This window comes from Stegostoma tigrinum, chromosome 2, assembly GCF_030684315.1.
Source record: "Stegostoma tigrinum isolate sSteTig4 chromosome 2, sSteTig4.hap1, whole genome shotgun sequence".
NCBI classification, from domain to species: Eukaryota; Metazoa; Chordata; class Chondrichthyes; order Orectolobiformes; family Stegostomatidae; genus Stegostoma; species Stegostoma tigrinum.
In genome coordinates this window covers 88,173,993-88,318,171 of record NC_081355.1, presented here as the reverse complement: position 1 = coordinate 88,318,171, position 144,179 = coordinate 88,173,993, and the positions used below count along the sequence as shown (strand labels likewise).

Sequence of the window (144,179 nt, the reverse complement as noted above, 5' to 3'; positions counted from 1 at the left end):
GGAGTTTTTTTTTCAAGGGTAACTGCCCTAATGTTGGCGACAGGGATAGTTTAATCTGTTCTCTCTCCTCACTCCCCTGGGTCATATTTGAATCAGCGCAGCGAATGAATGTCAGTGGAAGTTGCGAGCTGTTTCCTGCTCTCAGAATTCATCTCATACACCCCCACAGTCCGTTCCGGGTTCATCCCAGGGTGATGATCCTGAGGGAACAGCGGATTCTTCAAACTGCCCCTTCCTTCCTGAACTGGAGCACCACTGTGTCTGAGCACAATCAGTCAGAGCTGTGCACTGAGCGATCGTTTCTTCCGAGAGCTACCTTTGAGAGAGGAGTTGTTCAGGTCAGTGCTGCTTCAGGATTCTATGTTTGCTCCTTGACATTCCTGAAATAAAATGCATTGGCACACGACACGGACAAAACGAATTACTTTTGATGTAGCCACGTTCTACACACTTGTACCCACCCGGTCGTTATTGAAATTGTTTTTCTTCACCAGAAATGTTCTTTAATCCGGCCGTCCTGGTGCTGCTGCTGGTCATTTGCTGTGCTTCCTCGCTGGGACCGAACTGTGCTTTCTACCTGAAGAGTAAGTAGTTTGACCTCACGTCCGCAGTTTTCTGGATAAGCGAGATTTTCTCAGATGGAAATGACTTCTTTTGCAAGCTACATTTCCCCTCCAGCGTGCATGAGAGCATTGTTACCAAAAATGGCAAATCACAAACGTTAATTAATTTAAATTAGAAAGACTGCAATTCCGAAAATTAAGACTAAAAGTTCTTAATTTATAAATAGATCTTAAACGACATCATAAAATCTGACATTTGTTCTAGAAATTCCTTTGATTTATGGATAATAAGTGAGGGATCGTGTTTTTAATGACAAAATAAGCTGCTGTGAAACGGAAAAGAATTATAGCCTGTGATATTCAGGGTCATTTCGGCCTAGCTCTTCGTAAAAGTACAATACATAAATACGTCAAATAAAAAAAATACCTGCAATGATACTTTTTTAGAAAAAACCTGAGATTTCTGAGTGCCATTACTTTCTGACTGAATTCTAGATTCTAAGTACTGTAGCTCCAACTGTTTACCGCTAACACCACAATCACAGCCTAGAATTGAGACAACCTTTAATCATTATCAATAGCTTGCGTTTTCTTATTCCTTTAATGTAGAAAGAATAGTCAAGTCGCAAGCTAGTTCACAGAAACATAAGACATTGCTGGAAAAGAGCTAAGATTTACAATGTCTTTTCAAAACAGAAACTGTGTTTTCACAATGCTGTAATTCTGTCCAGGGGTTCAGTCATTTTGAGTAGTGAACTGCTGTTGGAACAGGTGACATCACCTGAATACCTCTAAAGGATTCCTACTTTGTATTTAACTGACAGCCATCCAAGGAGACAGGTATATTGCTGTGTTTGCCTTGTTGTATAGTACTTTCTGTTTTTCTGTGACAGTAAGTTGCAACAAAATACTGAAGAGACCCTGACATGCAGGAGACCAAGTTACATGACATTTATCTTCACTGTAGTAGTGTACAGAAAATCTGAAACCAAACTGAGAATGTTGGAGGAACTCAACCCGTCTGGCAGCTTCTGTGGGGAGAGAAAGGTATACTGTCTCCACAGATGCTGTCAGACCTGACCTGCTAAATTTTACAGCATTCTCTGTGTTAACTTCAGTGTACTGCCAGGTTCATTCCTTAAGTTGAGTCTGGCTGCATGATTAATATAAAACTGTGGATGCTGGAGATCTGAACCAAAAACAGAAATTGCTGGTGAAATTCAGCACATCTGGCAGCATCTGCGGGAAGAAACAGAGTTAATGTTTTGAGTCCGGTGACTCTTCATCAGAATAGTTCTAACTTGGACTGGACTCAAAATGTTAAACCTATACACTCTAGCTTTGGATTCTCTTAGCCTGGGGAAAAGACCTTGGTTATTCACTTTATCTATGCCTCTCATGATTTCATAAACGTCCGTAAGGTCACCCCTCAGCCACCTATAGTCCGGGCAAAAATGTCCCAGCCTATCCAGCCTTTCCTAATAACTTAAGCCCTCCAGGCTTTGTAACATTTCTGTAAATCTTTTTTGCACCCTTTTCAGTTAAATAGCATCTTTTCTATAGTGAGGTGACCAGAATTGTACGCAGTTTTCTAAATGTGGCTTTACCAATGTCTTGTACAGCCATAACATGATATCCCAACTCCTGTAGGCCTGTATAAAAGGCCTCTTTAACCTGTCTGTCTCCTCTCCACCTATCTTCTCCTCTATCCATCTTCTGCCCACCTCCCCCTCTCTCCCTATTTGTTTCAGAACCTCCCCCATTTCTGAAGAAGAGTCTAGGCCCGAAATATCAGCCTTCCTGCTCCTCTGATGCTGCTTGGCCTGCTGTGTTCATCCAGCTTCACACCTTGTCATCCTGTACACAATGCTCTGACCAATGACAGCAAGTATTCCAAATGCCTTCTTCACCATCCTTTCTACCAGTGATTTCACTTTTGAGGAACTATGTACTTGCACTCCTAGGTCTGCTTGTCCAACAGTATTTCCCGTATACCAGTAACTGTGTCAGTCCTGCCCTGCTCAGAAACAAAGTTGCTGGCAAAACACAGCAAGTCTGGCAGCACCTGTGAAGAAAAAATCAGAGTTAACGTTTCAGGTCCAGTGACCCTTCCTCAGAACTTAAGTCCTGCCCTGGTTTGTCACAGGCCTCTAGCCTGAACAATAACCCCCTTCCACCACCCTTCGCCTCTGACAGTCATGCCAATTTTATATTCAATTGGCTAGCTCTCCCTGGGTTACATGTGAATGAACCTTACGTATCAGCCTACCATGCAGAACCTTTTCGGAGGCCTTGCTAAAGTCCACGTAGACAAAGTCTATCGCTCTGCCTTCATTTATCTTCTTGGTCACCTCTTCTGTAACTCAATCAACATTGTGAGACATGATTTTCCATTCACAAAGATCCTGTCTGTCAGAATCCCCTTCAACAGCTTATCCACTACTGACGTCAGAAATTCAGGGAGCTAGGATGGAAGCTGAGAGCTAGGACGAACAGAGTTGTTGTCTCTGGTTTGTTGCCTGTGCCACGTGCTAGAGAGGCAAGGAATAGGGAGAGAGAGGAGTTGAACACGTGGCTACAGGGATGGTGCAGGAGGGTTGGTTTTGGATTCTTGGATAATTGGGGCTCTTTCTGGGGTAGGTGGGACTTCTACAAGCAAGATGGTCTTCACCTGAACCAGAGGGGTACCGATATCCTGGGGGGGAAATTTGCTAAGGCTATTCGGGTGGGTTTAAACTAATTCAGCAGGGGGATGGGAACCAAAATTGTAGTTTGAGTATAGAAAAGGTTGAGAGTAGGGCGGTCCGAAATAAAGTTTCAGGGACGCAAGATGGCACCGGCAAGCAAGAAGTTGGTTTGAAGTGTGTCTACTTCAATGCCAGGAGCATCCGGAATAAGGTGGGTGAACTTGCAGCATGGGTTAGTACCTGGGACTTCGATGTTGTGGCCATTTCGGAGACATGGATAGAGCAGGGACAGGAATGGTTGTTGCAGGTTCCGGGATTTAGATGTTTCAGTAAGAACAGAGAAGATGGTAAAAGGGGGGGACGTGTGGCATTGTTGGTCAAGGACAGTGTTACAGTTGCAGAAAGGATGTTTGAGGACTCGTCAACTGAGGTAGTATGGGCTGAGGTTAGAAACAGGAAAGGAGAGGTCACCCTGTTGGGAGTTTTCTACAGGCCTCTGAATAGTTCCAGAGATTTAGAGGAAAGGATAGCAAAGATGATTCTTGATAGGAGTGAGAGAGACAGGGTAGTTGTCTTGGGGGACTTCAACTTTCCAAATATTGACTGGGAACACTATAGTTCAAGTACTATAGATGGGTCAGTTTTTGTCCAGTGTGTGCAGGAGGGCTTCCTGACACAGTATGTAGATAGGCCAACAAGGGGCGAAGCCACATTAGATTTGGTACTGGGTAATGAGCCCGGCCAGGTGTTAGATTTGGAAATAGGTGAGCACTTTGGTGATAGTGATCATAATTCTGTTATGTTTATTTTAGTGATGGAAAGGGATAGGTGTATATCACTGGGCAAGAGTTATAGCTGGGGGAAAGGCAATTACGATGAGATTAGGCAAGATTTAGGGAGCATAGGATGGGGAAGGAAACTGCAGGGGATGGGCACATTAGAAATGTGGAGCTTATTCAAGGAAAAGCTCCTGTGTGTCCTAGATAAGTATGCACCTATCAGGCAGGGAGGAAGCTGTAGAGTGCGGAAGCCGTGGTTTACGAAGGAGGTAGAATCTCTGGTCAAGAGCAAAAAGAAGGCTGATGTTCGGATGAGATGTGAAGGCTCAGTTAGGGCGCTTGAGGGCTACGAGGTAGCCAGGAAAGACCTAAAGAGAGAGCTCAGAAGAGCCAGGAGGAGACATGAGAAGTTGTTGGTGGATAGGATCAGGATAAACACTAAGGCTTTCTATAGGTATTTAAGGAATAAAAGAATGACAAGAGTAAGATTAGGGCCAATCAAGGATAGTAGTGGTAAGTTGTGTGTGGAGTCAGAGGAGATAGGGGAAGCACTAAATGTATATTTTTCAACAGTATTCACTCTAGAAAACGACAATGTTGTTGAGGAGAATACTGAGATACAGGCCACTAGACTAGGTGGGATTGAGGTTCACAAGGAAGAGGTATTAGAAATCCTACAGAGGGTGAAGATAGATAAGTCCCCTGGGCCGGTTGGGATTTATCCTTGGATCCTCTGGGAAGCCAGGGAGGAGATTGCCGAGCCTTTGGCATTGATCTTTAACTCGTCATTGTCTACAGGACGACTGGAGGATAGCAAATGTGGTTCCCCTGTTCAAGAAGGGGAGTAGAGACAACCCTGGTAATTATAGACCAGTGAGCCTTACCTCAGTTGTTAGTAAAGTGTTGGAAAAGTTTATAAGGGATAGGATTTATAATAATCTAGAAAAGAATAAATTGATTAGGGATAGTCAGCACAGTTTTGTGAAGGGAAAATCGTGCCTCACAAACCTTATTGAGTTCTTTGAGAAGGTGACCAAACAGGTAGATGAGAGTAAACCGGTTGATGTGGTGTATATGGATTTCATCAAGGCGTTCGATAAGTTTCTCCACAGTAGGCTATTGTACAAAATGCGGAGGAATGAAATTGTGGGAGATCTAGCAGTTTGGATCGGAAGTTGGCTTGCTGAAAGAAGACAGAGGGTCGTAGTTCATGGGAAATGTTCATCCTGGAGAGCAGTTACTAGTGGTGTACCGCAAGGGTCGGTGTTGGGTCCACTGCTGTTTGTCATTTTTATAAATGACCTGGATGAGGGCGTGGAAGGAGGGTTAGTAAATTTGCAGACGACACTAAGGTTGGTAGAGTTGTGGATAGTGACGAAGGATGCTGTAGGTTGCAGAGAGGCATAGATAAGCTGCAGAGCTGGGCTGAGAGGTGGCAAATGGAGTTTAATGCAGACAAGTGTGAGGTGATGCACTTTGGCAGGAGTAATCGGAAGGCAAAGTACTGGGCTAATGGTAAGATTCTTGGCAGTGTAGATGAGCAGAGAGATCTCGGTGTCCATGTACACAGATCCTTGAAACTGCCACCCAGGTTGACAGGGCTGTTAAGAAGGCATACAGTGTTTTAGCTTTCATTAATAGAGGGATCGAGTTCCGGAACCAAGAGGTTACACTGCAGCTGTACAAAACTCTGGTGCGGCCGCACTTGGAGTATTGCGTACAGTTCTGGTCACCGCATTATAAGAAGGATGTGGAAGCTTTGGAAAGGGTGCAGAGGAGATTTACTAGGATGTGGCCTGGTATGGAGGGAAGGTCTTACGAGGAAAGGCTGAGGGACTTGAGGCTGTTTTCATTAGAGAGAAGAAGGTTGAGAGGTGACTTAATTGAAACATATAAAATAATCAGAGGGTTAGATAGCGTGGATAGGGAGAGCCTTTTTCCTAGGATGGTGACGGCGAGCACGAGGGGGCATAGCTTTAAATTGAGGGGTGAAAGATATAGGACAGATGTCAGAGGTGGTTTCTTTACTCAGAGAGTAGTAAGGGAATGGAACGCTTTGCCTGCAACGGTAGTAGATTCGCCAACTTTAGGTACATTTAAGTTGTCATTGGATAAGCATATGGACGTACATGGACTGGTGTACGTTAGTTGGGCTTGAGATCAGTATGACAGGTCGGCACAACATGGAGGGCCGAAGGGCCTGTACTGTGCTGTAATGTTCTATGTTCTATGTTTACCGGTCTGTAGTTCCTTGGCATTTCTTTGCCGCCTCTCTTAAATAATGGCACAACACTAGCCACTCTCCACTCTTCCAGCACCTCACCCATGGCTGTCTAAAATAGTTCTGCCAGGGGCCCCACAATTTCTTCCCTGGCTTCCCACAAAGTCCTGTGATACACTTGATCAGATCCTGTGGATTTATCTGCTTTTTTCTGTTTTAAAACCTCTAGCAGCTCCTCTTCTTTAATGTGGACGCTTTTCAAGGCTTCACTATTTATTTCCTCATGTTCCCTAGCTTCCAAGTCTTTCTCCATGGTGAATACTGATGCAAAAATATTTGTTTAGGATCTTACCCATCTCCTGTGCCCTGACTTCATCTACCTTACCCATCAGGCCTCTTGCATCCTGTGGCTCCACACATAGATGGCCTGATTGATCATTAAGGTGCCTTATTCTCTCCCTAGTTACTCTTTTTCACTTAATATACTTGTAGAATATTCTTTGGATTCTCCTTAACCTTATCTGCCAAAGATAACTCTTGTCTCCTTTTTGCCCTCCTGATTTCCCTTTTAAGTGTACTTCTACATCCCTTATATTCCTCAATGGATTCACTTGATCCCAGTTGTTTCTACCAGCCATTTGCCTCCTTTTTCTTGACCACAGCCTCAAAATCTCTAGTCATTGAGCATTCCCTACTCCTGCCACCTTGCCCCTCACACGAACAGGAACATGCTGTCCCTGAACTCTCATTATCTCACTTTTGGTAGCCTCCAACTTGCCAGCCACTCCTTTACCTGCAAACAGCCTCCCCAGTCAACTTTTGAAAGTTCCTGTTTACTAGCTTCAAAACTGACCTTGCCCCAGTTTAGATCTTTAACTTGTGGACCAGGCCTATCCTTTTCCATAACTATTTTTAAATTAATAGAATTATGGTCACTGGTCCTAAAGTGCTCCCCCACTATCACCTAAGTTACTTGCCCCCTGCCTTAGTTCCCAAATGGAGGTCAAACTTTGCCCCTTTCCTAGTAGGGCCATCCACATATTGACCAAGAAAGTTTTCTCGAACACGCTGAACAAATTCGTCCCACTCCAAGCCTTGAACACTACGGCACTTGCAGTCAATGTTTGGAAACTTAAAATCCCCTTCTATTACAACCCTATTATTCATACATCTATCTGCAATCTCACAGCATATTGCTTGTCAGTTTCCAGCGGACTGCTGGGGGCTGTGCGTGTGTGGTTGGGGTGGGCTATATTACTGTCCCATCAAAGTGATCACCCTTTTCTTATTGCTTAGTTCCATCCATTTAGCCTCACTGGATGATCCCCTAGGAATATCCCCTCTAAGTAGTGCCATGATGTTTTCCCTAATCAAAGACACCACTCATCCTCCTGTCTTGCCTTCCCTTCTATCTTTCCGATAACATCTATACCCTGCAACATTGAGCTGCCAGTCCTTTCCCTTCTTAAGCCATATTTCTGTAATAGCTATGATACCCCAATCCCATGTTCCCATCCCTGCCCTGAGTTCATTTGCCTTACCTATCAGACCACTTGCATTGAAATGGATGCAGTTTAATTTAATCAGTCTTCCTTCATTGTCTGTCTATTTAACTTGCTGTCTTTAACTTCTGTACCAACCTCAACCTTCTCTCTTTTCTTCCTGCTGCTTAGAGTCTCAACCCCGTGCCAGAACAGTTTAACAATCCCAAATGGCCTAAGCAAACCTCCCCACCAGGATATAGGACCCCCTCCAATTCAGGTGTAATCCTGTCACTCTTGGTCTGGTAACTTCTGTCCCAGAATTGATGCCAGCAATCTGAATCCCTGTCCCCTGCACCAACTCCTCAGCCACGCATTCATCTGCCCTATCTTCCTAGTCCTACTCTCATCTGCAAGTGAGCGTAGGAATAGGAGTTTAGGGCATGTAATCCGGAGTTTCCTACCCTTGAGGTCCTGCTTTTTAACCTCCTGCCTAACACCCTATTTTCACTATGCAGGACCTCATCCCTTTTTCTACCCATGTCATTGGTACCAACGTGTACAATGACCTCCAGCTGCTCATGCCCCCACTTTGAGAATTTACTGCAACCACTCCGAGACATCCGTGAGCCTGGCAACAATTCTATTTTCGAAAAGCAAAGGAATCCATAGGGAAATAAATGCTAAAAAATGTCACCATTGCCTGATATAAATTGAACATTCTATGATTAATGCTGCCATCTCACACTGCATCAAAAACATTCTAACTGCAACTCGTGACTTTTTACTCTGTGGTTTACTCGTGGAACAAAACCATTAACATGTCTTTTATATCAGTACAGCTGCTTAAAACAGGCAGGAATGAAGGGCTCTTGTGGCACAGTGGTGGTGTCCTTGCTTCTAGGCTGTGGAGACCTGTGTTCAAGTCCTACCTACTCTACAGGTGTGCAATAACATCTCTGAATAGGCTGACTGTAAACAAAAAAAGAAGCAGGAATCTTGATTTGTAAATGTGTGCCCACTCTTCAAACAATGTCTATTTAGTACACATCTTTTTAATTTTCTCTTGGTTCCTCCACAGCTAGCATTAAAAATCAGGAACATATGTTACAAGACAGCCAGGACTTTGACAAGAATTAACTGTATTACAGAGTCATGAGAAACTGGTGACAGTAAATACCTCCAGAGATGTGGCAAAGTAGAACATTTTTCTCAGCTCTAGCACTTGTAAAACTGTATATTTTCTTTTCTCTAGGGAGTCTAAGTGGTGTTTTTCATTATGATCAGAGGATTCGATATTCACTTACTTTCACTGCTGCTAAACTCGCTTGTGAGCAGCACTTTGGTGCTGTGATGGCAACAAGGGAGCAGCTTTACGCTGCCTACCTTGCTGGACTAGAAGAATGCAGAGCGGGTTGGATTTTGTCAGGAGAAGTTGTATATCCAAGGATACACAGAAACTGGAATTGTGGCCAAAATAGAGTCGGTATTATTTCATACGGAGTTAGGAAGAACCTTTCGGAAAAATGGGATGTGTATTGCTATAAACCTGGTGATGACTGTTCTGCTTATAATAAGTCACTGCATTCGGAAGATGATACTTCTGACAACAAATCAGTGGATCTGTTATTGGGATCAATAATGCCTTCTTCTTGGAATAATGTTTCCAAGAAACAAGAAATTGCTAAAGCAGAGCTGACCCAGATTCAAAATAAAACAAATCATTTCCCAAATGTGGTAATACCAAGCTCTTATAACAAACAGACTAAAGACCTACATGACTCAGAAACGTTACCATCAGCTAATGTCACTTTAGAGGAAACCTCAACAGCTTCATCAATCAATGGTTCAGAAAAGAACAACTTTAAGGAATTGATGAAACCCTTTTTAACTGAGAGCTTTATTAGAAGTTCAGACAGTAAATATTTGCCACAAGTGGAACAAAGAGATAAAATTATTTCAGCTTCTCAATTATGTGCAAATTGGTCAAAGTTTGAAGTAATGAACAACTCGACAAATGAGACCGAATACTATTCAGAAATGACAAACAGTTCAATCGGTACTTCCTCTAAAATAAACGTAGTGAGATTGCAACTTCAGAAGGTAACTGTCGATAAACCCAAAAACTCGAAAAGAGATGACGATTTGGGATATAACAACTTTAAAACCCCTCAAGTTTCACTTAGGCGTAAAAGTAGCCCTGATAGAAGAGGCGTTCTGTCCATGAATACATCCTATCAACATGAAATCACAACTATCAGGCACCAACCTCTTAAACAAACTCTCTTTAATAAAGTTACTGTGACAGAAACAGATCAAGAAAGTCTTGATATTTCAAATGAATTTCAAAACAATACTCAATCAGAATTAACAAATTTGTTGTTACTCACACATTATAACAAATCCTTATTTGAAGGTGAACAAGGTGGCTTGAGTGAACTGACATCCACAGAATTTTCTCAACAAGCATTAAAACATACTTCTTCAGTTTATGAAGATCAGCAAGAGTCTATGGAGATTAATAGGTCCACAGTGACTCCTGAATCTGCTAAATATGTGATTACAAGTGAAGCTCTGCAGCCAAACAATCATTTGGTGACAGAAAGGCAAAAGTTTTCATCTCAAGAATTACCAGTAACAACAGTCTCAGTAGAAGCTAATGACAAGTTAAGAAGGCCAGTGACAAATACATTTAATACTGAGACATTTCCACTTGTCACAAGTACTATAGCACCAGGACTACCCTTGGAAGAGGCTATTATTGACACAAATGATTCACATCGTCAATCCATCTCAACACACAATGGAAACTCATTGAATATATTAGGAGAGTCCTTTTCAGCATATTTGGAAGAGAAAAATGAACATATTGATGCAATTAACAGTACACATTCATTGGTGAATGTGAAGAAGGTTGTTATGAAAATGGGGAAGAATGATAAATCAAATTTACCCTTTCAATTTCAGGGAAATTTTAAAGAAGGGGAAGTAGATCTACTAGACACAGTTAATACAAAAGGGAAAAAAGTTTTGGAAAATGTTGTTAGGGGTAGTTCAGTCCACCAGCTGGCACCCACTATGCATCCGTCAGCTTCACAAAATATTGTGCCAAAATTGGACAGTACTGCATTGTCAGGGGTGAGCACTAATGATGATAATTTTCATCCTATCACACTTAAAGTAGAAGGCATTTCATATCCTACAGAAAAGACACAGAACCATCAAATTGACTTAACTGGAGATGAAACGACCTTTTCAAGAACAAAAAGTACTTATGAGACGATGATGAAACATCTGCAGATATATGGCATAGCTCTTCCACAAAATGTGGACAAAAAAATGCAGCTGGTTACATCTAGTCAGGACGTAACAGATTTTCCAGGGGCATCCAGTACAAGCACACATGTAGAGCCTATTACATTCAAAACACAAGACTTTTCACAAGCAGCAGTGTCCAGCATAGACCCACCAGAAAATGTCAATGTAAAATCAAACCTGTTTGTAAATAATGATAAAGAATCATTTAGATCCAGAGTGAATGATGGGATTAAGCTACGTACACCAGTTACACACAATTCAGGATCACGAGCAATAGTGAATGCAGAAAGAAATGTACATATAGATGAAACCAGCGAAATAAATATGTTCCAACCAACTGCTTACAGTACAGATCACACATCTGAACCGTTACTAACTGTAGATAGTTCGCTCCTGTTCAGAGTAAGTACATCCTTAGATCAACTTCAGCATTCCACAGACAGTGAAAGGATGGAATTCACCACATCCATTGGAGAAAGAACACTTCAACCAACCACATCCAGTGGAAATGCAAGAATAAGTCAGAAGAATCTGGCCTATGAGAAAGAAAGCCGAAACAAAGGTAGTCTTCTTCAGACAGTCATTCGCTCCCCAGGTGATGTACCACAATCCATCACTTCTAATGCAAAAGATAAAACTCCTGTAAGTGTAACAAACACCAAGCATTATTTACACATGACCAGAAAAGATGGCAAAGTTCACTCTGCCATTGACAAAGATACAAGTACGCTCCAAGTAGCTACAACTATCACTGATATCTTTGAGCCATCGCTTGGTCTTAGCGAAGAGAGTGTAGTGCAGAAAAATGCCTCTGAAAATGTTCAAGAAGCCATTGCACACACACTTACTGGAGTGTATGGAGATCAGGTTGTCAAAGGCACAGAAGGGGCACCATTACCAAAAGAAGAAACTGGTCGATACTATGCATCACATTTAACTGATGGAGAGACCCTTCCCTCATTCCGTAGAAAAAGTGTTGCCAGTATCACAGACATTGCCACTGATGTTTTGTCCTCAGCTACTTCATCTATAAGTCCTGTTACTATGCAAATGCCTACAGTGCATTCACCATTAAATCTTGAAGACTTGTCCATGTCAGCTTTTCCTGTCATTACCACAGAAATACCACCAAGGGGAGATAATGTACGTTCATCTACTTCTTCATTTTTAAATCCAGGTAAATGAAATTTTATTTCAAACTAAATAAATGTGCTGTATTATTATTTTTAATTGTAAAGCATCGATTTACAGTTAAATCAATCAGATTTCACAGCTATATAAATATTTATGATCTACAGCCCTTTCTGAAAGGTTACAAATTATTCAATGAATATGGGATTCTAATAAGCATCCCTATTCACTCTAAACTGCTGTCAGATATATTGTTTATTCCTCATGATCTTTTACATAGAATTGTTTTTATGAATATTATCAACATTATTGGATTCAATCATACATAAATATTATGCTGCCCTGGTAAAATACGTCATTTTTAAATGGCAAAATTTCAAAAAGAAAGTTTGGACAAACCTCAGCTCCTGTTATTTGACACGATATAAAAGCTGTCATTGTTAAATGATAACAAAGTGTGGAGCTGGATGAACACAGCAGGCCAAGCAGCATCTCAGGAGCACAAAAGCTGACGTTTCGGGCCTAGACCCTTCATCAGAGAGGAGGATGGGGAGAGGGAACTGGAATAAATAGGGAGAGAGGGGGAGGTGGACTGAAGATGGAGAGAAAAGAAGATAGGTGGAGAGGAGAGTATAGGTGAGGAGGTAGGGAGGGGATAGGTCAGTCCAGGGAAGATGGACAGGTCAAGGAGGCGGGATGAGGTGGTAGGTAGGAAATGGAGGTGCGGCTTCAGATGGAAGGAAGGGATGGGTGAGAGGAAGAACAGGTTAGGGAAGCAGAGACAGGCTGGGCTGGTTTTGGGATGCAATAGGGGGAGGGGATGAGCTGGGCTGGTTTTGTGATGCAGTGGGGGGAGGGGAAGAACTGGGCTGGTTTTGGGATGCAGTTGGGGAAGGGGAGATTTTGAAGCTTGTGAAGTCCACATTGATACCATATGGCTGCAGGGTTCCCAGGCGGAATATGAGTTGCTGTTCCTGCAACCTTCGGGTGGCATCATTGTGGCACTGCAGGAGGCCCATGATGGACATGTCGTCTGAGGAATGGGAGGGGGAGTTGAAATGGTTCGCGACTGGGAGGTGCAGTTATTTGTTGCGAACTGGGCAGAGGTGTTCTGCAAAGCGGTCCCCAAGCCTCCGCTTGGTTTCCCCAATGTCGAGGAAGCCACACCGGGTGCAATGGATACAATATACCACATTGGCAAATGTGCAGGTGAACATCTGCTTGATATGGAAGGTCATCTTGGGGCCTGGGCTAGGGGTGAGGGAGGAGGTGTGGGGGCAAGTGTAGCACTTCCTGCGGTTGCAGGGGAAGGTGCCGGGTGTGGTGGGGTTGGAGCGGAGTGTGGAGCGGACAAGGGAGTCACGGAGAGAGTGGGCTCTCCGGAAAGCAGACAAGGGTGGGGATGGAAAAATAGCTTGGGTGGTGGGGTCAGATTGCAGATGGCGGAAGTGCCGGAGGATGATATGTTGTATCCGGAGGTTGGTAGGGTGGTATGTGAGTACGAGGGGGATCCTCTGGGGGCGGTTGTGGCAGGGGCGGGGTGTGAGGGATGTGTTGTGGGAAATGCGGGAGACGCGGTCAAGGGCATTCTCGACCACTGTGGGGGGTAAGTTGCGGTCCTTGAAGAACGTGGACATCTGGGATGTGCAGGAGTGGAATGCCTCATCCTGGGAGCAGATGCGGCTGAGGCGGAGGAATAGGGGATGGAATTTTTGCAGGAGGGTGGGTGGGAGGAGGTGTATTCTAGGTAGCTGTGGGAGTCAGTGGGGTTGAAATGGACATCAGTTTCTAGCTGGTTACCTGAGATGGAGACTGAGAGGTCCACGAAGGTGAGGGATGTGTTGGAGATGGCCCAGGTAAACTTGAGGTTGAGTTCCATTATCTCAGGCCAAGAGATGCTGCTTGGCCTGCTGTGTTCATCCAGCTTCACACTTTGTTATCTTGGATTCTCCAGCATTTGCAGTTCCCATTATCTTTGATCACATTGTTAAATGATAATTAGTTTGGGGTGTCAATGGCCTAGTAGTATTATTTACTAGATGATCAATCCAAAAACTCAGCTTATGTTCTGGGGGCCTGGGTTTAAATCCTGCTATGGCAGAAAGTGAAATTTAAATTCATTGAAGAATCTGAATTTCAGGGTCTAAAGATGACTATGAATCCATTGCTGATTGTTGGGAGAAACCCGTCTGGTTCACTAATGTCCTTTAGGGGAGGAAATGTGTCAGCCTTACCTGGTCTGGCCTACATGTGACTCCAGACTCACAAGAATGTGGTTGATTCTTAGCTGCCCCCTGGACACTTAGAGATAGACAATAAATGCTGGCCTAACCAGAGATGCTGATATGTCATGAGTGAATAAAACAAACTTCTGGTGTGTCATTTGGAATGTTTTGGACTAATGTTAAATAGTTCATAATGTAAAGTATGATTGAATTCACCCTGTCAGCAAGCCTCAAATCTCCTGGCGCATATGCGTCATGTGGTGGTGTGATGAGACAGACTGAAGGAAGATTTCAGACACCACACTATCCACAATCCTACCCAAGTGACATGGACTGCACCTGGGAGATCGAAGCTCCTCTTGGATATCTCATCCGTTTGGATTTCACTTCTTTATTCATCGAAGAACACAGAACGTGCAAATATGATTATGTGGTTGTTTACGATGGCAAAGGACCCAACAAAGTGGAAATGGGCAGGTAAGAACTGAAAATTTTGAATGCTGAACTAAGAGAACTGTAAGGCAGACCAGGACTGTTCTTTAAAAAAGTCAAGTAGGAAGATAAATAATGTCCGTAAAATGGAACACTGATTTTTGGAGTCACGTGTTGCATAATTGCAATATGTGCCAGGATTAACGGTTATTCAAATCTGTGCCACAATTACCTCTCATGCTGCAGCCCAATGGTTTTGTTGTTTCTTCGGCATTTCAAAGGCTGCGAACTTTAAATGACCACATGCCACAAGATATGAAATTAAATATAATAATCCAGAAATTTATGGACTGGCACTAGAAAATGATCACAATAAGGCTGCAAGTTGGAGGAATCAAAGATTAGAAAAATAAAAATAAAGTTCTTGGTAGTGCACAAGGATATATACTTCAGTACAAGGAAAATAGAAAATAAAACAGACAAGCTCAAGGGTCAGATAGAAACATGGCAGTATGATATCATAGCTATTACAGATGAAAGACAAGATTAAAAAGGGACAACAAATGGCTGCCTGGTTACAGAGTTTTCACATTAGTTCGTGAAGGGTGAAAGAAAGGAGAGGGTAGCAATTTTGTTTGAAGAAATAATTACAGCTGTGAGGTGGGATGATATGTTAGGAGGATCGTCACATGAGGCTGTATGAATTGAGCTAAGGAACAAAAGGGCTGTTTGGTGTGTAGTGTAGACTCCACACAGTCAGAATGATAGAAGAACAAATAAATAAGCAAATCTGTGAAAATGCCAAAACTCGAAGGCAGTAATAGGGAACTATAATTGTGCAATATTAACCGGGGTAGTTTTAGTATCAACTGAATGGAGAAACAGAATTCTTGAAGTGAGTTCAGGAGAACATTTTTGGCTGGTATGTAGTAAGTCCAATAAGTGGGAGACATTTTTTTTTCAGAAATGAAGCTGGTGAAGCAGTTGCAGTGCTGGTGATGTGGTCTATATGGATCTTAGCAAAGAAATGATGGGTAGAATGGCCTCTTTCTCTGCTGTAATTGTTTTACACTTCTAAAAATCTGAGAGGGAGCTATGTGTAAGGATTTGGGGAAGGGTGGGGAATGCCATTTGTTAAAAGCTCCTTACAAGAGCCAGCATGAATAAAGTGGGTTGAATGGCCTTGTTCTATGCAGTGACAATTCTCTGATTCTATAAAAGATGCTCAATTGCTGTAAGAACACAACTGACTCACTAATATCTTTCAAGGAGTCATCTGCTGGTTTGATCTACATACAACTCTAATCCTGTGTTACGTGCTTGTTACTCAGGGGCTTCAGGGCAATTAAGGATGGGTAATAAATATTATATCATCAGTGATTTTCACCTCACCAGAACTGTTTTTTTTTAAAACAACACAAGGTTGCCACCAGTAATTTTGACATTGGAGGATGAATATTAAAATTTGAAGTTTACAATATGTGACATAACTTCTTTTAAGTACTGTTGTTTAATTATGAGAAAAGTATTAGCTGCTAAAGTTCTGCTTTTCTTGTTCAAACTAATTGAATCAGGTTCTGTGGATCTGAATTGCCACCACAGCTCCAGGGCTCTTCCAACATAATGAGCATCACAATGAGATCTGACTCATCGATGGAACTAGAGGGATTTTCAGCCCAGTTTAGCACTTTTCAAGTTCCAGAAGGTAGTTGGCATTTTAGTGGACTTTTTTGTTTGTTGGTTTCTCAAAGTACAGATGATATAATTTTGAATCCATTTTGTTTTTTGAAGAGTTAGGAGCTGCCAACTAACTCAGCTGGGCCTGAAGCCACTGACATGCTCATTTCTTTCTCTCTGTCTCTCATACCCCTAGGTTACATCCATCTGGATGGAAGAAACAATAAATATGATGGAATAATAAAAATTATGTCAAATGGGCACTGGGGAGGAATATGTGCCAAACACTGGACCAATAAAGATGCCATGGTGGTGTGCCGTCAGCTAGGCTTCAGTGGACCAGCTTTAGCAACAAGGTCAATAAGAAGCTGAGCGTCAAGTGATGTGCATTATCAATCTGTTTGTTGTTTGCATTTACAGGAATAATACTTCCGACCAGGTAGTTGATTTTTTGTGAAGTACTAGCTCATAGTTAGTTACTTTACACACAGATGTTTGCCTCCAACACAAAAGAGCCGACACAGCCCATTTCTCCCACTCTCAGAGCTCTTATCTCAGAAATATGCGTCTAACATTGGATATATTCAATTCTAATTCAAAATTGACTGGAATCTAAATTCACCATCATTGTGCCTGCTTTCCAGATATGAAAGTTACACTAATATAGCCTAACTAGAAGCATAGAAACTGGATGCAGGAGTAGGCCATTAGGCCGTTGAGTCAGCTCTGTCATTCAATATGATCATGGGTGATTATCCAACACAGTACCTTGCTCCTGACTTTCCTCATACTCTTTGATCCCTTTAGCCCTGAGAACTAGATCTAACTCATTTTTCAAAACATTCAATGTTTTGCCCTCACCCACTTTCTGTGGCACAGAATACCACAGACTCACCACTCTCTGGGTAAAGAAATTTCTCCTGGTCTCAGTTCTAAATGGAATTCTCTGTATCCTCGTATTGTGACCCCTGATTCTGGATTCCCTACTGTTTGGGAGCATGATTCCTGCATTTACATTTCTGCAGCAGCCCGTACCTAATCTGAGCAGGTGGACAGGCCAATGCATCTTTTAAGTAGACTTGTCAGCTGCCTAAGTAAACACAAACTAGAAATGTTTAAGTGAGGCTCCTGCCTCCATTTGGTCCGAAATCAGTATTTTTGTAAATCATTTTGCCTCCTTGCTTCTGATTCACATTTATCAATGGTTTTAGATGCTGGCTAAAATTTGGCCCCGAAGTGAGCTGCCTATCCATCTTGCCTGAATTATGATGATAAAACTGAGGAGGAATTTATGGTGTGACCTGTTTGCCCTGCCTTCCCCATTAGAGTGAATATACATTGAGTGTAATTAAACATCTCATCTTTGAAGATAGCCTATTGCTTAGTTCAATGTTTCACGTCACTTTTCATTCTAGTTTATTCTGCTCAGTTCTGTTCTTGCCCCATTGAAATAAACACTCTGCCAAGTGATTTTTCTTTTTCTTGGTTGACTAATGTCATTCTCTACCATCATCCTGAACCTTGTAATACAATAAAAACCAGTTTCTCAATACTTCCCCACTGATAATTGATCTCCTCGGTCTTCCTCATTTGCAAAGGACCAGGCTCAATAGTGCAACATTTCTTATTGGACTGGGCACATACTGCTTTAGGAAATTTTCTCAAACATAATTCAGGAACACTTGCCTCTCACTACCCCTCACACCACCAACATCCGAGACGTCTTGCATAATTAAAGGCTCCATTAGAGCTACACTTCAAAGTTGGTATCTCTCTGTAATTTCCCTGCTGACTTGTTCATCAAATCCTCTCCATTCATTGGTGTTCATAGATTACACTAAGGAAGATAATGCATTTTTATATGTTCCATAGCTCTAGCTAAATTGATTCTGTCCTAGACTGTGACATTCTCTTTCTCCAGCATTGTAATGCTCTCCTTAAGTAACTTATATTAATTTATATTATTTTATTACACTTCGTCTGACTTTCCCATATATCTGGTGTGTTTCAGGTAAATCCTAGTGTAGCTACTTGTTTAAGAATAAAAGTCAGAAATGTAGCAGCAGTGCAGTGACCAGATGTAATAGCAGTGCAATGATTTGTTGGATTCATCAGCTATTTAGCAAAGGTCTTGTTCAAATTGTTATTAGATAAAGCAGCCCACTTGATTGGCACCACATCCACCAACATCCACTGACTCCAACACCAGCAGCATCAACGTGTACTATCTGCAAGATGCATTACAGAACTTTACCAAAGATTCTTATTTAGTACCTACCAAACCCACAATTATTTCTATAGAGAAGGACAAGGGCACCAGATACATGGGAACGCCACCACCGGCAAGTTTCCCTCCATGCCACGCACTATCCTGACTTGGAAATAGGTCTCCTTTCCTTCACTGTCACTTCACAGGTGCCAGATCAAAATCCTGGAATTCCCTCTCTAACTGCATTGTGGGTCTACATGGCATGCAGTGATCCAAGAAGGCAGCTCATCACCACCTTCTCAAGGGCAACCAGGGATAGGAAATAAATACTGGCCAGTCAGCATCACCCATGTCCCACAAGTGAATAAAAAGGTACCTGTAACCTGTGTGTTAAATGCTTGTGGTTTGCATATAAGGGTGCCCAAATTCCTCTCTATATCATGTTGCTTTAAGAAGTATTTTATTTTCATATTTTTCTTGTATGATATATATCATATTCTATTATATAGCCAATATTCAAGTTATTACATATTTATATACTCATTTAATTTTTCTAGCTACTTTTGCAGACCCTTTGCATCTTCCTTTTACAAACCTATCTTTGTATTATCAGCAAACACGGATATATTACCCCCATCTCTGAAATTGAAATGGGCCTGACTTCTCATGTGATTCTATAAGTCATCTCGCCACGCCCCATTTCACTCAGACGCCCAAAAAATTCCACCCATAAATGCATTTGTGAATAACTGAGGCCCAGACACTGATGCTTACTCTACTTGACTAGTCTCTGCCTGAGGACTTGAAAACGATACATTTATTCTACTCCTTGTTTTCTGTCTGTAATCTAATCCTCCGATCCATACCGACTTATTACCTATCATTACATGAGCTTTATTTGTGATGGACAGTTTATGGTACTGAAAATTAATAGTGCCATCTCCCTTTCTCAGGGTTGATGAGAGTCGGCAAAATACTTCACAAACCGTTCCTTATATTAATTGCAAAGGAGATGAAATGGAACTGCAGGACTGTAACATCAAAAGGATTGGTAAATGTACGAGCAATGAAGTTGCGGCAGTCACCTGCCAGGGTGAGTCATTCTGTCCAGTTGCCATATCACGCTGCCAACTTCTGAGATTTGATACTCACATTTTACTATTGTGCTAGAAGATGGGCTTTTATAAAAACAGGGTTAAAAAAAACATAAAGATGGTGTGTGTTGTTCCTCGATATAAAAATAGAATGTGCAAATATGTTTAGATTAATCATTCAGGGCAGTCAGTTTAGTTCCATTGGCTGAATAGCTGGTTTACACCACGGAGTGATACCAACGGTGTGGATTCAATTCCTGCACTGGCTGAGGTTATCATGAAGGGTTCTCCTTCTCAAACTCTCCCTCACCTGAGGCGTGGTGATCCTCAGGTTAAGCCACTACCAGTTCTCTCTCTCTCTGTCTCTCTGTCGCTCTCTCTAACGAGAGAGTAGCCCTACAGTCTGGTAAGATTGTGATAACTTGACTGCATGGCACAGACATTGAATTTTTAAAAGTGAAATGGACACGCATTTTCCATGCTGTGGTCTTATTCAATGAGTACATCAGTACACAAATGTATACTGCCTTTATTAGGCTTCCTCCCAGTAGTCTGTCCCTGTTTAACATAAAAATGAAAGTCAGTCGGGAAGATTGAACTTGCCGTGAGCTAAGATTTACGCAGGATGAACAAGCTAGGCTTATGGTGCTGGTTCTGCAACAAATAAAAAAGCTTAAACAAATGCAGAACACTGAAGAAACTCAGCAGGACTGGCAGCATCTGTGGAAAGAGAAACAGTGCTGACCTGAGATATACTTCTTTCCTTGGTAACAAGGTGTAGAGCTGGATGAACTCAGCAGGCCAAACAGCATCTTAGGAACAGGAAAACTGATGTTTTGGGTCTGGAAGAGTCTAGGCCCGAAATGTCAGCTTTCCTGGTCCTAAGAGGCTGCTTGGCCTGCTGTATTTATCCAGCTCTACACCTTGTTATCTTGGACTCTCCAGCATCTGCAGTTCCCATTATCTCTGATACTTCTTTCTTTGCTGCCGAATTTCTTGTGGTACATGTTAGTAACAACATTTAGGGGCTGTGCACTTAATATCTCGCAAAGAATTTCTCATTAGAAAAAGATGGTGTGTGTGTTAAAGGGAACTTAAGGTTGAGTTGCGAGATTGATAAGGGATATTGAACTTGAGAAACTACTTAATGTAGAAATTTCAAACCATGAGAATGAGTAACTGAGAATGATTACTAAATGAGAATGTTAGATTATGTTTTTAGAAAAAAAAGCAGTCAATATATTCCTCACATTTTACTTTGAATTTGCCTCAGTAATGGAATCCTGTGCAGCCTTAAAAAATGCAGGCATTCTGAAGTCTGGGGTCTTCACCATAGATCCCGATGGTGTGGATGGTGGAGTAGATCCTTTTCCAGTTGAATGTGACATGGCCTCTGACCCAGCAACAGGTTAGTGATCCCAGTAACCAGCTTTTTAAATAAATATCAAACATTGGCAATAAGGTTGTGGATCATGCTTCAACATAAGTATCTGGTTTACTCTATTTCACATATTATTTCACAAGTATTGTGTGGTGTTGAAATGATAATTAAGAAATTCTAAGGCAAAATTTTTCTTAATATCAAATTATATGTTGGTAGAGTTAATTTTATGATTTTATTTCAAAACAAAACAGCCACTGTCAGAAATTGGCAATTTTCCTTTGTAATGTCTGGAAGTAGATACAAAGAAAAGATTATGTGCTTTTTTTTTGAAGTAGATCAGCAAGGTTCCCAGTATTGGAATAATATTCATCTCTCAAATAATAGCAAAACAGACAACCAGGTTTCAACTAATTTCTGTTTGTGAGACAATGCTATGCTGCTGCATTTTCCTATGTAATAACCATGATTCTAGGTTTTTATTGTGTTATTATTGTCAGCATTGTCTTTCATGATGAACTGATCTCATAAATACCAGTTCGGGAGAAAACAGGAGGCGTTTCATCACCTGACTTTTGAAAAGGCAAAAAGTGTCTTCCTCAACTATTTAGTTCATTCAGTTAAATTTAAAATTTGATTTATTTTTGGATTTCCTGTGATAACTTGATTCATGTGCAAATTTAAGAATGATCCTGGAGATGTCTGTAAGAAGGGAAAACAGGCGATGATTATGCAGTGGAACAAATGCCACACCAAGAGTCAGAGATGTTTCAAGCCATTACAAGCAAGCAAGAAGATCAAACTCCTATTTCTCTATCTCTTCCACATATGCTTGAATTCTCTCAAAATCACACTCACTCTCTAAGTCATTCAACTTCTCTTTCCAACATCAGATATAACAAGTAAGATTTATTTATACATTATTCTAAAAGCTCAATTCTAACACTGGCTTCAAAGCATTCCCAGTCTTGTGGGGGTCTGTATCACTCCCGTTCTCACCATTGTCTTCTGGAAATCACATCCCATCAGCTCCTTGTAGACAAACATACTAATAGAAAAGGTATACACTATACAAACAGAAATCAGCTCAATCTTATGAGCTACAGCTAGTTAATCTTCAGCAACTCCATTCCTACCTAGCCTCACACTGAGCTGTCGGTCATGACGTACATATTGTTACCTCTTTAAATTTTATCTCTTCAATTTTTGTTTCTTTATTTTCAGACTTTCAGATTCGGTTTAAATGTTTGCAATTCCTAAAGTTCTGACGAGGTCCTAATGATTAGTCAGACCTATGGATGGTACAAAATAAACAGTACACATTCTCCAGTGTCTGCTGTCTGTCAGAACCCTCCCCTACTTGGATAACTCACTGTGGAGCTGGAGGAAGAGGCTTCGCAAATTGGGAAGGCCTGAATGTAGTCCACTGGGGATGACTGGTCTAGACCGAAACGTCAACTTTCCTAATCCTCTGATGCTGCTTGGCCTGCTGTGTTCATTCAGCTCCACACCTTGTTATCTCTGGAGCTGGAGGAACACAGCAGGCCAGGTAGCATCAGAGGAGCAGGGAAGTTGACGTTTTGGGTTGGGACCTTTTTTCAGAAATGGGTCTGAAGAAGCGCCCCGACCCAAAATGCCAACTTTCCTGCTTCTCTGATGCTGCCTGGACTGCTGTGTTCTTCCAGCTCCACACTGTGTTGTCTCTGACTCTAGCTTTGGCAGTTCTTACTATCTCCTCCCTTACTTGGAGCTGTTAAAGAAGTCTACTGGCTACACAAAGTTATTGTGAGACACATCCACACCCAGTGATAGGGAAAAGTTCAAAGGTCATTATAACCAGCAAGCATCTACATGCTAAAAACTCCTAACTTTCTCATTGCCAAAGTCTCTCTGCCTCTCTCATTTAAAGTCTCTTGAAGTGACACTTTCTTTCTAAGTCCCTTAGCTTCTCTCTCCTAGAGTAAGCACAATGAGCAAGGTTTATTTACACTTCGTTTTCAAAGAACAAATATGGCAATGGTTTCAAAACATTATTAGTCTTATCCAGTATGAAACACACATGGCCTTGCCATTTTTAAAATTATTTGGAATACTTTCAGTTGTTATTTCAGATTTTTAAAACCTGTAATATTTTGCCTTCATATTGGAGTGTACAAGCTGGGTCTAAGTGGTTGCCAGGTTTTGAGGAGATTTTAGGGGGCACAAGGGGATCAGTTCAGCTGTCACTCCTTGCCATCTAAAAAACACATTCTGTCACATTGTCACACACAAACAGCTCGCCAGAAAAAAACTGCAGAAGTGAAAACCCCCCACCGGCAAAAGAAAAATCCCTGAGTTTATGACCTCCGGTAATTTCAATTCTAACAACTCTGTTATATGCTAACATTGCACATCAAATAGATTTCTAAAATCTGCTGTGTTTTGTTTGCAAGTTTGGTAGCAGATAAAATCTATATAGTTTATTCATTGAATTATAAAGTGCAGAAGAGGCCCTTTGACCCATAAGATCTGTATCACCTAAAATGTACTATTACCTACACTCGTCCCAGTTACCTGCACTAGGCCCATTGCCACTTCAAATGCTCCTCCAGGTACATTTTAAACATTATGATGTTGCCGCCTCAACTACCCTCCCAGACGTTTCAGAACCCAACACCCTCTGGGTGAAAAATATTTTCCTCAAATCCCCTCTAACCCTCCTACCTATCACTGTCTTGTTGTTGACACATTGACTCAAGGGAACTGCTACTTTCAGTTCACCCTATTTGTGCCTCTCATGATTTTATAGACCTTTATTGGGTTTCCCTCTCAACTTTCTCTTCTCTGAAGAAAACAACCTGAGCTTATCCACTCTTTCTCCAAAATTAAAATGCTCCATCCAACTAACATCCTGTTGAATCTCCTCTGCACCCCATCCAGTGCATGCACATCCTTCCTTTGGTGACCAGAACTGCACACAGTACTCCAGCTGTGGCCTAACCAAAGATTTTGTACAGTTCCAACATGATCTCCCTGCCCTTAAAGACTACGTCATGACTGATAAAGGCAAGCGTCCCATATGCCTTCTTGACTACCCTATTCACCAGCCCCGCCAGCTTCAGGGATTTGTGAACACGCTGAGTTTCCTAGTGTCCTGCCATTCATTGAGCACTCCCCCGTCTTGTTCCATCTTCCAAAATGCATCAACTCACATTTAGCAGGGATAAATTCCATTTGCCTCTGATTTGCCCTTCAGACCAATCTGTTTATATCCTCCTGTATCCTAACACCTTCCTCTTCATTGTCAAGCACCCAGCCAATCTTTGTGTCATCCATTAATTCACATATCATCACTCCCATGCTCTCATCTATTTAATTTTATAAATATCACAAACAATAAAAGACCCAGCACTGACCCTGTGGTTCGCCACTGTACTCTGGGCTCTAGTCACACAAATGGCCTTCTATCACCACCTGCAGTCCCCTGTCACTGAGCCAATTTTGGACTAATCTTATCAAGTTATCCTGGATCCTAAGTGATTTTGTCTTCTTTATTCGTCTCCAATTTGGCACCTTGTCGAAGTTTTTGCTGGAATCCATATAAACTATATCAAGGCTATGGCCTGGTGGTATTATTGCTGGACTGTTAATCCAGAGACAACACAGATAATGCTCTGTAGACCTGAGTTTGAATCCCACTAAGGCAGATGGTAAAATTTGAATTCAATTTAAAAAGAAACTGATTTTAAATCTAATGCTGACCATGAATCCGTGGCTGTATGCCAAAAAAATCCATGTGATTTCCTAATGTCCTTTAGGGAAACTGGCCTGGTCTGACTTACATGTTGCTCCAGACCCACAACAATGTGGTTGACTCTTAACTGCCCGCTGGGCAATTAGGGATGGGCAATAAACATTGCCTAGCCAATGGCACCCTCTTTCCATGAATGAATAAAGGCAAAAAACTGCACTGCCCTCATCTCCTCAAAAAAAGTTCCACTGGACTTGTTAGGCATGACCTCCTACTGTCAAAGCGATGCTGACTATCCCTGATTAAACCTTGCCCCTCTAAATGGAGATTAATTTTCTCCTTCACTGTTGTCTTCCATAATTTCCCTACCATCGATGTTAGAATCTCTACCACCCTTGTAAATCAGCTCACCTCCAGAGCTCCGGCTCCTCTCCTGTGGTCAGAGATGATGTAAAAATTTGGGTCAGGACCACTGTAATTTCCTCCCTCGTCTCCCACAACAGCATGCCACAAGCAATTACGTGCCACAAACTGATTTTGTTTCAATCAGTACTTTGCTTGAAATTTTTCAAATTATGTACAGTTACATTTGAAGAAAAATGATGATTCACGTTTCTGGTTCTGCCATTCCCAGCTAATAACAAAGGGAGGTGATTTACAACCTGGGCATTTGCTGGGAGGTGTACCTATGGGAAGCAGGATGTTTCTTTTCAAAAGTTACACTTCAGTAAGAATTTCTGTATGAAAGGACTGAAATGACTGGGAATCTGATGGAACTATTCAGGCAAAGATAATTATTGTATCAGATGTTTGTGTGAAAATGAATGCATCTTCTTTTTCTTTAACAATTAATTCAGTAATGAAAATAAATTTGTACTCCTCTCAGTTGAAAACCTTTCATGTTTAATTGGACAGTCTGTTTAGTGGAAATTACAATCTCTGTTTTTTTAAGGCATTACTGTGATAGGCCATGATTCAGAGGACCGAATTCGCGTATCGCCCTGTGAAGATGCTGGGTGCTATTCTCGAACTATTCATTACAAACAGGCATCCCTGGATCAACTTAAGGCTTTAACAGAGTCCGCAAAGTACTGTAAGCAATATGTTAGTGTAAGTAACTCATGCATTACGATAATCAGCTTCTTAGACATAGACATTGCAAAAAAATGAACATGTGCTGGCTCCCTGTTTTGTTTAAGAATTTTAGTTGTTTTGCAAAATGAAAAAGAAAAGAAACAAAATTATATTTAGAAAGGAATTACTGACTTGAAACGTTAACTTGCTGTCTCTCCAGGATGCTGTCTGACCTGCTGTGATCTCCAGAATTTGTTGTTTTCAGTACAGATTCCAGCATCAGCAGTAATTTGTTCCAATACTTTTGTGTCCCCTGTCAAAACAGATTATCACACAAACAGTGAAATGAAAGTTACCCTTATCATTCTTCAATTTGCTTCATTTTCCCATATCTCCCATTCACAATGACATTATTGAATGATAATGTGTTGACGTTTCATACAGTTTAGTTACACTTTTGTTTTACTCACAGTTAGATTCTTTCACTCGGGTAACAACTTCCCTTCATTAAAATCCGAAAGAACTGCAGATGCTGTAAATCAGGAACAAGAATAAAGTTGCTGGAAAACTTTGTTTTTTGGTTTTGTTCTTGTCCCTAACTTCTTCCCTTGCTTTACTGAAGTGTTAGAACTAAGGAACACAGTTAAAAAATAATCTGTTGCCCATTTAAGATGGAGATGAGGAGCATTCTTTTTTCCATGTCTTTGGAATTCTGTTCACCGGAGAAGTGCAAAAGCAAGACCATTATTACTTTAAAAATAAAGGAACATTTTAGAGATAGGTAGATTGTTGTCCACAAGTGAGTAAAAGGGGATCAAGAATATATAGAAGACGAGAGTTGAGACCACGATCAGATCAACATTTGTTTTATTATATGACAGAACAGACTCAGAGGGGCTGAATGGTCTTGTACTACACCTATTTATGTCAGCTGTTTGAAATCAGCAAATCACTGAGACTTGATTTTCCAAACTGATCCCCACTTCTTTAACTCCACCATTGTTTGACATGCTTTCAGCTATCAAGGTACTCCATTCTGACCCTGTGTTAAAAGTGCTGCCCTAGAAAATGATTTTTTAAAGAAATCTTAACATTCAGACACTTGTTGGTTCAGAAAAATGGCTAAAGATGCTGGTGTAATGGTAATATCACTGAATGAGAGTCAGCAGGCGAAGCAATTATCTCAGAGAAATGGGCTCAAATTCCAACGGCAGCTGGTGGAATTGAAGCTCAATAAGTAAATCCTGAATGTAAAGACAGCCTAAGTAATGGTGACCCTGAACTATCACTGATTGTCTAAAGACATCATGTGACTCACTAATATCCTGAAGGGAGGTAAATCTGCTAGACTGAGGTATATATGGCTCCAGACCACTGCAATACAGCTGACTCTGAGCCACTCAGTTCCAGGACAGTTAGGGATGGGGTGTAAAAGCTGCCCTTGACTGTGACGTCCACATCCCATGAAAGGATTAAAAAAAATGCATCCCTGGGCTGACAGCTTTTATTTCCAGCTTGTGATTTGTGATTTTGATAATAAAAGAAGTATGAAAATTACTTTGGTGCTACAATACTACAATGCTAAGTTTTAAACAGTGGCCCTGTCCAATGGCTAGGAAGCCACAAACAATTTTTGTGGTCGTCAAATATTTGATGGCCTGAAATAGTTGCTTTCACCCCCATATCGGAGCTCCCAAACTTGCTGACAAATTGGATGGCTGGCAGCTCTCCAGCCCCAACAGCACCACCAGAAACAGTGGCCACTGCTGGAACTGCAGCCACACCTCAGCAAATTTGCCACTGAGGCTTGGGGTTCAACATTAATGGGGCAACCTCATCAAGGTCAGTCAGCCAGGGTGGAGAGGAGGTAAGGGTGGCATGCAAATTCAAACAAGGCAATCCTTTCCTCTAGAAGGGATTCCCTCCTTGGGGTATGGGGTTCCCAATCAAGATAAAGCTCCCACCAAGTGCAAAGTCAGGTATATGTGAGGGCCTTGTCACCATGAATTGGCCACCATCAATGACCCTAGACTAGGTACACTGCCTGTCAGCTACTCTATTACAGGTAGATAGGTGTCCAGGCTTCCCATCTGAATTTTACTCCAGCAAGCTCACCTGCTCTGTGAAGAGGGATGGTGTAGGTACGTAGGGTGTTAAGTTCTGCCTGAAATCTTGCCATTTTAAAAAGGGAAGCTTTACTTATAGTGCCTTCTAGTTCTACTTGTTCAAATGTTCTACATGTTAATGTTTTTTTTTAAAAAATGTCCACAGATGTATTCTTCTGTTTCTCTATTTCCATTCCATTCAAGAGGTGGAAAGGAAAGACAAAACACATGGTATATTATTAAATATACGGTGATATTAAATGGCAAAGGTACCAATGATTGAAAGGTTCTGAACATGAATTTGCCAATCTTTAAAGTATTAAAAGCATTTACCTACAACTCGGAATAATCCCTTTTAGTAAACTCAACCACAGCAGTACTTGAAGAGTTAAAGTACCGTCAAATATGATTGTGTAGGTCTGTTTCCTAGATTTGACCCTCGATAGGACAGTAATGGATCAGGCCTAGTAATATAAACCATGCAAGAGCACAGATAGAAAAAGTAACAAACAGGAACAGCTCATATTAACTGCTGCAACGTTCATTGAAACATAACCAATTAACAATATTTTATGTCTTATATTGCTTAGTTGGAATGCCGCCATATCCGTTTCCTTAAACAGCACTGGGGTTGGTGGGTGTCTCGTGATGGGCGTAAAATAAATTCCTGGGGTGGAGCTTCAACTGACAGTGGAAAATGTGCCTGTGGGGAGAATGGTAAGGACCATTGCACATTAATGAATAAAAGCAGATGACATCTGTTTTGTAACTGAACCTAAAACAGCCCATTTGTTTTATACACCAGTCAGTTTTCTGATTCTTCCTTCCTCCAATTAAACATTGGGAAGATTGAAACCAGCCCCCTCCAAACTCCATCATTACTGATTTTCATATCTCCCTGGCAATCGTCTAAGATTAAATAGTTCAACACTCTCATGACTGGTGTCCCACATTCTGCCTTCTGTAAACTTGAGGGCATAAAGTCATAGAATCATGAAGTCGTACAGCACAGAAACAGGCCCTTCGGTCCAACCAGACCATGCTAGCCATAATCCCAAACTAAACTAGCCCCATCTGCCAGCGCTTGGCCCATATCCCTGCAAACATTTCCTATTCATGTACTTTTCTAAATGTCTTTTGAACATTGTAATTGTAGCCACATCCATCACTTACTCTGGAAGTTTACTCCACATATGAACTACTCTCTGTGTAAAAAAAAATTGACTGTTATGTCTTATTTAAGTATTTCTCCTCTTGTCCCCCTAATGTTGACATTCCCCATCCTAGGGAAAGACACCTACCATTCACTTTGTCTATACCCCTCATTATTTTATGAACCTCTAAAAGGTCACCTGTCAATCTGCTATGCCCCAGTGAGAAAAGTCCCAGACTATCCAGCCTCTCCTTATATCTCAACCCCTCCATTCATGGCAGCACCCATGTAAATCTCATTTGAACCTTCTCCAGCTTAATAACTTCCTATAACAGGGTGACAAGAGCTGGTCACCATTCCAGAAGAGGCTTCACCAATATCCTGTATAACCTCAACATAATGTCCATAACATCGTCCAAAGCTCTGCTGTACTTGTATTCCTCTGTCACCCCGATGTCTTCATTTTGAAATCCTCAGCTTGTTTTCCAATCCCTCCATTGCCTCATCCCTCCCTATCTCTTGAAATTCCTCCAGCCCTATAATCCTCCAAGATATCCATACTCATCAACTTCTTGACTCTTGAACATCCCAATTTCAATTGTCCCACCATTGCTGGCCATACCTTTACCTGCTCAGACCTCGCAATCTGGAATTCTCTATGTACACCTCTCTGCATCTTTAATGAAATTTCCTCCTTTAAGACCTTCCTGAAAATTTACCTCTTTAACCGAGTTTTTGGCCATCTGACATGATATCTCCTTATGTGCCTTAGAGCCATGCATTGTTTCCAAGCACCTTGGGAGATTTTATTACATTACAGACATGATAAAAATGTAAATCGCTGTCATTTTCATGCTTTATAACTTGTTATCTATATTATAAATTTAATCAACCTCTCCCCTTCGCTTTTGTATGCAGTTTCCAAATGGTGCTGAAAAGATGGTGTGGGGTCCATCAGTCACAATTCAGTCTGTAATTGGAGAATTTCTTGAAATATTCAGTTTTTAAAGTTTTCCTTCCACTGCTCCAACTACACATTGCTGGCAAGCTTTCCTAAAGTCCTGGGAATATCCGCAGTCAGAATTAAAAGTTCTGATTGAAACAATATGCCGGAATCTAAGTAGCCTTCAAGCCCCAGTAGTTGAAGCAAACTAATATCACTATTTGAGGCAGTTCCCAACCATGTAAAAACTATATGCAACAGGCCAATTGGTTTGTATAGTTTTAACATTTCTCCTCTGTTTGGTGAGCGTCCTTGTGGTTAATTGTAATGGTAAGTACTGTAATGTATGTTTAAGACGTAAATATATTTAAAACTGCTATATCATTTACTAAGTGGCAAATTGTTCCAATGTAATATGGTGGTGAAAAATCTAGCAAATTCTTTTTCACAGGCAACTGTGCCCTGGGTCTTTCCACATGCAACTGTGATGCAAATGATGGAGTTTGGAGACAAGACAAGGGATATTTGACAGACAAAGCTATTCTTCCTGTACGCGAAGTGAGGTTTGGAGATACAAGAGATGCACCTGTAGAGATGGCGTTTTACAAAATCGGCCCACTTCATTGTTTTGGACAGAGTAAGAACGTGTTTGAAAGCAAATGGGAATCTCAATTTGTAACTAATGCTTGTAGAATAATGAAGCAGTTTAAAATTCAACTGGACTACAAAACAATACAATCGGATCAATATCTGATTAGTAGAGGAAATGGAGGTAACAGAATAGCGCAGGTATTGACAATGGACTGAGTGGGATTTCTGTGACCATAAAATCCTCTTAAAACTGCAGTTATATCAAATCTAGAATGCATCTTCAGGTTGAATCTCACAGGTTCCCATTGGGTCTGAGAAATTCCAGTCTCCCTAAGCAGGTCACTTCAAAATGAATTAGTACACTGATCTGGGACACAACTGGGAGAAGTTAAATTAAAAAACTCTCTGTAGCTTTTCACTTAGTCAAAACTCAGGAGTTTGATAATTGGCCAATTCTTGGCTGTACGGTATGGGTGAAAATGTCAACATTAACAGCCTTGCTTGTGCATCATTGTAGTAGAGGAAAACCTTTCAGAAATTCTTCTGGCATGTTCTATTGGGATTCCCTGATTTCCCAAGAAATTGAAATCATAAGTCTTTCCCCAGACACAGCACTTTCCAATGTTGTTGGGCAGGGTGGGGGGAGGGTTTGAGAATGTTTTCTCATTTATTCATGAGATGTCAACACCTCTGCTTTGGTCAGCATTTATTGCCCATCTTGAATTGCCCTGGAGAAGATAATGGTGAGCTACTTCCAAAGCTGCTGCAGTCCACAAGCTGTAGGTTGACCCACAATGCCCTTGGGGAGGGAGATCCAGGATTTTGACACAGGGACAGTGAAGGAACATCCAAATCAAGGTGGTGAGAGGCTTGGAGAGGATGTCCAGCTGGTGGTGTTCCCATGTATCTGCTCCCCTTGTCCTTCTGGTTGGAAGTGGTCAGGGTCTGAAAAGTGCTTTATAAGAAACTTCGGTGAATTTCTGTGGAGCACCTCGTAGATAGTACACTCTGCTGCTACTGAGTGTTGGTAGTGGAGTGAGTGGATGAATTTTGAAGCTGGTGGATAGGATGCTAATTAAGTGGGGTTTTTTTGTCTTGGATGGTGTCAAGCTTTTTGAGTGTTATAGAATCAAACAGTGCAGGAGTAGGCCCGTCAGCCCAACTCGTCTATGCCAGCCAGGTTTTCAAAACTGAACTATTCCCATTCACCTGCCTTTGGCTCATAGCCCTCTTATATCTTTCCTTTCCATGTATCTGTCCAAATGCCTTTAAAATGTTGCAATTGTATCCACCTCTACCACTTCCTCTGGCAGCTCATTCCATGCAAGCACTATTTGTTTAAGCTACACCCACCCAGGCAAGTGGAGAGTATTGCATTACATTCCTGAGTTGTATCTTGGAGATGGAAGGCAGCACAGAGCAAATAGTTGTCTCTTGTTGACAACACTGTGGATGCAGGTTGGTCACCACAGAATTCCTAGTCCCTGGCCTGCTCTTGTAGCCAGCGTATTTATATAAGACCTTAGGAACGAGGAGCACAAATTGACAATTCAGCCACTCAAGCCTGCTCCATCATTTTGTACAATCCTGGTTTATCTCGTCTCAGCCTTAACTCTATACTTCTGCCCAGCACTCATAACCCTTCAGACCATTACGAATTAAAAATCTCCCTAACTCCTCCTTAGACTTATTCAGTGTCCTTGTGTTTGCCACTGTCTGGGATAGTGAATTCCACAAATTCAGGACGCTTTAAAAGATGTAACTCCTCTTCATGAGATAGTAGGAACTGCAGGTGCTGGAGAATCTGAGATATAACGGTGTGAAGCTGGAACACAGCAAGCCAAGCAGCATCAGAGGAACAGGCAAGCTTGACATTTCGGGTCGGGACCCTTCTTCAGAAAAGGGTCTGAAGAAGGGTCTCGACCCAAAATGTCAAACTTTCCAGCTCACCTGATGCTGCTTGCCCTGCTGTAATTCCTCTTCATATCTATTTTAAATCTGCCCCTACTTAGCCGAAAACTATGACCACTTGTTCTAGATTTGTCCCACAAGGGGAAACATCCATTCCATGTCTACTTTTTTCAATATCCCATTTAGTATTTTACCTAAATTAAATCAGTCATCCCAACAGGCCCAAACTGCTCAATCTCTATCATCACTAGAATTAATCCAGTGAACCTTCCCTGAACTGCCTCCAGTGGAGTTTCAGTTCAATGGTAACCCTTAGGATTTTGATTGGGGTGAATTCTACAATGGTAAGATGATATAATGTTAAGGGATGATGGCTAGATTCTCTCCTGTTATGGCTGTTTCCTGGCACTTGAGTAGCATGAATGTTGCTTGTGGAGTCAGGCCCTGTTGGAACCCAAACTGGGCATCACTGAGCAGGTTATTTCTGAACATGTGCTGCTTGATAGCACAGTTGATGGCACCTTCCATCGCTTTACTGATAATCAAGAAGAGACTAATGGGGCAGTAATTGGCCAGGTTGGATTTGTCCTGCTTTTTATGTACAGGACATGCTTGGGCAAGTTTTCCGCATTGTTGGATAGATACCAGTGTTGTGACTGTACTGGAACAGCTTGGCCAGGGGAGTGGCAGGTTCTGGATCATAAATCTTTAGTACTATTGCCAGAATGCTGCCAGGGCCCATAGTGTTTTCAGTATCCACTATCACCAACTGTTTCTTGATATTGTGTAAGTGAATCAGTTGGCTGAAATCACAGATGTGATGCTGGGGACCACCAGAGGAGGCCAGAGTAGATCATTCACATGGTATTTCTGGCTGAAGATTGCTGCAAGTGCTTCAGCCTTATATTTTATACTGATGTGTTGAGCTCTTCCATCATCGAGAGAAGAGATATTTGTAGAGCCTTCTCCTCCAATGAGTTGCTTAATTCTGCAGTTATTCTCAGCTGGATGCGTCAGCACTGCAGAGCTCAGATCTGATCCTTTGGCTGTGAACTTGCTTAGCTCTATCACTTACTGCTTATGCTGTTCAACATGCAAATAGTCCTGCTTTTTAGCTTCATCAGGCTAACACCTAATTTTTAGGTATGCCTCGTGCTGCTCCTGGCATGCCCTCCTGCATTCTGCATTCAACAGGGTTTTGAGGTCCGCCCATGGTAGATGTTAGGATTGGATAAACTGAGTGTTGTAAGAATAAAGGGTGAGGAAACAAGGATTGACATAAGTTGGCGTAGAGATCATAAAGGGCCATGATTTGTAGAGGGACACAGTTTGACATGGGGCTATAAAGGGGCCGTGTGCACCTCCACCATTTTCAGGCATTGCCTGGGGCTGGTGGTATTCCAGTGGAGAGGCCTGAAAACCAGTTAGTATTCCTCAAACTACCTCCACCATTCTGAGTCCACTTTGCTTCAACAGCATGCAAAGATCAAAGGCTGGCACCAAGATCTTAATGGGGTGGGGGGGCGCTAGATTTGGAGGTTGCAGCATTAGACAGATAAGTAGGCAGCCAGTGGTATTGCATTACCAATTACCTTTAGAAGATGGAATCCCTGCTTGTAATGCTCAAGGTTCAAAGTGCTGACCATAATTGGATCAGGCAATGATTTTATCCGAGATGTTCCAATAGGCCTCACGTTTACATCAATTTCATCAAAGATCTGGAAGTTGTTTTCTTTTCTGGAGTCTGAATTCTAGGATAGAATGGAGGCTCAGTCTGTGGTAATACCAATGGGCAAAGAGGTTGCGCTGGCCTCTCAGTGAATCTTCTCCAAGTTAGTTTTGTGCACAAATCTTTGTCCCTTGTTTCTGCTCAACTTTCCACCAATCTGCTTCACTCCTGAACCATTCACAGTGGGTCTGTGACCAGCTTCATTGGCAACAGCTCTTACAACTTGGTTGTAAAGATGTGAGGGAATTATGTTGTGATGTTTGAATGTTTTGCAAAACTCAAAAAAAAAGTTTAAATTATTTCTGCATCTGGCACTATGATTATATGTTAATTTTAATATTGTGTAAACCTTGTGGATGGTGGCTTTACTGATTTGATAGCAACCGGTCACATAGTGTGAGTCTTCCTGAGCGGTTAGGTTTCCCGCAGTATGAGGAATACAGCTGTCACTTAGCTTTCCATAGTTAAAAACCATCTTGGGTGCAACTGCAACAAACACTGTTTTATTCCTGCGGGCATTACCTGTTCAATGCTTTTTGTAGATTTAGTGACAGATTTTATGAACTGCAGATGTTCTGTTAAGTTGGCTGATTAGTTACAAATAGGAAACATCTTTAGCCAAGGAAAGCACAAAAAACATTGTAACATTTCTTCCTTTCATTACAATGACATTACATTACGATGTTACAATGAACTTATTGAAAGGAGAATTTAAACAAGGAAATTATTCATTCTGAATTCGCCTCCTTTGCTCAAAATAAATGGTACATAGAAATAACATGTAACTGCGATTACTGTAATTTAGTTTTAAATTCTAGGATTAAAATTAAAAGGAGACTGTCTGTTGCTAGGTCAAATCCTTACATTGTTTTTAACTTTTAGAAGACAGGCTTGGGTTTAATTGTCTTTACTTCCTCTTTAATACTTTAGTGACAACAAATACAGACTTTTTTTCTCACTGTTTCTTTAATCTTACTGCTGTGAGAAAGCTAAATCAAGGTAATGTAATATTTGGTGAGACAACTGCAGTATATAAATAGACTCATCATGTGGAAATGACTGACTAATAGCTACAGCTCATGAAATGGATAATATTTAAATTGTGGGCAGTCGCTGTGTATGGAGAGCATTATACTTGCAAGAATTGTCAGAGAACTGTGTCTCTTTATTAGAATGTTGGTAACAATGTCTGCAAAATGCAACATTTGGGCTTGAATTTTATAGTACTCTAGGTGCAGTTTGGCATTGGATATAGTTAAAAAAAAATTGGACTCCAATGCCATGGGCATGGTTCTTGTTACCATCTACCCTCCCCTATCCCTGCTGTAATGTTATGCACAGCAGGTGGAGCATGGCATCAAGCCTGCAGTCTGGCATTTCCACACTGGTTTGGTGGTGAGTGAGGCCCCTTAGCTCATTACAGACCAACCCCCACAAGATATTTCCCCTCCCAGTTAACACTCCTTCCCCGGCTGATCTACTCCAGCTTCTCATTCCAGACCCTATCTCCAGCCATAGCCTGGCCCCTACAAAGACCTCCCAGTTATCTAGGTGGCTGGCTCCAAGAATGATCACATTGGGAATTAGATGCAGTACCAGTAGTGACCATCACTCATGATGGCACAGGTGGCATCTTCCAGCTATTTGTTCATTAGGTCTCAGAGGAGGAACCTCCTTCCCAGAAGGTGCTGGGAGACCTGCCTCAAGCCAATAACTGACCTGTCAAAATGGTTGCAGAATAGTCACCAGAGCAGAGGCAGGTGTGCATCTGACATTTATGCTCAGGGGTACAGGTTCCAAAGCGCAGAGTAAAATTCTACACACTCCATGTAACCACTATTCCAAAGATTGAGAAATGGTTAAGAGTTGAGTAATTTATAAATAAGTCACTGCTGAAGAAATAAAGTGAGTTCAAAAATTTGGGTATTCCTAAACTTCCAACAGATGTCAAATCAGTAAGAAGCAGACAGCATGGCATAATGAAAGAAAGAACAATCTGAGGTAAGCAGGAAAGAACAGGAAGGTCATCATTATAGAGGTCCTATAAATATACAGATAGCTAGTTTTGCTTTTGCACTCATGACAGGAGTTCCCTCTGATACAATGCCTCAATACATAATGAGCAGACAGAGAAATATTTCATAAGGAGCTTGAAAATACCCACAGGCTTTGCTTAACTTAGAACCAATTACAAAAGAGCAGATTCAAGCCTTTGAAATTCAGTTTCAAAGGGAAAGGAATAGACTGAGTTCGCCAAGGTAGTAATCTTGGAATTATGAAAAGTACCACACTCTTACCTGCATAGAGAGAGACAAAGAAAAAAAATCATGTGGCTTAATGGAGAGTGTGTGTGGAACTGCAATATATTAGAATCATTTCATGGGAATGAGGAAACTGTGCAGTGAGGATTAGTTTCACTGAAAAGATGTCCATCTTTTTACCTGTAAAGTCAATAAGCAGTGGCACCACAAGGTCTTATTTTACAGTAAAAATACAAGAAAATGATTTGCAGACATTGCTAGATAAATTGCTGAAGCCCACAGCACACTGTAAAGCAGCAGTGAATAGAGTTAAGTAGGATCTTGGGATGTATAACTAAGGCAGTAGTACATATATCTCAGTGATAGAGTCTGTATAATGCACTGGCTCAGTCCTGTGTGGGAGGCTATGCACAATCAATTAAATGAAAGACAGCTAAGCTTTGGAGACAGTGCAGTGAAGAGCTCTGAATCCATAGCTAGGATTCAACATGAATTTTGAGGGCAGGCTATGGATGTTTTGAGTGCTTACAGTGGAAGAGGCTCAATTTTAACCTTGTAGGCATTTAAGATTCTGAAGGACACAGATCCACAACAGTAAAATGACATAATCTCAAACAGAACAGGAGGGTGAAAGCCATTTGAACTGCTCCACACAGAGGTGATGAATATACAAAAAGGAGGTTTAATTAAATAATAAAGGATTGAAAAGTACTTGGAAAAATTTCTCCTTTGCTTTACCCAGTTTGATCCTCATAATCCCTTCAGACCTTTATCCTTCCTGCTGTCCCTTTCACTAGGGACTTTTAGAGTATCACCTCTCCCCACCTTTCCCTTGCACTACATGATTCGGTACAGAGCCCTGAGCTGTTGAGGTTGTGATTGCTGGAACTTCCTTCCTTGCAAGAAATTTCTTAAAACCCATCTCCCAAAACAAACACACAGGTCCCCACTAATCCAGCTCAGCCCCCAATCTCTCCCTTCCACGTTTGATGTTTGTTTCTTTAGACGTCCTCTGCAAAAAACTTGAGACTTCCTTTAAATTTAGAAAATAACATTGTTGTGCAATTGTTGAATTGTTATTACTGAAGGTAATACAAACCAGAATGGGGTGTTGAATGGTTAGTGCTGTTGTCTCACAGCACCAGGGACCCTTGGGGTGACTTTCTGTGAGGAGTTTGCACATTCTCCCCATGTCTGCATGGGTTTCCCCTGGGTGCTCTAGTTTCCTCCCACAGTCCAAAGATGTGCACATTCGATGGATTGGCCATGCTAAATTGCCCATGGTGTCCAGGGATGTGCAGGCTAAGTGGGTTAGCCGTGGGAAATGCAGGGCTACAGGGATGGGGTGGTTCTAGGTGGGATCTAGGCCCAAAATGTCAGCTTTTGTGCTCCTAAGATGCTGCTTGGCCAGCTGGGTTCATCCAGCTCCACACTTTGTTATCCTGCATTCTCCAGCATCTGCAGTTCCCATTATCTCCTTAACAAGCCCCTTCTGCTTTTGGTATGACATCTATGTATATTGTCTACATGCAGTTAATTTAATCCTTGCTGTGTGATTTGCTTGTGGTTTGCAGGTTCCCAGGTTTCAGTGCTGGAGTCGTGTGCTGCGCTGAAAAAGGCCGGGTTCCAGGAATCACGTCATTACGTCATTGACCCAGACGGAATTGGAAGAGGAGTTTCACCATTTGAAGTTTTCTGTGATATGACCTCTGACCAAGCAACTGGTAATTAGAAATCAAAAGAACTGTGGAAGCTGTAAATCAGGAACAAAACCAAAAGTTGCTCTAAAAGCTCAGCAGGTCTGTCGGGATCTAGTGAAGAAAAAAATCAGAGTTAACATTTCAGGTCTGTTCTGAGGAGGAGTCACTGGACCTGAAACATTAACCCTGATTTTTATTTCACAGATGCTGCCAGACCTGCTGAACTTTTCTAGCAACTTCTGCTTTTGTACCTTTTTAGAGATGTTGTATTCCATAGGCAGGACATGCTTGAAATTTCTGCGGAGTATCTGAATTTCTTAGAGTTTGTAAACTGACATTTTAGCCTCAATTCATGTCATATATATGTGTAGGTGACTTTCCATCAAAATCCCACTCATGGTGACTGTATGGTGGGTATAGAGACTGTGAAAGGTAGGGTGCTGTGGACAGTACAACAGGGCAGGAGGGCTGCTGCTGTTCCCAACCAGCCATTCAGTTTATTGGCAACCTGCTGAATACCACAATCAGATAAAGTACTGTCCAGAATCATTTACAAAAGGAACATTAGTTTATAGGTCCAACTGGGCAAATTTCACATCAGTTTTACAATCAAAACTTGCAAATTTCTAGGATACTGAACTGGTCCAAACTCATTTCAATCTGAATTCAATCCTGAATTCCCCATTTCTGATCTTACAACCAGTCTGGGTGATGTGGTGACACATAGAATGCTACACAGGTAGAACTGTGACACACAAATGTAACAGTTAAATTGAATGATAAAAGCTCTATTAGTATTCAATTGATAACTTGTCAAGTACCAAAACAAAACCGTCTTAACCCTTTCATAACCATCTCCTTCCAAAAGGCGGTATCATGAGCAGGAACAATATTTAAATTCAGAGCCCTCATGACAAAATGATGAAATTCACCAAAAGGGTATTCTGATGAATGAAACAATCTCCCCATGTAATAATTTTAGCATATTATGCATATTCTATTTCAATAAATAGAAAGAAACATATTCATGCTGGAACTACAAAGAATGTCCATATGTGTCCCTTGTCATAACACAAGTTAACCAGGGTTGAAGATGCCAAGTCAAGTGCATTTGATTTTTTTCCAAATTATTCTGCTTCATCAGACGACAATTCAGGAGATTATATGAATTATGGCTTTACACCAAAACACATTAATTTGCCACAAATACAGCAGCAACTGAGAGGAAAATCTTGGCCACAAATTAGAACAAGGTGTTTACTGAAGAGTTTTCAATGAAACATTGACTGTAATGTGTCTGATGCAGGTATAACCATAGTGAGTCATGATAGTGAAAGACGTACAAGAGTAGCTCCTTGTGAGGATCCTGGTTGCTACAGAAAAGAGATCAAATATGAAGCGGAGCTGAATCAGCTGAATGCTCTCACAAGCATTTCTGAATCCTGTGAGCAACATGTCAAGGTCAGACCACTAGAAAAATCTTAAAGGACACAGTGTATAAGTAGAGATAGCAGGAGCTGCAGATGCTGGAGAATCTGAGATAACAAGGTGAAGAGCTGGATGAACACAGCAGGCCAAGCAGCATCAGAGGAGCAGGAAGGTTGACGTTTTGGGCCTAGACCCTTCTTCAGAAAGATTAGATTAGATTCCCTACAGTGTGGAAACAGGCCCTTCGGCCCAATAAGTCTACACCGCCCCTTGAAGCATCCCATCCAAACCCATCCCCCTATAACCCACACACCCCTGAACACTATGGGCAATTTAGCATGGTTGATCCACCTAGCCTGCCCATCTTTGGACTGTGGGAGGAAACCGGAGCACCCAGAGGGAACCCATACAGACACAGGGAGAATGTGCAAACTCCACACAGACAGTTGCCTAAGGCTGGAATTGAACCTGGATTCCTGGTGCTGTGAGGCTGCAGTGCTAACCACTGAGCCACTGTGTCACCCCAAAAAATATAGAACGCTTTACAAATTTGCGTGTCAAAGAAGGGTCTAGGCCTGTAACATCAGCCTTCCTGCTGCTCTGAAGCTGCTTGGCCTGCTGCGTTCGTCCAGCTCTACACCTTGTTATCTCAGTGTATAAGAAGTGCAGGTTTTAAAGTTTTCTCAACAGCTTTACAAAATTTATGTTCTTTCATTTCCTAGATGTTGCAATTCTTTTCTAAAACTGAGGCTTTTTGTTACTTCTGTCCAACGTCTAAGTCTATTTGAGGGTTAATTCCACTGTTGGCCTGTTCTGATACATTCCTATAGCACAGTTGGGTGGAGTGTGACTGATTGTCCATTCATTCAGCTTTCCAGTCTTCCCTTTTATTCAACCTGCTGTTTTTGTTTATTTTTCCTTTATTCATTCACAGGTTGAGGGTGTTGCTGGATGGGCAGCATTTATTTACCATCTCTAATTGTCCTAGAGTAAACCACATTGCTGTGGGTCTGGAATCACATGTAGCCCAAACTGGGTAAGGATGGCAGATTCCTTCCCTGAAAAACATTAGTGAATCAAATGGGTTTTTCCAACAATTGGCAATAGATTCACAGTCATCATTAGACTCTTAATTCCAGAAATCTTATTGAATTCAAATTCCACCATCTGCCATGGTGGGATTTGAACCCGGACCCCCAGAACGTTATTTGGGTATCTGGATTAACAGTCCAGTGATAATACCACTACACCATCACCTCCCCTAAGAATAAGTGCCTCACCTCTGAGCACCTTTGTTTCTTAACCAATTTAAAAATGGCTTCATGGTTCAAATTCACTAAATAAATGAAGATGTATGTTTAGCTACAATACAATCCAACATGATAGACGTGAACTCTCTCTTCCCTGCCTCTTCCCAAATCAAAACACTTGGTGGTTATTTCAAACTGAACTCATTGACAGATTATAGAGCTGAATAAACAAAGCATCACATTACATTCCCAGATATTATCTTCAGGAAATAAAAATACACCTAATGTGTGTGTGGAGGAAGGGACTTCTGGGATGAGGTAGGAGGGCGTGGTAGAACCTCTAGCTGTTCTAAATGGGTCAAAAACCACTTGTAAAAGCATAGCATGCAGTAAAAATAAACCTGAGCAGGGTTTCGGGGATAATTGCTTTATGATTTTATGTTGCTCCTGTTCAACATTTGCTATTGTGCTATAGCTGGACTGTCGCCATATTCGCTTCATCCAAGCAGGCTGGGGCTGGTGGACATCCTGGGATGGAAGGAGAATGTTCTACTGGGGAGGTGCAAGTCCAGATAGTGGTCGGTGTGCTTGTGGAATGACAGGTACCTGAGAAACTCAAACCACCATCTTTTTATTATCTGCGTTCTGGAATATGGATTACCTTGCTTTCAGGATTAAAAAGGAAATTCCGTTGTAAATTTTAAAATGGCGTGCATCATCTTTATGAATGTGGTTTAAAATGATCCTGTTTTTACTGGTTCAGTATGGATACCAGAATATTTTTGATTATTACATTTTCACCAATTTCTCTACAATATTTGAAGTTTAAGAACTGTTCTGTTCAAAAGCAGATGCACAGAATAATGTGATACAAATGTTGCAACCACTTGATCAATTTATTACAAGTTAAAGATGAACCAAACTATATTTGAATAAAACACTTTAATCAGTTACTATCTAAGGCAGAGACAAAAACATAAATTGCTGAAAAGCTCAGCAGCAGATCTGGCAGCATCTGTGGGGAGAGTAAACGTTTCAGGTCAAGTGACTCTTCCTCAGAATCTCCCATATTTGCTATGACCACATAAGAAAATTACTCCATTAAGTTCAGCAAAAATAGTGAAAACACTTTTTCTGTTTGAACATAATAGATTCCATCTACTCTAAATATTTATATATTATGTTAATGTTCTATCTTTTAGTAGTAATTAAATTATCTACTAAAGAACATCACTTCTAAATTGGGTTAAAGGTCTTAAAATAATAAATGCTTCTGTAAACTCATTACTTCATTGTAGATAGTCTGCTCATCTACAGGTCTACATGTAATTACAACATGATCTTTGAGAAATTAAATTCAGTTTGACATTATGGGCTAAAACTATAACATGAATTTTCAGAGTTTGAGATGAGTCATGATTTTAATTGATCTGATTTACAATGTGCCTGTAGGTACAAAAATGTGTTGGAAACAACATGAAACCAAAGTATATCAGATAGTAAAATCGCTTCGTGTGAAACACAGGCTTGCTCAAAAGAAGGCGATTGATTTACGAAAATGTCCATAAGTGGGGTGTGATGGCAGAGGAAGGTGCAGTAAACTAGAAGTGACAGTTTCCTCCCACAGCCCAAAGGTGTGCAGGTTAGGTGGATTGGCCATGGGAATACTGTGGTTACTGTGATAGAGACAGGGTAAAACACAAGGCAGGGGAGTTTGGAAGTATTTCGAGTGTTTTGACTGTCATCTTTGCTACTTTCGGCGAAGCAGGAAGTTACTGTGTGGAGCCTGAATCGATAGAATGGAGATATTGAAAAGACTAAAGCATGAAGCAGAGTTGAGGTCACAGTGAAAGATAGAGTTTTGAGCAAATTAATTATATTTAAGGCAGAGTTTGGTGAATAACCTTTCAAAAACTATGCTATAAGGGTGATGAAGCTATGGAGTGAAGTCAACAACAAAAGGAATCTGCTTTATATCTGGGTACTTCTCTAATAGGAGTTCATACCTGTGTCCAGATGTTCCTGTTCCATATATTTCAATTTAAATATCTGAATCGATGGTTATCAACCTCTTTTTGTTGCTCTTTTAGGATCTTGTTCTGTCCCAGGAATGCTCTGCAATTGTGATATCAATGACCACATTTGGAGAACAGATGAAGGAATGCTAGATGATAAATCATCACTGCCCGTCCGAGCCGTAAACTTTGGTGATACCAATGGCGCACCATTAGAGATGGCCTTTTATACTATAGGAAAGCTCATGTGCAAAGGACAAGCTGGGAGATAGAAGATCGACTAATCATTGAGAAGGCATTGTTATGGTCGACCCAAAGATTGTTAATTTGTCAGATCCTTTGTTCCCAGCCAAGAGAGAAATGGAATTTATGTAAGAGTTTGAAAATAAAGATTGATGCAGTGTAAGCTTGAACATTATTAAGTCTATGTATATGTCTTCATAAAATTTAGCGGTCTCTGAAATTTTTACACGGTACACAAACATGTCATTCAGCCTGATTGCTGCATATTCTCCACGTGAACTTCCTTCCCGCTCATCCCATCCATCTTCATCCAATCCTGTTAACATATCCTTATACTCTTTCCTTCTCTGTGCTGTTTACCTCAACTATTCTATGTGGGAGCACATATTACTTTTTTAACCACACTTTAGTCAAATACAATTTTTTTCTGAAATCCCTGTTGAATTTACCTTTCAGTGATTACCTTTTAGTCAGGCTGTAATTTTGATCTCAGCGGTAGGTGAAAATATCTTTCTATACTGACAGTTGAATGTTTTCATGATATTTCATGAAACACCTCATGAGGTTTCCCACTGGTCCCTTCTTCTCCACAGTAAACAGCGGGATGGTGTTCGATTGTTCTTGATAGGTGTACACTCTTATTAGAAGTTTTAATTTTTTGTAACGCTGGACTTTATGAATCTAAACCTTTTAAAAAAAATTACATAGCAGCTGGAAATGTTCATTTTGAACATCTTATCTTTCAGCTCCACAAAGAGGGTATTAGTGATCTCTGTATCATAAACATTACTCAGGCCCTTATCATTCAGGCTGCCCAACTCACATTAACTATATTCACTTGTGTAGTTTTTGCAGCCTAGAGGAGATGGTATTTCATTTCTACGTAGAATGTTTCCATTTACGGCCCTGTTTTAATTACACTTCAACCCCCCCACAATCCTGATCTGCAGGCACTCTATGCAGGGAGGGATGGACAAGTCAGAGGGCCTTCTTGTAACTCTGTTCTCCGGCCTGACCGGCAGCAGGCTGGGAAGGGTCTCATTGTTCCCAAAAAGAAAACGGAAGGGAAGGTCACTGACAAAGCACCTGAAGATAGTTGAGCCGAGGACATGACCCTGAGGAAGTCCTCCAGACATGTCCTGAACTGAGATGACTGACCTCCAACAACCACAACCATCTTCCTAAGTGCTAGCTATGACTCCAAACAGCTGAGAGCTTCCCCCGACCCAATTCCTTTTGACTCCATAATACCAAAAGATGTAGGAGCAGAATTAGGCCACTTGGCCTCCCACTCAATCACGGCTGATATGTTTCCCAACCCCACTCTCCTGACTTCTTCATATAACCTTTGAACCCTTTACCAATGAAGAACCTATCTGTCTTATATAGACACACACACACAATGATCTGGCCTCCACAGCCTTCTGCAGCAATTAGTTCCAAAGATTCACCTCTGTTTGAAATTCCTCATTTAAAAGGTTATCCTTTTACTGAGGCTGTGCTGTTAGATTTTAGTTTCTCCTACCAGTGGAAACTTCTTTGCCACATTCACCCTCAGTGTTCTCTAAGTTCCAATCAGATAGATTTTAGACGGATTGGAGGGCCGAGTACAGGCCTAGAGCCTTCGATTGCACACATAACAGTTCCTTGCTGTCAAACTCAGTCAAATGTTGCCTTGATAACAAGGACAGTCACTCTGACCTCACCTCTAGAATTCAGCTTTTTTGTCCATGTTTGAACGAGGGCTGTAATGAGGCGACGAGCTGAATGGTACTGACAGAACACAAACCAGTTATCACTGAGCAGGTGCTGCTTGATGACACCTTCCATTACTTTATTGATGATCAAAAATAAACTGATGGGGTGGTAATCAACCGGGTTGGATCTCTCCTACTTCTTTACATACAGGACACACGTGGGCAATTTTGCATATTGTTGGGTAAATGCAAATGTTGTAGCTATCCTGGAACAGCTTAGCAGGTGGAGCAGCAAGTTCTGGAGCACAAGTTTTCAGTATTATTTCTGGAATGTCCAGTTCCTCTAACCATTTTTCGATGTCATGTGGAATCAAACTGGCTGAACACTGGCATTAATCATATTGGAGAACCTCTGGAGGATTAAACCACTACACCTTCTCTGAAGCACAATCACATCTCTTTAAATAACTGAAATTGTTCCTTCCTGATATATTATTAAAGTGTATCTTTAGGGAGAGGTCAGCAGCATGGGGTGTAGAGTGCTTTATTTCCCCTAAAAACTATTTTGATTTGATCCCTAACCTCCCCTTCACTTTTTCTTCCACGTAAGCATTACGCCTATAAACTCTGCTTGTCACTAGTTCTAATTGTCATACGAGCGCTTTCCTGGTGGTGGAGTATTAATTAGTTACGAAAATAACTGGTGTTTCTCAATGTGTTCTGCATGTACACACATGCAACATGGGTGCTGGGGAGTAGTCTAAGGGTTTAACAAAAAGAAGCAAAAAATATATTTTGCTAAAGTGCATCTCCAATACACCTCTTGGCCTAGGCATCAAGTGTTGTATCTAGAAGTAGATACAATACTTTTGCAGAGGTCAAATCATTGACTTCTAGGAGGTTTAAAGGTAGTTTACTTTATTCTGCACTTTTTGTCTGTATTTATACAAATGTCATGTTAAAAGAATACAGCTCAATTTGTTCTGCCACCCAAAAAGATTCATCTCTCTGCATTTGCAAGTGTCTCCTGTAGGATTGAGCAAAAATGTCCATCATCTAAAAAAGTGGACAAGACTTGGGACGTCAAAAACTTCAAAAAGCAAAGGGGACAACTGGGCTGAGTTCTGGGAAAAATACACAAATGCAGATGGCTGCCTGGAATTCCTATTTACACCTTCAAGCTAAGAGAACAGTCAAGCCAATTTAACACTAGCCCAGAATTTACTTTTACCACCTCAGGCTAGGGAGCACAGCCAGTTTGGTGCCTACAGAGACACCGAACATTCAATGCCAAAATCCAGAGAGATACTGTACATTTAACATCAATATCCAATTTACACATATTCTGAACTATCAGGAAGCCATCTGATTTCAGAAGGGAACACCAGAAACACAATGGACAGCACAGATTTGACGGGAGATAACAGGGCACTCAGTCAGGAACAAAAACAAGTTTGCCAGAAAAGCTCAGCTGGTCTGGCAGCATCTATGACGGGAAAAACACAGATGCTGCCAGACCTGCTAAGCCTTTCCAGCAACCTTGTCTTTGTTCCTAATTTACAGCATCTGCACTTACTGAGTTTTTAAAAAAAAAACAGTATCAGCCTCGATTTCAACTGGGAGAGGGCTCTTTCAGCAAAAAGCCTCTGCACAAATAGTTGCCCCACAGGCTTTCGGCCCCAAAAAGCAGCTCTGGAATCAAGAACTACAGAAGCCGCACAGGAAAGCTGAATCAGGAAGCCAAACCAAGCGCATCATCGCAACAAAAGACATAGGTGGGGGTGGCAACCAAGCACTGTCCAAACAAGAGCTTTCAGATATAGGGCTGCTCTGAACCAAGGGAACTGACTGCAAAAACCTCAGCAATTGGGAGCATTTTTAAACTATTTTCTCCTCAGTGGTCTCCCAGGACCCTAAAGTTCTGAGAAAGCTAGCAGGGAGGGGAAAGTAGGTTGTGATAGTTTATGGGACCCCAAGGTTAGGAAGCCTGATAGATTGGTGATTGAAACCTGTTCTTTTAGGTTCAGTGTTTAATTTAATAGTGTATTTAATTACTGACCTCCGTATAACTGATAGTGTCAATTTCCCTGCTTATTCTTTTTACCTGTATTTCTTGCATTGTACTTATATTTTGTATTGTAAATAAATGTAGAGATTCTTTTGGCCTGAAACATCTGTCCACTGCGTTCTTCATTTCAAATTCCTAAATAAGTTCAGAATCTAGAATCAGGTGTCTGAGAAGAATTCGAACCAGCTAAAAATCAGCAAATCACTGATTGCAAACCCTGCACTACCTGTCCCAAATCGTTTTTAGAATTGTAGCACTTAGGTTATGTTGCTCATGCTTCAGATGTCTGCACAAAATTTTAGGTACAGATGACGTTTACAACATTTTCACAGCTGAAAAGCCTGGTGATCAGGGACCTGCTACATTCTGTAATATAGTACAGAAGTATATCTCAAAAGCTCCAGAAGGGACAGAGATTGGGTTTAGTGGGGAAAAATCAAATCCAAAAGATTATAACACTATCTCTGCAAAGGCTCTCACTCAAGAGGCAAGCATCGAAGGAGCATTTCAATCTGGAGTAGAAGGTGCTTCACAAAAAGGGTTAACTGCTGCATTCCAACTGCTTGTGACAAAGCTTAATTGTTCTGTCTTCACTCCCAAAGAAAGTTCATTCACACACAGTGCATTGAAAACAGACAAAATTATATTTGTTGAAATTTATTTAATCTTTGAGTGCAATTATTACACAGCCACCTTTAACATTATCACGTTGAAGTCGATTTCTTTTCAAAGAAAAAACAAAGGGTTAAAACAATGTTAACCCTTCATTCAGCACCGTCAACAGGAGCAACAACAGCTGATAGGAATGCATGGTTTACATAATTCATTCCACAGATTTTGTTTACATTCTTCTTAGGTTTGTCTCATGCAACAGCGTATTCTTACAGCAGAGACTAGCAGCTCAATTTGTTATGCATATTGAATTGAAGTTTAATAGATTGACACAATTGTATCCCCTTACAAATCTTCAGTGATTCTTTTTGTGAACTACTGATCAGGTTATTTCTCAACCACTTACTGTTCAGACGCGTGACCTAAATTTCAAACATATTTGAAAATAATTCTTCTAGTCCTGAACATCAAAGTAATCAATGACTGGTTCTTCTTTTAACGGCTTTTGCAGGGCAACTGTTCCATTATCAATCCTGTAAGATTATAGAAAACCTTAGTTTGTACATTTCCAGTTGCCAGTAATAACAAATCTGTAAGCTTGGTCTCCTCCTGCAATATGTAACTTAATTCCACTTTGCGAATTGGTAGAGAGATCTCCAGGAGAACAATCGCTTATTTCATACACACAAATGGAGAGAAACATTAACATAGGTCAAAGCTATCTTCAAGATTTATACAGATTACTGCACCATTATAACTACAATGATGATTCCCAAACTTTGAAACATAGATAATATAGGGCATGTGTTGAAGCCTTTGAAGGCATTGTCTCATCCCAGGCCTTTGATAACATTGTTATCAACGCAGCTACTAACCTTGACTGTTAGATGTCTAACTTGTTAGTTCCTGCATAAATAGCTACCTTCCCTTTCGCTGACTAAATGGATCAAGCTTTAACTCTTAACTCCTTTGACCACCATTAAAGTTTATGCAACATTTTCATTCATTATTGAAATGTACACCAAAGGCAAATCAGTAATTGTGTGTGGCTTTAATCTTCAAATAGACTAGTGTGATCAAATTGGCATATGATTAGTTTGTAGAATGCCTCTATGCAAGATTCCTGGACAATACTGCACATTTGAACCAAACAAGGATAAAACCATTTCAGATCTACTTTGCAATAAGGTTGATTAGTAACCTCACAATAAAAAGACCTTAGGAACTAATGATCACAATGCAACTGAATTCCATGCTAAGTTTAAAAGTAACAGGCTGCAAAGTTTCACAAAGTTGACAAAAAAATATACTGGAGCAAACAAGCCACTAATATGAAAACAGATTAAGGAAATTTTACAAGTTAATAAAAAGCTTAAGACAAGCCAATGTTAGTTCCTTAGAAGAAACAGGAGAAATTACACAACATAAGTAGTAAATAGCAGAGGCAAATGCAATATTGTTTTAAATCTGCTTTCATAGTAGAAGACACAAATTACATTCCTGGGAGCTAAAAAGAAGAAATGTAGATTACTATATTTGAGACAAAGTTTGAAGAAATTTATGGAATTAAAATTTAACAAATCCCCAGGAGCTGATGGTCTATATCTGGGGACCAGATACACCTTCCCCTCCTGCTGCAGACCTGACCCAATCTACATCCATTGCTGGGCCTGACAGGCTTTCCACTCACCCACCCACAGTTTTCTGTTGCCAGACCCAATAGTCCCTTATCCACTCCACACCCAATCTTACTACCACCAGGAGCAGAATCCCTGAACTTCACTGATTCCTCACTCCCCTCTGCACTAGACCTTAATGTCCATTACCCCTGGGAAACGAATCCACACCACCACACCCCAGCCCTCACACCTCACCCTGCTCCTTACCAATCTTCAGACCCCACTTGGAGGCAACTGTCCCTTCCCCCTCCCTACCCACCAAACTTTGGGCATGATGAGCTACACCCTCTGCCTCCCAGTGACCCACACTAAATATTGCATCACTGAGCTGGTCCCCTTGCACCCTACCCTCACATTTATCCCATGGACAGACTGTTTGGCAGCAGTTGTCAATGTGGCTGTGTACTGACTTCTGCTATAGTTCTGCACTGTGAGGAACCTGTCAGAATGGAAATACAGTGCCACATTTCTGAAGAGGGCCTTTTCAGAACCTCCTGTCAGTATGGTGGAACTCTCCCCTTTCATAAAGAATGTGCAGAGTAACAGGCCACATGACATTGTGCTCTCGAAAATTTAGCCCATTATTTTACATGAATAGGTGTGCCAAAAGATTTGGTTACGTTATGTATGTAAGAATTCAATTGTGAAATCACAATTGCTGGGTGATGTGCCTCATGGTACTTACTTAAGTGCTTGTTGTCTGTAATGTGCAATTGGTGGGGGTGGTCTTGCTGCCATCTCTCTCTCAATCAATGAAGTGAGTGAAGTATTTGGACACACAGATTTTCCCCTGCAAAGAAAAGCAAATTACCAAAATAATGAGATAAGCAACAATGTAAAATCATGATTAAATTTATTTTGAGACAATAAAATATAATCAGGTATAAACCTGCAGTCTCTTCCATATGGTTTACTAGACTAAAAGACCCAATGTGATACAATGTGAATAGCACGGATGTAAGATGTCTATTTTGATAATTTCACTCAAAGAGAAAAGGTCCACATGGAAAGGAGTCATTTGCTTCAACTTGGAAACCAGCAGCATGCCCTCCTTTTCTATGCTTTCATGTGCTTTTAAAACTAAACCTACCACTTAAAAATTTGGGACCTCTTCTCCCAGTATACAAAAATTAAAGCTTCCCATTATAATCATCCTGGCTTTTCAACAAACCCCTCAGCTCAAGTCTAGTTATCTAGTCAAACACGTCGTTAGCATTATTGGGATCTGCACATAACTATAACTGTCAGAGTTGTGGATGGCAAAGTCTACCCAACAGCAATAAAATAAATGAACATTCAAGCTGGTCTCAAAACAGGCCAAAAAGGAGTAATACATGGCAAAAAAGGTAAAATTAATGGCTCTTTACTTGAATGTGTGCAGTATTTGGAACAACATAGATGGAGTAATGGTACATATACAAAGTTAATGGATATAATCTTACACTACAGAGGCATGGTTATAACATGAAGAAAACTGGGAAGTATTCAGGGATATTTGACTTTTCAAAGGAACAAGCAGGAAGAAATGGTATCATTGTTGGCATGGGATGGATTAAGTTCAATAGCAAGAAATAATCTTGAAATCAGGAGATACAAAATCCACATGGTAGAAGAAATAATAAAAATGTGGAAAATGACACGGAGGAAGATCCATAGGCCCCCTAAAAATAACTATGGTGTGACAGAGAATAGATCAGGAGATAACGTGCTACTTGTTACATGTCCTCATTAAATGATGGGCAAACTTTAATTTTCATATAGGTTGGGATAGTGAGATTCGCAAAGAAAGCTATAAAGGAAGAATCATTAGATGAATTCATGACAGTTTCCTGGAAAAAAGGATGCTGTGGATCCAAGCAAGGAACAGGCTATTTTGGGGATGTATAATGAGCTAAGTTTAATATGATATAATCTGAGAGGAAAAAATCCCCTAAGAAGCAGTGATCACTATGTGGCAGAATTGGCAGGCTGGGGGGCGGGGGGCAGAAACAAACAACCATACTAAGCTTAAATAAAGATAATTAGAAAGCCACGGGGCAGAGCTAGAGTGAGTGGACTGTGCAAGGGGTTTAGCAGCAAAGACTGTTGAGGAAAATAGCAGAGATTTAAAGAAAATAGATAGTAGCTCACAGTAAAGAAATATTCCAGTAAGGAAGGAGGGTTCTTTGAAGGGGATCACTATATACACACGCTAACCATGGTTAACTCTGGAGATTAAGGACAGCATCAAATTGAACTAAAATCAACACACAACGAGACAAAGATTAGTGGTAAGCCAGAGGACTGGGGGATGTTTTAAAAACCAAAAGACGACCAAAATGAAGAGGAAGAAAATAAAACCTGAGGTAAACTTGCAAACGTGTAAAGGAAGAGAAAAGCCAAAAAAAGTGAACACATTCTCTAAGGGGCCCAAGGACCGAGAAATAAATATAAAGAACTAAGAAATGTCAGAAGAATATACCTCCATCAGTTTTAACAGCAGAAATCATTAACAGCATTGTAAAATCACCAAATAATGAAGGGGCAAAAGGAGTAAACAAAATAAGCACAATAACTACAATTGGGTCCCCGAACTTGATGGATGCTAGAGAGGAGGTAGCTACAGAGATGCACTGGTAATAACCTTCCACGATTGCTTAGATTCTGTAAAAAATTCCAGAAGATTAGAAAAGCACCAACATAACGTCTTTATTTAAAGAGGGAAGAAAAAAGGGCACGTTTGCAATTGGGAAAATGTTACAGCCTATTATAAACGATTTAATAGCACAGTATTTTTACAAATACACAGTATGATTAAACAGATTCAACATGGCTTCATGAAGGCGAAAATCATGCTGCCAAGTTTCAGAATTCTGAGGTGGTAACAAGCAGGATAGGTAATAGGAAAGCAGTAGGTATAAAACATTCAGATTTTTATAAAAGTCATTTAATAAAGATACCACACATTACACTACTTGAGGACATAAGGTCACCGTGCTGGAGATGTATACTGGCATGGATGGAGGACTGGCTAACTGACAAAGGGGCATTTTTCAGAACAGCAACCTATAACTGCCACAAAGATCAGTTCATAGGCCACATATTTACAAAATACGTTATGGACTTGGGTGAGGAAAGTGGATTACAAAAAATAGCTGGAAAGCAAGGGGCGAGAATAATAGGGAATAGCGAAGGTAAACAGAATGTTTGCTTTTATTTCAAAGGGTATGGGGCACCAAATAAGGAGGTTCTGCTAAAATTATACTAAGCACTAGTCAGAGCATAGTTGGAATACTGTGAACAGTTTTGGGTCCCTTACCCAAGGAAAGGTACATTAGCATTGGAGGCAGTCCCGAGAAAGTTCATGAGGTTGATCCCAGGTATAGATGGACTGTCTTTGGAGTAAAAATGGAGTACGTTGGGCCTGTACTTGTTGAAATTTAGAAGAATGAGAGACAATCTTATGAAACAAGACAAGAGTTTTAAAGGAACAAAACAAAAATTGCTAGAGAAGTTCAGCAGGTCTCAGCATCTGGGGAGGGAAAACAGTTAATATTTCAGGTCCAATGACCCTTGTTTAGAACTCATTGTAGCTAGGAAAAGGTTATATTCAATGAAGATGGGGTAAAGGTGGGAGAATAGGTTCCATCTGAGACACACTGCTTTGCTCCTCCTTCACTCCCAACACCCCACGCACCTTGCTATGCAAGAGCAGTAGGTGTAACACCTACCCAAATACTTCTTCACTATCCAAGGCCCCAGGCACCTTCCAGATGATGCAGTAATTTACCTGCCCCTTAATCTAATCTACTATACAGATTGGTCAGAATGGTTTCCTCTCCATTGAGGAGATGAAAACTATATTCTGTTCAGACAAATGGCCCCAAGCTTTCAGTTACCTGCTATTTCGATACACTACTGTGTTCTGTAGCCATAATTTCCGTCTCAAGGTTGTTGCAGTGCTCCGGTGAGGCTCAGCGTAAGCTGGAGGAACAGCAACTCATTTTCCAGTTGGGGACACTGCAAGATTTGGGAGTCAATACTGAATTCAATTATTTTAGGGCCTGAAAACCTTCTATGTCCTTTACCTAACCGCAACCCTTGTCATCTCATGGGCTACGTTCATTACAGCTGCCCATTTTCACCTACTGACGGTGCCGCTTGTCACTTTTCTTTCTCCCCGATTCCCCATCCCTGCGTCTGCCCAACAGCTATTGACTCTTGCTGGGCTCCATTTCCACCTTTTTTGTCTACTCCTTTTCCTAGCACATACCCTCTTCAGCATTTATACCACCTTTGCCTAGCTGCAAACAGTTCTGAACGTGGTTTACTCGACAAAAAACAATGACTCTGCTTTCTTTCCATGTGTACTGCCAGACCTGCTGAGTTTCTCCAGTAATTGTTTTAGTTTCAAATTTCAGCATCTGCAGTTCTTTGTTCTTGTTTAAGATTCTTAAGGACCTTGACAAGATAGATGCAGAAAAGTTGTTTCCCCCTGTCAAAATGGTTGTGACTGGTGGGCATAAACTCAGAGTAAGAAATAAAAACAGAACTTTCTGGAAAAACTCAGGAGGTCTGGCAGCATCTGTGAAGAAAAATCAGATTGAACATTTCTGGTCCAGTGACCCTTCCTTAGAATTAAGGTGCTGCCAGACCGACTGAACGTTTCTAGCAAATTCTATTTTAGTTTCTGATTTACAGCATTCACAGGTCCTTTGGTTTTTAACCTCAGAGTAACGGATTGCTACTTGAGACAGAGATGCGTTGGAATGTCTCCTCTTAGAAGATAGTCAGTCATTCTACAGATTCACTTATGTAGTGGGCTGTAGAGGCCAGGTCATTAAGCATATTCAAGGCTTGGATGAAATAGATTTTTAAATCAGTAAGGGAATCAAGAATTAGGGAGCAACAGCAGGTAAGTGGAGCTTATATATATAGAAAAAATATAAAAAAAAAATCAGCCATGGTCTCCATGATTGGAACAGCGCACTCAAGAGTCCGAATGACCTACTTCTCCTATAACTAATGGCCTTTAGGAACGTGTCTCAGCACTGAATTTAGAAGACTGCCTTCTACAATTACATAATATTTTTCCATTTTGACAGCTTCTTGTGGTCTTTGAAACTGCCAACCACTGATTAGGTAGGAAGGTTTGTGGGTCTTTTCCCAGTAGGGCCTGAATTGTTAAAACAAATTTCACATAGCTTTCCTTTCGATGGCAAGTAAATTCTAAATAAGTTTTCAACTGTTCTCATGTGATAGGCAAATGTGAACAGAAAACTAAACCATTGTGTGTGTCTGAACGGTGGATAAGAAAAAGTGTTGAGACCTGCAGCATTGTCAATACTTACTTCACAGCAGTGATAACAACATTGCGCTTGGGCTCACTGTCATAACTGACACTTTCAACACCATAGACTTCAGCCAGCTCATGAATGATTCTGCGATGCTCCCGGTTCATTGGGGGATAGCAACGGCTTTTCTTTTGTTGTTTGCCCTGAATTAAATTAAAGGAAATCATTCAGTATTTCAACCATGAGAATGGATGAGAAAATGATGAACGAACAAATTTTGGACTAGGGCATCGTGAACACATCATAGCACAATGCAGAAAACCAGTGCAGTGACAGGAGCTGGAAAATTATAACACTTTCTAATGATCTGTGAAATGCAGATGCTTCAACCTACTTTAAAATGGATGGAATTGTTAAATTTCAAATGTGGAGGGCCATTAGGACTCCTTCACCTACCTTCCATTTTTACCAAGTCTGTGAACCAAAGCATTTGTATCAAATCACAAAAGTGACCTCAACAATTCAGCATTGAAAGCATTTAGTGCAGGTCATACAAAATAAAGTCAGTATTAGCAACAAAACAGGACAGTGAAAAGTTACTCAAATCTGTTAACGCTTTACAAACACTGCTTTAATTGTTTCATAAAAGCAAAATGCTGCATATTTGAAATAAAGTACTGGAGAAACTCAGCAAGCCAAGTCGAATTTTGGTGAATTCAAGTATGTTTTTCCACTCTACCACCTGCTGCAGACCCTCTTGCAGCCAGCCCTTTAGAACCTGACTCAGTAATGCTGCTGCTAAGCCACAGTTAGTGGTAGACATTGAAAACCTCTAACCACAGCACATTCTGTGCCCTTGCCACCTGTTTTCTCCAAGCAGTGTCCAACATGGAGGAGCATAGTCATCTGCTGAGGGAGGGTGAGATGTGGTAACCAGCAGGAAACTTCCTTTCCCATGTTTGAAATGATGCCATGAGACTTCACATGGTTTGAAGTCATTGTTGAGAAAACTACGGGCAACCCTCTCCTGTCTACTACTCTAGTACCACTTCTGAAAGGCTCGTCCTGCTGGTGGGGCAGGACTTATCCAGGAAGGGATATGTCTGAGACATTGTCAGGCTGTTGCTCGACAGGGAAAGACAGCTCTCCCAATGACCCCAGGTGTTAGTAAGGATATTTTTGCAAGGTCGACAAGGCCTTTTTTGTCATTGTTGTTTTGGGTGCTAAGGTTGACACCAGATGGTTTAATCCACTTTTCTTTCTTCTGGAGACTTTGTAGTAATTAATGCAACTGAGTGAATTGTTAGGCCACTTTAGAAGGCAGTTGAGAGTCACCGCATTGTAATAGTTATACAGCATGGACACAGACCTTTCATTCCAACTTGTCCACGCTGACCAGACATCCCAATCTGACCTAGTCCCATTTGTCAACAATTGGTCCATATCCCTCTAAACCCTTCCTATTCAGATGCCTTTTAAATGCTATGATTGTACCTGCCTCCAACACTTGCTCTGGCAGCTCATTCCATACATGCACCATCCGCTGTGCGTAAACGTTATTCCTCAGGTCCCTTAAATCTTTACCCCCTTCCCTTAACTCTATGGCCTCTAGTTTTGGACCTTGGCTATTCACCCTATCCACACCCATCTTGACTTTATAAACTTTATGGTCAACCCGACACTCCAGGGGAAAAATGCCCCAGCTTATTCAACTGCTCCTTATAATTCAAACCCTCCAGTTCTGGCATCATCCTTATAAATCTTTTCTTTACTCTTTCAAGTTTAACATCTTTCCTATAGAAGGGCGACCAGAATTGTACAAACTATTCTAAAAGTAACCTCACCAATGTCTTCAACAGCTGTAATATGACATCCCAACTCCGTGTAGGCCAGAGCACACAAGCGTGGCAGATTTCCTTCCATGAAGGACATTAATGAATTAGTTCAGCTTTTCAACAATCAATGAGGGTTTCATAACCATTAGATCCTTAATTCCAGCAATTAATTGAATTCAAATTTCACCACCTGTCGTATCTGACCACCAAACATCTTTCTAGATTGATGTTGTGAGCCATTGGCACTTTTCCCTCACACCCCTCAAATTCTGCTTCTTGATTAGCAATGGAAGACTGCAATGGAGGGATTTTACCCTAGATGAACCCAACAGCACTTGCCTTCTTCTGTCTAATGTCATTTACCATTTTGATTCTGAGTGAATGGGTGGAAAAGAATGGCACATGCTTTATTACCTTGGCTGGCATACATCAACTTATTGAATAAACATTTCCAAAACAGCATGTGGCTTTAATGTTGACTACCACAGAAGATATTTCATTGCATTTTACTCTATGTCAGACAAACTTCAACTCGTGTGTTCTATTACCTCTTTCAGGGTTAGATCTTTCAGACAGGACATTGGTGTTTGAGTGCATTTTAATAAAGGCACTTCATTAGCAGCAGCACCAACCTTACTAACAGCTTCCACAAGAGCTTTAATTTCTTCTTCCACTTCAGTTACAAACTTCAGATCTTTCCTTTAGTCAAGAATAAAAGAAAATAGACCCATGATTTAATGTATCAGGAAATCCCAGAAAACTAAGCGTAAGATAATTTGTAGTTAGTTATTAGAAAACTTACATGTAACTAAGGTGAATTTTCAGGACATGTAACCACTGATGGATTTGGTACTTGTGAACATCATACATAAATTTCCAATGGATTACATCATTTTTCTACATTCACAAACAACTGAAGGAAGAACCGGGGGAAGCCATTTGGTTTTCCAGCCTGCTTCACCATTAAGATCATGGTTAATCTTTATTTTTGGCCACAAACAGATTCATTTCTCATAGCTGCAGATTGATATGAAGTAATGTGGATAGGGCGTACCATTGCAATTTCATCACAATCACTTATTCATTAAATGTGACATAGGTGGCATTTTCTTAATTCTTGCAGTAAAGGGGATTAACAAAAAAAATCACCACTTCAACCATTCTAAGTGAACGAGTTGACTTAGGTTTGCATAATTTTTAAAATGAAAACTGATGCTTGCAGACCACAATTCTACAGGCAGAGGGAAAACATTTTCACAAATACAACTAATCCACCCAACTGAACAACATTAGCATGTTTACTTATGTATAAATTATATGTGACCAAATAGCTGTGATCTTTTTTCTACAAAAGCAGAGCCCCAGAGAAAGTAAGAATTGAACTACTACATTGAAAAACACATGCCCATTAAAACTGATAATCTAAAATAAAAACAAATTGCTGTATACATCCATTGCGGTTGCTTATTGATCAGGTGCAACTCCAGAATTCCTGGGACTATGTTGTAAAAATTCTACATCTACCATCTTTGACAAATTAGTAATAGGATTAATCCATCTGCATCATAGCCAAGATGTCAAACTCAGGTACAATTTTAAAATGGATCATTTATCTGCGCTTGATTTTAAGTGTGCCCAATACTAATCATTGCCTACCTTGCATCCTCTTTTAGACTCTCACTGTATTTGGATCCTAAACTGCGTACATGAAATGGATCTGAGGCAGGGTTAATGTTTAAAGCATCTGCTAATCTCCTGCAAAAAAATACATACATAAAAACATAATAAGCACTTATGAACAGTAAGGAGGAATGTAAACACTTCTGACAGACAGGTTAGCAAACAGTCAACATTGCTATGCATATAAACCAGAGATTAACGAATCAACATTACTCTGTTAGAGCCAAGCCAACTTTCACAGAACATAGAACATTACAGCACAGTACAGGCCCTTCGGCCCTCCATGTTGTGCCGACCTGTCGTACCGATCTCAAGCCCATCTAACCCACACTATTCCATGTACGTCCATATGCTTATCCAATGAGGACTTAAATGTAGCTAGAGTTGGCGAATCTACTACCGTTGCAGGCAAAGCGTTCCATTCCCTTACTACTCTGAGTAAAGCAACTACCTCTGACATCTGTCCTATATCTTTCACCCCTCAATTTAAAGCTATGTCCCCTCGTGCTCGCCGTCACCATCCTAGGAAAAAGGCTCTCCCTATCCACCCTATCTAACCCTCTGATTATTTTATATGTTTCAATTAAGTCACCTCTCAACCTTCTTCTCTCTAATGAAGACAGCCTCAAGTCCCTCAGCCTTTCCTTGTAAGACCTTCCCTCCATACCAGGCAACATCCTAGTAAATCTCCTCTGCACCCTTGCCAAAGTTTCCACATCCTTCTTAGAATGCGGTGACCAGAACTGTACGCAATACTCCAAGCGCGGCCGCACCAGAGTTTTGTACAGCTGCAGTATAACCTCTTGGTTCTGGAACTCGATCCCTCTTAATAAAAGCTAAAACACTGTATGCCTTCTTAACAGCCCTGTCAACCTGGGTGGCAACTTTCAAGGATCTGTGTACGTGGACACAGAGGTCTCTCTGCTCATCTACACTACTAAGAATCTTACCATTAGTCCAGTACTTTGCCTTCTGGTTACACCTACCGAAGTGCATCACCTCACACTTGTCTGCATTAAAAACTCCATTTGCCACCTCTCAGCCCAGCTCTGCAGCTTATCTATGTCTCTCTGCAACCTACAGCATCCTTCGTCACTGTCCACAACTCCACCGACCTTAGTGTCGTCTGCAAATTTGCTAACCCATCCTTCCATGCCTTCATCCATGTCATTTATAAAAATGACAAACAGCAGTGGACCCAACACCGACCCTTGCGGTACACCACTAGTAACTGCTCTCCAGGATGAACATTTCCCATCAACTACCACCCTCTAGCTTGCTGAAAGAAGACAATTTCCGATCCAAACTGCTATATCTCCCACAATTCCATTCCTCTGCATTTTCAGGCATCAATTGTGGCTCAATGGCAGCACATGAATAAAGTCCAGTGGTTTAAGGTAAATCCCACTTCAGAAACTTGAGCACACTCTCCAGGCTGACATTCTTTTACTGAAGGAATGTTGCACGGTCAAATATTCTAACTGTTGGATGCAGTGTTAAGCCAGACTACTTCTCACATGACCACAAAGACCCTATTACATTTTTCTAAGAGTAACAGGGGAGATCTTCTGATGCCCAGGCCAATTGTGACATGATCATTTACTTCATCATCTGCATAAGCTTCTGAAAACTACATTTCCAAAGTACTTCAATTGGGTGAACTTATACTCCTGGCTTTGAGGGGAGAATACTACCACTGAGCTGATGTGAATACTTGAAATAGGTTCAGCAATGACCAGGTTGATGGCTGAATGGGCTTAGAGTTTTAATAAGTTGATGCTTTTGGAAGTTGGTGAGGACAACCCTAGGGGAGGTGGAAATTCCATACGATAAATTGATGGGCGAGAGTTCCATCAGCAGACGATGTGAGGCAGGAGTAGTGAAGGCAATGAAAAAGAGATGGAAGCTGGTAGTGAGAGTTTGAGACGCAGCGGAAGAGTAGACTGAGTGTTATCAGCATAAATACAAAACGTGAAGCAATGTCTTTAAAGGTTACCTCTGCAGGACAATTAACAGTGCCAGAAACAAGAAAAGCCAAAAACAAAAAACTGTTTTTATTGAACAGAGGTGACAGCAGCCTTCAAAAGAAATAATTCAACACTCAAGGTATCATAAGGATCAATGAAAGTCAAATGGAATTTGGAATAAATCTACCAATACTAATTTTGCCAACAGCAGAACAGATGGTTTTGAAAACCTGATTTCCAGTTTATGAAGGGTCTAGGCTTGAAACATCAGCTTTTGTGCTCCCGAGATGCTTATCTGTTATTCCAGTTTGTGATGACTAATTGAGTTTAGTCTACGATAGACAAACAGGAGGCTGGAAGAACACAGCAAGCCAGGCAGCATCTGGAGGACAGGAGAAGTCAACATTTTGGGTATTATCCTCCAGGACTGAACGTGGGTGGAGGGGGAGCTGCAGATAAAGAGATGAGGGGTGGGTGAAGTCGGGTAGTGGAATGGTGGTGATAGGTGGACACTGGCAGGGATGAATCCAGTTGGTGGCTGGAAGGGAGGGTTAGTAGGTGGAATGGAAGGTGGGGGGGGGCGCTGGAAAAGGGAGCCAAAGGATGGGTGGGGAGGTTGTTTGAAATTAGAGAACTCAATGTTGAGTCCTCTGGGCAACAGGGTGCCCAGGTAGAAGATAAGGTGTTGTTCCCTGAATGTGCATTCTGAATTGCTGCAACACTGGGGGAGGCTGAGGGCACGTGTTAGGGGGTTGAAATGGGCAGTGACCAGGAGGTCAGATTGGCTGTTATGGACCAGGTGAAGATGCTCAGTGAAACGGCCACCAGGACTACGTTTGCTCTCACCAATGTAGAGAAGACACATCGGCAGCACCAGATGCAATAGACGAGTTTGGAGGAGATGCAGGTGAAGCTGTCTCGCCTGAAGGATTGTTTGAGGCCCTGGATGGGGGTGAGAGACATGGTGTGGGGACAGATGTTGTATCTTTTACAGATGCAGGGAAAGTTATTGTTTTTTTTTGAGGTGGGCGTCAGAGCCGCTGGTGGGGAACGTGGCAGGAATGAAGAAGTGGCAAAAGGAATGGTTCTTATGGAAGGCAGAGAGGGGTGGGGAGTGAAAGATGCTCCAGCTAGAGAGGCCTAATTGGAGTATTTGAGAACGATATGTTGAATGCAGAGGCTGGTGGGGTAGAAAGTGGAAATGGAAAGGGGGACCTTATCTTTATTATGTTTGGGGGAGGGGGCAGGTGTGTCGTTCAGAGCTGTTGAATGGAGAACTCACGAAGCACAGTGGAGGGCTGTATGGTGACAGGGTGGAAACAGCATTGTTTGAAAAAGGCAGACATCCGGGATGCTTGGTTGTGGAACATCTTGAATTTTTGCAGGATGCTGGGTGGGAAGTGGTGTCGTCTAGGTAGCTATGGGAGTCTGTGGGTTTATAGTAGATGTCAGTCTGTAACCTGTCACCAGAAATGGAAATGGAGAGGAGAGGTGTAGAAAAGTGTCAAGAAAGTTTACCCTGAAGTCTATCTGAGGTTTGATCCTCAGATCATACTGAATTGCTTCTCAGTCAGGACAGCAGGAAACTCCCTATAATTTCCCTCAACATGCCTGGATAGGAATGAGGAAACACTGCTGGCTAGAACACTTAATCTTGACCACGACTCAGTGAGCATTATTTGAAAAGAAAATACAGCGGGCAGCATGGTGGCTCAGTGATTAGCACTGCTGCCTCACAGCGCCAGGGACCTGGGGTAATGGGAACTGCAGATGCTGGAGAATCCAAGATAATAAAGTGTGAAGCTGGATGAGCACAGCAGGCCAAGCAGCATCTCAGGAGCTTGCTGCTTGGCCTGCTGTGTTCATCCAGCTTCACACTTTATTAGCCAGGGACCTGGGTTTGGTTCCAGCCTCAGGCATTGGTCTGTGTGGAGCATGCACGTTCTCCCTACGTCTGTGTGGGTTTCCTCTGGGTGTTCCGGTTTCCTCCCATGGTCCAAAGATATACGGGTTAGGTGGATCAGCGTTGCAAAATTGCCTGAAGTATTCAGGGATGTGTAGATTGGGTGGGTTGTGCGGGATGGTCCGAGTTTTGGTGTGGACTTGTCAGGCTGAAGGACCTGTTTCCACACTGTAGGAGTTCTATGGTTGTCCCACAGGATAAATATAGGCTTAGGTATGGCTGCTGTAAATCGAATAACTCATCAACATCTTGTCTCAGTACCAAAATTACTTTCTCTTACAAATCCATTGTCACCAGTCTGTTGGAATCTGATGTCAGCCAGATTGTTTCTAGCCACAAATTGAAGGCTTCAGCTCACCAGACAAAGACTTGGATTGGAATTATGGAAACATATCAAGAAGTTATAACAGAGAACTCAATGTTAACTCAGGCATCAAAACAGAGAGAGAGAAGGGGGAAAGGAAATAGTAGTAAGCTGAAACTGAAAGTAAAAGTTACATTGGGGAAAATCTCCAATAAGAAAAGGCTGAAAGTATACACCTCCAAAGGTTGTGAAAATTAACTTTCAATGTTACAAAAGGTTGTTTGAAAGTAATTAAGGCTTACTCCACCATTAAAAAAGTATTTAGAATGAAAGTGCCAGCCTCTATTTTTCACAATGAGTGAAGTGTGCATTCATGATAGTGCGCAATGCCATTCCATTCAACAGTTGTCTGAGCAGCCAGACTGTGACGTGTAAAGGCGGGCAAAGCTGTGCGTAGTATCCTCTGCAAGTTCTGTCTAATTTATGTATAAATAGAGGGCAAGCGTCATTTGCCTATTGAAATATAACTAGAGATTATAAACTTTAATTGACTATTTGCTAACTGTAGACATTAACATCACCCAGCACTGAAAATGCATACATACATGTCCATAAATTAAATTCATTCACAAATTAAAGGCAGCTTTCAGTTAATGAAGCAGAAATGTATTTTGATCGTAAGAAACCAGTCATGTTTAACAGCCTATGCATCCAGATGGCACAGAAATTAAGACTGTCATATCTTTGCATGAATTCACAACAATGGAATTAAACAGAAAGAACAAACAAACAAACATTAATAGATTCATCTGTGCTAATTAATGTTAACTTATGAGTAGACTGAAACAACTATTTAAATACAGAAATCAGCAAGGAAGAAAAAAGGAGTAAAGGTATTTGGAGAACATAAGTAAACTGCAAGCTAAATACTATGTGTAAGAATATTAGAGGAAGAAAAAACTCCTTTAAACACACCCATTAACCTTCCCTGATAATCAGCAGCACACTAAATCCCAAAATCTGAAGTGGAAATATTCATCATGCTTTGAACTATGGTTTAATTTACTGTTCATTGAAGTTTCTACTCTCTGCTTCCACAAGACTGGATGTACCCAGAAGGTGATTATGTTGGTTTCATGTTGTTATCTAAGTTATTGACTTAGACAATGCAATGGAATTGGCTTTTTCTCACCGCTCCGCAGCACCCCCCCCCTCAACACCGCCATCACCTCTGCCAAACTCTGGTTTCTTATTGTTAGATTTTGGAACACAACCTTCTCCAATCTTTCTTCATTGACTGTTACACTTGATTGTTTATACATCTTTAACAATGACAGTGCATCATTTTGGTGTTTGGTAACAACAGTTGAACAGTATTTCAGTGTAAACTAATAACGCCATTTTTGTGTTTGAGCAAATCAAACAGACACTTCAGTGGATGTTGCCATGCATTACTTAAGCATGAACTGAAGATCTGTAAACTAAATCTAAATCTAAATCTGTAAATTAAAACTAGGCATGGGCGGTCTTATGTCAGAAAGCAACACACATTTAGTTTACAGCAATCTCAGAGCATCAATTTAACTTTAGAAAATGCATCTGAATAATACAGTATGACTAGAATAACTGACCTGTTTCTTTCTACTGCTGCACATTCTTGATCACACTCCAATCTACATGGAAAGAGAACAATTTTATACCAGGACAGCCATCTTGACATTAACACTTCAAATAGTGAACAGCCATAAGACCACAAGATATGGATGCTGGATTAGGCTTTTCTGTCCATCAAGTCAACTCTACTATTCGTTCATGGCTGATGTGTTTCTCAATCCAATTCTCCCACCTTCTCCCCATAACCCTTGATTCACTTACTAATTATGAACCTCTTGCTGTCTTAAATATGCCCAATGATTTGACCTCCACAGCCTCCTGAGGTATTGAGTTCCAGACTCCCCCATTCTGGCCCTGGCTGAAGAAATCCCTCATCAGTTCTGTAGAAACCAATTCGTAGAAACATCTTTCCCATGTGAATTTGAGCCAGCACCCTATGTACAATTTTCTAAAATTGATTTGTTTTGAGACACAGGATTCCTTATAAATCAATAATAAACACCATCCAAAATCCAAACTGTAGAAAATAATAAAATTATGTTGAATTACATCATCCAGGAAAGCACACTAATTGTTCTACTTTATAGCCCTTGGTGCTTTTGCAAATTATTGGGAAGTGTATGAGGCAGCAGGATCGTAGAATTTGGTGTTTGTGAAAAACTTGGGTGGTTGGGGGGGGGGGGGGGGTGGAAGGAAGAGGGTAGAAGAGTAGTGCATGGTCCCTTTAAAGGATGACATTTTCTTTTCTAAATGCTTTGAGATTGAAGAAAGGATGCCAGAGGGCAGTAGCTCGTGGGTTTGGAGGTGCAGACAGCACCTGAATTGAAACTTTTGTCAAAAAGGCCGTACGGTTAGCAGGCCGAGCAGCAGTTTTGTTTTGATACCAAGACAACAGATTTTGAACTTAGCCAATTAATTTGAACCAGGCACTTAGATAACAAAAATTAATTAAATTTAAATCTGATGGTTTTGACAACATAGGACCAATCCTATTGTAAGGAATTAATAGGTCAAGGGTATAAAAAGAAGGGGCAGTTCAGCAAAGACAGGGAGTGAACAGCCATCTGCAAGAGATAACAGCTCTCAGCTCTTAGAGAAAGCACCATCTATTCAACACGGTATGATGGCACGCCTAGTTAAGATTGAGAGGAGGCAATCCTGATAGAATGTGATGGAGAAGGCACCGAACATTCTGGAAGAAACATAATCTGGCTACAATTTCAAGAGACTAAATTTCTGCTTTAAAATTTTATTTTACAAAAATGGGACTTGTAATTATTGGAGCAGCATACCATTGGAATCTGGTTTTATTTGGGAATAGTTAGAAGAGGTTTATTCAATTTGTTAATAGTTAAGTTAATTTGATCACTTTTAGAGTTAGCTAAATAAATTGTTACTTGCTGACTGTAAACTGAGTGCCAGGGATTTTTTTTATTTAACCACTAGACATTGCTGAAGGGCAGGTTACACCAATTTTCACACTCCTTATAAGGCAAGGTCCTCCTCTTTGGGTGTTTTCATTCTCATTCTCAGAGGAGAGTCAACTTCTACTTTATAACACTTAATAATTAAGCAGCTCGTCTTAAATCCCCGCCCCCTTAGCTTGACCTCCATAGCCTTCTGTGGTATACAGTTGCAGACTTCCCCAAACCTTGTCTTGGCTGAAGCAATCCCTCATTTTAGTTCTATAGGGTAATCCCTATAGAACTAATCCTTATCCCTATAGAACTAATCCCTTGGTCCTTATCTTACCCCAGACTGCAAGCATTTTTGCCATGTCCACTCGATCCATGTCAAAATATTTGGTACAATTTCCTAAAAATTTATTTATTTTTGATTAAAAAATTACTTATAAATCAAAACACCACCCAAAATTCTAACTTTGGAGAGTGGTAATAAATCTATATTAGACTCACCAGGATGACTTAGGTCAATAAACTTATCTTTGTAGCTCTCAGTGCTTTTGTAACGTATTTTGCATTTTTGTTTTGAAAATTCCAACTGATGATAAAAAACTTACTCTAACATAATCTAATACTCTAAATTCACCTTCCAATGCATTAAAGAACAACTTACCTGCTTTGTTTCATTTCTTTCTTAGAAATTAGTTTACTGATTTCCACTGAGTCCCCAAGATGCACATCAGAAAGTTTACTTGCCATGGAAATAGCAGTTATCCTACACAAAGCATAAGCAAAAGGACATGAAAACCACACAGCTTGATATATTTTCACACTGAGTTATAATCATCACGAATGGAAAGGAACAATAAGGGGGAATGTGTTAAACGTTGCTCTAGTGCAATAACAATTAGAATTCAAGTATTATAAGAGGAAATTATTAGCAAGTGCTTTTTTTCTGCTTCTCCACCTCGAGCTTCACTTCAGATTAGGGATGTAGTTTGCATATGGTCTTGAGCTGGGCAGTAAGCATCACAGCCCTTGCTTCCACTAGCGAGCCAGAGTGCATGCTCATTCAACGTAGCATCCTGTGTACTGATGGCATGTTGTCAAGTCTGACTCCTTGTATCAAGGCCCCAGCAAGGCATCAATTTTGTTCTGAATTTTTATCACAGGCTATTGCAGAGAACCAACTTCATCCTGCCAATGTCCCCTCTCATCTTCTAAAATTCAATAGCTTGTCAGAAGACAACTAACAGCACTTTTGAACTCCTTATAACAGGCATGGTTAAGCATAACAACCCAATATGAAACATGCACATTTCCAGCATCTTCGAGATTCACAATGAATCCCATGAGCTAAGAGTTTTGGCAATAGCTGTTTATCCATGTAAATTGATGATGGACATTGAGATTCTCACACCTACCATTAAGTCGTGTCTTCCTCCAGCTGTCATTTCAAGTCATAGGATTTGGTCATTAGTTACAAGTGATCAATACTTGGCTTCAAAACTGAAGAACATACTACAGCAGTTTCCAATATGCCAACCGTAGTAACACCCTGAACACCCATACTCACAATGCTTATTCATTAGCTTTTATCTAGATTCAGTGAATTATCTTGGCTACAGATGAAGGCTTCTTTGCCAAATACTCATAAGGTATTCAGTTACAGTTTCATGTGCGGTAGAATTTGGTTTGATCATGAATTTCGCGTGGGCTGAAGAAAGTATTCCCTCTCAAATGGAGTTATGTATTATAAAAGGAACAAAGTTTGGACCTATTTGTCTTGCAAAACAAATTTGCATTTGGTCTGTACAAAGTCCTCTTTGTTCCTCAATAGTTCAAAAGACAGTCAATTAGGGCTTCCAGTGTATTTATTTTAGTCAACACTGGAACTGTCCTTTCAATTTTCCAATCACTAGCTTCAATATTACAGAGACCATACAAAGCCATAATCTCAGACTTGGGACATCCACCATCATATACCACTGATGAGTATGTGTATAACCTACCACCCAAAGTAGTATACTTCACAATATGGGTTTTAGAAATAAACCCATTAGCTGTGTTAGTTAGAGGGAAAGATGGGGAACATATCTGCAACAAGCTCAATCTCAGCAAGATGAACGCTTTTCAATCTCAGCAAAACCCTTGTCATTATCTTTTAACTTTATTCTGCTACCAGCCCAATAGTTGGTCAGATTGGCAGCTTGTCAGGTATGAAAGCTTGGAGGTAGAAGGCCACAGCCAGGGGCTATAACCAACTACCCCAATCTCTCAGGCAGGATTTTAAGTTGGGAGGCAGAACAGAAACTGGTGTAATCCGAAGTCTAGAAAAATTTTTCCTGTTTATTTATTTTCTGGTGACGGAGCTAACATTTTTAACATTCTTTCTTCAACGTTTACCAATTTTTGTTTCCTGAACCATACCCTAAGACAGAAAAGATAGAAAAAAGTCTGGAAAAATTGAGGTGTGTAAGGATGGCATTATGCACAAGTTGGGGGCAAGGTGACAATCAACCACGTGTGGAAGGTTTACTTGAGCTCCTGCGTCTCCTGTTCACAAGCAATGCTCTAAATCCAGGCTTGTAACAGGTCAATTTAGTCCAGAACTGTAAGTATTTCTCGAGTCTGTCAGCTCTATGGACTAACAGGAAAAGAAGTTGATGCCCAACACTAGTATAAGTTGAGAAAAAGATAAGATAGCTGGATAATGAGAATTTGAAAGTATGCAACATTTTTCTATCTTTTCTGTCTTAGGGTATGGTTCAGGAAACAAAAATTGGTAAACGTTGAAGAAAGAATTTTTAAAATGTTAGCTCCGTCACCAGAAAATAAATAAACAGGAAAAATATTCACTATTCTACGGTTAATGCCAGTACAGATCAAATTGTGCGCCCAATTACATTTGAAAAAAAAATTGGACTCCAGCTTCAGTTGCAATCGGAAGCAATACAAACCTCTGGTAATTACTGGAAGCCTCACTGCAGATCATGATGTCTTTCTTTCGCTGACAGCTGCAATATAATACCACCTGTAATGCAACAGATCTAATCATTAATATAACCTAACGCGTATAATTTGTAAAAGCGCATCTTTATCAAAAGCCCGAGTGTGAAATGCTTAATGCAATGATTAAAAATATTGAAGTTACTTTTGAGATTGGTCCTGGTACTTTGCATTTTTGAATGCAAAACTTGAACTTCTCCAACGTTTCCTTTTGCTCAAAACACAACTGAGTGTACAGTTTACAGCTGGAGTCAATTATTTTCTATATTCATTCCCACAATACTTGTACATATTTGTATTATTCTTCCAAATGTTCACAAGCTGACAGATCAACAACATAAAAAGAAAACTAATGCTGGAAAACTGAAATTAAAAGAATAAATTGGGGGAAAATTCAACAGATCAGATAGCAATTACAGGGAGAAACAGTTAGTTTTCATTTTAAGTATCTTTCATCAGAACTGAAGAAAGTGGCACACATTTCAGGGAGATACTGAGTGAATAATGCATTGTACTATTGTTAGGATAAGATGTTAAAACAATAGGACAACTAACTGATCAAGATGATGCACAAGAATTTCATGCCACTCCAGCAAAGAACTTAAGTTGCTCCAGTCTACAGATCCAAACCAAAATTCTTCCGTCAAACAATATCACCAAAAACAAATGAACAGCTTCCTCATTCATACACAAAACAAAATAGTGAAGATGCTGGAAATTTGAAATTAAAATGGCATGTGTTTTTAAATTTGCTCACTAACTTGTGGTTTTGGGGACAATTTTGTGAACATGTTGCCTGCCAAGTTTTATTAGAGAATTATTTTGATTGCATTTCACAAGTAACTCTTAGGCCTCAAGGTGTTTTTGAAAAATGTAATAGGTATACAAATACAAATTTTATTTCCACAAGGCTGATTTCATTTTTTGAGCAGAAACCACACACGATGAGCATACCTCTGCAGAGCAGGGTGTCTTTGGACAAGGTGAATCTGGGTGGCATGGAGACGAACAAGGATGATTACAGTCAGGCCTTGGAATGATGCACAGTTGTTTACATGGTTCTTCAGTAACACAGTCGCCTTTGTGACAAATTTTTTTACATTTGTGCATTCCACAAGGTAACAGCTTGTTACAAGCAAGTCCGCAGGAAATGCCAGTCAGATGACAAGGAATATTGCTCCGCATCTGGTAAAGAAAGTGTTCTAATAAATCTATGTAACGCAAACCGATCACAGGTATCATGTTCTACAACGCACAATTAAGCATCTAAACTGACATTTGATCAAAGACGGTTTAAATTCTGCATTTGGTTTGGAAAATGGAAAAAATTAAAATTTGGAAAATGTGCCATTAAAAGACAGTATAGCATAATTGATCTAAGCTTCATCACAATTGTGACCAAAGTAGAACTACAATACACCGGTGAGCAGATATACACACAGTAGTTACACTTCTGAAAGAATGGATCCACTCTTCTTCATTACAGGATCCCTTGCTAGCTTTACAACAAAGCATAAAGAGTCTTTGATCTTCAGTACTGTCTCAATAGTTCTCACTTTTATGATGCATGCTCAACAACCCTAACACACTATGGCCCTTAGTCTCCATAAAGGAGATTTCCCAAACATGAAACTGAATTATGTAATCTGGAAATTCACTAATACATTTGCTTGGATTTTGTAATCAGGATCGAAGGACTTGCACTTGAAGTCCATTTCAACGATAAATGCAGAGATGTTCCTTAGGCTTCTGTACAGATTATGATTACAGAGAACATTTTCGGCATGGTTGCTTCTATAAGGGATTTGTTGAGAGGGGGAGGGGAGAGAGAGCGCGAGAGAGAACAGGCCAAGAAATCATGGTCTAAATATAATCAGCACAGCAGTGATCCTGTCAACCAGTCAAATAGTTGGTTGCAATGCTGTCATTATCATTTCCAAGGAATGTGACAGGTTAATTGCCTATTAGGCAGGTTCTTGCCTGTAAGAATTCCTGTTCCTTTAAAAGGTGGACAGCTTACAGAGTTCAGGATTATCTCATTGTATGGCAGAGAAAAGTCATTGGGCTGAATGGCATTCTTCTGCTTTTATGTCTTATGGTCTTGACATAAATTATTAAAAATGTATACTATTTTAAGCATTGATATTACTTGCAATTTTTTTCAACTTCATTATGAAAACATACAAAGATGCAAGTTCATAAAGTTCTCTCAGTCTGCTGGATTTCAACTATTATTTGCATTTGTATTATAATGACAGAAGGTGCCATTTCCAAAAAAGGCAGTGATCAGCTACTGTTAGTGCTGAGTTTACCAAACTAAAAGCCAAGAAGAATGGATGTACAGTGGTTTTGTTTTACATGCCTGGGTGCGATAACAGAGAGACATCCAAATAATTTGAGTTTTTCACATGGTACTTACTTCGTGCTTCCCCATGCACCATTTTTGAGTGAGGTAAGTACAAGGTGGGCATTTTTCCTCATTGTGACAATTGTGGAATACTGTAGGTATATAACAAGATGCACATGAATGATAATCTCAAATACCCATAAACTTCATAAGCACCAAAAAAAGCTCTAATTATGGTTCCAACTTAATAAACTTGAAGAGGTGAGGCACTACAAGGTGCTTCCCATCCTCCGTGATTATTGCAAACGAGGGCACTGCTGCTGCTGAACTGAGCAGTACTGAGTCTGGACATTTTTAAAGATGTATTCATTCATGGGATTTGGGCATCGCTGGCTTGGCTAATGTTTAGTGCTCATCCTTAATTGTCTAGATGGCAGTTAACAGTCAACCATATTGCTGTGGGTCAAGAGTTATAAAGGAGGTCAGGCCTGGTAGGAATTGCAATTTCCTTCCCTAAAAGGACATTAATGAATGAAATTAGTTTTTCCCTGACAATGAGCAGTAGTTTCCTGGTCATCATTCAACCATCAATTCCAGATTTTCATTGAATTCAAATTCTACCTTTTACTGTGGCAGGATTTGAACCCAGGCCCCCAGAACATTCCCTGGGTCTCTGGATTAACATTCCAGCAAAAATACCAGTAGGCCATCATGTCCCCCTCTGAAGCTGAGAACATGATCCTCAATACGTACAAGATTAATTGAATATTGTAAGTGCGTCCTATGAACAGGGGTATATACTTTGCACATCACATGCAGGGGCCAATGGCAGGAGGACTGGAGAAAATAAAGGCTGCATTTTTATGTCGGAGCATGGAAATTAGTCATCTTCTGTCTTCCAAAACATTATGCTAGATCCTGCTTGACAGAGGCAGTACAAGCAGAATATTTCTATTTTGACAGAATAGGCAGTATTGCTTGGCTCCACAGTCAAAGTAATTTCAAATAATAAGCAGAATTAAGTTATGCATCAAGATTAGCTGTGGTTTGGAGAACCAAGGTCATTTAGCAGGATCAACGCACTCATTTGCGACAATCACGGAGGATGGGAAGCACTTGCAGTGTCTCACCCCTACAAGGGGCGAGTCTTCTTCATTTCCTCCTTGATTGTGTGCGCCTGATCTGATATCCCAACCTCTTCTCTGCCTTCCTTCTCTTTTGGTGATTGATGGCTCCTTCCTTGGCCCAGGTTCACTTCCCAAATACGGACCTCTTGATCACACTAAAACTATTCTCCTCTCACATTCATTTATCTCTCCAAAATTGTTTCATGCCAGTTTAATGTGAGACCATTCCCCACTTTTGCTCTTATCTCTCCAAAGTCACTTTCTTCTTGCGCTCTATAGACCTCATTCAAGCAACCCTTCTCATGCTCTTAAAAAGTCATTTAAGTAAAAGTGCCAATTAAATATAAATTGCTGTTGAGTCTCATCCATCTTTGCCAATTATCTGCCTCTAAGAATTGGTTGTATGGCTCTTCTCCTCATCACCTTCATGGATTACATATTGCTTTGACCCTGCATTGAGTGGGAGGAGCTAGAGACTCCACAAAGTTTGGTTTGGCCAGTGTACCAGGGTGTTTTATTACAACTTTTGCAACTCACATTAACTTCTCTTAGGCAGTATCTGAACACATTTAGTCAAGTTTCTGATATCCCAATACATTTCAATGATTGGCATTAGTTAGGGGTTTTCATAAATCCACATCATACATGTGGAACTTAAACACCTTTACGCACATTTCATTATCACCTGTGCTCCAACAAAAATCATAATGTTTTCAATTTAATGCACAAGCTGATGAACCATTCTCTCTTACCTGGATGATCACAATCATGCTCTCTGATGCAAGGGTTTTTGCACTCTGGAGGTTTGGTGCCACATGCTATTGGAGGATAGATCACCGTTTTGCCACAATGACACGTTAATTCATCAAAGCCTAAACAGCAAATGTTGAGTTAATTGTATAACCTATCATACAAGAGTTTCCTTTGCCATATAATGGAAATCTACGTATGGGTAATAACAGATGAAGAAACAGCTGTTGCACTGATAGAAAAGAACAAGAAAATGGCAAGGAGGTGGAAGAGATAGACTGAATATTTTCAGGCAGATCTTACCTCTGTACCTCTAATGAGACTAAGCTTTGAATTTGGAAGACATAGCAGACCGTGCTAATTTTAACCACCAAGCCTCATTTACCAAGGGCCATCCATTCACCTCACTGTCTCCAATGGGCACTAACAGGATGCAGAGCTGTTTGAGACAGACAAGGTTGGGTCTCGCCCAGTTGCCAAGCAGCTTCTAGGTTAAGTGTCATGGGTGACTTTTAAAAGGGACTTACACAGAGGGATGGCAGCCCTGAATAGGGGATACCCTGATTTTCCATATGAGTGTGGGTCTTGACCACAAAAGGATAATTTTGAGCGAGTTCTCTGAAAGGTATCTTATCATCAGACTAGTTTCAGACAACTTAAATGTATTCTAAGCATGGGTCTGTTCTCAGTTTTTTTAAAATAAAAGTTAAGCCAAAAGGTTCTGTTCCAGGCAAATTGGATTTAGGTAGCTATCTGCAATGACATTTTCTCCAACATCAATGAACGAAGGATTGCCTTTTGACTCAAAAAATGTGAAATTTCTGCAATGCAGTAGATTTACAAACTTACTGAGAAATAAGTTCACTAAAGTTAAAACATCCATTAGTCTAATGGACTAACTGGTTTGCTATGGTAAAGGCTGGATTTTATAAAACATCAGTTTTCAGATTATATTATTCAAGCTCCTGATTCTATCAAAATATACATCAAAACAAGCAGAAAACGTGCGTTTATGTTATCATGCACTTGGGCCATGCATCTGTCTCTATGGTACAGTATAACATTTTAATTATACAGTTTCACACAGAAACCAAGGCAAATTATCAAACAACTACATTTTTTAAACTTCAGACATACTGCTTTGCCAGCAATTCTGACAGTTTCCACGGTGGCAAGGTTCCTCACACTTGTGCTGTCCACAGTTAAGCTTGCGCCCACAGAGAAGGAGACACTTATGCTCAGTATCCTTAAAATGAAATCAACAGGTTACAAGACATTTGATATTAGTCTCAAAACTATTCAAAAGATCTATTTAATGAAAAATCCCCTTTTCATATACTATTCAAAACTTGCAAAGATACTTTTTAAAAATGATTGAAATAGTGCTTCTTTGAAACATTAGTGAGTCTACTGTGGAATTCCACAAAACTGAGCATGGAATATAGGAAACGGCAGTGTGGTAGTGCAGGAGCAGAAAAGGCAGAATGGTGAAAAGCAGAGAAAATTGTGATCAATTGGTCTAGAATGATCAAAGATGCACATATTAATGCAATGTCAACTACCAGTCTGCATCTTAAATGCTAGATAGTCTGCTTGATCCAATAAAAAAAAAACCTTAACATCTTGAAAGTTTAAATGTTGTCAAGTGACAGAATTTTACATATTGTATTGAAGGTGGTTTTACAAAGAAGTAAAATGTTTAAGACAAAATCAGAGCACAGCAAGCTAGCTGTAAAACTAGTTTAATGCATCCACATTTGCTGACAACGGAAGAGTTGTGGGGAGGACACGAAGATGCTGCAGAGGGAAAGATAGGTTAAATGCATGGATACAATAAGAGCAGAAGCTATGATATGATGTGCATTTACTTCTAAGAGAACCTATTAAACTACTATTAATCACTATCATCTTGACGGAGAATGTGACTTAAGACTGATGACATATCATGCAACTATGAACAACAGTGGTAAAACTCAGGTGTACTATGCTTAGCTCCCAGTAAACATTATACAGTCTTACTTTCAAGTACACAACCCAGACTGTTTACCTAAATCATTGAGAATGACTGGCACGTTTGAAAGAAAAGAACATTACCTCGTGCTAGTATGTAATTTGAAGATTCTTAATTTTCACCTGCAGCTTACACACTGTGGCAGTGGTGGCCTGGTTTGGAACATTTGACCACACAGAATATAAACCTCAATCTGTTCACACCCAACGGAAGAAGAAAAGAGCTGGTGTTAAAGTGAAACTAATATTAAACTGGTTGTGTAGTATTACACCTCTGTAGGAATTCCACTTGCAATTTCTTAGGCATTGGATCTCACCTAGTTCCACCAAATGGGAATCAGGTCTCCATAGGTTTCAATCTCAAGAGCTTAATTATTCAAAGTGCAAAGTTAAACCAGCAAGAGAAACTGAATAGCAGACTGCAGGTGGTCTCACTACATGGAAATTCATTACTGAAATTAAATACCACAGACTAGGATGGAAAGAAGAATCTATGCAGTAAGAGTTTTGAAAGCCTTAGAAGTATTTTCTTCATTATTTGTTTTCACTTTGGAAGTCCTAAAGTCAGTTTGCCTACCTAAACTGGCTATTTACGGCTGAAGCTTAAGTTAACCCAGAAAGGAAATCAAAAACCTCAACAGCATCATTACTGTTAAAGCAGTAACATACGGCTAACTCAGAGACTAGTATTGCCCTTAGTGTTTAATCAAGGCAAAACAAATTCCCAAACAGCTGAAAGATTCTCGACTATGTCAAAAACTGCAGCCAGCATTAAAAAAATCCTGCGAAAAGCTAAAAGATGGCCACAAAATTTCCAACACTGAATTGGAAAACAACCACATAAGCCAGCCATCTAGAAGAAGGACAGCAGTTACAAAGAAACCCCACCACCTGCAAGTTTCCCTCTAAGTTATTGTGAGGGGTACTTGGGCATACATCACTGCTGAGTCACTCAGTCAAAAATCCTAGAATTCACTCACGAATGGCACTGCGGTACAAGTATACCAAATGGACTGCAGTGGTTCAAGACAGTTCACCATGACCTTTAAAAGCAACTAGAAATGGACAATAAACACTGGCCCAGCTAGCATTGCCCACAACCCACAAGTGAACTAGAAAAAGGTACATGTATCTTTAAGATTGTGTACTTTGAACTACTGTCAATCACTCCAATATAATATTAGCCATGGAATATGCAGTCAGTCAATCTACTGGCAGCAAAAGTCAGGCGTGCTATAACTATCTTCCAGGGAACAATGTGCATATAGTCTTACCCTCAAATAAAAAGATCCCACATTAGTCTTTTACCAACTCTTGTATGCGATTATATTGAAAAGAATGTAACAGCAGATAGAAAACAATGCGACAGCATAAATTTATGCAACTTGCCAGAAAAATAACTGTTTGAAATGTACGAATTGAGAAATTTGTATATTTAGAAGGATGTAGATATCCTTTGACTTTGACATGAATAGAATCATATTTCCTACTATGTGGAAGCAGGCCGTTTGGCCCATCGACTCCACAAAGAGCTTCCAAAGACGACCCCAACCAGACCAAATCCATCCCTGTAATCCTACATTTCCCAAGGCTCATCCAACTAGCCTGTATATTCCTGAACACTATGGGCAATTTAGCATGGCCAATCCACCTAAACTGGACAACTTTAGACTGTGGGAGAAAACCAGAACACCTGGAGGAAGTCCATATGGATATGGGAGAATGTATCAACTCTAAGCAGACAGCTGCTCAAGGCAGGAATCAAACCTGCCTTGTCATCATCCACATCAACTTGTACAAGGCCACATGTGAAGTACTGTGTTCAATTTTAGCCTCCTTACCTCAACCCTCAAGGAGGACATTCCTACCCTAGAGGAAGTGTGACAAAGGTTCATTAGGTCATTTGCTGGGGGTGAGGGTTTTGTCCTCACCTGGATAGAGACAGCTGGGCCCTCACTCACTCAAGTTTGAGTGTTGATCTAATTGAAAGAGATAACATTTTTCAGGGATAGATGTGGCGAAGAAAAAAATTCCCCTGGGTGTGGGATCTGGAAAACAGGTAGACTCAAGAGGCAAGCCATTTATGATTAAGATGAGGAGAAAGTTCTTCATTAAAGAATTTGGGGTTCTTTGACTATGCATTCTCAGCTCTTTGGGTTTGAGTTTCTCACTAAGTATAGTTAAGAGAGAGATAGATTTTCAGATGAAGGGAATGGGATCGTGCAGTAAAGTGAAATTGAGATAGATGCTCAATCATGATTTTGCTGAGTGGCAGAGCAACTCGAAGAGCTACACATCTTTTTCGGGCTCCAGTTTCTGGAGCTGTTTCATCGCTCCCGTATTCTCTCTGTATTCTGGAGCATTTGGTTGCTCCCTTTACCTGTGTAATGGCAAATGGCAATACAAACATGCTAATACAAGACATTGTCTATGGATCATTCAGCTGTTTAATCAAAAAGATCATAAATTACTGGCCTTTAAAGGGTGTAAGACATACTTATGAATCTTACCTGATCTTTGAAACAGTGACGACTTTCAAAACACTATTTCCCTATGATGTATGTCAAACAAAGTACGCAGTAAAAAAGCCTCGTACACATTTGATTCACTTACCACACAACAAATTTCATTACATTTGTGGCGGCCACAGGAACGCTTTTTATTGCAACGCTTGTCACACAAAAACAGCAGATCTGCTACATAGGAAAATTACAGCAGAGAAGGTATTACAGAGCAACTCATGAAGGCTTATACAACATAGCGCTATCTCCTTTCAGAAATAGAATTTCACTGATACAAGTAGTGAATAATGTCTACTGAACCATGAGCAGCAGCATATCCAATATTGTCAATTATGAAGTTCATTTCGTAAAAATTAGCATCTCGGTACCAATGGGGTTTATACTGCTGGTTACAGACTGGGGGCAGTAATGCTGGTGTGTACATGTGACAGCACATCTGCATGCATTAAACTTAAAAGTACTGCAAACGCTGGACAAAGAGGTTGCCACACCAGAGTGTGTCAGACAAGGGGATTTTTTTTGTTTTTAAAAAAAAGTGTCCGCTTTTTCAATACTGAAAGCAAAGATTAATTACAAAATGCCAAACAGAACATGGTAAGTTAACTAACTCAGCACCAGTACTGTAAGAAGGTTCTCTCAACAAAGGATAGGCTAAAACAAGTTAGCTGCCACAAGAACTGATCAAATATTTTTAGTTCGCAATTATTTCACAATTGATTTTGGGAATCCCTCATTCAAAACCTTGCATGATACAGGGAAAACGTAAAAAGGATGAAAAAAGTAAGAAGTGAAATCTCATTGGGTCTATTTAAAAAAGTCAAACATTAAAATTAAGCACAACAAATAATCAATTTTCAGCAACATTTTACTTGAAAACATCACTACCTTAATTTTAAAAAAGGGAACATCACGATGCTTACCCTCCTTTGTGATGTTGACACAGGGTACATCCTATGCAGAATTAAATAATAATTATTACACAAGCTGAAATTGTCCGAAAATATTTTGTTAAAATAAGTTTTTCTACCAGAGAATACAGTGGAATTAAATTCTTTCACACAGGTAACGATTTTATGGATAATCACTTATAAATGGCAAAACTTATAATTCATAATCAAATCAGAGATTAACAGTGAACCTATCGTTAAATGGGGCACTTAAAACAATTCTTAAATTCTTAAATAAATTCTTAAATAAATAGTGGGGGGGGGGGGGGAGAAGGTGGATAGAAGATGGATAGGTGGAGAAGATAAATGGAGGGAAGACAGGTCAAAGAGGTGGGGTTGGAGCCAGTAAAGGTGAACATAGGTGGGGAGGTAGGCAAAGGATAGGTCGGTCCAGGGAGGATGGACAGGTCAAGGAGGCGGGATGAGGATTGTGGGTAAGAGTTGGGGTAGGGCTTGAGGTGGGAGGAATGGTTAGGGAGGCAGGGAGTAGCTAGGTTGATTTTGGGATGTGGTAGGGGGTGGGGAGATTTTGAAGTTTGTGAAGTCCACATTGATACCGTTAGGCTGCAGGGTTCCCAAGCAAAATATGAGATGCCATTCCTGCATCTTTCGGGTGGTGTCATTGCGACAATGCAGGAGGCCTAGGATGAACTTGTCATCCAAGGAGAGGGAGGGGGATTTGTTTGTTGCAAACTGAGCGTAGGTGTTGTGCAAAGTGGTCCCCAAGCCTCCGCTTGGTTTCCCTGATGTCGAGGAAAAGTGTCTCATATTCTGCTTGGGAACCCTGCAGCCTAACGGTATCAATGTGGACTTCACAAAGCTTCAAAATCTCCCCTCTCCCTACCGCCTACCAAAATCAGCCTAGCTATTTCCTGCCTCCCGAACCATTCCTCCCACCTCAAGCCCCACCCCCATTTCCTACCCACAAAACTAATCCCACCTCCTGGGCCTGTCCATCCTCCCTAGGACTGACCTACATTCACCTTCACTGGCTCTAACCCCACCTCTTTGACCTGTCTATCTCCTCTCCACATATCTTCTCCTTCATCCATCTTCTATCTGCCTCCCACCTCTCCCTATTTATTTCAGAATCCCCTTCCCCTCCCCCATTTCTGAAGAAGGGTCTCAACCCGAAATGTCAGCTTTCCTGCTCCTCCGATGCTGCTTGGCCTGCTGTGTTCATCCAGCTCTATACTGTGTTAATCTGAAGTCTGTGTTTCTTTGCATGCCGAGAATTGTTTCAATGCCACAACATGCATATTCCTGAAATGACATGTGCCCCACCTGTAAGTCAATCTGATTGACCAATAAGCCTGATCTCACTGGCCAATGGGGGTTTGTGAAAAATTACTCCTATTCTTCCAGATTCAAAAAGGATTGCTGCAAAAGCATTTGCCTTCTTCCCAACCTGTCCTTGCCTTGGCTCTAACTCCAATGCCAGGAGTGCATTAGTATTAAAAACAAATTAGATAAAGTAGATATCATTTTATTACAGATGTGACCTTTTTCTCACCTGCTTTTTAAATCCACACCGACAGTTAACAGTTGAAATTCCAGCACATGGTCCACATTCACCTTCATGGCAAAGGTTACTACAAGTATGAATGGAATCTATATTTTAAAAGGAAAAAAAGACTTTATTCTAGCCATGCCGATCAATGTTAGAATTCCTGCAGATAAAATTCTCAAAATTATTAAATATCAGCTGTACTGACCAGTCTCAGAAAGGGCAAAATAATGTATGCAGTCACTAAGTCACATTTGCTTCAGACTGTTAGCCGGGAAGCAGACTATCCAATTTCAAGAATATTCGAGAGTTTTAGTGTTACAATATCATCATGGAGTATCAATTTGTATCCTATCCTGCAATACCCCAAACATACATTTGACAATGTATTATCTTCGCAATACTCTTAACAGACAGAGATCCAGGTCAGATTTCTAATTTTTCTATGTTAGTCACATCCAATTTGATGATTCTCCTTTTCATACCAAAAAATCTGGGAAGACTTTTTGTGACAGAGCTTCTTTTCCAGTGCTAAGAGGACTGGGTTTGATCTCTACTCTTACACACTCCACAGCACACTATTGGTTCGTATTCACCAGGTCATGGCTCACCATATACCAATGATTCCACCACAAACCTGATTTCCTTGTCTTCATTTTACAGGGATACCTTCCAATTTATAATTTTATTTTAATATTTGTTCAAGGGATCTGGACGTCCCTGGCTGAGTCAGTATAAATTAAATAGCTCTAATTACCCATGTGAAGGTGGCGGTGCTGCTCCCTTAGAACCAGTAGAGTCATTGCGGTGATGTTAGCAAGGGAATGCTCTTATTTACTCTTCTTCTAATTGAACTGACATTTCATTATCCCAGATACTTCCTTGCAGAACATTACAATATTTCTCTTTCTCATTCCAACTGAAAGCAGTGCCCAAAACACTTAAATGATTTGAGAAAGAGAATTTAGACGGTATTTGCTGCTCATGGTGTAGCCCCTTCTATGAGGGTAGAAAACCAGTTAAGAAACTCAGTTCTGTCTGTAACTGTAACCAAAAAAACCTGAGTCACTACTGCAGAGACTGGTTGTTATCAATGCCCACCACCCATCCCATCCTTTCCCATGATTCTTATCAAGTTTCCAACATTGCTTGAACAAAGCTTAAAGCAAGCTACAAGAACAGCATTTTAAAACCTTTTCTAAGCATCCTGAAGACATCCAGTTGGTAAACCTGATCAGTAGCTTCAGATTGCAGCAATAAACAGCACTACTCGTTAAACCGTAGGAAACTGGTATGATGGGTGTGGCTGTTAAGATAGCCAGCTGAACACAAAGCAGGTAGAGCGGTCTGCATTTGTGATCTTGTCCCATTTTCCCCACATTTACCTTGGATCAAAATTTTATAAATTTTGGATGTTTTTTATTTGTTTGCTCTTCAATTTCCTTCATGTTTTCAGCTTGTTTAAGGACCTCTGATGTCTTTTCAGTCTCAATTATTTCTACACAATATTTGCCTTGCCTCACCTATCATGGTCTACATTATCTAACAGTCTTCCACTTGCAAGCCTCCAGGGAAGAGGCTGGCGTGTGGAACTAGGTGTGCTGCTCTTGCAGAGACCTGCTACATTCATTACAGGTGAAATATTGGTGCTGCAACCATTCATGAAGACTCTCACATTCTGTTTCTCTTCCTTTCTAATTGTACCAAATTGTTGATTGTGCATGATGCAGTAGAACTATTAGAAGGCTTAAAAGCACTTTTGCTTCACTGATGTGCACTGAAGGGCTAGGCACTTCTAGTACCTTTGTTTTTATCTCAAATTTGCGATATTTTTTCCATTCACAATGATGTTTAAGCAAATTAGAACAAAGCAGGATGGTCAATCAAATGAAGCTAACAGCTGCAGTTACAAAACACTACCCCTTTCCCCATTAAAAGCAGACAACCAAAACTAGAAAACCATTGCTTAGTTTGCTTAGAATACGTTTACTTGATTTTCAAAATATAATATGCAGCCTGGAAACACGTGTGTCTCCATATTATGAACCTCAAAACACTGAAAATAATAACCAACTCCTTAGTTATTCTAACAAATTATGGAAAAGTACCAACAATGTTTTAACAATTCTAACAAATTCCGCACAGAATGATCAGTATCTTACAAGCTGTGAACCTCATCTTAAAGATTTTAAGAATAAATCCATTAATGTTTAAACAATATCTGATGATTTAAAAACAAAATCTCATTTCACCCATTTAAAAAGAAAGTAATTTCAGGAACACAACTGGTCAAAGCCTTCTAACCTTCTTACCATCAGAGCCGCAAGGTAATGGCTTGCCACAAGTCTTCCCACATGATGGTATAGAGTCAGTGCAGTTCTTACGCTCAGGGTACCCAAGCTCTAAAAGTTTGCACAGAGGAGTCTGCCCACAAGGGCAGCTGTGAACCAATTCTGGCAAGCGAGGGCAGGGCTGACATGCTGACGGGTGGCACAGCTGTTGACAGGTATGGTTTCCACAGTTGAGCTTCCTAAGGGAGTGAATGATCCATGAAACTTTAATATAAACAATGGGGTGCGAAGGTAACATTAAAGTAGGTATTAGTCAATGCGGACAGTCATCAATACTGATAATTAAAATAATGCCAATTCAAATTGCATTACAATGTAGATATTTAAACAGTGTCTCAGGTATCAGCATAAGATGCTTAAAATCAAAGCCATTAAAGTGGAAAAATTTGCACCCAAGAATCTTAGTTCTATTCACTTTTAAAATATTTACCACTGGGTTTTTTCCATGAGAACTTTTGTGCACAGACATGATTGAAAAAATCATAAAATTGCAAATTACATAGCATGGCAACATGGAACAACGAGAACCAACTTTGGAAGATAAACATTTAACAGTTATTTCTCATGGCTTTTAAATACATAAAACATGTAGGAAGAGCTTTGTGAATTGTAATAATAAGGTTACGTACGCAAAGATTAATTATAGCTCTGCTTATGTGAAATAGAAATTTTGAACATGCTTTACTTTGGGGTCAGATTCCAAGTGAACTTTCTAGTTGCAGCTTGAACAGTTTTCTATGATTAATCCACCTACTAAAACCCACACACAGACACGCTGTCCCAACCTCCCCAAACACAGTGCGCAGTTGTCATCGTGCTGGCTTAAAAACAAAACAGTATTTTCATTCTATGTTTGAGAAAGTAATTTAAATACAACAGCTTAACTTTGGAATCACTTCAGTTTCAAACACAGTGGGGCAGTGTTTCCTGTAGATTATGCTGATTTTTGCAGTGAAATTTGTCCCAAATTGGGCACTCCAAAATTGACCAAAAGGCAGAATTTTAAAGACATTCCAAAATCTTAAGCGAGGAGACAAGAAAGTTATAAGAATTAACTGACTAGCCCCATCTCCAAGAAGCTTGGAAAACATTGATTAAATCAACTACCTGAACACTTGCAATCCTCCAAGGAAGAAGGATTCTACTTTTTTTATTAAAAAACAATTTGTGTTAATTTGAAAATATATACACTCTCTTGGAGGAGAAAAATAATGGTTAGGTACTGGACACACCAGGTGGTGCTTGTTTTATTTTTAATGTAATTACATTTAGCCAAATGATAGAGGAAGTTATCAACCACACATTGGAGACAGAGACAGGGATTCAACGTAGACTGGCATGGTTTAGAGAAAATCAAAGAAATCATTACAGAGGGAAAGCAAGAGAAACATCTAAATTCAGATCTGAACAAGGGAAGAAGGAACAGTGAGAGAAATCCAATTTCAAGGAAGCAATGGAAATCTCAAGCTTCACTTAAGCAAGTTTTTTTTAAATTAAGCAAGCACACATAAAATCAGTATATTTTCAGTCTCACTAAAATTTACTATGACTAATCAAAGCACACATCCATGTCTCAATTCACCTGTCACATGGCTTCTGACAAGAAAAATAGCCAGTGCCATCATATGCTTCTTTATCTGTTCCACATGGCACTTCTCGGAATGTAGCTCCACAATAGCAACCTAGAAAGGAAACAAAGTAATAATGATCTGATCACTTGGTTACTTCATAATTCAGGCATTTTTCCAGTCTACGAACTATCACGCTACAAGACCACTGTAGCTGAATAGTTCCACAACACAGAAAAGATCAAGAAAGCTAAAAGAACTGAGCCACACTCCTGGTGATTAGTTGAGTTTGACTATTTCAGGTTAAGACTCTACAAAGGCCTCCGCTCTTCATTTAACTCCATCATGCTCCTCTACTCATATCTTCTTCGTGTGACTCTCCACTTAAAGTGCATCTATATTTTTTTGTCTGAACCACAGATTAAACCACATTTCTCTTGAATTCCCTATTAGATTGTTAGTGACAATTTGATATTTATTTCCTTGTCTTTCCCCACGAGTAGGAGCTTTTTCCGTACCAATAAAACAAGGTCATTATTCAAGACTTTTGTCAGCCAGGCCCTAAAAACTTGTCAACCTCACCTGAAAAGATGTGATCTAGCAGTTATATTATTTTCGAATATTTTCTGCAACTTCTCCAATGTTTTTGTAAAATTGTTTCCTACATATGGATACTAGAACTGCATGCAGCAGTTCAAGTGTACCTTCTCTGCTTTTCTGTTCCATTCCTTGAGAACTTAATCCCAGTGCTTGTGTTTTTCTTAAAAATCATTAATCTAACTTATTTTCCTGCTTGTAGTGATGTGAACATCTTTATCGCAGATTCCTTGTGCTTTCCAATCCCTTTCAGACTTTCTATCCAAGGAATGTAGTTTCCTTAGTCTTCCTACCAAAACGCACAACACCACACCACAGGCTGAAATTCATTCGTTAATAAATTGTTCAATTTCTAAATGCCAGTTGGAAAGGGCAATCTTTATTCAGTTTAAGGTTTATTCACAAAAGAGAAATACTTCAAACAGATGGTCCATAATTCTACAACTGCTCACCCCAGTGTTACTTTATATGAGCACGTTAACCAGGTGCCCCTCTACTGTAAACACAACTGTTACACAAATAACACATTTCCTTGTTTAAAAATAAAGCTTACAAATATTCAGAAACAACATTTTAAAATAAATAAAATCACTATCTAAATTTTATATAAAGCATTGCAAGACAAGGTGGCTCTCTTCCAGGCGTCCCCGTAATATTTTAGCTAAAGCAGTTTAGATTCAACAAGCAGATAATTGAAGATTTGTATTAACCCTCTGATTTTGCAGATTTTTTTTTAAAACCAACTGTTCCATGCTAATATGGTCAATTCACATCTTTCTCCCCCACATACACTTTTTACAAATTATATGCCATCCTGTAAGGAACAACTGTCCATCGAATGTTACATGGACAAACTGCCTCCAGTCTAACTCAGATGCCGAATTTCTCCTAAAACGGGACAAAAACAAATCTCACATCCACTGCTGCCATGATAGCCAGTATTTCCGTAAGTCAAGTACTTATAACGTCAATTAATTGTCAGATCCTTGTGTTTATTTCCTTAGCTTCTTAGCATTAAGGACATTTCCCATTTACACCAACCAAAAATATTACGGAATCAGTTTCACACTAATTTCAGGCTCTTGGGGTCATCTAAGAATGACAAGTATGCATTTCTCCATATTTCATTTAAAATGCTCTTCTTAACCCCCATAGAGTATACTTGACTTTAGGCTGTTTTCTTGTATTTACTTTTCATACGTCAGAGCTAACACAGTCTCGTCTGAAAACACAACCAACCCAAATGACCAATCAAGTTTTGCGATGATTTGTTTCTTTTTTAGATGTGACATCATTCTCTGTGATGGCTTAGCACAGAGACAACAGATAAGATTAACACTCTAAAGACAACTGCGGATTCTAATTTGCTCCATACCTACTCTGTTTAATGTCTACACCATTACATTTAAAAGCCTCTGCAGACTGACTTGCAATCTTAAATTCTATTTCAATGTTATCAATAACATTCTCCTCAAAGTCCACAGTGCCATTTCACAAATAAAAAACTACAACATGCATCAATTTGGGATCTGATGTCAGCTCAGCAGCCTATTTTTCAGGAAGACGAGCTCTGAAAAATATATTCCTGAGGTATCATTCAGGCATCCAATGTATCAACTAAATTTCCAGAGATTTCCCTCTATTATTATTAGCCTATTTAGGCAATTGCAGAAACATACCTCAGAATATTTTCAGATGCAGGAACGTGGTTTTCTTGTCAATTGACCTACATGCTACATTTACGTGACCTAAAAAAGACTACAACTTTTACACTTACTTTCCTTGTAAGGGAATGCTCCCTCAAACATCTGTATTATGTAGTTGTTTTCCAGCATCGAGCCACACTTTAGCCTTAACATACCCATTGGCAAGACTCTGTCCTCTAAAAAACCCATCTGTTTGACAAAACAGTGTTTGCCATATCTGGTATTTATAGGAACACAGGAACAGGTGATGGTCAATCAGCCCTTCAAGCCTGCTCCACACATTGAGATCATGGCTGATCTGTGGCCTAATTTCATATAACTGCCTTTAGCCCATATCCTCTGATATCTTGCTATGATTCAGCATCCAAAGCCATTTATAGAAAAGAGTACTAAACATCTGCCACCTTTTGTGTAGACATGCTTAACATTTTTCCTGAACATTGTGGCCCTAATTTGCAGATGACAGCCCCTAGTTCTAGAATCCCCAAGTTGAAGTAGTTCATCTTTACCTATCCTGTCTTTTCCTGTTAATATCTGAATATTTGATCAGATCACCTTTTAAATTGTAGAAAACAAAGGAGATTTAATGTGTGTTCTGAGGAAGGGTCACTGGACTTGTGTTTACTCTGTTTTCTCTGCACAAATGCTATCAGACTTGCATTTTGTCTGTGTTTCAGATTTCCAGCTTCCACAGTTCTTTATTTATCTAGTTTGTATAATCTTCCTTATAATCTAACTCCTGAAGTCCTGGTATCATTCATGTAAACCTGTGTTGTACTCCCTCCAAGGCCAATATATTCTTCCTAAGGGGTGAGGTCTAACTTGAGCTTTGTAAAACTGCAAGATCACGTCTGCATTCTTGTACTCCAGTCCTCTAGATATGAAGGCCAGCATTTCATGAGCTTTCTTGAAAGTTTTCCACACCTGTTCATGAAATTTTAAAGATCTATTCATCCGAACTGTGATATTATACGCTTTAGAATCTCAAAAACTGTAGGTAGATTGAAAGCAGCAGCAAAAACTCTGCATGGAATAAACTATTAAAGGACAAGGACAAATTTAAACAGGAAATGAAAGCAATTGGCCAAGTCTGGGAAAAGGAGGAGTCAAAGGCTCATGAACTAAACAGTTTTGACATCCGCTTGATAATTGGCTGCATTGTGCCACTGGGACAAATCAATGCCCTGAAGAACTCCTCAAATGAGTTCATCACGAGAAAGCAGAGTCATTAAACAGACAGTCAATGCCAAATATAACAATGGAACAGGGATATTACTTCTTATAAAGACAGCAAGCTGCAGACTTGATTGAAAGTTTCAGAATACTCATCAATATTTTGGAAGAAAGAACCAAAAGAATCATCAATAATATGATATATACCTGAAAGATGAAAAACTTTAAGAATCTAACACCAGAACTCTCCCTTTACAGAATAAAGAACAACACTGCATAAAGTTCACACCCTGGTCAACAGAGACAGATACCCTTTATTAAATTTGTGGCTAAATTCCACCATTAATTGGGTAATAACCAAGTTAAGTTGAGGCTTAACTTGCTGACTTGAAGAGTCTTCTCAGTGGCTACATGCAATAGAGTTTATATTATGAGTTCAGTACTTCGCAGTCTGTGAATTTATTAATAAGTAGTTGAATTGAAGGTAGTATGGGTTGTTGAGAGTAAATCACCACAAAGTCTCTTTGAACATCGACTGTATTTAACTTCATACTTTCTATTCTTTCAGTCTAAAATGGATAAAATTATAGTAAACATCATCTGCAATGTTTTTGCCCATTTGAGTTATCAATATCCCTTATTAATTTTATGCTGTTTAGTGTCTATAATACAGCCTAACTTTGTGTCATTAGGAAATTTGGATTTATGATTTTCTATTAAAGATTTGGATAATGGCATAAATAAAGTGAATAACTGAGGCCTGAATACAGATCCTTGTGATACACAATGGTCCCATCCTGCCAATTTGTGTACCTGTCCATTATCCCTGCTTTCTGTTACCTGCCAATCAACCAGTTTCCCAGTCATGTTGATAATTAGCCCTCAATTCCACAGGCTTCTACTTTATGTGGGACTTCATCACATGCCTTCTGGAAGTCAATATAAACATCCATTGACATTCCCCTGTCCACTACCTTAGTCACTCTTGAAAAAAAATTCAGGCATGACGCCATGCTGGCTCTCCCTGATGACTAAAACTTTTCAATGCTCAGTTACCCTGTTCTTGATCATTGTTTGAGTCAATTTCCCTAGAGATGTTAAGCTAAAGTTTGCTTTATTGTCAAATGTGTCTACAGTGAAGAGTGTTATTTTGTGCGCTATCAGGCAGATTGTAGCATACAAAGTGCATCTGGGTAACAGAACAGGATGCAGCATATATTGTTGCAGTTGCAGTGACGGTGGAGACAGCAAAAGTGACAGCAAATCAGAATTAACATTTGGAGAGGCCCGTTCAAAAGTCTGAAAACAGCAGGGAAGCAGCTGTTCCCTGGTTTTCCTCTTTCACCCTTCTTTTGTGCAGTGACACGTGTGACTTTCCGATCCAGACGGACGACTTCTGTATCTAGGGGACTCAAAGATTATGGCAAGGGTGGCTACAATTTGCTTTGTACTTCCTTTAATGTCCTTGAATGGAAATCAGGTACTGGGGATTGGTCACTTTTTAATTCCAATAAATATGTCATTATTAATAAACTTAATAAGGAAAACACCAGTAATGATCCACTATTAACTTCCTTGCAACTTCTGACAAACTAACCTCTTCCACTGTATTTTACGTGTCTGCTATATCCCTATAGACACTGAATGGCTCCCACTTGCCAAATTTCTTGACCACCCACTTTCTCTTTATAACGATATAATTTCCACTTATTGATTTTGATATCTCTGGCAAGTTTCCTTTCGTAGCTGTTACAAGTTGCTTTGTCGTACCTCTCCCATTCAGCAGGATCCTTACTTTTTTTTTTAACATTTTTATAAGCCCTTCTGGTTTAATGCTGCTGTTTATCTCTTGACTTGTTCATGACTGTTGTGTCTAGTGGAATGTTCCCCTCTTAAATTAGTTTTGTATCACATTAAATGCTTCTTTAAAAGAATTCTCCATTGCTCGTTTTACCTACTAGCAGATTTTCCCAGTTTACTTTGGACAGTCTCCTGTCTCATCTCATTAAAGTTGGCCTTACCTAAATGTAAAGCTCATTAGGTACATCAGAATAAACTTCAAATTCCTTCCAATTACCTGATTTCTCCAACTTCATTCCCTTGGTTTGTTTATTCTCTTGTGTATGGACGCTAACTAAAGTACTGTCCTGAGTCTTTTTGCTACTATTCCTATCTTGGAGACAGTTCTGCAGCCCTTATTTCATTTGCAATTTATTCAAGTTGTGGCCTAAAGTTGTCCTATCGAGCCTTTAGGTACCACTGCTATAAAATCTCATTTAGCATGTCAAGAGGCTTTCCCTTTGGTACGTAATCACTTTCTATCGCAAGACTCAATCTCAGGTATGTAGTGTTAAAGCCTGCTTGTGCTTCTATCTTCCAGTCTTTTATTCCATTCTGCCAACACATGGACATCACTTCTTGGTCACCATCTTGAATACTTAACCAATATTTAAAATATTTAAATTGTCAGCAGCTTTCATGCCCCACACTCATGACATCACCCCATTTAGTGAACACTTCCGGAATGCAACTTTCCACCTTAGGCAACTTTTTTTTGGCTGTGATAGCACTGTCCTCCGCGTAACAGTATTCAGCTTCCCATCTTCAGATCCCTGAAGTATTCTGGTATGTCACAGGACACAAGTATTCATGTATTAGATGCTGACTGTCATCTGTCGACCACTCAATTTCCAATCAATTCTTATTATTGAGGGGAATGAACCTTAAAGGTTTGGGTGCCATGTTGTGTAACCAATGACCACACTCGCCTTTAAAAGGACCTTGCCATATTTTATGAGTATTTTCCCTCAAATTTCAGCCAATCTTAGAGAGAAGTTGTAAGTCCATAGACTTATTGAAAGTCCTTTCCCCCCCGCATATAAATCACTCAAGTGTGCAAAAAACCCCCAAACTAATCATATTCCCCTCAACACAGAATATAATTTGGGATTGTACCTACCAGATTATTCTCAAAGGCCTAGTGACAGGTGCCAAACCAGCTGAGGTGAATTCTTCATACAAATGTAGTTGTCAACTTGTAGTTTGGTTGACCTGCTAAGATCTTATGCACCGTTTCACAGAGTGCATTGATCAAAAGGGCCTTCAGCTGTGGTATTCATCACCATTAAGCACATATTCCCACACATCTCTAAAGTGGTCATTCACATAGTATCTCCCTCAGTCAAACTTAGACAGTGCTCCAAATGTAGACCTTATCTACTTATCTATGGTCTGACCAGAAAATCCTTTTGTCATTAGCACATATATTACTTTGGAAAGACTAAATCTGGTTGACGTTTCAATAAAGTACAAAATTAAAATAACAGCCTGTGTAACATAACTGTTGAGCTCATGATCTAAAAGGTACGTGCCAACTCAAGTTTTACAATAGGATGTAATGGAAAGTTACATCAAACTGATTCATCTTGTATGTTCTGCATCAACCAGACTTGATGTTTGTGACTTCAAAAAAAGTTCACTTGCTTGTGCTTTCTGATTATCACCTGATCAACATTTAATACCATTAATATTTGCAGCAACATCATGTTTTACTAAGAGAATAAAATTACGCACTGATTGGATCAAGTGCCAATTCTCTTATTTTCCAAAAGTGTGTTTTAAATCAAGCTCCACATCCAGTATTACTTGTGCTTTCTTTTCACGAGTACTCATTTAACAGCAGTACAGACCACACCGATTAGAAAACTGGCTTACTCCAGCTATTTTGCAAGGAGCTACCACATCCTTAGTTAAGAGCTTCTTATCTCCAAATTAGAAGCAAATAGAGCCTTCATGGTTATGTGAATCTTCAATGCTGAGTGAATCTAGATGACATTTTAGAAAGTCTCTTCACATACTACTCGTGTGATCGTTATCTAATGCCACACAGTCAAATAAATCCATAATTAATATACTCATTATTGAACTAAAGCCTCTCAATTTGTGCAATTCTTTCAATCTTCAGTTTCCGAATTCTATAACAGAATACTGCTTTATCATTTTGGGCAAGACATCACAAAGAAGGAATCACCTATTCAATAAATGAAGCGCCCATTAAATGTTCTTTAGGCATTTTGGGGTTCATATGCTTACTCTTGCTACTTAAATCTGATCATCTACCAAGATATACTGATCTGTTAAGAAAGTGCTTTCATCCACAATCCTTCTGTTCGTAACCCCTCCTTTCTACTGATACAGTATACAGTATCTCGACAATTCCAAAATGCTGTAATCGTTGAGCTTGACATTCTTTGTGACAACCTAACATTTTGGAAGTAACAGTTTTATGGGAGTATATGTGGATAAATCACTGAAATTGGTAGAGTAGGATTTAAAAATAGTAATTCATGGGCACTGTTGGCCATGCCAACATTTATTGTCCATCCCTAATTAACAGAGGGCTGTTAACAGTCAATCAAATTGCTGTGGGTCGAGTCACATGTATGCCTGAATGAGCTTTTTCAACTTTTCCAAAGCTTGATGACTGATAGAGAAATCTATAAAATTAGGTATGAAATAAATATTTACAGACTGGATTGAGGATATAAATAACTTCGAGATTACAAAGATCCTCCTCAGCAAAACTTTCTATTTAAGATCTTTAATATTCAACATTTTGCTTTGATCAAAGTTGAAACTATAGGCCAGTTAGCTTCAAGTGTGTCATTTGGGAAATGCTAGAATCTGTTATTAACGCAATAGCAGGAGGACACAGACATTGTACCACTAAGCAGAAACAACATTATTTCATGGAAAGGAAACAGGTTTATTGCAATTATTTTAGGATATAACAAACAGGCTAAGTAACAGGGAATCACCACATCCACCATCTACAAATCAGCAGTGTGATGGAATACTCTCTACTTGCCTGGACGACTGCAGCGCCAACAACACTATAGAAGCTTGACACCATCCAGAATAAAGCAGCCCGTTTGACTGGCACCACATCTACAAGCATTCACTCCCTCCACCACAGCTGCTCAGTGAACTCTACTATCTACAAGATGCACTGCAGAAATTCAAAGATCTTTAGACAGCACTTTCCAAACCCATGAATACTTCCATCGAGAAACACAAGGGCAGTAGATACATGAGAACACCACGGTCTCGAAGTTCCCCTCCAAGCCTCACAATCCTAACCTTTGAAGGAACAGTGATATATTTCCAAGTTGCTGGGTCAACATTCTAGAATTCCCTCCCTAAAAGCATTATGGATCACAGTGGTTCAATGAAGCAGTTCATTGACACCTTCAAGGGCAACTAGGGACAGGCAATAATTGCTGGCCAGCCACCGGCACCCACATTCCATAAGTGAATTTAAAAAATGCATTGTAAATTGGATTTCCAAAAGACATTTGATTAGGTGCCACATTAAAAGGCAACTGCATAAGATTTTATATGGTATGGAGGGTGGTATATAAGCAGACAAAGACGCTGAGCTAACAAATAGGAAACAGTTATGTTAATGGAGTCATTTTAAATTTGTAAAACAGAGCATGGCTGATGCCTTAACTCTTTGCTATCTACATTAGTCTTGGATGAAAGGACTGACAGTCGTCTTTATCGCAAAGGGATTGAGCATAAAAATAGGTAATTCTTGCAACAATTCTACAGTGCAATGGTGAGGTAATATATTGAGTACTGTGTAGTTTGGGTTATTTTATTTGGGGAATATAATTACATTGGAGTTCACAGGAGAAGGTTCAGTCATTGCTGGAATGAATGAATGATTGGCTATGTATTAGCTTTTAGATGAATACCAGGTTGTTTTTTGAAATGTATAAGACTCTGAAGGGGTTGATAGGGAATCTGGGACTGGGGGACTTAGTTTGAAAATAGGGAACCTTTTATCAAGGTAGAAAGGAGGAGGAACTTGTTTGAGAGTCATTAATGTTTGCAATTCTCTCCTCAGCAAGCAGTGAAGACTAGGTCACTAAATATATGTAAGCAAGGCCGAGTTATACTTTTAATAATAAGACAAGAGGAAGCAGACAGAAAAAATGAAGTTAAGGATGTCATATCCAGCATGATTATTAAATGGTGGAGCAGGCTCCAGACACCACATGACTCAGTCCCACTCCTATTTCTTAAGCAAACGCCTATTTTATGAAATCAGTAGCTTCCCTCACATCAAACACATTTTTAAATTAAGGAAACGTGAAATAAACTTTAATATCAAATTTTCCACTGCACTACATGACTGCTATTTGAGGGGGTAAAAATTAGCTCATGAAAATCCACTTGCTAATGGATCAGAACGTTGTACTTAGAATAAAGATTTGCTCCTTACCTTGCTGAACAGTAAGTGGGCATGGCTGGCACTTCCCTGCATGGCATACCTGGGCACATGTATGCTTCCCACAAATTAGGAGATTATCACACACGTTACTGCAGTGAATGGTTCCTGGTTGCCCACATCGAACTGACTGGCTGCAAAATTAGGGGGAAAAAGAAAAGTTAAAATCCTCTGAAAGGATTTAAAAATATTATTTCACAAAATACACAAAAATAACTGAAGCAGTAGATTAGTTAAGAAATACTTACGGGGATCACTTTAAAAAAAAATTTACATCTAAATATTGGCAAAAGGACATGAGTGCACAACCAAAGTAAGCAGCACATGTTTGGCCCGTTTGAAAATAGGCATCCATATGATGAGGACAATAAAACATGTAACTTCTTTGTGTATCAGATATTTTATTTTCTACCACCAACCTGGTATTGTTTTCAGATAGTTTTCCTCTAATCTGTGTATCCAAATTCAAGGCTCACTGTGTTCTACGCTTTATTTCAAACATGGCTTTATCAATTTGTCATACTTTTTCCCCATTTATCACAAGGGTTTGTTTGGAAATCTAGTATTTAATATCTGCAGACCATTTTAGAACAGTCAGAGAGCTGAGACTGTTTGGTGTACTGAATCGGGCTGAATGGAGTTTTTACTTGGGATGCAACACTTCACATGGGTAAAAACAAAGATGCTTGCTTTAGAAAGGTACCAAATGGTTGCTGACACTTGGAACCAAACCTAGGCATGACTTTCAAATCAGGATGTGGTGTCTGAAAGGGAGAAATGTAGAACAGGTATGATTTCAGACACAGGTAAGGCTGACTGCAATGCGAGAAAACAAAAATCATTCAAAAAGTGAGCAACTTTAAGTATAATGATAACTAGAAGTTATTCAAAAAGCATTGATATGATAGGCTCCTTTGTAATTGAGTAGTAAATCCAAAGTTTAAAGAAATTAAAATGAACAAAGAGGCAAGGAGTCTGAGACAAAGCTAAGGCTAAACAATTATGCCAAAGGGGCACAGAACCTGACAAATAAAAATGCTACAACCGGAAAGGGTAAAACAAAATATCAAAAAGAGACCAGAAGAGGGAGTATGAAAAGCAGCTTAACAATATCAAATAAAAATTAATCATAAGTAGAAAACAAGAGACAGGGTGGTCAGAAGCATTGCATCAGAAGCCATCTGGTAATTCTATTCAGTGCCTTAAGTATTTGCAGCGAACTTTGTTTTAACCGGCATCTCATGAACCAGCAATAAAAATATACCTGAAATACTAGAGGTTTACTGTATTATCGCAATCTTCGTGATGTCCAAGTAGTCAGTTGAGCATGCGAGTGAGTAGGCTCTCTGCCAGTACGTTTTACTTATGACAAGTTGCATTATTACTTAAGTGCCTTATGCTGTAAATAAAGTATAAAGTATAACTGATGTGCGTACCCTCCACATTACATTTCTATTACTTACTATGCATGTTGACATTGACTATGTGGACTTCTTGTTCCATTGGACTATTTGATTGACTGATAGATTCCTGGTTCCCGAAGTGCCAGTTAATAAAAAAAGTTTGCTGTACTACTACTAATATTAATCAATGAAAATATGGGCATGGCAGACACCGAACAATTACTGTGTGTTTGTATTTGAAGTGGGTGAAAAAGGTCAACCTGCCACTGACAGAAAGCAGAGAGTTAGCAAACAAAAAGGAGGCAGATGAAGAGTGGCTGTGAATGGAAAAGGACTGGTAGACAGTAGGAAGGGGTGTGGTGACTGGTAAAAGGATGGGAGAAAAGATGGGATGAATGATAGAAGGGTAGATGGGAGAGTCAGAGGAGGGAGACAGATAATCAGAGAGAAAAGGTGGGTAGGAAGGAGAGAGGGGTATCAGGAAAGCCCATGAGCAATTAAGGAGCTTAATAGTCTGCACTTATTCCTGGTAATGGAGTGGCAAGGAGGGACATTTAGAAATCTATTATCTTTAGAGTTTGCCTGTTATTACCACTCTAATATCTTTATTCATTGTGGCACCGTTACAGCATTCACATGTTAAACTAGTTTTTTTGCATGATTTCCTAATACATGGAAACAAAGAGAACATGTCAAATGCACTTGGCAAATGGTCCCGATTAAACAATGCAAGACATCCGAGATAGACTTTTCCCTAAGAGTTTTGTCAAAAGCTCAGAATTCCTTTAAAAATGGAGTTTGACAATTACCTTTCAACTGGCAATGTTGAAACCAGAAGTTTGCTTGGAAACAAGTACTGGTGGTTGCTTTTACTTTCATGATTCTTATATTCAAGGGAAGCAAAAACGCTGAGTTACTTCCAAATCAAAATGTTTTATATCCTATCTTTAAAAGTAAAGAAAACCTCTGAGAAACTGCAAAGCTGTCAACAATATGAAGTACAATACTCACACCCTTGCTGAACACTTTAAAATGCTATTCTGTCCAAACTGCAACATATTTCACAAAGCACTAACATTGCAATGACAGAATCAATTTTACCTAAAAAATCTTAAGATCTGCTGAGACTACCAGTTTATAAAGAACTATAAGAGGTCCCCTTAAACATGGCATTGATTGGGTAGTTTTGCATTCAAGCAAGGAGTGGCCCTCAACTTGGCTTTCAGCACTGAATACCAACAAGATTCAAGGCATTTTAAAAATTTTAAAAGGAGCGTATAGCACTTAGGTGCAAAAGACATAGGGGTGGTGGGCAGTGCGAGCACCATGATGAAACAGCAAAGAAAAAGACCTGAGGTAATGGGAACAGCAGATGCTGGAGAATCCAAGACAACAAAGTGTGGAGCTGGATGAACACCGCAGGCCAAGCAGCATCTCAGGAGCGCAAAAGCTGACGTTTTGGGCCTAGACCCTTCAACAGAGAGGCTCTCTGATGAAGGGTCTAGGCCCGAAACGTCAGCTTTTGCGCTCCTGAGATGCTGCTTGGCCTGCTGTGTTCACCCAGCTTCACACTTGATCGTTTAATAAAGAAAAAGACCTGTTGAGCTTTTCCAGTAATGAGTGTTTTTGTTTGTAATTTGATTAGAGGATTGGAAAACACAAAAGTCACACAAGGGTAGATTAGATACAGGAGCAATCAGACAGAGCAAAGGTGAGGCCGTCTAAGACGGGCTTGGGGTACACATCCATAAATGCACATGGCATGGTCTTTAAGATTGGAGAGTTGCAAGTACAAGATGATGCATCGGACATTGAAAAAAGTGACCCAAGTAAATATTGGGATGACCTGAAGATCAAAACAAAACAAAATAAAATGCGGCATGTGACAAATGTTAGGTTCATACACTGTCTAGAAGTGTGCAAGTTCAATTCAGGCATTTGAGAGGGCATTAAGTGATTATGCAAATAGAAACAACATGCAAGTTATGAGGAAAAAGTAGCGGATTGGCACTGGTAGAATGCCGAGAGTTGGAGGAGACACAGGCTGAATGGCTGCCTTCTGCACAGAAGTCATCTGAAAATGCAGCAAAGATCCCACAGACTGCAGTAAGCTCAGAAATGTGAAAAAGGGAAATGAAAGCCCATAATCTGAGAACAGGTTTAGGAGAAACAAAAGGAAACCCAAGATTAATTTATAAACATTAAAATAGTAAAAAGGGTAGTCTGATTTGGGCAGAATCAATCAGGGACTAAAATAAGGATCTTCTCATGGAGGAAGTGGGCACAACTCAAGTACTAAATAACCACTATTCAACTGCCTTCACAGAAAAAGGATATTGCCAAAGTATTATATATCAAAAAAGAGAACTCAATAGAGCAATTGACAGGAAAATAACTGATCATGAGCAGTACACTTTAAACAGTTGGCAGTCCTCAGACTACAAAACTTCACAGAGTCTGGATGGGATACATCTGAGGGTACTAAAGGAAGGATGGATGCTATTTGCACAGGCTGCAGACACATTCTTTAAATCTTCCTCAGAAATATAGGGATGATGCCAGAGGAGGAAATGCTTCCATGGACTTTCAAAAGGCATTGGGTAAAGTGCCACATAATAGATTTGTGGAGTGAGTGGCAACACAGATGCAACATTGGTTAAGGTTCAGCATTCAGGCAGTAATGGCGGCTGGCTGTTATCCAGATAGGAAAAACACGTTGCCTTCCAAGAACCAATGCCGAATACAAAACTTTTAAGTGACGTCCCAGTGTAGGGGCATCCAAAACTAGATGCACAAGTTTAAGATGAATTGGAAAAGATTTAGGAGGGACCTGAGGGGCAACTTTTTCATGCAGAGGATGGTGTCCGTATGGAATGAGCTGCCAGAGGGAGTGGCGGAGACTGGTACAATTGCAACACTTAAACAGGCATCAACAGGTACATTAAAAAGAAGTGTTTAGAGGGATATGGGCCAAACGGGACCAGTTGAATTTAGGATATCTAGCTGGCGAGTTGGACTGAAGGGGCTGTTTCCATGCTGTACAGCTCTATGAATCTATCACCTGGGTATAGAGAGTTCAGACTTGAGATTTCTCAGTCATACAATGTATGAAGAGAACAGTCGCAGGATTCAGCGGATGAAATGAAATCAATGTGTTGATATGTTTTAGTTGGATGAAAAGGCAATATAATTAATTAGCAGCAATAGAGAAGCGCATATAATCTTTGGTAAGTTGGTAGGAAAAGTTGCAAAAATAGTTTCATAAAGGGGATCTTGTGCTTTATTAGAACAGGAAGGGTACAGAAACAAATTCTATTCATTTACGGGATGTGGGCATCTCTGGATGTATTGCCCATTCCTAATGGCCAGAGGCCACTTTAGAGTCAACCACATTGCCAAGGGGTCTGAAGTCACATGTAGACCAAACATTAGTGGACATTAGTGAACCAAATTTGTTCTTCCAAGAGTTGACAATGATTTCACGGTTATCATCAGACTCTTAATTCTAGATTCTTCACTGAATTCAAATTCCACCAAACAACCATGGAGGGATTTAAATGTGTGTCTCCAAAACATTAGCTAAGTTTTGGATTAATTAGTCTAGCAATAATACCACTAGGCCTGAAAAGCATGTGATTTCTGCTGAACCAATATAGTACAGTGGCTAGGCCTCAGCTGGAGCAATGCATTTAGTTATGGCCACACTTCAGACAAGACACCAAGGCTTTAAATGAAGATGGAGGGGGTGGCACTGAAGACGAGACACTTATCAAAGGAGGCTAGAGAATTTGAAATTGTTCTTACACAGATCTTCCCATAACTTTCTGCGACAAGACAAATGAGTTAAAAGCCATGAAAGGTTTTGATGAGTAAAGAAGAAACTATTTTCAGAAGGGTCAGTCACTAGACAAAAACTCAAGATAGATGAAAGCAGATGACACGAAGGAAAACAAATGTATGCAGCAAAATGTGATACCGCATGCAATGCATGAAAAACTGGTAGAAATAGATTCAAACACAACTTCCAAAAAAGGAATTAAAATAAACCAAGGCAAACTCAAAGAAAGACTGAGCTAAGAATAAGAGCGAACTATTGGAATATTGTTATCAAAGAGCCTGCAACGTAAATGAGCAAGACAGCCGCCTTCTGTGCTGCGTCATTCTATGAAGTTATAAATGAAAAGTATGAAATTTGACTCAAATTTGCCCAAGTATCTCAAGAATAACATTCAAAAACATTTACAAAAATGAAATAGACATCACAGTGTTCAGGAAATAGCAATCACTGGTAATCATCTCTTACCTGGTTCTACCACATTCACATGTTTTTGTCACAAATGCAGGGCATGACGGACATGGTCCAGGGTGGCAAAGGCTGGAAGGAAAGGTTCTGCTTCAGTGATTTGCATTTACAAAAAAAATTAAATACTAAATTACATTCTGCTGAAAAGTAATAGTTTTGATAACGTTTGCAGCACAAAAGTTAAATATCATTTGATTTAGTTGGAACCAAAACCCTAGGCAGCTGACAAAGACCCTGGATACAATGTACAAATTAATTTAAGATCCTTCCACTTGGACTGAAATTTCCTATGTTCATGGGCTTTCTAATTGGAAGCAATTAGATTGACCTGATCATATTGTTTATCTACGCATGTAACAAACCTGCCACTGTTCACATTTCCGAACTTCATCTAGCCTTCATCACAGCCAATTTTCAGTCAGTCAAGATTTTCAAAGTTGGTTGAAACAGGGTATATTAGAAATAAAGCAAAAATTAAAATGAATACAGGAGAATGGCAAGAAAAGGAATGGGGAAAAGGGAAAGGCAAGAAACTGAAAATTATTTATGTGCGTATGTGTCATTATCAAAACTTGTTCTTGAAAACAGTTCATTATTTTACTGCTATAAACAAAGGTCAATGTACAAGCCAGAAATATCGAAAAAAATCTGATGCAAGTACATTGATATCTACAAATGTATCAGCATTCTAAGGGTTAGCCTCCTCTCTTCCCCAGTTATAATGACCAAATAGTTTGCAATGAAACAACCAGGTAACAAGATTTAAAACCACTTGTACAGCATGAATTATCTGAACAGAAAGGAACACAAATTCTATTTATTTACATTATTCTTCTATGCAATGTTAGGGCCAATTACCACATGGCACTAGAAATGCTAGTTGCTTGGAGGGCTCCACTTGTTTGCTCAATCTTCTGCAGTAATCATACTTAATCTGTTACAAAGTAGTAGTGTGGATAAATTGAGAATGCAGTGGGAGTTTAAGTGCCAAAGTAAGGATGAGGAATCATTTGTTACTTTTGAGGCTCATCCAGATATAATTTTCTGGTCAGATTTTCTCAAGATAGTTGTATGTTAAATCTCCTCAAATTTCTCACTCAAGTTAAGATTCAAAGATTTCAGTATAGCACAAGCAGAGGCCGATTCTGGCCTTTGAACATCACTACTACCTGACTGAATTTTCAAAAACAAAAAAAGGTCAATTTTATATACTGACATCATTCACAAATACACTAATTCTGTAAATATTGCTAATCTGTAGCCTTAGTTATTAAATAAAATTTATTAAAAATTGTTGTTGCAGTGGTTGGGTTGGAACAGAAATAACATCAAGATTAACTGGAAACGCCAGTCAATTATTTAACTTGAAGCAGAAAGGGGTGGTTTAGTTGAGCAGCACAAATCTGGATTGTCAGCAATTGTGACTGATGCTACTCCTAACTTCGACACACAACACTAACTTACACAGCAATTACTTTCTTCATATTTTGAGGACTCCACAAATATTTGAAGACTGAAATGGATGGATTATTGACATTTTTCGTGGAAAGTAACATTTTCACAAGTTGAGCCAGACAGTATGCATTTGAAAATGCATTAAAGGCTGTAAATTTTGGAAAACAGTGATGATCTTACTCTCAAATACAAAAACATTTCCACAAATACCTACATTTTCAAAGAAATGAAATACTCCAACTCTGGATTCTGTATTGTAACATCAGAATATAGGGCAGAGTTCCCCGGAATTTAGAAGCTTAATTGGTGATCAAATTTTTCAAAATAGAGGAAAACGGATAAGCTCAATTGGAAGAAACTATTTCTACTGGTTTGGGGATGTGGGACCGAGACCATAGTCTTTTGACCAAATCTCCGAGGGAAGAAGTAGGAAAGAATCAGAAATTTAGAACTCTTCTGCAAATAACAATGGAGGTTAAATCAATTTAAATTTTTAGAAGTAGACATCAATCAACTTTTTTGACAAGAGAACAGTATAAGGAATATAGGGCAAAGGCAGGTATATATAGTTAGTTGACCTGCGATCTATCAACTCAGTCAATCAGGCAAGAAGGATCCTCTCAGAGCTAAAGGATCTTTTTGCATTTCAAAGAAAGATTTTAATCTAAAAACATTTTGGCATACATTAGATTCATTTTCAAACAGTCCAGCTCAAAGTTCCAACAGTGGCACAGGTGGGGTGCATCTGCAGTGAGCAGTTAAAGGTTCCAAACCACAATCAAACACGATATTGGTCCAAGTTTATTTTACAAATCTAAAGGAAGGGACAGTGAAAGTTGGAATGGGGAAATAATAGCATACAAAAACAAATACCTATATGAAAAATGAGTATTAGTTGTATTTAGTAATATAAAAGCGATAAATAATGAAAAATTCCAAAATACTTGAAATATTAAAAAAGGCAAATCAGTAATAAAGCAACATGTGAAAGGCAGGAAGATGTATACATTCGTACGCTTTCTGTGCTTACATGTTACACGAGTGAGGACAGTCACTGCCAGATCGTTTCTTTCCACAAAGCTCTCCACAGCTGTGAGGTATCTCATTCCTGTTCCACTCTGGATTGTTAACCTTACCTTACAAGTACACAAAATAAAAAAATTTACCAGGAGATGGACCTTAAATTTGCATATACAATCTTGAGTCTTTCAAAACACCACAACTACATAGCACTGCAACAGAACTACTCAAGGCACAAGAGATAATAGGAACTGCAGATGCTGGAGAATCCAAGATAACAAGGTGTGGAGGTGGATGAACACAGCAGGAAAGCTGACGTTTCGGGCCTAGGCCCTTCATCCGCCCGAAACGTCAGCTTTCCTGCTCCTAAGATGCTGCTTGGCCTGCTGTGTTCATCCAGCTCCACACCTTGTGTACTGAAGGCATAAGATTTCTTAGTTAGGACTCCAACACAATTTAAAATTTGCTGAGAACATTAGTAAATCAGAAATAGTGAAGTCTAAGTAAATAAGTCAAACAGTTGCTCAATAAATCTCCATGTCTTCGAAGGAATTACAAACAAATTAGATAGTTGAACTCCCAATGATGTTGCTAATTAGACCTTTACTGAGTTGCTGACAAGGACCCACGTATGGAAAAACTCATGGGATATATTTTTGTAAAAGGTGAATTAGTACACTTGGAGAAAATAAAACAAGCTCTAGAATCTTTACTGTATGCCTGAATCCTGACAGTATAAATTGGATGATAAGTCAGGATTCTTTTCTAAGAGGTGCAGGAAAAATTCAGATTAATTATGCACTTAAAAGGAAGTTTTTTGCCTCCACTATTCTATCTTGAAGCTCATTCTACTTATGATCACTCTGTGTGAAGAACCTGTGATAACAGTCTTAAAGTTACATTTTACTTTGAATTCTTGCAATTTAACATCAAAAAGTATAGATTTACCTTATACATGTCACAAGGGGCAAACCTCAGATTCATGAATTTACTGCCTCCAGAATCTCTCATCATGGTGGCTAGAAGTGGATGCAGCATTCAGGATGCAGAGCACTATATTACATTGGTGACGACTTACTGACTTAATTCATTCGTGGGATGTGAGGGTCACTGGCTGGGCCAACACTTATTGCCCATCCTTAATTGTCCATAACATGCTGTTGAGCTGTATTCTAGAGCTGCTGCAGTTCATCTGCTGTGGGCAGACCCAAAATGCTTTTAGGAAGGGAATTTGAGGATTTTGACTCAACTTTGCTTCATAGCTGTGTTCAAAACAGTGTTATAAACACACCAGTAAGCCGACAAGCCTGTGCAATCCATTAATTAGATCTTGGTCAATCTGAACCTCAATTCTATTAACTACCTTTCATTCATATCAATTGATATCTTTAATGATTAGAAACTCAAGACGTTAGAACTTCAATTAATCCAGCATAGGTATTTAAGGAAAAAAAATCTAGAATTCCACAGCCCTTCAAAAGTGCCTCCTGATTTTATTCCTTTCTGCTGCTTACTCTGGATTTCCCACACAAATGAAATAGCTTCCTTGTATCTACCCTAATTCATCTTTTTGCTCCCTTTAACAATGTCGATTAGATCACTCCAACTGTCCAAATTCCATGGAATACATGTCACGTATGCACAATTGCTCTTCATAATTTAACTGTTTAAGCCCTGGTTTAAGAAGAGTCAATTTTTTTCTTGCTTTAAAGCCAAAATCTTCCTAAAGCCCAAAATTGACTACATTACTCTAGATAGGGTCTGACCAAGATTTTATACAATTTTATGTAAGCACAATTCAACCCCTCAAGATGAAGGCCACATTACAATCAACCTTTCTATATACAAGTAGGCTAGACCGACAAGACTTGTGCACTAGGACATCCAAATCCCTTTACTCTTTCCCAATGTCATCTTGTTTGGATGTGAAGATACCTCAAACTTCCCCACTTTAAACTGTTTTGCTAGATACTTAATCTGTCTTTGTAATTTCATGCTATTATCCAGAGTTAAACAAAGTTTTAGATGCTCACGTGAACCATGAATTCTAATCTAGATCTGCTCATTTGAATGGCATTTGCTGCTTGAAGTCTATTTAACTTATTTTGCTTAACTTGGTGTTATCAGAAAACATTAAAACACTATGAATGGATTTATATTTTACTTACGTTTGAGTTGACACCTAATGCAGAACAAAAAGGAACACCATCTGTCACTTCTTATCAAGTGAATCACATATTTTTTAACTTTTGGTGCCCTCTTCACAATTATGTAAACTACCTCCATTTTATGGTTGTCACTAATTTTAGGTGGAAATTTGATTGTTTGAAGCAGTTTGGGGCTGTCAGTGGATTTTTGTCTACGTGAACCTTAACAAAGTAAGTAGATTAGACAGACATGACTTGTATTTCATATTTTTGGTCAGTTCACTTTATGATAAGGGATTAAATCTAACAAGTGCATAGTTTCCTTGGTGCAGAGATAGTAGGAAGGTAGTGAGTTTTGAGAAGATTTGTAGCTCAGGTTGAGGTTCTGGATGTGAGTTTTCTCGCTGAGCTGGAAGGTTCGTTTTCAGACGTTTCGTCACCATACTAGGTAACAACATCAGTGAGCCTCCGAAGCAGCGCTGGTGTTATGTCCCGCTTTCTATTTATCTGGTTAGGTTTCCTTGGGTTGTTGATGTCATTTCCTGCGTTTGGTGATGTCATTTCCTGTTCTTTTTCTCAGAGGATGGTGGATTGGCTCCAAATCAATGTGTGTGTTGATGGAATTCCGGTTGGAATGCCATGCTTCTAGGAATTCTCGTGCATGTCTCTGTTTGGCTTGTCCTAGGATGGATGTGTTGTCCCAATCAAAGTGGTGTTCTAATGCAGCTTCGTTTGTGGGTGTTGGGATGATTGAACTACAGGAGCAACCATCCCAACACCCACAAACGAAGCTGCATTAGAACATTATTCCAACGAGCCACCACACACTGCAGCACAAATGAACTACGCAGAGCAGAGGAAAATCACCTATACTGCGTATTCAAAAAGAATGGGTACCCTATGAACACAGTCCGCCGATTCCTCAGCAATAAACCCAAACAAACAGACAAAACGGGCTCAGAAACCATAACCACTCTCCCCTACAAAGACATTTCCGAAATGACTGCTACACTACTCGGATCTCTTGGCATCAGGGTAGCCCACAAACCCACCAACACACTAAAACAGCAGCTAATGAACTTAAAAGACCCTATACAGACAACAAATAAAACAAACGTCATCTACAAAATACCTTGCAAGAACTGTGACAAACACTACAGTGGACAAACTGGCAGAAAGCTAGCCACCAGGATACATGAACATCAACTAGCCACAAAACGACATGACCTACTATCACTCGTATCCTTACATACAGATGAGGAAGGACACCACTTTGATTGGGACAACACATCCATCCTAAGACAAGCCAAACAGAGACACGCACGAGAATTCCTAGAAGCATGGCATTCCAACCGGAACTCCATCAACAAACACATTGATTTGGAGCCAATCCACCACCCCCTGAGAAAAAGAACAGGAAATGACATCACCAAACGCAGGAAATGACATCAACAACCCAAGGAAACCTAACCAGATAAATAAAAAGTGGGACATAACACCAGCACTTCGTCGGAGGCTCACTGATGATGTCACCTAGTATGGTGATGAAACGTCTGAAAACGAACCTTCCAGCTCAGCGAGCAAACTCACATCCATAGTAGGAAGGGTCTAGACCCAAAACGTCAGCTTTCCTACTCCTCTGATGCTGCTTGGCCTGCTGTGTTCATCCAGCTCTACACCTTGTTATCTCATTATCATAGCTTCCTTGTTTCTTCTTTCTTAAATAATACAACAATATGCATTTTTCCAAACTAAAAGTCATGTATTCCCACCAAATTCTGAAAAGTCATGACTCGTCCAATTCTAATTTTCCTCTTTCCTTTAATTGATTGGGATATAAAGCATTGCATTCTGGAGATCTGTCTATCTCAAGATCCATTACTTTCCTAATGATCTTTTGTAGTAAAAAGGTTTTAAAACATCTACTAGGTTTCTCCCCTCAGCTTGCTTTAGATTCCATTAAATGACCAATTTTTGCTGCGCCGCTTCCTCTTCCGGGTAAATTAAGACTTTTCTGTTTTCAAAGCCTACCTTTTTTTTGAAAAATACCTGTTAGATTTTCAGCTGCATCTGTTTTCCTATAGAAACAAATTAGAAACATCACTCAGGAAACAACAGCATCGTGCGAATGTCAATGGACTAATAACCCAGAGGCCCATATTAATGCTCTGGGGAGATGGCTTCAAATCTCACAGCTAGCTTCAAAAATGGTGACCAAACTATGGATTGTTGTGTAAGCTTATTTGGTTATTTAATGCCCTTCAAGGAAAGAGGATGGACTGACCTACACATGACTCCAGATCTACAGGAATGTAGTGTGGGGCTCAAGTGTTCGTCACTGTGATTGAGCAAGCCACACACTTCAAGGACAGAGAGGTTGGTCAGCTCGCATCCTGAAGATGTTGCCCAGCATGGTAGCGAAACATCTGAGGTACAGGAAAATGCTCCGCAAGCCAACCAACTTCAACACCCACTACCCGAGCTACAAATCTACTCCAAAACCACAGTTCAAGGGTGATTAGGACAAGTGACAAATACTGACCTTGCTAGAAGAGCCTACATTCCATTAAGGAATGCATTTAAACAAAAGTCAGGAGTCCCAACATTGAGTTCAGGTTACATCACTAAATATTACTATTTTTTCCCTGCCTCTACTTTGAGGAAACTTCTGCAATAACTGGCAACTTTTCCATGTCACTAGGAATTTTTATTAGCATTCAGTTCAATGGTTTTAAACATAATCACATACACCCATTTTGAACATTTATTTACTACAAATGAATGTCAATGAATCTTAGAGCATAAGTGAGCTCCGTTCACTTTTGCCAAGTCAAATTGCAATGCGTTTTCTTTAAACTAGACTGTAAAGTGTAATCAGCAAGGACCAAAATGAAAAACATTACAGCTTCCTCTCAATCAACATCCATCTGCAGAAATGATCTGGACGTATAATAGTAAATTGACAAAGTAGAGAACAAATCACAGAACACAGGTATAAAATTTGCAGTGAAAGCACTAGTCCGAGAATCAAAATCAGCATCAGAAGGATGCATTAGCAAGTGACCAAGAAAGGAGACTGCGGTTTCAAAAGTCAGGAAAGATTACATGAGCGCCGAGTGAAATAAAAGGAGCAACTTCTCTTCACTCTTTTTAAAGAGAATGTGACATGGCTATCATAGGAAAGGCTACAGGAAAACCCCTAACTGTTGAGGGTCTTGCATTGTCATGTCAGAGGGCAGTTAGCAGTCCGGATACATTACTCCGGGTCTGCAGTCACAAGGGGATTTCCTCATCTCAATGACGATTGTGAACCAGATACACTTAAAAACAAAAGTTTAATTATCACCATTTCTAAAACTAGAGTTCAATTCCAGATTTAATAAAAAAATTAATTGTATTGAAATTCCACCAGCTGTTGTGATGGGATTTGTACCAATGTGTGCTGAGCATTAGAGGGCTTCTGAATTACTCACCCAGTCATGTGAGAGGGTGCAGGGTAGTGGGTGTCGCATCTGTGTTGCTAATAGCTTGGCAGCCCTTTCTTCTAAGATGAAAAACTGACTACTATATTAAGAATTATCACAAGTTGCAAAGCAGCAGAGACAAATGAACCACCAAGAGGTGGCATTATTCGAAGTATATGTAAAAATCAAACATTAAAACTGGGTATGTGATTTGTATTCCAGATCTACTTTATACATCTCAAAATGAGCATAATACTAAAAGGATAAATGAGTTTCAAACATTGCTCATTACATACACTCAAGACACTCAAATAGCAGCATTCTCCAACAGCATTGGTTTTGAATACTTTCAGGTAATTTTACAGAACTTTTCTACTTACCACAAAAGCAGATGTAAGAATTGGGGACTCGTACAGAAACATTCTGACAAGCAGGACATCTCCAACCACCATTTCCATCTAGCATGCAAAATGAACACAAATGCTTTGTTCAGCACAACATTCAGAACAGAGGTTATTTCCATAATCTTTCAATACGCTTTTTCATGTTAAGAGGATAAAAAATTTGCCATTTGATAATAGCTAAACTATTCCTCCACAAGTTTCTTACCCTGACTGACTGCATGCAATTTGCAAAAAGCTCTTTTTTTTAATTCATTCTTTATACAGTGCCTTGTATGGCTTTACCTTTCGTGACTTGTTTAAACAGATGGAATTCTTTCAGGGTATCACTTGACCAACTTCCACAGTATCAACTAAAACACCAGAGAAAATGGTGCAAATAGGTGATTATCCTGTTGAGGTCAAGTTAGAGTTAGAGTCGCTGTCCCACAACACATCAAGTAGTCATTTGAGGTTTGTTTTAGAACAAGTAATCACAACATATTTAGTGTTCAAGGTTTAAACTTGGGTCTAAAGCATCAGTTGGCCGCTATCTGGAAGTAGAGATTAATGCAATAAAATTATTTAACCATATCAAGGCTTATCTTCATGTCAGGCATTGTTCAGAGGTACCAAATCAGTGGTGCCTGATATAGGACAGAGTTTAAAAACAAGAAACAGAGGTAACTTAAAAAAAGAGACACTGCAATATTGTAGGCATGTGTACCCTGCATATTGATTAAACAAATTAAACTGGTAAAAGAACCCTGGAAGATAAATTCCTAATTATTTGATATAGTTGTTTGGAATAAATATATACCCTGAATTAAGCAAGGAACAGGTTTAGTAATGTGTGTGTCGAGACTGGATAAATTAATGGTCCCATAGTAAAGGATTCTCTAAGAATGAATATGAAATTCATCATATTATGATAATTCAGTGAGGGGAGAAACCTGCATAGTAATGTCTTAATCTTAAATAAGGCAATTATAGAAATGTAATTAAAAAGAGTTGGTTACAGGAAATCTGAAAATAGATAAGAGTTGATGAACAGCAGCGGACATGTGAGGAAATAGTGCATAGTTCTCCACTATGACACATTTCATTGAAAAAACACTTCATATGAAGATATATCATTTGTGCCCAACTAAGGAAGTTAAAGACAGTACCAAACTGAAAGAAGTGATATCTGATGCTGCACAGATTAATGTCAGGTCAGAATGTGGGATACTTTCGAAGCCAGCTAAGCAATAACCAGCTGAGAGAAACTAGAAAATGAAAACAAAGTAGCAAAAAAATATTAAAATACATGGTAAGAATTTCTGTAAACATACAAAAAAGAAGAGGAGACGATTTCTAGGAAGCAGAGGTAGTCAGAACTGCAGATGCTGGAGTCAGGGATTACAGGGTGTAGCTGGAGAAACACAGCAGGGCAGGCAGCAGAGGAGCAGGAAGGTTGATGTTTCAGTCAGGACCTTTCTTCAGAATTATATATTGCATTCTTCATTTTCTAAGAAGGGTCCCAACCTGAAACGTCAACCTTTTTGCTCCTCTGATGCTGCTTGGCCTGCTGCGTTCCTCCAGTGTTATTTCTAACAAACATTAACCTCTTAAAAGAATGATCTGAGAAATATGGGGAAAACAAGAAAAATTCAGAGATTTTAAAACAAGCATTTTCTATTTCTTCATAACAGAAGATCAAAACAATTTCAAGAAAATGAGAAAAAAATCAAGGAGCAAAAGATGCAAGAAACCTAAAGTAATCTCAGTTATCAGTGCAAAATGTTTCTAGAGAAGGCTAGAAGCTTGACAAGTCTCAGGGACTTGACGGCTTGCAATTTCAGATTGTAAAGGAAGTGGCTGCAGAGATATTGGATAATTTAGTCAGTCAATCAGATAAATAGCTCAGCGAGCAAACTCACATCCAGAATTTCGTCAATCTTCCAAAATTCCCTCAAGTCTGAAAAAGGTTAAGCAGATTAGGACAAATGTAGCATTTCTATTCAAGAAAAGATGCAGACAGAAAACTGGAAACTATAGGGCAATTATCCTAACATTCATAATTGGGAAACTGTAGAGATTCAATTAAGGAAGCAGCAGCAGCAGCAACACATTTAGAAAGTTAGAACAAAATCACGTTGGCTCAGTTTGACTGTATACAAAGGAAGTATTTTTTGATAAACTGGAATTCTGAGGGATGCAACAATCAGGGTGATTAAAGGAAACTATTAGATGTAGCATATTTGGATTTCAAAAATACAGTGAAAGACGTCTCCCATCGTTACCACACAAAATAACAGCTCAAGGTGTTGGGGCAGTAAAGGCTTAATCAACAATCAGGGAAGGGAGAATGGGGATGAGGTTATAGGGTTTATTTTCAGGTTGGCAAACTGTACCTAGCAAAGGTTATCGGTATCATTACGAGTGACAATAGACAATAGATAATAGACAACAGGTGCAGGTGCAGGAGTAGGCCATTCGGCCCTTCGAGCCAGCAGCACCATTCATTATGATCATCCACAATCAGTATCTTGTTCCTGCCTTATCCCCATAACCCTTGATTCCATTATCTTTAAAAGCTCTATCTATCTTTCTTGAAACTATCCAGAGACTTGGCCTCCACTGCCTTCTGGGGCAGAGCATTCTATATATCCACCACTCTCCGGGTGAAGAAGTTTCTCCTCAACTCTATTCTAAAATGGCCTACCTCTTATTTTTAAACTGTGTCCTCTGGTTCTGGACTCTCCCATCAACGGAAACATACTTCCTGCCTCCAGAGTGTCCAATCCCTTAATAATCTTATATGTCTCAATCAGATCCCCTCTCATCCTCCTAAAATCAAGTGTATACAAGCCCAGTTGCTCCAATCTTTCAACATATGATAGTCCCGCCATTCCGGGAATTGACCTCGTGAACCTACTCTGCACTCCCTCAATAGCCAGAACGTCCTTCCTCAAATTTGGTGACCAAAACTGCACACAATACTCCAGGTGCGGTCTCACCAGGGCCCTGTACAGTTGCAGAAGGGCCTCTTTGCTCCTGTACTCAATTCCTCTTGTTATGAAGGCCAGCATGCCATTAGCTTTCTTCACTGCCTGCTGTACCTGCATGCTTGTACCTGCAGGCTCAACTATTTACAATTTGTGACTGACTTGGATGAAGAAACCAAACATACTGTAGCCCAATTTGTTGATAATACAAAAGGTATGCAGGTTATGAAGAGGATGCAAATCATCTGCAAAGGGATTATAGCTAGGTTAAATTAGAGTACAAAGCGAAAATTTGAGGCTTTCCGCTTGGGTAAGATAAAAGAAACTAGAATAGTACTGGCTGTGTTGCAAGGTTGAGCCTGGACAAGAACACGTGATCTCACAGATACATACCTGGAGTCTGAGGCAGTTTGATTGGGTAAACAAGAGGATGCTTCTTTTTATTGGGGAATCTAATACTAGGGGACACTGTGGGATTTATATTTTGTTACAGATACACATACTTAACACCATTACTCTGATTTTTGAGTTAGTAACCTATGGGTTTTGTGCACGTGCAGTCAATAAATAACTAAGCATTTCTGTAGCAAAAGCGGTTTAAGGTAAAACAGTTTTTGAGGCCTGGTTTTCTATTGAATATGTCTGTCTTCACCACCAATGGATCATGTGTTTGTCTTAGACTGTTTTGTGACACAGCATGGTAACTCATGGGTCTCAAGGTTTGTCAAAGACATGCGGAACTTTTTGTTTTGGAAAGTACTAAAGGGAACCACTCATAGCTTCAAGAGGAATAGCGTTAGTTTCAGTTTTACTTTGCGTTTCAGCTAGTCCTTCGAAATCCTTGAAGAGAAAAGGCAAGTATAACTATGATCGTAATATGACGAGTCCAGGATTAAGCTACCTGCATTTCCAGTCTAAACACTGAAGCCCTAAGCGGCTTGCACCTACCAAGATGTTAGAAGAAGGGTCTCTAGTTTGAGTACTGTATGAGTGATATTTTGGGTACTGTACCAGGGATGTACTTTACGTGCTAGATAAAAGTAGTGATTTTTCTAATTTATGAAGGAGTGCTTTGGCATTACACTTCTGTGTTTTATAATACAAATTCTTAGATCTTTTAAGTAGATGGTTTGGTTATTCTATTTTATCTTCATTATTGTTCATCAACTTGCGATTTGTCATTAAAACAGAAACAGCAGTATTGCATGCTTATATTTCAGTAAAAAGCCACTTTGTTAAAACCACAATTGAGGTATGATCTATTAAGCCAGGTTTCTGTCTGGGATCGGACTCATCCGGTAATAACATCAACTGGGATCAAAGAAGTGTTTCAAAACAAAGGATCCTCCATTTAAGATAGAAATGAGAAATTTCTTCACTCAGATGATCATTTATTGTTGGAATTCTCATCGCCTTTCTTATTTTAAGTTCAGGTTAATGACTATATAAAGAACCAAGATCCTTTATATTCAAAAGTGAAACAAGGAAACTTTATGGAAAGACAGTTAATTGGATTGGACTTCTGACTGTGACACTATCCAAGTTGTTAAAATCTGGCTGAGGTTGCTATGGGAACTAAATGTGTTTGTGCGGGGAGTGACATGGATGTTCAGTATATGAAAGATACATTTATTGCCTTCGATTATTCAGACTAAAATTAACCTCCATTTCTTCTGACACTTTCTTCTAGTCAACTCTCCTCTGCCTTGTGGCCTCTACTGCTTCCGAAACCTATTTGCTTCTATCCCACACATTGTGACCTCTCCTGCTCCTTCAACTTTCTTGTTATTGACGACTCTCCAGTTTTAAGGTTTCATTCCCTGAACTACTCGACTGCTGCTCACCCTGCCCACTCCCTAATTTAACCTTATATCATTCTTCCAACTAGAGGCTTCTCCATTTCGAGTTGCCAACTCCATCTTGCCAAGCCTGCTTCTCCCTGACTTGGCCACTCACGACTGCTCTCTTCTGAGCTCTCAAGACTCGGAAATGTGTAGTGAGATGTAGAAGCAGCAGCTTTGATGTGCAAAACCAAATCGAGTTAAGAAGGAGGGGTTTTGCCTGGGGTGGATCAGGGAGCAGAACAAACTGCTAGTCAGAGGATCAGGAGTGAGAGAAGCCATAAGTCAGTGGATCAGCAAGACAGTTGGTCAGGGAGTAGCAGACGTCACGGTCCTGATCATCAGCAAGAGGAAGAGGAACCAGGAGGGACAGACAGCAGAATGAGAGAGGAGCAGGATCAACAGCAAGCAAGAGGAAAGTAGCAAGTTATCATGCTGTATTTCTTTCACACTTTTAAATTAATTGAATAGATATTTCATTTATTGTAAGAATTCAAAGTATTTCAGCAATGTTTTTATATTGATAAGGAGTGTTACACGGAATCTAAACTTGCAATGGCTTTAATGGGAAAATGTGATCTCCCTAAAGTCTTAAAATGTACTTTAAAGCTGCAATTTTCAAGAATACATCATGTTTATGTGCAGAGTTATAGCAGTCATGATCTAAGAATACTTAGCATGGCTTAAACTTTGGGGCAAAGGATTGCATTTGAGTCTCAAAAATCTTGAGAACATATTTAAATTGAACATGGACATCCACAGTGCCACATACAGGTGCAACCTGCACTACAGGCAGATGTGCACGAGATGCATTTTGCCATTTACAAAAGCCACAGCCGAGTTTCTCACACTACAATATGGTCTGTATGAGAACTAATGTCAATTAACCCTAATGGGGAAAGTGATGAACTCTCTGCAACATAGTCTATAAATAGAGAGCAAAACACAAATGCTGTAAACAATTAAAGAAACAAAAACATGAAGTACTCAGCCAGCCATTCGGATATTCTGTGGAGTGAGAAACAGTTAATGTTTCAAGGCAGTGGTCTGTTGTAAAACTCACCTTCAGCTTGAGAAGCTGGTGATCTTGCCCATTTCTTAATGCAATTCAAGTGGAACACATGATAACAGCTTTGACAGCTCCAGACAGGTACCATCACACGGATCACCTCACAGCAAACCATACACTCATATTTCTCAGATGTAAGTTGTTCGATCAGAGATCCTAACAAACAAAAAAGGGATAGCTAGTTAGACCAAACAATATGTCAGGTTGCTGAAACAAAGAATGGTGAGTATTATACGAACACAGCCATTCAGCCCATGGAGTCTGCTCCACTATTCAATCATGGCTGATAAGCTTCTCAACTCCATACTCCTGCTTTCTCCACCAATCTTTGATCCCCCTGCCCGCCAACTATCAAGAACCTATCTTTGTCTTAATTATACTCATTGACGGGTGCCCACAGCCTTCTGAGGCAATGAATTCCACTGATTCATCACTCTCTGGCTGAAGAAGTTTCTCATCTCCGTTCTAAAGGGTCATCCTTTTACCAAGGCTGTGACTGCGGGTCCTCGTCTCCTGCTAATGGAAACATACTCCCAGCATTCACTGCATCTAGTATTCTAAGTTTAAATTAGATCCCCCTCATCCTTCTAAACTCCATCAAATATACTCAGAGTCCTCAAATATTCCTCTAATGTTATGCCTTTCATTCCTGGGATCAAAAAATTCTAACAGATTTGTCAGGCATGACCTCCCTTTGACAGTATGCTGACTTCATCCTATTTTACCATACATTTCCAAGTATTCAGAAATCTCATCCTTCACAAAGGGATCCATACTCTTACCAGTGGCCAAGGTCAAGCTAGTTGGTCTGTAATTCCCCTTCTTTTGTCTTACTCCTTCTTAGCGATTTTCCACTACTCTGGGACCCTCCTTGACTCCAGTGATTCCTGAAGGATCACCTTTAACACCTTCAGTATCTCTTCAGCTATCTCCTTAAGGACTCTAGGGTGTAATCCATCTGGTCTTAGTGATTTCTCCACCATCAGGCCATTCAGTTTTTCCCTCACACCTTCTCCTTGGTAATGGCCATCATACACAGCTCTCAAATGTTTTGGATATTACTCTTGTCTTCCACAATGAAGACTAACGCAAAGTAATTACTGAGTTCCTCAGCCATCTCCTTGCTCCCCACTACTATCTTTCCAGCCTAATTCTCCAGTGGCCCAATGTCCACTTTTGCCTCTTTCACTCTTTATATATCTAAAGAAACTCTTGCAATCTTCTTTTATATTACTGACTAGCTTACCCTCATATTTAATCTTCTCCTTCAAGTTATCCTCTGCTGGTCTTTATAGGCTGCACAAAGCCCTTCACCGCATTACATAATTTCTCTCTTGCTCCGACTTCCCTTGTCAGCCATGGTTGCCTTGTCCTCCCTCCAACTATGCTTCTTTTTGTTCAGCAAATATTTTTGCTGTCACCTGAATTACTCCCAGAAACTCCTGCCATTGCTGTTCCACCATCTTCCCTATTAGGCCTCTCTCCTAATCAATTCTGGTCAGCTCCTCCCTCATGCCTCTGTAGTTACCTTTATTCAATTGTAATATCGTTACATCTGATTCCAGGTTCTCCCCCTCAAACTGCTGAGTAAATTCTGTCATTAGGGATTGGACAAGAAAACAGAGCTCAGCTTTTGCTGGATTGAACAATGTGAGTATGTTAGAAAATTACAGTGCAACACAGTACCTGCTAAACAACAGAAAAGGGTATGATTGATATGAGTGCTGCCATTGGCATCTTCTCATCTTAAGAATGGAATACATTTTAAAGCAATTCCAAAACATCCTTGAGATATTCCAATTCAGCACATTTAATTGCTTCTAGGATTATAAAATTACTAATCTGTAACGTTTTTATGTGGCAAGTTTCTCTACAAGTATAAAATTTGGCAAGGCATGGCAGTAGCGGAGCAAGCCAGGCCTGTGAATTCAGAGGCAAGCATGCAAGTTGAAAAATTTATTTCTACAGAATAGGGTGAATTGTGGTTGACACCAGATAAAGTAGCTATAGAAGTCACAGATAACAAAATGTGAAGCTGGATGAACACAGCAAGCCAAGCAGCATCTTAGGAGCACGAAAGCTGTCCTTTCAGGCCTAGACCCTTCATCAGAGAGGGCTTTTGTGCTCCTAAGATGCTGTTTGGCCTGCTGTGTTCATCCAGCTTCACACTTTGTTATCTCGGATTCTCCAGCATCTGCAGTTCCCATTATCTCTGATCATAGAAGTCACAGGTTGTTTTAAAATTCATCTTGTTTACTAATTTCTTTTAGAAAAGAATATTTACCAGTTCTACAGTTTGGTGTGTCTATATGACTAATTATACAGTACATGGTTGACTCTTAAGCACGTGCTCAGCAGGCTTTTGGAAACAAGCTGGATGATGGAAAGGTTGACAGAATGGTGCAGGAAGGTACGTGGCGGAGCTGCACCTTACATTTCCACCACCGCACTTTTTACAAGCTATAGATTGGTGTCAAATTGGCCATCTACTTGCTCACAGAATTGGGTGAAATGGCAGCAATTAAATAGCACTTTCTTTTATGCAGCTAAATACTTGCAGAGATGGGAAGACCATTCAGTGAAACCAGAAGCTTCTGATTGAGCACATCCTTGACAGAAATGTTAAATCAGAATGTTGCCTCAGTTTTCACAGTGGACAACACTGTAACCATTCCCACATGTAATGGGTAATGTAGAGGTTATTTTGACAAGAGAAGAAACTTAAAACAATCACCATCACTAGGGATAAAGTATTGGGCAAGCTAATAAGATTAAGGCAGACAAATCCTAGGTCCTGATGACCTCCATCTGAGGGTCCAAAAGGAAATGGCAGCAATGTTGTTGGATGTATTGGTCATATATTCCAAAATTCCCTTTATTCTGGAAAGGTTCTAGTGGATTGGAAAAAAAAATGCTAACAAAATGCCTAAAAAGGAGGGAGGCACAAAGTAGGAAAATACAAACCAGTTTGTGTCACTGGCGCAGTTGGGAGATTGTTGGAATCAATTATGAAGGAAGTAATAAAGGAAATTTGGAAAGTCAAAACATAGTCATCATGGTTGCAGGAAGGGTAAAACACGTTTGACTAATTTGCTGGAGTTCTTTGAAGGTGTAACAAACAAAGTGGATAACTGAAGTCCTCTAAATGTAGAAGAGAAAACTAAGTGTTACTGGCACTTTATGAAGTAGCACGCAATAACCAGGAGAAATTATATACCTGAAATACAAGAATTTTACTATATTATCAGGATCTTTTCAATGCGTGAGTCGTCAGTTTGATTTGATTTATTACTGTCATATGGACCAAGGTGCATTGAAAAGTGCTATTCTACATGTTTTACAGGCAGATTGTACAGTACAAGCACATCAGGGTAACAGAACAGAACTCAGGATACAATGTATCAGAGATAATGGGAACTGCAGATGCTGGAGAATCCAAGATAACAAAGCGTGGAGCTGGATGAACACAGCAGGCCAAGCAGCATCTCAGGAGCACAAAAGCTGACGTTTCAGGCCTAGACCCTTGGGCCCGAAACGTCAGCTTTTGTGCTCCTAAGATGCTGCTTGGCCTGCTGTGTTCATCCAGCTCCACACTTATTGTATCTATAGATACAATGTTACAGCTGCCAAGAAGGTGCAGAGAAAGATCATATCAATATTAGAGGTCCTTCAGATGTCTGGTAACAGCAGGGAAGAAGCTGTTAAGGGTGTGAGCGAGGAGGGTCTCTACTGGTAAGTTTTACTTAAGGCAAAGTTGAGCTTCTTTAACTGATTTAAGCTGTAAATAAAGTTTAACACTGATATATATACCCCTACGTTACATTTTGATGAGTGTGTGTTTTTACATTGATTGTGGACCTCAAATCAACTGGCACACCTCCTGGACCCACAGGTGGTGTACAACAAGTTTGTTGTACATCTCGACTTCCAGAAAGCATTTCATATGATGTCACATAAAAAAAACTTAATACACAAGATCATAGGGTCAGAGATCAGGTATTAGCTTGAATAGAGCATTGTTTAACCAACTGAAAACAGAATTGGAACAAATGGGTCCTTTCCTGGTTAATAAGCTGTAACTAGTAGGGTACCACAGGGCTCAGCCAAGTTTAGTGACTTGATACAGGAATAGTATTGTAGCCAAACTTGCAGATAACACTAAAATAGATGGGAAACTAAGTTGCAATGAAATCAGAAAATAAAAAATGGATGTGCAAAGGCTAGGCGGGTGGACCAAAAGTTGGCAGATAGTGTTCCACTTGCATAATCCAGAGGTTATCGATTTTGATTGGAAAAAAATAGTAAATGGAAAGAAACTTCAAACTGCTTTGGTGCAGAGGAATCTGGGTGTCCTTGTGCATGAATCACAAAGCTAGAATGCAGGTACAGCAACTACTAAGGGCAAATAGAATTTCTACATCTATTGCTAAATGAATGGAGGTGTTATTGAAGCTGTACAAGGCTTTGAGACTGCATCAGGAGTACTGTGCGTAGATTTAGCCAATTGAGGAAGGATGTAATTGCACTGGAACTGGTTCGAATAAGGTATTCTGGTTAATTCCTGAGGCGTAAAACTTGCTTTGAGAGATTGAGCAGTTTAGTTCTATATTTATAGGAGTTTGGAACAATGAGGGGAGATTAATGAAGTATGTCAATCTTTTTTAGCAAATTACAGAAGTAAACATAGAACAATATTTCCCCCAGTAGGGCAATCTTAGATGACAGGTCATAGTTTTAGCTAAAAGGTGGTATATAAAACAGATAAGGAGGAATTACTTCATTCACAGGGTCATGAATCTGTCGAATTCACAATTCCAGCGTGGTGGATGCTAGGGTACTGATTAAATTTAAGGAGATCAATCAACAGATTTTGATAATGGATTGAAGGGTTATGGGGAAAGGTAGGAAAGTTAGGTTCATGGAGTCAGACTCACAGCATGGCAACAGACCCTTCTGACTAAATCATCCACACCAAAACAGACATCCCAATCTGACCTAGTCCCATTTGCCAGCATCCTTCCTGTTCATGTTTCCATCTACAGGCCATTAAATGTTGCAACTGCACCAGGCTCCACCACCACTTCCTCAGGCAGCTCATTCCATGCGCGCATCACGCTTTGCGTGAAAAAGTTGCCTCTAAGGTCCCTTTTAAATCTCTCTCTCTCTTCCCCCCCCCCCCCCCACTTAAATCTATAGCTTCTAGTTTTCCCCTACCCTGGGGAAAAATACCTTAGTTATTCCCCCCCACCCACACACCTCATGATTTTACAAATCTCTACAAGGTCATCCCTCAGCCTCCAATGTCCCAAGGAAAAAAGCCCCAGCCTATTCGGCCTCTCACTATAGCTCAAATCTTCCAATCCCAACAACGTACTTGTGAAACTTGAAAGGGTTCAGAAAAGATATACAACATCCTTCCGATAGCAGGGAGACCAGAATTGAACACAGTATTCCAAAAAGTGGCCTAACCAACGTCCTGTACAGCCACAACATGATATCCCAATTCCTATACGTTAAGCACTGGCCATTGAAGGCAAGCATATAAAGTGCCACCTTCACCAATCTGTTTACCTGTGACAATATTTTCAAAGAACTATGCACCTGCATATCCAGGCAACACTCCCCAGGGCCATACCATTAAGTGTAAAAGTCCTACCTTGATTTGCCTTACCAAAATGCAACAGCTTACATTTATCTAAATTAAATTCCATTTGCCACTCCTTGGCCCATTGGTCAATCGAATCAACATCTCGTTGCACAGAGATAACCTTTATTAACCACTACACTAGACTTACTAACCATACCTCCTATATTCACATCCAAATCATTTATTGAAATGACTAAAAAAAAGTGGACCCAGCTCCAATCCTAGTGGCAAACTACTAGTCAGACCTCTAGTCTGAAAAACAACCCTCCACCACTACCTTGTCTCCCACCTTCAAGCCAATTTTGTATTCAATTGGCTAGCTTGTCCTGGATTCTGTGTGATCTAACCTTAATATTCAGTCTACCGTGTGGAACTTTGGCGAACAACTTGCTGAAGTCCACGTAGACAGTGTCTACCATTCTGCCTTTGTCAATCCTTCAAGTTAGCAAGACAAGATTTTCCACATATAAAGCCATGTTGACTCTCCCTAAATCAGTCCTTGCCTTTCCAAACGCATGCCCGCAGAATCCCTTCCAACAACACTAATGGCAGGCTCAGCAGTCTTTAGTTCCCTGGCTTTTCCTTGCCACTTTTCTTAAGTAATGGCATCACGTAAGCCAACCTCCAGTCTTCCTGCACCTCACCCGTGGTTATTGATGATACAATTATTTGAGCAAGAGGCCCAGAAATCTCTTCCTTTCCAACATCTAATACATCTGATCAGGTCCCAGGGAGTTATCCACCTAAATGTGCTTTAAGACATCCAGCACCACCTCTTCTGTAATATGGACACTTGAGCACATCACTATTTATTTCCCCCAAGTTCTCTTGCTTCTATATACTCTTGTACAGTAAATATTGATAAAAAACTCAGTATCTTACCCATTTCCTGTGCTTCCACACAGACAACCTTGATCTTTAAAAGGAACCCTATTCTCTCCCTAGTTACCTTTTTTCCCCTCAACACATTGTAGAATCTCATTGGATTCTCCTTAACCCTAATTTGCCAATGCTATCTCAATTTCCCCTTTATGCCCTCCTGATTTCCCTCTTAAGTATACTTCTCATGCCCTTATACTGCTCTAGGGATTCACTTGATCCCTGCAGTCTAAACCTGACATATGCCTCCTCCTTCTTGACCAGAGCCTTAATAAAACTGGCCTTCCTCCAACTTAGAACTTGAACTTTTAGATCAGGTCAATCCTTGACCATAACTATTTTAAAACTAATAGAATTGTGATCACTGGCCCCCAAAGTGCCCTCCCACTAACTGTACAGTCAATACCCCTCCTTCTTTCCCAACAGAAGGTCAAGTTTTGCTACTTCTGTGCTAGGTATGCCCGTATACAGAATAAGATGTCTTTTTAAAAAAAGATCACCTATGGCTTTAATTTAGACTTTAAACAGTGAAATGAAATATGACAGTTGTAAGAGTGAAAATAAAACAAAGGAAAGAAGTAGTCAGGTAGGTTGGAACATCAATGGGCAAAAGAAATGACAAAAAGCAGAAAGGATAACTTTCTGGGCAGATAAAGAAAGTCAGTTGATATTAGGGTAATGCCACTCACTTGTACTACCAGAAGCGGCGACTGGCCCTTATGAATTGGCCTCTACAGTCTCAAAAGATGAAATTCAAAACAGGAGTGACATACACCTTGGGCGCATTCAATCATCTCCCAAGGTGGATGTGTCAAAAATTGAAGTTAAACATTTTTTAAAAAACAAACTTCTTAAAATGACAACTTTTAACATGGAGAAATCCGAAATCACGCAAATACACAGTTAGATTTACAGGGTCATTGAGGGGGTTTAAAAGAAAGGACACAAAACTCTGCATGCCACTGAAATCAGTTACCCTTCATCCAACAAGGGACAGCTCTGTCCCCAAAAGGTTTTAAACACACTATGCTTATGTAGAGGTTCTCTTCAATTCTTGATTACAAAGGAAACGGTCACGTGTGGCAATCTCTACACTGCACCCATCTGAGGAATTTAGACTCACCGACAGCCACATTTGAAAGTTCAAATTAACATGCATGTCTGGACTCTTGAAGCTGCCATTGGTCGTAGTGATGATAAAGTTTAGATGGTCAAATCAAAGTGCTGTGACTCCAAGCTTTAACCAGAGCCTTCCCTACATACTTTCTTCTTGCAACAAAGTATCAACTGGGCACATGGTCTGATTAGTTGAATAATGGCAACACATGGCTAAGCACACAGAGTGGTACAGAGAAAGTCACGAGGCATACACTTGGAACCACGCACAAACCATCTACTTCAAGATCCTATACGAGTGAAGCTATACAAAATAATTTCAAAGTGCCTTACACTTAGAAGCACTGGTCACATACTACAAAACAAAGAGAGATTGCTGTTTTCAAGTATTGTCAAATTCCTTTTTTAAGTCACTATCAAATCTGCTTACATCTCCCCTTTCAGGTATTGCATTTCAGATCAGAACAATAGAATTAAAAAGCTGTCGCCTCTAGTTATTTTGCCAATTGCTTTATATCAGAGCTCTTGATTACCAGACTTCCTTCTGAAAATAGTTTATTCCAATTTACTATAACAAAATCCACTGTAACTTGAAAGACTTCCAATTACCCTCAACATTTTGCCTTCTAAAGAGAATGCTGTCAGCTACTCCTGGCTCAAGTCCCTCACTATTTCAGTAAACGTCTTCTGAGTTGTCACTTAAGCATGTCACATCCTAACTACAGTGTAGCGCCCAGCACTGAGTATAATTCCAGTTTAGGTATAGCTAGTGTTTAAAGGATTGAGCATAACTTCCTTGCTGTTGTATTCCATTCCGCCAACCTTCACAGATTTATGTACAAGCACCCAATCAGTTCTCAGCTCCAACATATTTAGACATTTGTAATTTAACTTTAATTATTACTTTTCATACTTCCTACCAAAATTAACCACATCTGCGTCTAATCATTTCAGCAAATTTTTGCATGTTAATTACAATCAATGATCAGTAAAATGCTTAACTATAACTACAAATGGCTCAGAATCTCTCAATCCTGGTGATGAAAGCTCCAGCCTGCTGACATTGACTAAATAATTTAGCAAATTGTGAGGATTTGTTTTGTCAAATTTTAAAATTTCACTGTTTCTCAAGTCCATTTTGATAAAAATAGAAACAAAGATGCACATTGCTCGAATGAAACAACTTTTGATTTGACAACCTGCATTATTCTCATTTCTCCATGACACTGGAAGCAATTCCAAAGATGAATGTTTGCATTATATAAATCTTTTTGGAAAGGGGGAGGTGTTGAGACAAGATGAAAGAAGAGATTTAAACAATCCCTAAACATTTCAACTGTAGAATTCAAGAACTTGTCCACAATACAAAACTTGTTTATTCAATAATTTGTTAAAATGTATTTAAGAAATTTTAAAATCAATGAATTAGTTGGGGAAGCTCACCTGTGTGAGTCTCCTTGCTCTTGTGAACTTCCATCTGTTTTTTCCAAAACGTCTTCCTTCCTGAATCAAAGGATTTCTTTTGCAGATCAAAGGATTTTTTTTGTAGATCTTCTGGTCGTTTTCTTCTTCTTTCTACCTCACTCATTTTCCATGTTTGTGTTCGGTGGGTCAAACGATCCTGTAATTTAGGATTCACACTCTCCTCATTGAAGTTAGTCTTGGTATCGACTACTGAAGCAGTCATGGCAAAACTTGAGCCTGTCCTAACATTGTCTGCAGTCGAAACTCTGTATGCTTCATGGTCAGAGTACACTTTGCCCCAGGTGAATTCTCTCTGGCTATTTCTATTTTTAAGAAACTTTCTCTGTGACTGGTCATTGCACCTTTCATAATTTTTATCCATTACAGAAGGTTCACAAGTGTGTTCTATTTGGTTAGCTTCTGGTGGGCTCATGTTTTCAATTGTTACGTTAGTCTTTTTTCCAAATGTTCTACCATCTTTCTCAAAGGTAAATTTTCCTTGGTTAACCATTCCTCGATTGTGTTTATACATGTGCAGGTTAACTTTCTTTGGTTTGGCTCCAGCCCGACTTTCTGGTGCTCTCCAATTTTCTTGGTCCGAATTGTGAATCTTTCTGTGCTCCACCCATTCTGCCCCTACCTCCACTGGGTCTTTCTGTGTGATATCCTCTACTGAATTTTTTTCAAATAACCTTGCCTGAAACAAATTTCCAACGGTTTCCTGCTGTGAGTCATTAGCAAGTGGTGTTTCTCCAGAACAAGACTTCTCTTCTCTTACACGGTGCCGTCGTTGATTTTGAAAACTATGCATACCTGCTTTATTCTGGTTAGTCCTGTGCTCTTCACTGCCTGCCCTGGAATCAGAGGCAGGGTCTTCATTATAATGATTCCTTGACTGCTGAGAATACTCCCTTTTGTGGGTCAAACCAGAGCGATAGCTACGAAATGGCCGCTGCTTGGATGATGATACATTTGTGTTATTGTTCCTGCTGAAATCCTCTGGTTTATTTTTTCTCTCTGTTTCCTGCATTTCTCGAGGGATAAAATCTGCAGCATCTGGATTAAGCTCCAGTCCACCTGTTAAACACAAATGCATAACAATTAAGAGATTAATACAAACTGCTGAAAAATTGTCTGAGTTTCCTCTTAAAATCTGAACAGTATGACCATTAATAATGCTGAGAATAACTGGGAAGATCCCACATTCAGAAGCTTTCAGAATAGAAGCAGACAAGACTTTCAGCCAACATCTGAGTATAAGACAGGATTTATTTGCACACTAGTAAGCAATAAGATTAAAGAAACATGAGACAAAATTTGCTAGAAGACAGAAAACAGAGTACTGAATAGTCATTTTCCACAATAGGGCAAAGTAGACAGTAGTCACTATTTGATGCACTGCTTTTTTAGATAAAGTGCACGTGGATCCAGTATTAAGCTGTAGTTTTAGACAAGTAAAATGAACGCTCACAAGATAATTCCTACCTGAAAACTCAGTTTAACAAGATAGTTTAACAAGATCTTTATTTTTCCAATTTTCTTGTTTTTATGTAATATGGCTAAGCAGGTGTCATCTAATCTAATATCTGACCAAAACCATCAAAATATTGATCATAATTACCCTTATAACCAGAGTACCATACAACTTCAAGGAACAGCTCTTGTGGTACTGATTGTGTCTCTACCGCTGAGAGAAGAGACCTAGGTTCAAGTCCCATCTGCTCTAGGTGCATAACAACATGAGCTAGTTGATTACAAAGTACTGACAACTTCAAGAATTTTCTCACTTCACGTATGCTGTAGGTTAATAAATTATCATGCGACTTTTGGAATACATGGAAAGAGAAGCTTTTGAAAGAACAAAAGCAGTTTAAGAGGGTGTTAGCTGCATCCAAAGGAACCAAAAGAACATCTTTTGATGTGAACGATAAGATTGCAAAAGCAAAGATGCTTTAAATGACTCCAATAACAATTTTGCCTGCTGCGATCAAAATGGGTAAAATAAAGTTAGGAGAGGCAGAAGCAATGGCAAACAAACTTAAAGCGGTGCCTTTCTCAAACAACACACGAAGTGTTGGATTGAGGCAATTGCAAGTGATCAGGAATCTGTGCTCGTGGAACATCTGCATCCATACACTGTTTAGTGCCTCAAATTAAGGTGAGCGGAGGGGGATGATGCACACAGATCAGCTTTTGCACATTATACATGGACAAACTGTATTCTTGAAGCCACTGTTCTATCTTTGAACATTGGCTATGAAACTGAATTTTCAGTGAATTATGGGACAAAACTACTCACATGAGATTGCATGGTTGGACATTGCGCTAATGCTTTTCTAGCTATGACAGGCCATAAGAGAGATGTGCATACCCAAGTGAAAACAGTTGCTATCAGCTATTTGGATTTGCTGCATGATTTACAGGAACAATGCAACAAAAGAACTGAACAAAACTATTCAAAGCACTGCAGGTCACACCAATTGCAAACTTCATCCAGCACTCACTTCACGAGTGTCTATTTGTACACCTGTGTGAAGCCATGGGATCTGAATACTGCATGCTGTTACCTGTTGTCAAGATAAAGGGAACTTCAAAAGATTTTTGGAAGTGGGGAAATTAAATGAATTAAACGCAATTTTGTAAATGAACACAAAAATTCTTCAATGGTTAATCATAGTGCTCACGAAGCAAACTGCATTTTGTAAGAGTAATCTGATGAGGGAGAACTATGACTCGCTCCCCCAATTTTCCAAGTTTCTTCCTGACAATGAAATCAAACGTCTCATTTCTGTAACGAGCAATTATCCCAGGCACCTGAAGGTGCACTTCATCTCATCCGAATGGAGGAAACTTATGTAAAGTTTGACTTTCTCCGATATCTTTTTGAAGAACTGGATTTGCGCACATCTGAAACAGAACTGTTTTCTGAAATTTCATCAAAACAATTTTTAAAAAGAAAAAAAAAATTCCACAAGTTCTCTGACAAGATTCTAACTCACTCTACAAATTCACTGGCATTGTACTGATCACATTGAAGGTGATGATTTCTTTTGTAAACAGCATTTGAGAGAAAGGCACTTGTCTACATCAGGCTGGATATCGATCAACCCTGAATGTCACTGCACAACTAAACCCCAAAAGTATTAAAAACTGCTAGATTTTGATAGATCGGTGGCATGCGAGTTTTGAGAAGATTTGTAGCTCAGGTTGAGGTTCTGGATGTAAGTTTGCTCACTGAGCTGGAAGGTTAGTTTTTCAGACATTTCGTCACCATTCTAGGCAACATCATCAGTGAGCCTCCGACGAAGGCTTCGTCAGAGACTCACTGGATGTTACCTAGAATGGTGACTAAACGTCTGAAAAACTAACCTTCCAGCTCAGTGAGCAAACTCACATCCAGATAGGTGGCATGTTGTGACTCAGTCTGTCACATTAGGTTCAGTAAAACAACTGTTCCACAAAATAATTTAGCACCAAACTCAGATCTTCATATATACTTTTATCTTATATTTACCTTTAAAAAAGGTTAACTTCAACAGTAAAATACCAAATGTTACTACATGTAGGTCTCATTTTGTTGAGGTCAAGTGGCATGGTAAATTGTGTCAAAATCATGTCACAATATAACTTGTGAAGCACTGATCTAAGATATCTACTAGCATTCCAGCTCAATATTCAGTAAATCCACCAGATGTAATGGATGATCATAGCTCCAATAACACTCAAGGCAACTGATCAAGTGGCCAACTTGATCAGCATCTTGTTCACCAATTTAGGCATTATGTGGCCCACTAGCTACTTAGTGGAAGCAGTGAGTACTGGCTGCAGGATGCACAGAAAATAACCAAAACTGCTTCAACAACACCTTCCAAACTAGCAACCAGTCAGGAGGACAAAGGCAGACAAAGGCAAACGGAAACACATTTTCTGCAAATTCTCTTTCAAATCACATGTCATCCCGATTTGGAACTGTATCCTCCAGATTCTTTGGATTAAATTTACTAATTTCTACACAAATTTTTATTCTCCTTTTTTGGTGAAGGGTACAGACACTTTTCAGGACATTCAATATTCACCATAAATGCAAGTAAGTGACTGTTACAAGAAATTATATTAACAGAATAACACTTGACAAGTTTGTGCTTATAACCTGAATCCAAAAACTGTAATACTGCATTCATATTCAGAATTTAGTAAATAGACAACATACTTTATTTTGCTTGCACCCATGACACTCCCTTGCCATTTGAAGGTCGACTCATGTGAACTCCAATGGATCAGAAGGGATTAACTAAACTTTGGAAGTAACAACTGCATACACCATGCAAGGGGCAAACTTATAAATACATTTGATCGGACAAATAGCACACGCCTCCATCACACACGAATGTGGGAAATCCTCAATTCGATCTTTACCCAGTGACGCTATTTGGTTCAACTTGTTTAAAGGAAACTAAGAATTCACAGCAAAATAAATTAAGATGGCTCAATCTAAACAGTCCAGTGATATTTATAGTCTTCGAGCCTTCTCCCACCTTAACAGTACATCCTTCTATTCCTTTCCTGTTTACTCACACTGAGGATTGAGATTTATGAATACCTCATTAGAATTATTAACAATTTCCCGATAATTAAGGAAATAAGTTATTAATCGTCATTTTGGGATCCAGTTATTTAAGGCTCATCCATCAAATTCGATCATATTAAAGACTGTTAAGTCGCCTCGCACACAAGCTCGGAAGATTTTAAACGACCGGAACCAAAAAGTTCCTTTACATGACACCATCACCACCCACAGCCACACTGGACACGGTGCCGAATGAGGCCTAGCCAGAGGCGGCGAACACCTGATCACCTCCAGGCCCAGGCTCAGGCCTCACCCTCTCTGCCCCCGCTACAATAAAGTACCTGGGGGCTCTCCGGCCCTTGGGGCAGCCATCGTGTTCCCGCCGCGCTCATTCACATTGCCAGTAAACAGTCAAGGCCAAAGGCCTCCTCAACATCCGACCGAACAAAAACCCCAAATCCACCAGCAACTGAAGGACAGGAACTCTGACAGAAAATAAAAGACAACCCCGGTCCCAACTACTGCGCATGTGTCTCATTCACACGGCGTCCACATTTCAAGCCAATAGAAGCAGCCAGGGCGGAGCCACAGGGGTCTCCGCTCCCGGAGAGCCAGGAGAGGACGGTGCTCCCTCCGGCCACAGGGGGCACTGCTTCCGGAGAGGCGGGCGTGGACGGTTCCCCCTCCGGCCACAGGGGGCACTGCTTCCGGAGAGCCAGGTGGGGATGATGCCCCCTCCGGCCACAGGGGTCACTGCTCCCGGAGAGGAGGGAGTGGCGGGTTCCCCCTCCGGCCACAGGGGGCACTGCTCCCGGCGAGGGCAATGTTCCTTCCGACCGTGACTGTGTCAGTCTAGAGAAGCTGTAGGTGGTGACTGTTTTCGGAGTTTTCATGAGGAACTGCGGAAATGTGTCAGACCAATGCTCCAGGGCTGAATGTATGCTGTGAAAAAAATTCATTCCGAGTGCCATCATAACTATTCACTCTGTGTCAGCTTAAACCTTTGAATGAGTTGTTAACCAGATCATGAAACTATAACTGGCTCCCTTAGCCCAATTAGTAGAAAGAAAGACTGTGTCGTATCCGTAGACCTCTGATTTTCCTGTAGAATTCTGGAAAAAAATTCTCATTTGCAGTGTATTGCAATTAGATCTTTAACAAGCATTAGGTTGAGAAGTACGTAGGCAAGGAATCAATGTTAGCAGTCACATGGGTAGAAGCAGGATTGAGGAAAAACGCCTCACAGTAAGTGGATTTTAACAGTTTCAACATCTCCCCAGCCCCAGCCTCATCCTGTGTCCAACCCTCCCTCTCATCCCTGTTTGCTTGACCTGATACAACCTGTCCATCTTCCCTCCCATCACTCCCTACATGCACTCACCTGTCACCATCCCACCTACCTTCCCCAGCCTCACCTGCCCTCTCCATTTATTTCTTGGCTTCCGTCCCTCTCCCCATTTCTGAAGTAAGGTTCCAACTCGAAATGTCACTTCTGCTGCCTGACCTGCTGTATTCCTCCAGCTCCACAGTGACTCAGACTCCAGCCTCTGCAGTCCTGACAACCCTCAAAGTAGTATGCATTCTGGATTCAAACACTTGCACGTTGACAGGGTTCCCAAAATGTTGACTGTCAGAGTTAAACAATGAAAATGGTGTTTATGTACGGCACAGAGGATTCTCACTTTCTCTTCATTTCAAGCTAAGTCGACAGCAAGGATAAGAAATCTCCCAGTGATCATTAACAGGGATGTTGGAGGTCCATCATAACAGTTGTGTAAGGTTAGAAACTAAATAGCTTCATATGCCAATCCAGAAATTTCAAACAAAACAGATCAAAAAGCTGACCAGTGAAAAGCAACATTAACATTGGTCTAACCACATCTGAAGACCAAGAATTAGAATGGATGTAAAGTGGAACCTGAACCTTGACTGCAACTATGCTTGGGCTGCACAGTTCCATTGCACAATGGTGTACAACATTATTAAGAAGTTTGCCAACCCTAACTTAAAAAAAATTGGACAGTTAACATGTTGCTAACGTATAAATGGCAATAATTTTCAGTTAAGAATTACTTATCAATGTAAACTAAGCTCTAATGCAATGACCTAGTGGCGTTATCGCTGGACTGATAATCCTGAGACCTAGATAATGTTCTGGGGACCTGGGTTTGAATCCTGCCACGGCAGATGGTGGAATTTGAATTCAATATATATGGAATTAAGAATCCAGTGATGACTGTGAATCTACTGTCAATTGTCGGGGAAAAACCTGTCTGATTCACTAATGTTCTTTAGGGAAGATAACTGCCATCCTCACCTGGTCTGGCCTACATGTGTCTCCAGAGCCACAGCAACGTGATTGATTCTTAACAATTAGGGATGGGCAATAAATGCTGCCGATCCAGCGATGCCGCCTTCCTTTGAATGAATAAAGGTAATGAGGTTATGACATCCAGTGTCCAAAATTAAAATGCAATCTTGTATTTAACTCACACATGGCTATTTAAGACTATTGGTGATATTTGCAATCAACAAAGCATTCTTTATTCCATGACATTTTAGAGTCCTTATTTTAGTAACGTTAGTTGAAGCATGCTAGTAATATAAAAGAAGATCGCAAGAGTTTTTGTAGATATATAAAAGGTAAGACACAGGCAAGACTGACATTGGACTGCTGGAACATGAGACCGGAGAAGTTGTAACAGGGAGTAAGGAAATTGAGTTTTTTTGAAGAATCAATGAAGAGGATTGATGAGAGCAGAGTGATGGACATGATCTAAATGGCCTTCAGTTAGGTGGTTGACAAGGTTCAACATGGTGGACTGGTTAAAAAGGTGATATCATGTGGAATACAGGGAAAACTAGCCATTTGGAAAGAGAACTGGCTTGAAGGCAGAAGACAGAGGATGACGGTGGAGGGTTGCTTTTCAGACTGTGACCAGTGGTGTGTCACAAGGATGGGTGCTGGGTCTGCTCCCTTTTGTCATTTATATAAATAAGTTGGATTTAAACATAGGAGGTAGGGTTAGGAAGTTTGCGGATGACACCAAAATTAGTTGTGTAGTGGACAGTGAAGGAGATTACCTCAGTGTACAGTGGGATCTTGTTCAGAAGGGCAAATGGGTCGAGGAGTGGTGGATGGAGTTTAATTTAGATAAATGTGAGGTGCTGCGTTTTGGTGAGGCAAATCAGGACATGAATTATATATTTAATGGTAAGGTCCTGGGGAGTGTTGCTGAACAAAGAGACCTTGGAGCGCAGGTTCATAGTTCCTTGAAAGTGGAGTCACAGATAGATAGGATAGTGAAGAAGTTAGTGTGCTTGCTTTTTTAGTTGGACCAGGAGTTGGGAGGTGATGTTGCAGCTTACAGGACATTGGTTAGCTACTTTTAGAATACTATATGCAGTTCTGGTCTCTCAGCTATAGGAAGGATGTTGCGAAACTTGAAGGGACTCAGAATAGATTACAAGGATATTGCTAGGATTGGACGATTTGAGATATGGGGAGAGGCTGAATAGGCTGGGGCTATTTTTGCCGGAGCATCAGAGGCTTAAGGATGACCTAGTAGAGGTTTATAAAATCATGAGGGGCATGGATAGGGTAAATAGACAAGGTCTTTTCTCCAGGGTAGGGGAGTCCTAAACTAGAGGGCATAGTTTTAAGATAAAAGGGGAAAGATTTAAACAGAATCTAAAGGGCAACATTTTCATGGAGAGGGTGGTACATGTATGGGATGAACTGCCAGAGGAAGTGGTGGGGGCTAGTACAATTATAACATTTAAAAGGCATCTGGAAGGATATATAAATGAGTGTTTAGAGGGATGTGGGCCAAATGCTGGCAAATGGGACTAGATTAGCTTAGGATAAATGGTCAGCATGGATGAATTGGATCAAAGTGTCTGCTCCAGTTTGGTACATCTCTATGACTGTATAACTGAATAAGAACTTCACAGTGGAAGGCATTAGTAGTGTACCAGAAGCTTAGGAGAATCGGGCAGAGGAGAGTGTAGGGACCATCATTAAGGAGAAAGGGCTGGGATTCCCAAAGGTATGAAGGTAGATAAGTCACCAGATCAGATGGATGAAACCCTGGGGTTCTGAAGGAGATAGCTGAGGAGATTGTGGAGACGTGGTTGGTGATCTTTCAGGAATCACTGGAATCAGGGCGGGTTACAGTGCAATAGCAAATGTAACACCTCTGTTTTAGAAGGGACGGAGGTAACAGATAGGAAATTGTAGCCTGGTTTGCCTGACTTTAATCATTGAGGAGGTTCACAAGAATGCCCTCAAGAATGAAGGCTTATCATGTGAGGAGCAGTCAGGAGTCTTGAGTCTCTATTCAATAGAGTTTAGAAGGATAAAGGGAGGATCTGATTGAAATTTACCGAATACTGAGAGGCCTGGATTGAGTGGATGTGGTAAAAATGTTTCCACTGATAGGAGACACCAGGACCTAGGTACAGCCTCAGAGTGATGGGATGACCTTTTAAAACTGAAATGAGGAAGCATTTCTTCAGTCAGAGAGTGGCGAATCTTAGGAATTCATTGCCATTAAGAGCTATGAAGGCCAAGCCATTGAGTGCATTTAAGGCTGAGATAGATAGGTTCTTGATTAGTAATGTGATCAAGGGTTATGGGGAGAAGATAGGAGAATGAGTTTGAGAAAGATATTAGCCATAATCAAATGGCGGATCAAACTTGATAAGCCAAATGACTTATTTGTGCTCCTATACCTTATGGTCCATTGGACATAAAATGGGGTCTTGTTACTGCATTCACATGTGATAAGCTTTACATGTATCGACAAGTTGTATCAAATCCAATTGTAACTGTGCTGCCCTCTTCAATAGACAATAGACAATAGGTGCTGGAGTAGGCCATTCGGCCCTTCGAGCCAGCACCACCATTCATTATGATCATGGCTGATCATCCACAATCAGTATCCTGTTCCTGCCTTATCCCCATAACCCTTGATTCCACTGTCTTTAAGAGCTCTATCCATCTCTTTCTTGAAAGTATCCAGAGAATTGGCCTCCACTGCCTTCTGGGGCAGAGCATTCCATACACCCACCACTCTCTGGGTGAAGAAGTTTTTCCTCAACTCTGTTCTAAATGGCCTACCCCTTATTTTTAAACTGTGTCCTCTGGTTCTGGACTCACCCATCAGCGGAAACATGCTTCCTGCCTCCAGAGTGTCCAACCCCTTAATAATCTTATACGCCTCAATCAGATCCCCTCTCATCCCTCTAAACTCAAGTGTATACAAGCCTATTCACTCCAATCTTTCAACACATGATAGTCCCGCCATTCTGGGAATTGACCTCGTGAACCTACGCTGCACTCCCTCAATAGCAAGAATTCCTTCCTCAAATTTGGAGACCAAATCTGCACACAATACTCCAAGTGCGGTCTCACCAGGGCCCTGTACAGCTGCAGAAGGACCTCTTTGCTCCTATACTCAATTCCTCTTGATATGAAGGCCAGCATATTCTTAGCTTTCTTCACTGCCTGCTGTACCTGCATGCTTGCTTTCATTGCGTGATGTACAAGAACACCTAGATCTCGTTGTACTTCCCCTTTACCTAACTTGACTCCATTGAGATAGTAATCTGCCTTGCTGTTCTTGCCACCAAAGTGGATAACCACACATTTATTCACATTAAACTGCATCTGCCATGCATCTGTCCACTCACCTAGCCTGTCCAAGTCACCCTGTATTCTAATAACATCCTCCTCACATTTCACACTGCCACCCAACTTTGTGTCATCAGCAAATTTGCTAATAATATTTTTAATGCCTTCATCTATATCATTAATATATATCGTAAACAGCTGCGGTCCCAACATCGAACCTTGTGGTACCTCACTGGTCACCGCCTGCCATTCCGAAAGGACCCATTTATCACTACTCTTTGCTTCCTGTCAGCCAGCCAATTTTCAATCCAAGTCAGTATTTTGCCCCCAATACCATGTGCCCTAATTTTGTTCACCAATCTCCTATGCGGGACTTTATCAAAGGCTTTCTGAAAGTCCAGGTACACTGTATCCACTGGTTCTCCCCATCCATCTTCATAGATACATCCTCAAAAAGTTCCAGAAGATGAGTCAAGCACGATGTCCCCTTCGTAAATCCACGCTGACGCTGACCTATCCTGCTACTGCTATCCAAATGAGTCATAATTTCATCTTTTATAATTTACTCCATCATCTTTCCCACCACTGACGTCAGGCTAACCGGTCTATAATTTCCTGTTTTCTCTCTCCCTCCTTGCGTGAAATGTGGGACAACATTTGCCACCCTCCAATCTGCAGAAACTGATCCTGAATCTATAGAACATTGGAAAATAATTACCAATGTGTCCACAATTTCTAGAGCCACCTCCTTAAGTACCCTGGGATGCAGACTATCAGGTCCTGGGGACTTATCGGCCTTCAGACCTAACAGTCTATCCAACACCATTTCCTGCCTAATATAAATTCCCTTCAGTTCATCCATTACCCTCGGTCCTTCAGCCACTACTGCATCTGGGAAATTGCTTGTGTCTTCCCTAGTGAACTCAGGTCCAAAGTACCTATTCAACTCATCTGCCATTTCCTTGTTCCCCATAATAAATTCACTCGTTTCCGACTGCAAGGGCCCAATTTTAGTCTTAACCATTTTTTTCTTTTCACATCCCTAAAAAAGCTTTTACTATCCTCCTTTATATTTTTGGCCAGTTTTCCTTCATAGCTCATTTTTTCTCCGTGTATTGCCTTTTTAGTTATCCGCTGTTGCTCTTTAAAAGCTTCCCAGTTCTCTGGCTTCCCACTCATCCTTGCTATGTTATACTTCTTCTCTTTTATCTTTATACAGTCCTTAACTTCCCTCGTCAGCCACGGCTGCCCCTGCCTCCCCTTAGGATCTTTCTTCCTCTTTGGAATGAGCTGATCCTGCACCTTCTGCATTATATCCAGAAATACCTGCCATTGTTGTTCCACTGCCATCCCTGCTCGGGTATTGTACCATTGAACTTTGGCCAGCTCCTCCCTCATAGCTCCATAGTTCCCTTTATTCAACTGCAATACTGACACTTCTGATTCTTCCTTCTCCCTCTCAAACTGCAGATTAAAACTTATCATATTATGGTCACTACCTCCTAATGGCTCCTTTACTTTGAGGTCCCTGATCAAATCCGGTTCATTGCACAACACCAGATCCTGAATTGCCTCCTCCCTGGTAGGCTCCAGTACAAGCTGTTCTAAGAATCCATCTCGGAGGCACTCTACAAACTCCCTTTCTTGGGGTCCAGTACCATCCTGATTCTCCCAGTCTACCCGCATGTTGAAATCTCCCACAACAACTGTAGTGATACCTTTGTGACAGGCCAATTTCAACTCTTGATTCAACCTGCACCCTACATCCTGACTACTGTTTGGGGGCCTGTCGATAACTCCCATTAGGGTCTTTCTACCCTTAGAATTTCTCAGCTCTATCCATACTGACTCTACATCTCCTGACTCTATGTCCCCCCTCGCAAGGGACCGAATATCATTCCTCACCAACAGGGCTACCCCACCCCCTCTGCCCACCAGTCTGTCCTTTCGATAGCACATAAAGCCTTGAATATTCATTTCTCAGGCCCTGTCCACTTGAAGCCACGCCTCACTTATCCCCACAACATCATACTTGCCAACTTCCAACTGAGCCTCAAGCTCATCCACCTTATTTCTTATGCTTCGTGCATTCATACATAATATTTTTAATTTGTTTCTCCCCTCACCCTTCCTTTCAATCCCCATTTCACTTGGTCATACTGTACAATCCCTTGTTGAGTTTTCTGCTCTGTTGATTCTGTTGTCTTGCTTAACTTCTCTTATTCTCACTTTCCCTTTAACTTGATTCTTAAATTTCCAGTTTGGCCCCTCCCCCCCATTACTTAGTTTAAACACACCTGTGTTGCAGTGGCAAACCTGCCTGCCAGAAAGCTGGTCCCCCACCTATTAAGATGCAAACCGTTCCTCCTGTACAATTTATCCTTACCCCAAAACATACCCCAGTGATCCAAAAATTTAAATCCTTGCTTCCGACACCAGTCCCTCAGCCACACGTTCAAGTCCATTATCTCTCTGTCCCTGCCCTCTCCAGCCCGAGGAACTGGAAGCAAACCGGAGATAACCACCCTGGAAGTCCTGCTTTTCAGCCTTCTTCTGAGTTCTCTGAAGTCCCGCTATAAATTGCCCCTCCTTTTCTTCCCGATGTCATTAGTGCCGACATGCACCACCATCTCTGGGTCTTCACCTTCGTCCTTGAGCATTCCCTGCACTCTTATCAGTGACGTCCTGGATCCTGGCACCAGGAAGGCAACACACTATCCTCAAATCTCGCCTGTTGCCACAAAAACCCCTGTCAGTCCTTCTCACTATGGAGTCCCCTATTACCACAGCTCTCCGTGATGTCTGACTCCTCGGCTCTGCCTCTACACCAATTTTTGACTCGCAGACCTGTCCACCTTTCGGACTGGCAGTGTCGTCTGTCTCAACAGTTTCCAAAGCTTCCCCTGGGGTCTCTTGTACTTCATTCATGTCTTCCTTCGTCATCGACATTCCCCTTCTCTCTTCAGGTGTCCTTGGTGTAAGGACCTTGCTGAAGGTCCTGTCCAGAAAATTCTCGTTCTCTCGGATGAATCTGAGGTCATCTAGTTCTTTCTTCAGGGCTGCAACAACCTCCTTCAGCTGCTGGATGTGTACACATTTTCCACAACTATAGGAGCCAGAAACATCATCAGTGTCCCTGACCTCCCACATCATGCACGCAGCACACTGAATCAGCTTGGCAGTCATGTCTTCACCCTCTTCAACAGTGGCGTAATCTCCTCACTGAGCCTCTTCTCCGAAAACTCCTGAGCCAAAGACTCGCAATTTACTCACCAGGCACTTCCCTCAACCCTTGTCTTTTTGCTGTGAGTCTGTGGACTCTTAATTAGGTTAGAGGAGGAGGGTGGGAGGGAGACCCTACCATGTAGGACCTGGGGCCGAGAACACATCTACTTAAATAGCACTCACTTACCTTCCCAACTGCCTCTCTGCCCTGACCTCACGTCTGCCCGGCTCGCGCTGCTCTCTACCGATCTAGCTCTGTTGATCTCATAGAGAGAAGGAGCTAAAAATGCAAAAATAACCTTTGTTTTGGCCAGGGAGAGATGCAGGGATATCTTCAACCTTCTGACTGACTGAAGACACTGTGTTTTGAGAGGAACGTGTTTTAACCCTTGAGTTCTGTCACTGACAAGAACAGATAAATTGTATCAGAGATAATAGGAGCTGCAGATTCTGAAGAATCCAAGATAACAAGGTGTGGAGCCGGATGAACACAGCAGGCCGAGCAGCACCTTAGGATCAGGAAAGCTGATGTTTCAGACCTAGACCCTTTAAGGGTCTAGGCCCAAAATGTCAGCTTTCCTGCTCCTAAGATGCTGCTCGGCCTGCTGGGTTCATCCAGCTCCACATCTTGTTATCTAAGATAAATGACAGATTTTCTTGTAAAGTTTTAAAAAAAGGTTTAATGACTTATTACGCCTAAAGAGAATCTACAACCGCACCTATTCACACAATCACATACACATACAAAGAAAGATTGTTTACGATAGAGGTAAAAGGCCAAAGATTCACTGCCATGCTTGCTCCCTTCAAGGTGAGATCTTGAAAGGTCTATGATTGCAGGAGGTTTATGAAGATAGTTTTTCAGCTTGGAGGAGCTCCTTCTTCATATACCTTTATTCCAGTCAAGGTATAGTCAAACCCCTTTAATGGAAACCTGGTTTGGTTCTTCAAATAGATGGAGAAATGCCAGCACAATGAATTTTCTTCCTCCTGTTTGATTTTAGGCAGGCCCTGTTCTCTTGTTAGTCTGCAATCATTTCTGTTGTCTGCCTGCTGCTCCCAAAGCATATCTTAATAGATTTCCTTTAAAAAAAACAGGCTCTGTCAGGTGGCCATAATATCTATATTTCATTGTCCTCACAAACGGTTTCTCATGTTTTGGCCATCAACAATTTCAATTTTAGTTGCTTACATCATTTTGTGATAAAAGGTGATTCTCCTTCATACTCATTTTAATGTTCTATGCAGGCGTGCCAGCTATCTTAGAGATCCATTGGTAGACACATTGAAATTGATAGAAAAGAAAAAAAAGCCACCTGACCTCTTAACTCCATTTTGTTTGTGAAGTGAATTGTCTGTTGATTTTAAGTCCACAAGCATCCATGGCAAGACTGTGACACCTGCCTCATATCAAATCTGGTGTAAATCTATATCACCCATCTCAGCTGAAAATCAAAAACAGAATCAAAATATTTGATTCTTAATGGATAACTCAGAATGATCTGCAAACCCAGTAGTGATAGAAGCTCACAAGATCTGAAATTGATGCAAGAGCCTTGAGAGAAATTAGGAGGCCAGTTTGGGGACCAGTCAAAGAAATTTGAGGTGGATATACCTACTTCTGGAACAGGAAGTTATGAATTGAATTTATGGAGTCAGCATTGCTATCAAAACTGACTGCTGAAGAGACCCTACGAGCTGTCTGTTGGGATCAACGAGCATCTTATGAATCTCAAACTCAATGTGGACTTTACTAGCTTCAAAATCTTCCCACTCTCCCGACTTCATCCCAAGACCAGCCCCCACTCATTGATCTGTCTGTCTTTTCTCCCACCTATCCACTCCTCCCACCTCACTGACTAATCCCCACCCTTACCTACCTACACTAACCTTTGCTAGCTTCCTCACCCCTGAACTCATCCCAAGACCAGCCCTCCCCCTCATCCCCGCCTCCTTGACCTGCCCGTCTTCTCTTTCACCTTTCCGCTCCTCCTATCTCACTGACCAATCCCCACCACTACCTACGTGCTATCACCACCCCCCCTATTTATTTCAGAGCCCCCTTCCCCTCCCCAATTTCTGAAGAAGGATCCAGACTAAAAATGTCAGCTTTCCTACTCTGATGCTGCCTGGTCTACTGTGTTCCTCCAGATCCACACTGTGTTATCTGAGACTCCAGCATCGACAGTTCTTACTACCCCACACCACTGTATCCCTTTCTGTTACTGTTTGAGAAGAATAGGCTTATTCATACAGCAAAAGACTTCGAAACATCAAAGTAGATAATAAAAATAGGCAGCCAAGCATCTCAAAACAAAATGCTGCATCAGCAGTGAGGCAGCAACAAGCTTGAAAATGCAAAAGTCAAGAAGAATGTTATTTACCCCGACACCAGGCAATGTGGAAAGTGACAATAATGATTCAAGTAAGCAAAAAATGTGAGCAGTATTGAGAATTTCTTATTTTGTATTATTATGTAAATGATATTGACTTGACTACATGACTGTTCAAATCGATTTCTCTATGTACTTCTCCTAACGTTGAAATAAAGTGGTTTGAACCAAACATCATTTTCATCAACTATGAACTCATTCCTTGTAGGAACGATTGAGGAATGCAAAGGATGTGAAAATCCAGATATACTGACCACAAAATTCTGTTGTTATTCCCCTGGCAACACTGGTATAGAAGTGTATGTATGATGTTGTGAGTCAGTTTCATAAAAATAAGATGCTCATACCATAGAGTTCACAATTCTAAGTTTTACTAAATGTATTTATTTTGATTTGATTTGATTTATTTATTGTCAGGTGTATTTTGTTACAAAATGTAGTGAAAGGTTTTGTATAGTGTCAGCACTTTCTGTTGCCATTTAAAACACAGAAAAATAAACAAAACCTTAGAATATAACAGCAGAAAAATGTAGAAATAAAGAAACAGTGTTCAACTTTACACTTCTTCTTGTTAGGTGCTCTGTCAAGGGCAGTGGGCCTGGTGGCCAGGCACAAGTCCCCTTCGCTGTGCTGCGTTGGGACAAAAGTCACTGTTCTTTGGCACCATCTTGCCTCCACTGATGATCTCACCACTGTATGTCCTCGATGGACCTCACCATTGCAGACACCACCAATTGGCCCAAACCCGACTCTGACACCACCACGAGTCTACTTTGGGCCGACCTTGCAGATGCTGATGCTGCCGGGTCTAGTACTGGGCCCAAATTCGCCTTCACCACTGCCTCCATTAATCTGCGTGGACACAGATGCTACCGGGAACCCAAACGTGTCCCTGCCGCAGTAACTATGAGTCCATCCTGCTGAGGCTACTCAAGGCTACGCTGTTGAACCCATGCTAGGCTGACCTCTGCTGCCAGTGCCATCACTATGACTGACTCTTCAACAAGAGACAAGTAAAATAAAAGCAAAGAAAATGAAAAAAAGAGAGACAAAAGAAAAGAAACGGCAAAAAAAGCAGATGGAGCGGACAAGCCCTAGGCTCAGAAACACTACTCCACTTGTGAGCTATTTAATGGTGAGTCTGACAAAAGATTCATGAACTGCAGTATTGTTTTGCTCCTTTGTGCATAGGAATTTGGAAGGTATCTGATAACACTTTTCTGTCCATTTCATGACAGTAAATAGAAGCAAACAAAAATGGTACATTTATTATTCTTAAAATACATTGAAAAGTTTAAATTTAGTTGAAGCAAACAAGGTGAATAAAGTGAAGCAACATGTGGCCATTGTCACATTTGTCAGGAAGCAGCACCAATGTCCTGTGGTCTCAGTTTATTACCTTCTTTGAGGAACTTAACGCAAAAGAGAATAAAAAGCTCAATTCTTTTGACTGGCAATTACCAGGAAGAATTGTTGGAATGTTTGTGGCATTGACAGTTCCATAAGGAACTGTTTCCATTTCGTGAACAAGAAAGAGTTCATTTACTTGCTTATCTTTCCCTGACAGTTGCTGCATCAATCTGCAAAACTAGCTGTGATGTGTCAAAAATCTGGATCGGGAGTGTGGGTTGGTAAGCTGGATTCTCCCTGCAGTCAATAGCCTATAATGCTGGTAAGCAACACAGCGAGAGGGAGAACATTTGGATTATTACTTTGCTGGGTCAATAGTGGTTGAAGAAGGTGGCTCACCATGACTGTGTCAAGGGCAAGTAGGAATAAATGCCGTCCCAGCCAGTGATTCAGACATCCTTTGTACGAACAATAAATTAGATCCAGGAGTCTACAAGAACTGTGGTAGAGCCAAAAATGAGCTTCATTTTGGGTGCCTCAATATACCTTGTGGAACAATGCAGAACCATCTATCGAGCATCTTTGAATCATTGTAGTTTGCTGTATGTGACATGGTATTGCTGTTTGGAAATGATTACTGCTTCCTGAAGGGATGTTCAGGAAAAAGAAGATGCAGACAGTTTTCCTTACACCAAGTAAGAGTGACAGAGAAAGCAGTCAGCAACCTGGAGGAGGTCTTAAAGTAAGCAGGCACTCTCACTTGCCTTCCAGTCCACTGATGTCATCCCACTGAAGCTTTAGAAACCACATACTGGGTTAGTTGGTGCTTGCTGGAGTTGTGATGGTGGCATTACAATTAGCTTGAGTGTCCTATGCAAGGCAGAATTAAATTGGTCAGAATTTCCTACTAAACAGCATGTGCTTTGAGGCCAGGAAAAGCCTCAATGCAATTTTGTTACAATAGCCCTTATTAACCAATAGTTTATTGGCATTCAGTGCCCAAACATATTCATGGAACATCGATGAGACGGTGAGGTTGGCTAACATGATTGAGTGCTGATTTGGTGGTGAACGGGAAGCTCGAGCATTTTGTTCCAAACCTGTACTGCAATCTAGATTTGTCATTAAAATTATTGATGCATTTGGCTCAGTGATAACTTTTTCCGTTTTTTGACAAAAGTCATGAGGTACGAGGTCCAACTGCATCCTTGTTCACCATATATATGCTTTTTTTCCCCCTCACGAACGATAACTGGGGCAGAACAAAATCAAAACAGCACAGGAGAATGTAGCATTCCAAAAATATACAGCCGGACAAGATACAAGGGGCATGAATAGTTTTCCGTTTGAATTGTCAATTTGCTCTGGCAGACTGAAATAATCGGAAAGAACTGCAGATGCTGTAAATCAGGAACAAAAACACAAGTTACTGGTAAAGCTCAGCAGGTCTGGCAGCATCTGTGAAGAAAAAGCCAGCGTTAACATTCGGGACCTGTGACCCTTTCTCAGTTCTGATCTTTTCTTCACAGATGCTGCCAGACCTGCTGAGCTTCCAGCAACTTCTGTTTTAGCTTTAGCAGACTGTTGTGTTGCCTTTGAATGGATGCTAATTAATCATTTCCAACTTTACAACCTATGATGGCTTACTCCCCTCCAGAATCTCAAGTCTTTCCAAAATTCTTTTTCACAAAATGGTATCCTTTTAACAGTGGCAAGCGAAAACCTTTGGGATGGGGAAGTCATGCTTCTCTTTCGATTCCTCCCACTTCCTACGGACAAAGGCGGTGGCCATGGGCACCCGCATGGGCCCCAGCTATGCCTGCCTCTTTGTAGGTTACGTGGAACAGTCCCTCTTCCGCACCTACACAAGCCCCAAACCCCACCCCTTCCTCCGTTACATTGATGACTGTATCGGCGCTGCCTCTTGCTCCCCAGAGGAGCTCAAACAGTTCATCCACTTCACCAACACCTTCCACCCCAACCTCAAGTTCACCTGGGCCATCTCCAACACATCCCTCACCTTCCTGGACCTCTCAGTCTCCATCTCAGGCAACCAGCTTGTAACTGATGTCCATTTCAAGCCCACCGACTCCCACAGCTACCTAGAATACACCTCCTCCCACCCACCCTCCTGCAAAAATTCCATCCCCTATTCCCAATTCCTCCGCCGCATCTGCTCCCAGGATGAGGCATTCCACTCCCGCACATCCCAGATGCCCAAGATCTTCAAGGACCGCAACTTTCCCCCCACAGTGGTCGAGAACACCCTTGAGCCTGTCTCCCGCATTTCCTGCAACACATCCCTCACACCCCGACCCGCCACAACCGCCCAAAGAGGATCCTCCTCGTTCTCACACACCACCCCACCAACCTCCAGATACAACGCATCATCCTCCGACACTTCCGCCATCTACAATCCGACCCCACCACCCAAGACATTTTTCCATCCCCACCCTTGTCTGCTTTCCGGAGAGACCTCTCTCTCCGCGACTCCCTTGTTCGCTCCACACTCCCCTCCCACCCCACCACACCCGGCACCTTCCCCTGCAACCGCAGGAAGTGCTACACTTGCCCCCACACCTCCTCCCTCACCCCTATCCCAGGCCCCAAGATGACTTTCCATATTAAGCAGAGGTTCACCTGCACATTTGCCAATGTAGTATACTGTATCCATTGTACCCAGTGTGGCTTCCTCTACATTGGGGAAACCAAGCGGAGGCTTGGGGACCGCTTTGCAGAACACCTCCGCTCTGTTCGCAATAAACAACTGCACCTCCCAGTCGCGAACCATTTCCACTCCCCCTCCCATTTTTTAGATGACATGTCCATCATGGGCCTCCTGCACTGCCACAATGATGCCACCCAAAGGTTGCAGGAACAGCAACTCATATTCCGCTTGGGAACCTGCAGCCCAATAGTATCAATGTGGACTTCACCAGCTTCAAAATCTCCCTTTCCCCCACCGCATCCCAAAACCAGCCCAGTTCGTCCCCTCCCCCCACTGCATCCCAAAACCAGCCCAGCCTGTCTCTGCCACGTTAACCTGTTCTTCCTCTCACCCATCCCTTCTTCCCACCCCAAGCTGCACCTCCATTTCCTACCTACTAACCTCATCCCACCTCCTCGACCTGTCCGTCTTCCCTGGACTGACCTATCCCCTCCCTACCTCCCGACCTATACTCTCCTCTCCACCCATCTTCTTTTCTCTCCATCTTCGGTCCGCCTCCCCCTCTCTCCCTATTTATTCCAGTTCCCTCTCCCCATCCCCCTCTCTGATGAAGGGTCTAGGCCTGAAACGTCAACTTTTGTGCTCCTGAGATGCTGCTTGGCCTGCTGTGTTCATCCAGATTCACACTTTATTATCTTGGATTCTCCAGCATCTGCAGTTCCCATTATCCCTCATAATGTGTGTTTTTTTTACTGATTCAGCTGGGCAAATCTAAAGCCAACTGCCAATGTGTGAACTAGTTACCAGTCAGCTTATGTGCTATTATCAGAAACATGTTTTCCAGTAATGTTTCAGCAGCCTCCATTTCCAGGACAACTGGGCAATTCAACTTAAAAAGATATTGTTTTGCACAGTAGCGTTAGTCTAAACCTTCATTCTTCAGAACCAAGTGTATAACCCCACAGTTACCCACATTGTATTCCATCTGCCACTTCTTTGCCCACTGTCCTAGCCTGACCAAGTCCTGCAGTATCCTCACTTCCTCAACACTACCTGTTCTTCCACCTATCTTAGTGTTATTAACAACTTTTTACAGTTGGAACTACAGAGAAATCCAGGGGTAATACTTCACTGACTTAGTTTGCAGAATCTTGAGGCAGAATTTCCAATTTGAATCATCGGAGAGACAATTGTGCTTCTGAAAGTTGCAGGTCAATCAATCTGTAGCCAGCAGCATGACCAGGAGCAGTGGTCACTGCTGAGATCCAGTGCAGATTGTCACTTAATCCAGATGTACAAGAGAATACTTTCACTGGGTTGGCTGGCCGAGAAAGGTATCTAGCGGATGAGCAAGCCTTGGCAGGCGTAGTAAAGGGGAAGGGATATGTGTACGGGATCCTGAAAGGAAAATCACAAATCTTATTTGGCCATTAGCCTGAGCAGCAGAAGTTGTTGGGCTGGCTTCCTTGTGTGGGGACTTCTTTTGTTACGGGTTGAATGCCAGTGGTAGTCAGATAAAGCCCTTCAATGGCCTTAAAGTGAACACTTAAATGTCTCAAGTGGCCCACAGGTAGTGAGGTGTCGTGACATTTCCCCCCAGCCCCAGGTAAAATTACAGTATGTTATGGTGGTAGGTCTAGGTACTTGGAATAGAGTACTTGACTTGATGCCCAATTTTACAGACTCCTTCAGAACCAGCTTCCAGAGGGCCATAAATCCATGTTCTATTACCTAGACCATTAGTAAAGAGATCCCTCTCACAATTGAACTCAGCTGTCACAGCAAGAAATGTTCCAGACCATTCACAAAGTTATCCATAATTTTTTAG

At 40.5% G+C, this 144,179-nt stretch overlaps 2 protein-coding genes across 7 annotated transcripts; one reads left to right on the top strand and one right to left on the bottom strand.

Moving 5' to 3' along the window:
* The first annotated feature begins 184 nt into the window (after positions 1–184).
* LOC125466462 (uncharacterized) lies at positions 185–43,522 on the top strand. 3 transcript variants are annotated; one of them, XM_048560993.2, is made up of 15 exons: positions 185–338; positions 495–584; positions 8,987–12,226; positions 14,630–14,882; positions 16,412–16,542; positions 16,711–16,870; positions 19,677–19,816; positions 21,091–21,225; positions 25,881–26,038; positions 28,698–28,824; positions 30,655–30,840; positions 38,270–38,419; positions 39,702–39,856; positions 41,549–41,675; positions 43,164–43,522. In XM_048560993.2, exons 2-15 carry the CDS (start codon positions 497–499, stop codon positions 43,358–43,360), a joined length of 5,247 nt encoding a protein of 1,748 aa, XP_048416950.1. In that variant the 5' UTR covers positions 185–338; positions 495–496; the 3' UTR covers positions 43,361–43,522. The 3 variants fall into 3 exon arrangements, with proteins under 3 accessions (XP_048416950.1, XP_048416960.1, XP_048416958.1); XM_048561003.2 differs by lacking the exon at positions 39,702–39,856 and having other exon boundaries at positions 43,164–43,278; XM_048561001.2 differs by lacking the exons at positions 39,702–39,856; positions 41,549–41,675.
* A 4,228-nt stretch (positions 43,523–47,750) lies between these two features.
* nfx1 (nuclear transcription factor, X-box binding 1) lies at positions 47,751–127,622 on the bottom strand. Of its 4 annotated transcripts, none has more exons than XM_048551652.2 (24): positions 127,422–127,622; positions 122,493–123,590; positions 113,402–113,563; positions 107,508–107,585; positions 101,527–101,632; positions 99,042–99,113; positions 93,330–93,469; positions 83,579–83,678; positions 81,958–82,175; positions 79,652–79,749; positions 78,112–78,142; positions 77,283–77,365; positions 73,797–73,905; positions 72,662–72,781; positions 70,855–70,934; positions 69,390–69,620; positions 68,387–68,460; positions 66,100–66,201; positions 64,041–64,082; positions 58,152–58,250; positions 57,044–57,194; positions 54,718–54,863; positions 50,073–50,177; positions 47,751–48,241 (listed from the first exon to the last, which is right to left on the bottom strand). In XM_048551652.2, exons 1-24 carry the CDS (start codon positions 127,450–127,452, stop codon positions 48,163–48,165), a joined length of 3,555 nt encoding a protein of 1,184 aa, XP_048407609.1. In that variant the 5' UTR covers positions 127,453–127,622; the 3' UTR covers positions 47,751–48,162. The 4 variants fall into 4 exon arrangements, with proteins under 4 accessions (XP_048407609.1, XP_048407617.1, XP_048407627.1 ...); XM_048551660.2 differs by having other exon boundaries at positions 77,283–77,362; XM_048551670.2 differs by having other exon boundaries at positions 57,128–57,194; positions 127,422–127,621.
* Positions 127,623–144,179: the final 16,557 nt, after the last annotated feature.

Bases quoted from the DNA above. Each gene is read 5' to 3' on its own strand.
- LOC125466462 (XM_048560993.2), top strand. From the start codon at position 497: ATGTTCTTTAATCCGGCCGTCCTGGTGCTGCTGCTGGTCATTTGCTGT. The intron at 585-8,986 runs GTAAGTAGTTTG...TCTTTTCTCTAG, and splicing joins CTGTGCTTTCTACCTGAAGA to GGAGTCTAAGTGGTGTTTTT. The intron at 14,883-16,411 runs GTAAGAACTGAA...TAATTGAATCAG, and splicing joins AACAAAGTGGAAATGGGCAG to GTTCTGTGGATCTGAATTGC.
- nfx1 (XM_048551652.2), bottom strand. From the start codon at position 127,452: ATGGCTGCCCCAAGGGCCGGAGAGCCCCCAG. The intron at 93,470-99,041 runs GTAAGAGATGAT...CTAATTTTGCAG, and splicing joins TGTGAATGTGGTAGAACCAG to CCAGTCAGTTCGATGTGGGC. The intron at 79,750-81,957 runs GTAAGAAGGTTA...TTTAAAATATAG, and splicing joins ATTACCTTGCGGCTCTGATG to ATTCCATTCATACTTGTAGT.